This window comes from Lutra lutra, chromosome 1 (assembly GCF_902655055.1).
Source record: "Lutra lutra chromosome 1, mLutLut1.2, whole genome shotgun sequence".
Classification (NCBI taxonomy): Eukaryota; Metazoa; Chordata; class Mammalia; order Carnivora; family Mustelidae; genus Lutra; species Lutra lutra.
Window position 1 is genome coordinate 3,414,522 of NC_062278.1, and position 115,786 is coordinate 3,530,307.

Here is a 115,786-nt window from a genome sequence, read left to right on the forward strand (position 1 = left end):
CCCCAGGGGGCACGGGGGATCTTCACACGGGTCGTGTTCAGACTGTCTGCTCCCTGCTCCCTGGGGGTCCCGGGCAGTGTGAATGCTAACCCGCCCCCCCCCCCAAGCCAATAGCATCACAACATCTTCAAGGAGGGACTGTAGTTGCTACAGTCATCTGGGGAGCTTCTGAGGCCTCAGTCTGCAGGGTGGGTCCCGGCCCAGACAAGGGCTGGCCAGGCAGAGACACCAGGCAGCTCCCTCTGCGGGGGACAGACGCCCAACCACAAAAGCACGTGGGCTGTCGGGGAGGATGGGATGGCCAAGTCCAAGGTGCAGATGCTGACCCGGGCCCCAAGGTCACAACTCTTCCCCAGCCTGCGTCAAAGCCAAAGGAGCAGGCAAAACCGTGTCTCACATGTCCCCTTAAAGCCTCTGGGGGATCAGATGATCGGGGGACCCTGCCAGGCCACTTTACCTTTTACCTTGATGGCTCCGATTCAGGATTTCCCTTTCAGTGTCGGGCCTCAGCCTAGCCCTGTCCCGAGCACATGGGGGGCTGTGCTAAGCTCACAGACGAGTTCACAGACCGCCTGCAACCCGCCAGGCCGCGGACCTCATTGGAGACACCCCAGCCCCAGCCAGGCCCCCACCCGCTGACCAGGTCTGGACCCCAGGGACCACCAGCGCCCCCCTGCTGGCTGGCCCGTGTACGGCAGCCCCGACCCTTCCAGCCGCCCCCTCCCAGACAAGGACTTACTGGGATACCCAGTCTCTCAGCTCCCTCTGCCTCCTGAGCCAAGTCACATAACACACACCCAAGTCCTATCGAGTTTATCCTCACTAACAACATCTTACCGAGATGCCCAGGGTGCCCGGTGTCCCTAGACGGCTCGTGTGTTCCTGTGGTCTTCGGCAGGCTCTAAGTTCGGCGACAGAGAAACACCAAGTCAGTTTTGCCGAGGAATTTTTGAGTGAGGGCAAATCATGCGTTTGCCGCTCATTTCCTGTGTCTGCCCGAAGCCTGCAGCTGCGTCTCATTCCTCGGAATCCGTGCGAAGGCAGCCCCCCTGCCCCAGGGCAGGAAGGGGGCCTGGGGAGGGACGCGGTTCCCCAGGGAGCCCCCTGTCTGCAGCGGGGTTGGGGGTTGTTGCCAGCCCGGGGGTGGTGTTGGTGACCCTGATGGGCCGTTCTTCCCACGTGCCACCCACGGCTTGCAGCCCTTCTGGAAGAGCGTGGTCGGGGGACGGGCCTGCCCACGTGGGCCATGCTGCTTTGCTTCGTGTTCCCAGCCGCAACAGATGCAGGGTGTGGGGGAGAGATTACCTCGTTCCTGGGTCTCAACCTCGTGTAAAGGTGCCACAGTGATCTGCTGGGTTTAAAAACACAACGCTGTACCCTAACGACACAAACGTAGTGATCCGAAGGGGCACGTGCACCCGAATGTTTATAGCAGCAACGTCCACAACAGCCAGACTGTGGAGAGAGCCTGGATGTCCATCCACAGACGAATGGATCAAGAAGATGTGGTATATATACACAACGGAATACTATGCAGCCATCAAAAGAAATGAAATCTTCCCATTTGCGATGATGTGGATGGAACTCGAGGGTATCATGCTGAGCGAATTAAGTCAATCGGAGAAAGACAATCATCATATGATCCCCCTGATATGAGAATGTTGAGAAAGAAGACAGAGGATCGTAGGGGAAAGAGGGGAAAATGAAACAGAAAACGAAACCAGAGAGGGAGACAAACCATAAGAGACTCTTAATCTCAGGAAACAAACTGAGGGCTGCTTGGGGGGGGAGCGGTAGGAGGGATGGGGTGGCTGGTTGATGGGCACTGGGGACGGTATGTGCTATGGTGAGTGCTGTGAACTGTATCGGCCTGATGATTCACACACCTGCACCCCTGAAGCAAATAATACATTCTATGTTAATAAAAAAGGAAAACCACAACACTGAAACACACAAACTAAGTCTGAGCAATTACTTCTAATGACTTGCTTGCCAGGAGCCCCAAGTCCCCCAGAGCCTAGTTCTTTCCCCGAGTCCTGCGGGACTGGCTGGGGGTCTCCCGGGGGGAGGGTCTTCCTCGGGACTTTTAAGCAATGTCCTTGGCTGGGGACCGCCGCTGTCAATGGAGCACCCAAGAAAGCACTAACCAGTGTTAAACTGGGGGCTAGGATGCGCTGTAGCGTGGACTGGAGACCTATCTTCCCTTTTACTCAAACTGCTGTGAGAAATCACATATTTACTCTTTACCAAGGAGGAAGTGGAGAGAAATTTATTCAAGGACACAGCCTTGCTGAGGGTCAATGCTGGGACATTCTGGAAGCTTCTGTGCGGCCGCAGGCAGCATGATGCCGCTCTTGGTCCTCTTGGGCACCCTGGCCGTTCAGCAACCCCCAGAGGGCCCCAAAGGGTGCCCATTACACCTCCACCTGCTGGTCGCCCAGCAGAGGCTCTGGGTGAGTCGCATAATGAATTGGGTTCCATAGGACCCAGGGCTCATTTTGAGATTGAACACCTTTCTCAGCAACTTGGACATGGTACACGTGTATAGAACCTTCCAGAACCCGCAGAACGAGAACTTTGTCTTGCCCGGGGGAAAGCCAAACTCCCTTGCTGCTGGTGGGAAGGGGACATAAATGCTAGGCTCTCCGCCCCCTTACAAACACACTGTGGCCATTAAACCTGATTATTATTTCCTGTCGTGTGTACGTGCGCTTCCCCACTCTTCAGTCCAGCTGGGCAGTAAGAGTGTGCCTTTAGGGACCCTTCTACACTGTCGGTGGGAATGCAAGTTGGTGCAGCCGCTTTGGAGAACAGTGTGGAGATTCCTCAAGAAATTAAAAATAGAGCTTCCCTATGACCCTGCCATTGCACTACTGGGTATTTACCCCAAAGATACAGATGCAGTGAACAGAAGGGCCATCTGTACCCCAATGTTTATAGCAGCAATGGCCATGGTCGCCAAACTGTGGAAAGCACCAAGATGCCCTTCAACGGACGAATGGATAAGGAAGATGTGGTCCATATACACTATGGAGTATGATGCCTCCATCAGGAAGGATGAATCCCCAACTTTTGTAGCAACATGGACGGGACTGGAAGAGATTATGCTGAGTGAAAAGTCAAGCAGAGAGAGTCAATTATCATATGGTTTCACTGATTTGTGGAGCATAAAGAATAAATAACACAGAGGACATGGGGGAGATGGAGAGGAGAAGGGAGTTGGGGGAAGTGGGAGGGGGAGACAAAGCACGAGAGACTGTGGACTCTGAGAAACAAACTGAGGGTTTGGGAGGGGAGAGGGACGGGCGGTTGGGTGAGCCTAGTGTTGGGTATTATGGAGGACACGGATTGCATGGAGCACTGGGTATGGTGCATAAACAATGAATTCTGTTACACTGAAAAGAAATTTTAAAAAATAAATAAATAATTTTTAAAAAGAATAAAATAAATCTAACATTAAAAAGGAGTGTGCTTTTAACATTCTTATTTGGCAGTAGTTCCTTCTACGTGGGCTGCGTGGGTCTGTATCGTCCCAGAATCTGTTGGCCGGTCACCGGAATTCACCGCTCTGGTCTAAGAATCCTGAAACTTTCCAGAGAGGAAGGTGGGTGGCCTGTGGCACAGCGACTGTCCCAGAAAATTCTCCCTCGCTGTGTGTTTGCTCTGAGGCCCTTCAGGGTCCTGGGTGGCAGAGGCTGGAAATTCTCCCCTCGGACCTCTGGTCTTCAGTGGTCACGTTCTGGAAAGAGTTAGATATCCTCCCATCCTCCATGTCCCCATCGGCAAACTGGGGACAATGGCTATGTACATCAGAGGGCATTTAATGACTGTGACAGCAAGATGCAGACTCAAGGACACCTGGGAGCTCAGAGCCGGCACACTTCGGAGGGTCATAACCCTTTTGGGGGACGGGGTGTCTCCACCTTTCTGAGCTGGCGCGATGCTTCTCCTGTGTCGTTGCTGCTCACCTGTGCTTTCTGCCAAGTGAAGGCGACATGTACGTGATCACACCCACATGATGGGCCCAGAACAGGTACATCCAAGGGACAGGAAATCAGTTAGTGGCTGCGAGGGCTGGGAGGAAGCAGGTGCGGGGGAGTGACTGGGGATGACTCCTTCTGGGGATGACGAGAATCTTCTGGAACCAGAGAGTGGTAGCAGCTTCAGGATTCTGTGAGGACGCTGGGAAGCAGTGAATTGTACACTTTAGCGGGGTGCGTTTCCTATTAAATGAGCTCTCTCTCTCCTTCCATTATATGTCTATAAACCCAACTGTGATTGTATCTCTCTTTGTTGATTTACTGACTTTCTGCTCCAAGAATGGAGCTGACCTCTGAGACTTTACCGCGGGCCCCATTCTGGGCTGGCCCATCTTGTCTTCAAAGCCATTGGTCCTACCAGATGGCCTCTGAGGGGGCGTTGCTCCCTTCCTGGTGTCGGACCCACCTCTACCTACTGCAGCCCGGGGCACGAGAATTATTAGCCACTTCTCACCTGGCAGTTGCCTTTGCCCCTGTTGGCCTGGATGCTCCAGCCTTTCTCTCCTTGGTTTTGTGGGGCCCAGGTGCCCCCCCTTCTCCCCCATCCCACAGACCTGCCTCCCTAGGGCTCTGTCCTCCACAGCCCCGTGGCCGGCGGTGCACAGCCCCAGTGCCCCCTAGAGGGAGCCCCTGGACACCCACCCCTGCCCTCCCCTGGCTTTGGTCCTAGTTCTCACCTGCCCCCAGGAATTTTCTGTCTCGGGATGTGCAGAGATGCCCTCTCCTCCTGCCACCTGCTGTCAAAGATGACAACTGGATTAGGGAATCAGGATAAATAAGTCAAGTTCTGAGGTCACGGTGCCAGCAGGCTAGGCTGCCAGCACGCCTCCTTGTGGCCCGATTAGTGTCTCCCAAGTGGGGCAGCACAGTGCAGAGCGACCCAGGCAGCTGGCGGCTCCCACGGCAGGATGAGCAGAGAGGAAGGAAGCAGCCGTCAAGGGGACGTCAGCTGATGCATCAAGAACCGTGACCCCGTAAGGTCTGACCTCTTTCTTATGTTGTTGTCTCTCTGGAGAATGAGGTTAACAGGAACACGGACTTGGACTGCCAAGGTCACGGCGATCAGCAAAGATTAGTTCCCGTTGATGGGGTAGGACCCTCTTGGGCTAATCTTCCCTGACAGCATCATGAGGCCTCGCAGCTTTGTGAGGGTTTCCCGTCCCCCCGCACACCTATAGGCCCCAAGAGTCACCATGTCCAGGTATAATGGGAGGCCAGAGGGCTAGGGACAGAGTGTCAACCACGTGGGACTGTCCTAAAAGCTCCCTCAGGGGCACTGTGGCAGCGAGGAGACACACACGGGGGCTGCAGGTCCCCACCTTCTCTAGGCACCCGTTTCACTTTCTGGATTTCGTTCCACTTGCGTTTCCAGAAGAGCTTCCGGGATTCAAATCGTCAGTGGTAAGGATGTCAGTTTAAGATGTTTTCCAGATTTTCAGATTTGTTTTGAAGCCTGGTGGTTATTGTAGAAACAGCCACGGTGTCTATCAAAAGGCAGACGGCTGCAGGGATTCTGGAACATTCCCACGACGGTGTGCCACACAGCTGTTGCTGCTCCGGTCTGGAGCGCCGTCTGCGACACCGTGCGAGGAGAGGCAAGCGAGGGATGGAGGGCTGGGGACGCCGTGTCTGTCTCTCTGGGAGTGACCAGGGAGGGCAAATAAATGGCTGTTCGCTGTCGACTCCGGGAACCTCACGGGGCGTGCCCGGGATGGGCTGCGGGCCGGGTTACTCACTTCTGTATCACTTGTTAAAGTGAACACGGAGAATTTATGGAACTTGAAGATTCTAATAAAGATAAATCGGGAAAAAGTGTGGAAGAAAGGGGGATTCCCATGCGGGAAGGTGGCGAGTGGTTTGGGAGCAGAGCACAACGTCTGGGGACAGAGAAGCTTGGGCAGGAAGAAGGGACGGGAAGTGCCGAGTCACGGGACCGTGGCTTTTCTTTCTGCGTCCCTGCGCGCACACCTACGAAGGTAACCCGGTCCTCCCCATCACAGTCACGCCCAGGCGATGATCCCAGAGTGAAACCTGCACCCAGGCCCAGCCTGAGCCCCAGTGCTGACCTATACGGGGTCCCTAGAGCAGAGAGCCCTGGAGCTAACTCACCCGTCATCTTGCCCCTCGGCAAAGCACCTGGAAGAAGTTTCTTCTGGTCATGGGGGATAGGTTTCCCCTTAGTTGTGACCAGATGGATTCTCCTCCTTAGCTCTCAGTCCTACAGGGTCTTCCTCCCATGGCGGGAGGGTGATAAACGAGCCAAGGGCCCTGCCTAGACCATCGCCCTCTGAATTCAGCTTCCACCAGTGCCTCGGGCAAGTGGGCTAATCCCTGAGCCTCACTTCCTCACCCGTGACATGGGGCCGGCTGCAGCTCTCTGCCTCCCCCCACCCTGGAAGGGCATTCAAACGAGACAGTCCATGAAAATGCACTTGACCCTGTGCTCCCACAAACAAGTCGGGGCTGGCACAGCACCCCGTCACTCTTTTCTTCCCAATTTCATCCAAATCTGTTACAACGCTGACCCAAGGAACTGCTCCATTAAGCCTGAGGCTTCTGGGACGCCCCGGGGGGTGTAGTGGGTTAAGCATCCCGCTCTTGGTTTTAGCTCAGGACATGATCTCAGGGTCCTGGGATCGAGCCCCAGGTCAGGCTCTGCACTCAGCTCAGAGTCTGCTTTGGATTATCTCTCTCCCTCTCGCTCCTCCCCTCCCACTGCCTGCTCTCCCTCTCTCTCAAATAAATAAATATGTAAAATCTTAAAAAAAAAAAAAAAAAGTGGGTCTCCCCCAGTCCCCAGGCCAAGTCTCCCGGCGCGGGTGAGGGCTGGCGTTGTGGAAAGCACGAAGGAGAGAGAAGTAGAAGTCTGAAAATAACTGTTTTATTTGCTTGTTGTCACATTTTCATAAGTGGCGTCTAATTTCAGAAAACAAAGTTCAAGTTCTGCAAAAAATGCACATACAAATCTTCTAAGGAGATAACTACAGAAATATGTACAACAGGGTCTCGGCCTATAAGGTGCAATTACAAAGCTCCCATTCTAGGCTCTGCTCAGGTCTCTGTTCCGGCGGAGCGGGACGGCCGATGAACAGCCGCCCGAGAGAGAGCAGACATTATTTTTAAATATATATGTGTATACGTGTGGCGTCTCTCTACAACAGTGCAAACCTCTGGCGAGCGCAAGCGACAGTATTCGCTAAGGAACAAGGCAAGATCGCTGTAAATTCATCCATCCAGGGTTCTAAACAGCGGGGATCGTACGGCCACAGCTTAGACACACGGGTGCGTGCCCGCGTTTGCACGTTGATTGAAAATGTTACTTGCATTGACTCTTGCTTTGGAATAACCAAGGGATGACACGAAGTAGCGGTTCATCTAATAAAAGGCAACAGTCCCCCCCAGGCGGCTCTCTGACCCATCTGTCTACAAAGGGAGATACAGACAAATGAGGGGGAAGGGGTTGGTTACAGAGAGTAACTTCTTCAACAAATTACATTTCACCCGCATCTACAGGGATCTCGAGACTCTAAAAACGGGAAGCCCCCTGCCTTGCTCTGGTGGTCCGTTTTGTTAGTACTTTGGATGATAGGACACTGGCCATCATTTTTAATTGGCCGGGGACTTAAGCAATGAGATATTTATGATTAAACTCAGGCAGCCTGTATTCCAAGCATCACAGGAAAGAGAACTTTGGGGTACATAATGACAGAACTTTTTTTAAAAATGTAAAACTAGAACAAAAGAGCTACCATGACCATCAAAATACTTCCGGGAAAACTAAGACCCAGCTCGGGTTGCAGCCTGGGATCTCCAGGAACCTGTGACTATAGGGCTCTCAACCTTGACCCCGTGTTCCCCACGACTCACCTCTCCCTCAGGCCTAACGGATTTGCCCAGCAGGAGAGGGCATCTTCAAGGCCCCCCAGGAGGGGAGGTCGTCTGGGTAACCTGTGCTGCAGAATGGGCAAGCACTCTTTCTGGAAGCTGCCATACTATCTCATGGCTGGGCTAGGGTCTGCTGTCAGGCCAGCATTCTGGGCTGGGAAGGTGGGAGGTAACAGTGCACCTGTGTGGGGGTTAGGTAGCAAGGACCTTCTACAGCCTCCTTCCTGGGAAACTGGTCTGGGGGCCTCGACCACCAGGCCCAGGGTCGCAACGCCCACCCGCTGGGCCTCAGCATCTCACCCCGCTCGTCCCGCTCTGCAGCATGTGGGAGCGGCTCCCGAGTGCAGAGCTCCCGGCAGGAGGCTTACGGCCAATGGAAGGGAAAACCATTTAACTGTGCAAAACCAGGACCACGTTGACACGCACATGGAAAGTGTAGGCCAAAGGCACCCAAAGGCGATCAGCGGGATTCCCTCTTCCATTTACGCAGATACTCCCAGAGGGAGAGAGAGGAGCTGCTCTGCTGGGAAAATCTGAGCTGAATGTAGTAATTTTGGGTTTTGCTCCTTCTTATTGATGTGGCTTGGGGCACATGCTGTTCCCCAAATTTGATTCCTGCCTGGGGGCTGGAAGACCAGCTCTGAAACCACGAGCCTAGGGAAAAACGCTCATGTGCCTGTGGCTGTGTCCTCGGCTTGGGCTGCGAGCCTGGTGGTCGTGGGGTCTTGGGGTGTCTCCCGGGAAGGTGGGGCAGATCCGGATAAACCCAGCCCTCCAGCTGTGGAAGGGTCCCCAGGCGGGCTCTGCCTCCCCTTCCCTGAAGCCTCAGAAATGGGAGCCCAGACACAGCCATCGAGCTCCCCCCCACCCCGGGCTTGTGATCAAACACGGACACTTTTAGGCCCCTGCTCCCTCCTCTTCAGTCTCACAATGGTCTTAATGCCCCAGAAAGCCCCTACACTGTGCCCTCACCCAGGGCAATCCTTCGTTCTATCGTACCTAGGCTGCACCACCGTTTTCTCCTTTTGGATGCCCGGGGACTATTTTGGATGCCTGGGGACTATTTTGGGAGGCATTAGGGCTCTGAGCACAATGGATACAGACCAGCTCTATAAAAACGCGGAGTGGTCTTCCTCAGTGGGCCTCTGTGCGCTCGTGACAAGGCCACAGAAGCGTCTGTTGGAGGAATGATTCCAAGTTGGCGTGTTCAGAGGTAACATACAAAATTGGGCTAAGGCTAAACCCTTCTGTTTGTACAAAGACGAGGAAAAGGAACGGGAAGAAGGTGCAGTGGTTGTGGGAGACCCGCTACCCCAGCAGAGGGTTTGAGGGCCACCTTCACCCGCCTTCCTGCCCCGGAGGCTTGGGTGTTAGCAAGAGGCTGAGCTGGGCTTGCTAACGCGCACTGGGGTTTGGTCCCCGGCTCTGGCTGCTGCTGGCCCCCAGGAGCCTCCGGGTATGGGCTCTGCAGAGGCCGATCATCCCAGAGGCATCTCCCTGACATGAGGTGTCAAGGACAGTGACCCAGAAGGACCCTGGCATGAATGGCAGCTGGGCCACAGGCCAGCTGGCCAGTCTGCAGGGGCAGGTGCAGAAGGAGAAGCAGAGGGAGCTGGGGGGCACACGGCGCCATTACGAGCGGGTTCCGCACGTGGGATGCCCTCCAGTTTTGCAGACAAGTTGGAAGGCCATGCCCCAAGCACCACGTCCTTGGAAGTCCTGGGTCCACAGCGCTGAGACAGCTCACACCACCAGGATGCTTCGAGGTCCTGCTCATGTCCACTCTGGGAGCCCAACCTCAGGAGGACACTTTTTCCCCAACGCAGCCGTCTCTGCAGAGACCAGGCCAGAGAAGAGGGTTTCCAGGAGCATGAGAACAATGAGCGAGGGGTGTCCCATCCCTCTGAGGAGTCACTGCCAGTGCCCGTGTCCCCCGAGCCCCCTCTAAGGCAGGAGGAACAGGAAGGGACAGGGAGGGAAGGCTCCGGCCTCAGCACATGGCGGTCTTGGCAATTTCCAAGGTTGTGACCAACATTAACAAGGCAGGAGGGAGTGGGTGGGGAGGGGGAAAGCATAAACCTTGAAGACAGTCCCTCATAGCACAGGAAGGTGTCCCAGAAAGAAAGTGATTGTACAGTTGGGGGGTGTCAGAACAGGACACTAAGTAATAACGCGGAACTCTCATTAGACGTACAACAAATATATTCAAAATGCAAACTAAAGGCCCATTTTGCCCAGTAAGAGTTAAGCAAATCATTTTGACCTTGAAGCATTTAACACTGAACACAAGTAAAAAGTTTTATATAAAATATTTATTAGCGGTCTTTATTTTGTTCAAGTGTCTAACTTCATAGTCTCAACACTGTGCACCTTCCCGTCTTGGGGGTTTGGTTTCGCCCTTTGTCACATTCTACTTTCCCCAGCGTTGGACGAAAGCCTCAGTGGGGTTTGACTACGCCTGTCACCATGTGTGCCACAGGCAGGCAGGGAGGGATTTTGTCTTTCCTTCTGGGAGTAAAGGATGATGGAGCGTTTAGAGACAAAGCAAAGACTACAGAATAATACTATGGGACCCCAAACCTGGATCAAGCCTGCACGTGTGTGCGTGTGTGTACACACACACACGCACACACACACACGCACACGCACACCAGCCCTCTCTAGGCCGACCTAGTCCTCATGTGTGCTGTGTTGAGAAGCCAGGACCAGGCAAGGGCAGGGGATGGCTGCTCTCCACGAGGCAGGAGTCCGCGCAGCCTCGAGGCCGGTAGGAGGGCGGGCGGGGGCGTGGGCCACCCTCCCACCTCAGCTTTCCGTGTGGTGACAGCAAGTCCATGAGTCGCCACTAAACTAGCATTGAGCCCTCACGCTTTACCAAGTATCTTCGTGTGTATTTGTGCATTACAAACAGGAGGCGATATGGCAAAACAAAACAGAAGGTCCTGGGGTCAGACCGTGGCTCGAATGTCGACTGCGCTCTTCCCTGGCGTGGGACCTGGGGCCTCGGCCGCCCTCCCCCAGCCCCATGCTCTGCAGCTGCAGAAGGAATGCACTCCCCCTACCCTACCTGCTACACTGGCCACTGTGGCCAGGCCACATCTGGGTCCCCTCCCCCTGAGCCCTCAGTGCCTGGGACAGTCCCAAGCTCATCAGGACTGCCAATGGCCGTGTTTGCTGAGTTAGAGGATGGACAGAGGACCTGCGCGGCCCCCAGTGCAGGGCCTGGGACCCCCAGGTAGGGAAAGATGCTCAGGACACCAGGGCTCAGCCTTTTCTTCTCTCCGCCCAAAACCCAAGGGGACTCCACCTGTCCTTGAGCTCCTGGTAGTGCCCTTCTCGGTGTGGGAACCCAGCATTTCTGTGGGTCTCTAGGATGGGCTGCTCTCTGGAAACTTAGGTTCCATTTCACCCACGATGACTGCGGCAGACGCCAGCATCTTTTCTGTGAATGTTTACATGGGTTTCCCCCCACGGCACCCACGCAGGGCTTCTCAAGGACTGATCTCTCTGGCTGACAGTCAGCGAGGGCAGGAGCAAGGGAGGCACAAAGTGCTCTGAATGTGGGCGCAGGTGGAAGGCTCCCAAGGGGGCTGGCGCCAGAGCAGGCCTGCAGCTGGAGCAGGAGCATGGGCAGGTGCAGGAACAGGAGCAGGAACAGGAGCAGGTGCAGGAGGAGGACCAGGTGCAGGTGCAGCAGCAGAAGCACCGAGCAGGAGCAGTGGCAGTGGGCAGTATCCGAGCTTCTCCCCCTTCTCTCCTGACAAATGTCACTTAAAAGCAACGTTCTTTGGACTTCTACTTTCGCCTCTCCTTACAAACACAGAGAGGCTACACATCTTTTGGACAAGATTTGGTTCTTCCTTCCAAATGAAGAATCACGATCCGAGATGCAGGGTTGGGGCAGTACATTCAGAAATTCCGTTTGGAAACGAACTCCGGCAAGCTGGCTCGCCTTCAGTCCCAATGTATGAAAGACACTGTCACCTACCTCTTAACCACAATGATTTAGAAAAACAAATCAGTAAGTTGTTTGGACATTATCTTTGGTCATTGGAATAAATGTTTTCTGGGAGAGCTGGGAAGTGCAAACCACACCCTTTGCATCACTGCCAGCAGGGGGCGCTGCCCGTAGAGAGGGCAGGGCAGCGTCCCGGGGCTTCCTAAGCAGAGCCTCTGGCCTGGCTGCTCCCTCCCTCCAAAAATCACCGTATTACTTTGAGTCTGCGTCTCCTCTGAAGCTGCCGACAGACCTCACGTCCCCCAAGATCGGCCCCTCACTCGGTTCCACATCTATTAAAGGGATGAAGGTAATTTATTAACAATGTAAAATTGAAACGTGGGAGCATGAACTCCCAGGGAGACTGGGTTTTTTGGGATTCCTTCCGAGGGCGCAGGTAGACTTGGAAACCAGATTTTCAATCTCGAGGGATCTCACTGTCTCTTTCCCAATTGGCTGAGAAACGGCGGGGTGGGTTCAGGGCACACGATGTGAGCTGCCTGTGGGGGTGGGCTCCAGGCTGGCCCCGTCCTTGCTGGGCCACAGCGGGGAAAGAGGTCTCTACTCCTGACCACACATGCTGTGAGGCCAGGTGTGATCACAGCCCTCCCCATCCCCCATTTCACCAGCCTGCTCCTAGGTAGGTCTTCTGCCCTGTGACGTCTCGCGGGCAAATCTGTCTCGAAACTAAGTGAGGACTCTTTATAAAGCCTAAGTTCGATCCTGGGTAAATGCCCTAATCTGGAAGGCAATGCCACTTTTGTACGGAAGAGTGAAACTCAAAGTTACAGTTTAATACGCTCAGTGCGTTTACTACAAAGGACGGGAGGGTTAAAAAGGGTTGCTAAGCATTTGCATGTCAAATCTGTATGTGAGTAAAATGAGACTCCTTCCATTCTCTTTAAAGTGGGAAACAGAAGTTTTGGGAACAGAACTGGGGAGTCAAAGACCCCTTTAGGGGTGACAGCCGTGCTACTGTTCATAGCGGAGGAGATAGGCTCAGACAGGGCATGAGCGCACCCACAAAAACAGGCTGTCCCTGGGAGACCCCCGTCCCCGGGCAGGGAGATTCCAAGTGCGGGCAACTCCATTTCCCTCCTTGGTCTCCTCTGACCTCCTGCTGGGTCGCATTGCCTCTGACAGCTGGCACGCACACGGCATCAGGACACAAGCAAGAGGCAAGTTACCCCGCAGGTGCGCCTGCCACTCCTGCCTCACAGGGATTTTGTTCTCTGACTTCATCCCTGGGAAGAAGGAGCTTCTGGTCTGTGACATCAGCAGGGGCTCAGCACTGAGAAGGCGGGGATGTCACAGACACTGGGCTCGGAAAGTGGCCTCGCACACAACCCTGTGCACCGTCTGAACAAGCCACAGGAGCCTGGGCTATGCAGACTGTGCCGGTTGCTTATAAGGCCTTGGAGGCTGCCAGGTCTGGGCACCGCCCCACGCCACTGGTGGCTCCTTCCTGTGGCGCCCCAAGGCCCTCCCCGGCCACCCTGGCTTTGCCACCTGCCTAGCTCTCCCAGTTTTCGTGGAGGTAGTCGATGTGACACGAGAGGAGAGGGACATGTGTGCAAGAAATCAACAAGGCTCATCTTCTAGACACGTTTTAGGCGAAATTAAGATGTTCAGAAAGTTAGGAAGAAATAAACAATGTATTTTTGCTTAAAATAAGCAGCACGGGGCAGGGTGAGGGGGGAAAAAAGACTTTGGGAAGGTTGGCCAATGTCACCCTCCAGCTTTCTGTTCGACTTTTTGGAACACGCGCAGCCCCAGAGCCTCCTCCCTGCCGGGGACCGCGCCCACATCTTTCCCAAGTTTTGCCTGAAAATGAAACCAGCTCCGTGCCTTAGTTAAGCCCCTCGTGTCTCTAAGCAAAGTGTGTTATTTACCCTGAATAATTTCCTTTAACAAGTACTAAAAAGATACAGTTTCTTAAAATGAATGAGAGTTATCGGCTTTTGGCTTGGAAATTGACTTCTCCCCGGAGGAGGCGGCAGAACCGCAGGACGACCGCGACCGTCCCGAGACCGGGCTGCCCCTGGCGCGTCCTTCCTCCCCGGCCTCCCGGCTGCTGCTCTGCTGCGGGTTTCTGTGTGCCCGGCCTCCGTGGGGTGAAATTCTGCATGAGGACGCGACACCTTTCTACACCTTCTTCCCAGATGAAGCTGGAAAGGGAGATGGAGAGAGGCGCGGACACGGGCAGCACAACGCCCGTAGGCGGAACGCACCGCCGGGGGCTGGGGGGCGGCAGCGGTCCCCGCGGCTCCGCAAGGGGCCCTGGGCCGCGATGCCTATGTCCGTGTCTCCTGGAGCTCGGCTGTTTTACCTCTCCGCCCGGATTTTGTATCTCAGGACGAAATAGGCGATGAGGCGTAGGGAGATGAAGAAAATGCCCAGAACGATGAAGTCTAGGTAGAGCTTGGCGTCTTCTACGTCCAGCTCCCTCAGGATGGCCTCTGACTTCTGGAAGTGACACGTCTCATCGATGCCGCAGTGCAGGTCCTCTCGGTCCAGCCCGTAGATGGACAGGATGACCCCCTCGAATCCGTACCTACAGAGGAAGGCTCTGGCCGTCAGCAAGGCCCTCCCCACAGCCAGGGGACCCCACGCCCTCACGCCTGCGTCCATCTGCAGAGGGAAGCGGCACCCCCCACGCCGTCCGTGATCCACGCGTGGCCATGCTCTGTCCCCGAGACCCCTCTTCACACGACTGCTTCCCAGCCTCGCAGCAGCCTCCCAGGACAAACACACCCGGCTTGGATGAGGTTTGCCCGATTTCTGTCTCCTCCGGAGCCTCCGCCCACAAAACCAAACGGAATGGGTAGGAGCTACTTGTTCAATGGAGGAAACCGACTGGAAGGCTCTTTGATCGCCTGAGACGACAAACTTTTTCACAGTTCGATATAATAAAGGATCTAATAGCCTTCCAAGGACTAGAGAGCGTTTCAGTTAAACCCTCTCGTGCCATCTCTCATTCCAGTCCAGCCCAAAGTGTCCAAACAAAAACACCAATTTTGAGAAGAAAGACATGGGTTTCTGATTTCTTGGCGTTGGAACACACACAGATTGCTGAAACTCTGTACGGGCACTTTGTTTTGATTTTGTTTTCCTGAACAATACATCTGGGTCTGAACTGACGTTCTAGAGAAAGAAAGCTTGTTCCCAACTTTGGATCTTGTGTGTCACATGGGATCGCTGGAGCTGGGGGAGAAGAGCTCTGGAGGTGGGCGCTGCCCGGTAAAGCCGACGTGCCAGGACCCGGAGCAGAGAGGACCAGGTCCGAGCACTGCGGCACCCAGGGGCCAGGACGCTCTTGTTCAAAGACATTAGGATGTTTAAAACAGGACGTGGTTTCCATGGGATTTACACAGTCAGAACCTCGTTTGAGTGCTGTTCATTCCAGAGAGGGACGAGGGCTGTGAGATGGAAACACGCCCCCCACAGCAGCTCTCTGAAATGGGCAGAACACGGGGTCCACCACAGCTTCTTCAAGGCACAAACTGCTAGTATTTATTTAATTCTTGTGTGTGCGCACGTGTGTGTGTGTGTGTGTGTGTGACGGTGCGGACACACCAGACTTAAGAGAAAATGAAAGGCACCAACAGTCTCAAATTCATGGGGCAAGCATGATGCTGGCCTTTAGCTGGGGGCTAGGAAGTGGCTTTTGTCCCTTCCCTCTGTCCACATAGAGCTCCCAAGTGATCCGAGACCCCACACACGCTACCTGACGTAGGAGATGTAGGACATCCACTGCAGGTAAGCTGGGATCGTGTCGAAGCTGACAAAGAACCCCGAGAAGAGGAGGACAGGGATGGCCGTCACGGGTCCCACAAAGGTCGCCACCTGGGGAGACACACAGGGACATGCTCAGGGACAGCAGGTGGGACTCCCACCCGGTTTCCTCAGGTGTCCCTGGGAGGCCATATCCCACATGTATGGGGAGAATCACAGCAACTGGGAAAGGGCCAGCGCTCCAGGCTGGTCACCGAAGGCCAGGACAGCACCGAGCAGCCCCTCTCTTCCAGCCTGCAGCCTGTCTCCACACAGGGAGGGGCTGGGACATCGTGCTCAGAGAGCAGAGGGTCCCGACAGGGGTGGGTGAAGAGAGAGAGCCTCCCGCAGGGGGCAGATGCCAAGGTGAATGATGACGAGGCCGTGGCACAGCAGCTGGGGGAGCAGAGAGTGCTGCCGCTGTGCCCGAGGGAGGAAGGGTCAGTGAGCACCATTCCCGGGCCCTCTGGGTGGCTGGTGGGCCAAGCGCTCTCCACGGCTGTCCCATGCACACATCGCTATGCCTGTCCCCGGAGGAGGGGACCTCCTGGAGGCTAAGCCATCAGTAAGTGGCGGGGGGCTCCGAAGACGGGAACGGAGGGTCCATCACATGCAGCGGCGGGAAGGGCGTGTGCTGGAAGGCCTGGCGGGCATCCAGTTCACCAGACTGTGGCTTTGTTTTGGGGGACAGAGCTGCCCAGGGCATGCTGAAACCGCCACAGTGCGGGCTTGGGCAGGTTGGGGGCACGTGAAGCCCCGGGGCAGGGGAGGGGCACAGGCTGCCCTCGGCGGGGCCAAGGGACAGCGGAGCGGATCCCCCAGAGGCAATGGAACATAGGTGTTGAAAGCTTGGACTCGGAGCCAGGAGCAGCCCCTGACCAGACCATGTTCCCTTTCTGGGCCTCAGTCTCCCCCAATGTGAGATGGGAATGGCACCACCCTAGCTCGTGGGGTGTCTGAGGCTCAGTGAGCTAGGATGAGGAAAGGACAGGGAGCAGCGCCTGGCAGGCCCCGAGGCCACCTACGGGCCCCTGCTGCGGTCAGCGCGCCAACCCTGACTGGCCTCGGCGGTTCCTTCCCTGGGCGTCGACCTGCTGAAGCCGGTCTGGGAGGTCAGGGCAGAATGAGACGGCTGCGTTTTGGCGGGGAGGGGCCCCAGCCACACTGGCCCGCCCCCCCGCCCCGCCTCCGCTGGTACCTGCAGGGACGTGGAGGCGGCTCCGATGAGCAGACCCAGGGACTGCGCCACCAGCGACGTCATGGTGCCCAGCGCGGCGAACAGCACGAACCTCACGGCGTCGGACGGCTGCGAGGTCATCCAGTACACGATGCTACAGTAGGCCACGGGGAACATGATCTGCAACACACGGCCGGTCAGCACCCCCGGACACGGCGTCCCCCTCCGCAGGGAGTGCGGGGAGCGCGCCCTCCGCTACCACACCTGGAAAGGCACGTCGGCCATGGTCTTGGCTAGGTAGTAGGCCTTCAGGCTGTACCAGTAGTTCAGGTGTTCCCGAAGAAATACTCCCATCTCCAGGGGAACTAGGAGACAGACGGAGGGCAAAGGGGTCAGACCCACCCGGCCTGCGAGCCGGGACTCCCCGCACGCGCGCATGTGCGGAGCTGGAGAGGGCGAGGGGCATCGGCTAAGACCTGCAGACCCATGCACCGGCCTGGGAAAACCTCCAACCGTGACCGTGTTTATAACCCAAAGGGTCACCAGGGGGACAATCGAAGAGCGGAGAACATCTGCTCGGACCCTGAGCATCATTGTAGTGATTGCACAAGTATTTCCTGCTAAGCCGACAGTGAAGCAGTGCGATTCCGCCCACCAGCAAGAACCCCCAAGCTGGTCCTGAGCATTCAGGCCATTTAGGGAGGCGACACTGGGGCAAATTTTATGCTGGAGTTTATGATCAGCCCAAGTGAGCAAGGGCAGTGTGCTTGGCAAATAATCTGGAACTGCGTGGAAATCCATATAAAATAGCCTTATTCACTCACAAACCTTGGCCACAGAAGGCTGCCTAATGAGCGAATGGGGTAACAGTTAAGGAGTAAGATTTCAGGGGTTCCTGATTAGAACACTTTGGGACTCTCTCTTTGGTCAGCCTTCCACAGTGGTTATAGTTTCTCCATTAGTGATTAATTCCTTTGGCTTAAACATGGTACGTATTTTGTTGTCTAAGAGAAAATATGATCATCCCTGTCAACAAAGAAAATGATACTTCGAAAAACCAAGATATTCTGTGTCAGAAAACTCAACTATGGGCCGAGCCTTGACCGGGGTCCCCCAGTGCTGGGTGGGCGTAGGGTCCGACACTCACACGTGAGAACGGTGGGCATGAGGGCTGCAAACATGAGGAATAGCATGGAGAAGAAGAGGAAGCCGGAGTTACTCAGGACCTTCTTGGCCTCGTTCCCAATCCCCAGGTACAGCAGGCCGATGAGGAGGCCGATTCCAATGTGAGATGTGATCCGCAGGTGTGTCAGGACCTGGGGGCAGACACGGTTCTCGCTGAGTGCGCGGGGGTTGGGCAGAGACTGAGGAAGGCACTGGCACCTGATTTCTCCTCTAGAAAAGCAAGCCCTGACCCTAAACCAACTCACACTCACACACACACACAGACACACACACCCCAGAAGCAATTGCTATTCTCTGTTAAATCCCCTTCACGAAAAGCAGGAAGGGTGGGCTGCCTGGTCTGCCTTCAGAGGAGGGGACAGGTGAAACAGTGCTGGGGGGCAGAGAATGGACACACCCGAGGCCCTCCTTGGAGTGCTCTGGCCTGGGCAGCTACAAGCCCCCCAGTGTTCAACGCAGTTCCCAAAGGCCCCGCTGGGCACTGAGCCCTCCCCGGCAGGGAGCCTGCCAGGTTGTCCACTAAGATGGGTGGATGGGATCATGGCTCCTGGTCACTCGCCCCCGCTCCTGCCAGCACCCTGTGCCCACAGGGCCTCCTGGAGACAGGAGCACAATCCCACCCAGGCTCAGCCAGAGGCAAGCGAGCACGAGAGGGTTTGCCACCCCCAGTGGGAACTCTGACAGGCTGCCCTTTGCCATGTTCCAGAAGAGGAGCCGTGTCTCCATTCTGGGTCCCAGGATGAGACATGGGGGCAGGGCCACCAGCCGCTGCCATCAACACAGGACACCAGCGTGACCTGAATTCACTGTCAGAGCCCCCTGGGGGTGTTGTCACAGCAGCACCGTGGATGGAAAGCTGACCGGTGCAAAGGCAGGGAAAACAGCCCGACAGCTCAGCCAGGATGACCACACCGGAAAACCCCCCTGCGTCTCCCTCAGCCCCGAGAGAACGCTGGCCCACAGCCTCACCGAGTCCCTCATGATACTGAGGAAAGTCCGTCTGAAGAGGATGCAGAACTGCGTGAGGCAGCTGGCCGAGAAGCTGTGGCAGCCCTCCATGGAGGCGGAGTCCTGCGGGCGCACACGGGAAGGGGGGCCGTGAGCTGCCAGCCCCGCACGCAGCCCCCCGCGGCCGAGCGAGAGCCCCCAGGCGGCAGGGTGCAAGGCGCAGCCGTCCCGCGGGGGCCGGGGCTTTGCATTACCTTTCTAGACCCCTTCAATCGTTTTGCCTGCTTTACCTCTTCAGAGGGCCGGTGCCAAAGAAAAGGGTTCACCTCGGCATCCCCCCCAGGCTCTCTCCTGTGGTCAGAGTCACACATGCCCTCCCGGACGGCTCTCACCAGGCGGCCGTTCTGATCACCGTACTCGCCAGACGCGACCTCCATGACTGCGGGAGACACACACGGGTCAGTCCCAGCACACCCCCGCCCCCGGCTACCCGCCATCCCCCTGCGGAAGAGCCCCCCTGTGGCTAACGTGAACCCAGGCCTTGGTCATTTTGCAACAACATGGCCATGAGCGTCGCGGGAGTTCTTTTAACGGATTATAGGGGTGCTGTGTGATAGGATGAGACCATTCCTCAACCCGCATTTCGTCAGCTCTAAAACCCCCAGCAAGGCCAGGGATGACGTCAGGACCCTAGAAATGAGAATTCAGATGGTGATACCAGGGAGTCAGAGGGAACGAGCTCGTGCGTCTGTGAACTTATTCACCCACTGATGTGACTAAATGCCTGCCTCGGGCATCCAAGCCCCAGGATTGGAGCCAAGGGATGAGCAGGAGGGGGCTTGCATGTCCCTGTGTGCTCAGCGGGGATGGCTGCAGTGACAGTGTTTCAGGACCATGGAGAGCGGCCCACTGCCACCACCAGCTTGGGACCTTCAGCCCCACCTCCTGATCCCCAGGGAGTGTGTCCTCTGCTGACCCCATCTCTGGATCCCACGGCCTCTCTGTGGCCCCTGGTTCCACACCCCACATGACTGCCTCTCCTCCCCTTCCCCAACCTGCGGTCTCCCACGCCTCCTTCCCACGGCCCCTCCCCTCACTGACATTCGTGCTGAAGCCCAAAGTCCCCGGCCTCAGTATTTGGGCTCTGCCCTTTGGCCACAGCAGCTATCTGCTCTGCTGAGCCTGACCCGGGGCAGCCAAGCCCTCCTCGATTCTGTCATAAACCAGCATGTGTTGCCACAGGAGAACGTCATCGTCAGTGACATCACACACGCCCAGCATGGCCGGCCCACCTGCTCACTCATGCCCACCCTGCTCTACTGTGCTCCAAATGGCCCCTCTCCCCTCCCCTCCTGCCCTCTCTCTGGGGACACAGAGGGAACAGCAGAAGCTCCCTTCCTGAGACCTTCCCACAGTCCCATGTGCCCGGTTTCCTACGCCCTAGGTCCTCTCCTCTTTGCAGGCCCTGGACCTCCCCACTCCACCCCTGCTTTGTGGCCCCTGTTTCCACCTGCCTCTCTCTCTGGGGAACGAGTGTGTGACAATCATTGGCTCTACCCACTGCCTTTGTGACATGCCAAAGCCTCTCTTTAGATGAGGCCCTCCTCCCCCTGGGCCCCTTCCTGTCCACTCTGTGCCCCGCCCCCATCATGACCCACTTCTCAGAAGATGGAGCCTGGCCTGGGAACGGTGTCTCATGGAACACAATTTGGGGGATGATGTTGGAGAGATGTGGAATCCGGCAGTGCTGTGGCCAGGTGTTTGGGGGGAAAACATAGATGAGAAAGGCTGATCCCCTCCCCCCATTCACATCCACCTAGAACCTCAGAATGTGGCTTTATTTGGAAAACACTCTTTGCAGGTTTAATTTATTATGGGTCTTGAGATGAAACTGTCCTGGATTTAGGGTGGGCCCTGAGTCCTGTGAGTGTTGTCCTTACCAGAGGAGGAGAGGACACCCAGAGACAGAGAGAAAAAAGCCATGTGAGGATATGGGCAGAGACTGGGGTGGCCCAGCCACCAGCCCAGGAACACTGGAGCCCCCAGGAACTGGAGGAGCAGGAAGGACCCTCCCCTAGAGCCCTCCGAGGCGGCACAGCCCAGCCCACACCTTGACTTCCAGCCCCAGGACCGTGAGAGGATGAATTTCTGCCGATTTAGACCACCCAGCTTGTGGGGCGTCCTTGCAGCAGCCATGGGCAGGCAGAATGTGCTGGCAGAGACTGGACCCCAGCAAGAGGCTGAGGTGGAGGAACGGGACTGGGTGGGGGTGTCTCAAGCACTTGGCAGCTTAGTGAATATGAAGCTTGAGAGAAAGAGAAGGCAGGAGGGTTGCCAGTCTCCCTAGCTTTGCAGAGCCTAGTGGAGACTTGGTTTTGGAGACAGCCTGGAGAGGTTGTGTGGCTTGCTGACGGATGTATGGGGCACGGTGTGGAGAAGGGGTGCTGGGCCCAGAGCCCCAGTGGATGGGGAAAAGGGATAGCCAGCAGCAGCGGCATCGACACCCTGGAGGGCATGGCCAGGGGAAGGGCCTGGGGACCGCGCCAGGGCAAAACGAGCCCTGGGGTGGGCTCCTACATCTCAGGGCCCCAGACACAGTGTGCTTGGCTGCCAACCCTGAGACAGCCAATCCAAGAGGAGGAGCTCAGACCATCAACTTAGTCTCCAGGCTCTGAGCATCACCTTTTTTTGTTATGTTTGGTGGAAACTTAAATCCGCATTTTAATGACTCAGTTATCAATGTGAAAGGGTCATTTTTTATTTTTAAAGGTTATTTATTTTCAGAAATACCTTCCTTTAAATCAGAAACCTAATGCACAAAGCGTTAGGAAAAACAGCTCCAAACAACAGCATCCTTGTTCTAGGTCCTAGATATCTTCTCTGAAGGAGGGAAAATCTCTAATCTGCTTTTAAAAGCTCCACCACAGGATGGCACTGGAGTCACATATGCAATATTCAAGGAATTCCAGATTTGGGGGTGTTGGGTAAAAGCAGAAATTCACCAAGAGTGGAAAAGAGCCCCTTTATCAAGGTTCTACTTACCAAAATCAGCTGGGTTGTGATAGGTTGGGCAGTTCAGACCTAAATCCCTCAAGTATGGTACAAGATTAGAGACTTTTCCCCGGTACACACATTGTCCTTGACTGAGGACATAAAGCTAGAAAAAAATAAGGAGAAGGAAAACATCAACCTTGTCCTTCTTTGTAAAGCAACAGGAGCTGCCAGTCACCCATCCAACCTTCTATCCACCCACCTACCCATCCATCTACACATCCATCCACTACCTACCCACCCATCCATTCACCCTCCCATTTATCCATCCATCTACCCATCCACCTACCTACTAATCCACCCATCCATCCACCACCCATTCAACCTTCCATCTACCCATCTATTCATCCTCCCATTTATCCATCCGTCCATCCATCCATCCAACCACTACCCATTCAACCTTCTATCCACCCACCCACCCACCAATTTACATAACCATCCACCCATCCATCCATTACCCATTCAACCATCCATCCTCCATCCACCCACCCACCTACCCACTCATCCACCCATCCCTCCACCACCCATTCAACCTTCAATCTACCCATCCATCCATCTTCCCATATATCTATCCATCCATCCATCCATCCATCCATCCATCCATCTAACAACTACCCATTCAACCTATCTATCCACTCATCCACCCATCCACATGTCCACCATCCATCCACCACCCATCCAGCCTTCTATCTACCCACCCATCCATCTACCCTCCAATTTATCCACCCATCCACCCATTCCTCCACCACCCATTCAACCTTCCATGCATCCATCCCTCTACCCATGCACCCACTCATCTACTCATCCATCTACTACCCATTCAACCTTCCATCTACCCATCCACCCATCCTCCCATTTATCCACCCATCCATTGATCCATCTAACCACTACCCATTCAAGCTTCCATCCATCCACTCACCCACCCATTTACCTATCTACCACCCATTCATCCTTCCAACCATCCATCCGTCTTTTCATCCATCCACTCACCCACACATCCACCATCCATCCACCACCCATTCAACCTTCATTTACCCATCTATCCACCACCCATTCACTCTTCCATCTACCCATCCATCCATCCATCCATCCATCCAACAACTCCCATTCAACCTCTATCCATCCACCCACCTACCCACCAATTTACCTATCTATCCACCTATCCATCCATCCTTCCATTCAACCTTCCATCTAGCCATCCACCCACCCTCCCGTTTATCCACCCATCCATTGATTCATCTAACTACTACCCATTTAAGCTTCTGTCCATCCACTGACCCACATATCCACCATCTATCCACCACTCATTCAACCTTCATTTACCCATCCATCTACCACCCATTCACCCTTCCATCTACCCACCCACCCATCCATCCATCCATTCAACAACTCCCATTCAACCTTCCATCCATCCATCTTTCCATCCATCCACCCACCCACCTACCCATCTACACATCCATCTACCACCCATTCAACCTATTTATCCATCCATCCACCCATCCATGAGGCCATTTCTCTCTCTTTCAGGAGAGTTTTACATTATTTCCCTAAAATGTTAAAGTTCAAAGGGAACTTTAAGTCAGGGAAGATATCATATGCACAAGCATTGCTTTTTTATATTGTTTTTCTTCCTCCTCACACCAACCACCTGCTAGGAAAGATTTTGAAGCTGTACACATTTCATCCCTGGGCTTTTCTTTTTTCTTTTTCTTTTTTTCTTTTCTTTCTTTTTATGCTTACAATGTCAAAACCTATGATTTATAAAAGAAATGATGTTGTACACATATGATAACCTCCCATTTGGTTGTGTAAAATAGGTGTTCCCCCATTGTTACAGGGTTGGGGATAGAAAATGAAGCTTTAGCAAGGTCAGACCCCTTGGCCAGATATCAGCCCCAGGGGGAGAACACGGGCCAGCTCTTTCTACCCTCTCCTGCCCTACCACCTTAGCTGCTTATGACTCCATAGTTTTATGAAATATACCACTTAAGGCCACTCAAAAATGAAGACACCCCCAGGAACTGACAGTAAGCTGTGAGTCCCTGGGATCTGGTGTCACCTGAGCCAACACCGCACGTACCTGGTCGAAGAGTTCAAAGAGTTTGGCGCTGGGCTGGTGGATGGTGCAGATGATAGACCTCCCTCCTTGGGCCAGCCCTTTCATCAGGGAGACCACTTGGAAGCAGGAGGCACTGTCCAGGCCACTGCAAGGCAAGGGGCACTGTGAGATGCCTGTGGGACCCCCCACCAAGCCATACCCCACAACACAGTGGGGAGGCCTGTCCTGCAAGCCTGAGCCCGTCATGTCTTCTGGAATCAGACAGGGAGAGGGAGAGAAGTCAGGCCTCTGTTCTGGGACCCCGGGACAGGAGAAGATGGGCAGGCAGAGCACATGCCCCCCACCCCCTTAGAGGTGACTCTAGGAGCCCCTGCAAAAACTGATGGTGAAGGCAGGGCTCTTTCCTCTGCTGCTTTGGATTACCTGGTGGGCTCATCGAAGAACATGACGGGGGGGTTGTTCACCAGCTCCAGCGCGATGGCCAGGCGCTTCCGCTGGCCACCCGAGAGGCTTCCAGTCCGTGTGTTGGCACAAGACAGCAAGCCCAGAGCTGTCAGGATCTCCTTGACCTGGGGGAGCAGTAGAGCCCAAGGGGCCATCAGGGACCACCCACCATGCCTCACCACCTCCAAGCCCACCTGGAAACACCTGCTGCCTTCCCCAGCCTGCTTGTGGGCACACACAGATGGGTTGCATATCAGGGCCCGTCCCAGGCTGCCTGTGACCAAGTGGGTAGGTGCCTTTCCAAGTCCAAGGTCCTTGTTTGGGCCGAGGAACCCGGGGAGCAAGTGCTGGAGCCAGGCCCCCGGGGCTAGAGGCCCCTTTCTGCCTCCTGCTGGAGATCCAGCAGGCTCCTGCCCTTGTAAGCCTCACTCGGGCCCCAGAAGGTGCTCAATGACCATGTGCAGAACAGGGGGTCAGCAGACACACAGCCGTGGGCAAACAGGGGTCTGAGGAGCACAAGGAGGGGACGTTGTGATGGTGACATGGGGGAAGCAATGAACACATGCAGCGTAAAGCTTGGCACAGAGGAGGGCCGGTAACCACCAGTGCCCATTAATGGCACCCTGCATGGGGCCACGGCTCCTGCAGACCCACGCCACACCGGCCAGGCTCTCAGGAAGGAGGAGAGCCACCCGCTGGCACTCGTCACGGGAGACCCAGGGCTCCAATGGGGCCGCAAGGTCAGGAAATGGCTTGACGCAGTCACCACTTCCACAGGGCCCCTGCCCATGCCCCCCACCCCAGGGAAGCAGGTGGGGCCCCAGGATATAAACAGTCCACTGTGACTAAGCCTCCGTGTCCATTCCAGATCATTGACCCAGGTTGACTCGGGGAACAGAAGTCAGCTGACTTGACGGTGGTGTTCTGGTGTCTCCTGGAGGCAGACCCCGGGATGGTGGGGGTCCGCGACTACCACCCTATGTCCATCCCAGGCTCACCTCCCAGGGCCCGCTCTCCTGCTGTTCCTGCCCAGCCACTTTCCTGGCCCCAGGGGGCGGACCACAGTCCAGTGGCTTCTCCGGGGAGATGAGGTCATCCAGAAGGAGAAGGAACTCACAGGGAAGAAAATTTCCACTCTAGCTCGAGTTATGAATGCACGGTCAGGACAAAATGCAGCCTGCGTGCCCGGATGAGCGGGGACACTACCCTCCCCCGGCCGGGGGGCAGGCGGGTCCGACGGACCTGGGTGCGGATCCCTTGAGGCTTTTTCCTTGCTGATCCGTAAACCCAACACACTGCCCTTCTAGAACACAGTACATTCGAGGGACCCCAAATGGGAAAGAAGGTCAGCGGGTCTGCCTGGGAAGGGCCATCAGGCCGGGGCCGGTGGGGAGGGCTCTCCGGCACAGTTTCCTTCCCCGGCAGACGGCACCTGTCGGCTTTCCCAGGGCCACCAAGCTTGCGTGGTCTTCTGGAGCCACAGCCCGAACTTGCAGAGGAAAAGTCACTCTGGTCGTTCCAGGCTTGCCTTTGGGGACCCCTGCAGCTCGGCCCATGCCCATTCCCTTCCACCGTCTGTCCTCGCCGGGCTCCCTCCTTGTGGCCGGGTGCCCCTCCAGACAGGATGCCGGAGGTGGAGGCAGACGTCAGTGCTGGCCCTTCTCCTGCCCCGTCTGCCTGCTTCTCCAGCGTCCTCTCAAGAGGGAGGCTCTGTAGGTCGGTTTTGTTTTAACACTGGTCAGAAAGAACAATGTCCCAGCCCTGGGGGACCTCACTCTGGAACAAGCCCCTTGCTGGGAACCCTCAAGGGCTGAGGCTGCTTTTCTGGGAACCAAGGAAAGCTGTCCACAATGCATTCTGTTACCTACCAGAACATTCCATTCTATTGTTTCCATGACATACAAAAATCCTCAGCCTAGGTTCAAGGGAAATGAGTCAGGGCAGACACTCGGCCGCTGTTTCTTCCTTGAAATAACCACGCGGTCCTGCCCATGCTTTCTTCAGAGAGAGGGGCCTACACTTGGCTGAGGACTGGGACGGGGGCTTCTGGTGAAAAGCGTGTGCGGGACCAGCTCCAGGCCCCATGGGGATGGCTCACAAGTCATGCTCAGTCCAGCAGCAAGCGAATCCAGAGACGGGCCAAGGCTCTCCCTCCCTCGGGAGGGCTTAGCCACACAGCCCGCACAGAAGACCCTCGCTGACTTGAGCCCTTCACTCTTGTAAACCCAGCTGACAGCACATGTCTGTCTCCTTCCGCAGCTCAGGCCGGGCGTCTACATGACGTGCACACAGGCGTGGCCCACCGGAGACGCCTCTTCGCCCTTCCAAGAAGACGGTCTCGCCCCGTCCCTTCTGCTACAGCAGGTAGAGTGGGCTCCCGAGGCCTCCCCAAGACCCTGAGTGGCCACCCAATGGTGTAGTCCCCACCCCTGCAGCGTCTGGGTTCCAGGAATCCATTTCTTCCCTTTGGCCCGCAGACTAAAAGCTCCCCAGCAGCATGGGGATGTGCGCCCCTCTCCCGCCCACGCAGGGCCGCTGACCCCGGGATTCCCCGACCCATCCTGACGGTTCTGAAGGGTGGTGGCTGGGCCATGGGGTGCAGGGGACAGGGGGAGCCCCAGTGATGCTCGGCACAGTCTTCCTGACACATTTACATCACGTTCACGATTATGCGCCACAAGAAAGGGAATTGACGCCAAAAACAGAATTGCTATTAATGTCTCTTAACTGGGCTCACCACACAGTTCTGATTTATGGCAACAAGGCAAGTTAAACCGCTTGGGGTAACCCTGTTGATTCCCCTCGTTCTGCTGCTGGACCCCCGTCTTCCAAGGGTTTAAGAGACGAGATGGTGTCACGCGTGAGTGGTATTTCACCCAACTCCACTCTCACATGGAAATCCCCCCAGTGCCAGGCAACCGTGGAGTGGAGGAAGGAAGCTGAGTTTCCCGCAGATGAGGAGTAAACATAAATGGGTCCCGCCTGCTGTACGGGGCTGTACGGAGCCGTATGGGGCTGCGGGGGCCACGGGGGCTGCGGGGGGCTTCCCGGCCTGCAGGGGCAGCTTCCCTGTACCTGGGCCCTGGGCTTTGGGGGAGCAGGGGAGGGGCGATGCAGAGGGTTAGAAGGTCTCCAGCAACCTGGCGACTTGTTCTTTTTTTTTTTTTTTTTTTTTTAAAGCTGCTTAATGTGTAAGAACCAAATTTCTTCTTGTGAATGCGTGTGGGTGGAGGCTGGTTATTTTTAAGGGAATGACTAACCATCTTCATTGTTAGTGTTTTATAAAAAAACAACAACAATGGGGTATAAAGCATATCGGGTGCCAAAAGGGGCAGATCTCGCGCCTGGCTGACCATCGAGGCTGGTGTGCTCCGGCCACCTAAGCCTTCCCGCTGCGTCCCTGCCGGCGGGCAGCCAGGCGGAGATCTGTAAGTCTCGGGACAAGGAGGCCCCTGCTGGACCCCCAGCTGCAGGGCCAGAACACACCCTGAGATGTCACTGTCCCCGGCACAGAAACCTACGTGACAAACCAGCAAACAAAACCAGTGCCCAAAAGTCCCTCCCCACGCATTTGCCAAATGGATTTCGCGCACTTTGGGGACACCCTGTGGCCCGAGCGCACACTTACCATCTCCCTCCTGCCTTCATCCTTCTCCTGGAGCTTCAGATGTGCAGACACCTGCAGGGGTGGGAGCAGAACAGACGGCGATCAGAAGGGCAAACCTCATGCTGACATGACGGGGGACACCCCTCAGGGGCATGGGCTTCCCACCCGCCTTGGCTTAACAAAGGCAGGGCCCGGGAGAGCAGTGAATGTCGGGGATGCTTGCTGTCATCTCTGATGGCTTCTTGGCTGTGCCTGGAGGGCACACATCTTTTTTCTGAAGCTCTTCTACTTGAACCCCTCCTGAGCCCCCGGTGCCCTGGTCCAAAAGGTCGTATAGAGGCAGGATAAGCTCTTAGCGGTCCCAAGCTGGGTCTGCTGGCGAGTCCCAGCCCGGTGGAGAGTTCTCCCCCCTCCAGAACACTCAGTCCCAGGGACAGGGATGAGGACAGCCTACAGAGAGGGCTGGGGGCAGACTGCGTATCCGACATCTTACCCCGCTTCCCTTTGCTGAGATAAGAATCCCCTGCAGTAACCCTTCAGATGACATGCCGGGCAGCCCCTCTCCAACCCTGCAGAAAGGACGCTTTGCCCCGTCCAGGTCAGAGCACAGGGCAAGACCTCTCTTGGCAGGGAAACCAAGGCAGACGCTCATTTACTGACCAGGGCACAAGGCAGGGCAGCGGAGAACGGGGAGGGCCTGGAGCCTGGGCACTATCTTTTGCAGTGGGCGAGGAAAAGGCAGGAAAGCAAGCGGCCCGAGCATACGACCGACGTCCAGGCTGCCCCAGACCCCATCGTGCAGGCACCTGGGCTCACGGCCACACCGCTGGTGACTGTGTGAGCCTCTGTACTTACAAAGGGGCCTGGGAGTGGGCCCTGGGGCCTGGGAGGCCGGGGGTGTGCAGCAGGGGCTGGTTTCACTCCTCTGTGACCCTGGCTGGCAGGGGGAACAGAAGACCAGACCCTCAGGGCCCCAACTCAGGCGTCAGACTGGGGAACTCAGGCCGAGAGCCACAAATAAGTCAGGCAGCTGATAGCCCACGGGTGGGAGGATCTTGGCCACAGAAGGTGGGGCCATAACCTTCTCCCAAACTTGCCCATGACCTTGCCATCCCGAGTCCAGGAGAACTGGAGGTGCTGGGAGTTTGTTCTCAATGATGCTGTCCCAACAGCAGGCCTAGCATCAGAGCCACACTTGGCAGCGCGCAGGTGGCCCATGGGGCCCCCGGGCTCTGCCAAGGGAGGCCGGGTGGGGGTGGGGGGCTCACCATCATGGCCTCCTGCACCGTGAGGTGCGGCAGCAGCATGTCGTCCTGCATGATGTAACAGGACACCTTCCGGAAGCAGCGCAGGTCCCGCGGCTGGCCGTTGATGAGCACGGCCCCCTTCATGCCGGTCTCCCTGCAAAGCCCACGCAGCGCATGGTCAGCTCCTCCTCCAGGGCCTCGGGCAGGGGCGGCCCCTCCCAGCAGCTGCCCCGCAGACCGGTTCTGGCAGGGATGCCAGGGGGCCGGAAGGATGGGGGTACTCAGAGCAGCTCCAGGACGCACGGGGAGGAGCAGCGTGGAGAACGTGCTGGGGGGGGGGGATGGGGAAGGGGGGCCAGACCTGTAGGCACAGCGGCCAACGGGCGGACATGTGTGTGGGGGCTCCCACCTGTGGCCCCTGGGTTGGACAGACACCCTGACTCTGCTGGGCTTCAGGAGATTGGCTTCTGAATGATCTCGTGAGTAGCCACAGCTACACTGAAGGCCCCCAAGGCCAGGACTCTGCAGCCAAGGGTGTAGCGGCCCCCGTCAGAACCAGTTCCCGAGGCCTGAGAGGGTTCAGCTCCCGGGGCACAGGGGGCTGGAGGACTGGGCCAGGCCCTGCACCCCTGCGGCCCAGGGGATGCTCCTTGTCCCCTCATGCAGTAGGTCGGGGGATGCCAGCCACCTTCTCCCTTCCCCCTCCCCCAGGCCCACTGTGCACCGCGCCTCCCTGTGCTCTCCCCGTGCGTCATCCCAGCCCCTGGGGGAGTTGGGGGGGCCCAGGCTTTCCCCGAAGGACCCGCCTCCTAGATGTCCCATAGCACAGGGACACCAAGGGGCTGTGGCGACCAGCGAAATCACTTCTGGTTTCCAACTTGTCTTGGCCAGTACAGTGACCTTGGGCTCTTTCCTCAGGGGAAGCACTGGCATCCCGCAGCTGCCCTGGGAGCCAGGCTCGGGCCCAGGCACTTCCAGGCAGCGGTCAGCGGCCCCAGGCTGCCGGAGCGCCCACGGGCCAGGCAGTGGCTGTGGTGTGGTTGTATTGAAAGTGGCCATCCCTATCCTGCCCCCACCATGGCGCCCCCGTGACACGGGGCCTTGGCCTCAAACTTCTGATATGAATTCAACAGGCAGAAACCTGCCATATGGGAGGTTTTTAAAAATCCTAATTTCTGGCATTAAAGAGTAATTCAGAGGGCGTAAGGAAAGGGGTGACAGCTGTCCTCTCTTCCAGGAGATGAAAGCATTGCTAGTGTTAGCAGAATTTGCTAACGTTGGCAAGTGGGAGCCCGAGAGCAGACGACTGCCGGCTCCAAGAGGGGAATTCAACACGTGGGAAGATTCCCTCTCCGGCCGCTGCCCCAGGAGAGATGCTGGAGGGACTCGGGTGCTAACACAGGCCCAGGCTAGAGCACGGGGGCCCCAGGCCCAGCCTCACTGTTCTCCTGCAGCTTACCTTATGGTTTTTTCAATCTTTTTTTTTTTCCCCCTTAAATTAGAGAAAGGGTGGGGTGGGGAGAGGGAGAGAGGACTCTCAAACAGACCCCCTGAAGCGCCCAGAGTCTGACACGGGGCTTGATCTCATGACCCTGAGATCATGACCCGAGTTGAAATCAAGAGTCAGATGCTGAGCCGACTGAGCCCTCCCATCCTAAGACCCCTTCATGCTCAACCCCACAGGCCTCCCCAGAGTCTGTACAGAACTTAAGAATGATAGGACAGACCCAGGAGGGCCTCGCCTTTCTGGTGGCTGCCCCAGGCCAACAACAGCAAGACCCCCTTCTCCGCGTCAGGTGTCCTCACCTGTACCCGGCCAGAATGTTCATGAGTGTGGACTTCCCAGCCCCGGAGGGCCCCATGATGGCCACCAGCTCCCCGCTGTTGAACTTGCCAGAGATCCCCTTCAGGAGGGTCTTGTATCCTGCAGAGAGCACATCATACTCATTCCCAGCCACCGTGGGGGGCATGGGTTGACCCCCCTCGCAGGGGGGCAAGCGCGCACATACGCTAACGACTCAACCGAGGTGATAAGCAAGATTTTTCACGCGTGTGTAAACGCCGAGTTCTGGGCAAGGACGTCGGCCTCCTCCGTGCCTCCTCCACATCCCGTGGGTTCCCTTAGCCGCTCCTGGCTCGTGGGCGCCCCGCAGGGTTCACGGGCCGCTCGCAAGCGGGTTCTCTGGCCTCTGGGGAAGCCACCTCACCTAGGACCGAGGAGGCAGGTGCTCCCCCCCCAGGACCCCATAGCCAGGGTGAACAGATCTCAGCCTGGGGCCATGCCACCGGCCGTGCCCCCTCCCCCCCACGACGGTAAGCAAGTGCCTTTATTAATTAAATGATTCTTATTTTGTGTATTTATCATTTATACACACATGAATTATTCATTGTAAAATGGATGCATGTCATTATCTTATAATTAAATAAAGTAGCGCTAATTAATAATCAAGAGTTTACTATTTTGCTGCCACATCGAATTGCTCTGAATTTCTGCCAAGTCTCCGTCCCAGAGCTTCGTCAAAAGGAAACCCGTCCCATCACACTGCGAGCCCTGTCAACCTTCCAGGAGATACAGTAGAATCGGAGCAACTGCACCCACAGGGAGCGACTCCCGGTTCCGGAACGTTCTCTCAGTTCCTGAGAAACGCTGTCTGAGGAGACCCTCCAAGGACCACAGTCGCGCGAACGACGTATTTGACCTCCCATACCCAGCGGCACAAGGGGCAGTGATGCCGTCCACAGAGCCCCCTGTTCTAGACTTTCTCCCGGGCCACTGACCCTGTGCTCCAAGCACCCCCGCACCTGCGTGGGCCTGGGGAGTTCTCGCCCAGCGGCCTCCTCGTCTTTCACAGGCGGGACCCCTCCGCACCCCGCCTGTCGCTGGGTGCCACCTCGATTTGGACGGGGCGTCCCCAAGGACTAGTTTCATCAGGCAGAGAGGAGCGGAAGCAGAAGGCAGGAAGCTTGTGGCCCAGCGATCTGCCTCATTACGCAGAGCGACAGTCGCCTGGGGAGGGCTGGTGTCGCCGGGTGGGAAGGGGTCAGAGGAACGAGGCGTGCACGGAGTCTGGAGAAGGAGCTCACATGCCTGCCCCTGGGACGCAGGTGACTCTGGTCAGCAAACAGGCACCAGAGCCAAGGGAGAAAAGTGCAGGGAGGGACCCGGACCCCAAAGCGTAGAGTGTGTCTGCCCCTCGGTGGAGTCTGTCCACGTGGAGAAGCCGGGGGACAGCAAAGGCTTTCTCCTCTGCAAGGTCAAGCTCCTGGTGCAGGGGCTCTAGGCAGGCAGCCCGGGGCCCGGGCCATGGGGACCTGTATGACATCACTGAGGGAGCATTCCTGCCCGGCAGGCATCTGTGCGTTCACTGCCGGCCTCCTGGCAGCTCAGGTCAGAGTCGGGGTTACTCACGAGCAAACCTTCCCTTAGGCTGCTGACCTGGGAATCAGGAACCGCCTGAGGGTGCAGATGAGTCTCCAAGATGACCACGAGATGACCATCGGTCATTTGGAGGCCAAAGGCAGTCCCCTGGCCTGGGGGTAGCCCCGCACCCTGGGGCTCTGAGAGGCCCCTTCCTCGGAGCAGCGCCCACGGGGGATCCTGTGACAGTATCCGGGGCTGTCCCCTGGTATTGGGGTCACAGGCTGCGATGTCCAGGGACAGCTTGCCAGGAAGCCCACCATGGGAGCTGTGGGAGCAGAGGCCATTTCAGGGGAGGAGGTGGACCGCTGCGGTGTAGCCTGGGGTCTTGTCATTTACAGCCAGCGGCGGGCACGGTGGGTCTGCCCACGCACCCCCGAGCTGGCTGCAGCAGCACACGGCCAGGTCCCACAAGGCCGGGGAAGCTCCAGACTTGTGCCTCCGAGGGCGACGCTGGCTCCCAGCGCAGCCTGAAAAGACAGGTGGGCTGCGGCGTGCTGGACGGGAGGGGTCCTCCCGTGTGGGGCCTGCACGCGCCAGGCAGCCGAGACGGGGCAGGACCGGGCTCGGGCTCGGGGCTGTGCCTCTTCTAATCTCAGGAACCTGCTTTTCTTCAGAAAAAAAAAAAACAAAAAACACACGTTTGGGATAGAAGAATGTCAAAGCAACGGTGGAAGGTGACGTCACCTCTCTGTCCTCCTCCCGGACCTGCAGAGGTCCGCGTGCCCACTTGGAGGTGGAGAACTTCATGTGGTGCTGGGGGGCTGGGAACCCCCTTAGTGGGCTTTGAGGGGGTCCCACCCATGCACAACTCTGTCTTCATGTCATGAAAGCGTCCTTGGCTGCAGAGCCTTGTGCGTGTCCCCTTCTGGAAATACGAAACGGAGGGGAGGCGCCCCAACCCCCTGTCCTACTTCCCGCCCAGGAGCTCCACCCCCCACCCAGCTCTGGGCACCGTGGAGGGGCCGCCGGCTTCCTCCCCCGTGTGCCATGGACACTCGTTCACATAAATGCTTGTCCTGTGGCTTCCAGTTGGGGTCGTGACACCCCGGGTATCCCAGGGACAAAAACCACGAGGGGCCGGGCCACGCAGGGTGCAGGCAACCCATCCCTAAAACAGGCCAGGAGCCAAAGCAAAACCCAGACAGGAGAGAGAGAAGAGGAGAGATGAACAGAGAGGACAGTGTCCGGTGCCTCCATCACAGGGCTGGGAACCCCGCTTGGACACCGGGTCTTCCCATGTCAGGGGACGCCGGCAAGCTCTGGCACTCGGACCTTGGTTAGAGGGGCTTTGGAGGGACACAGTGTCTGTCCAACCGACAAGGTTCAGAGAACACACAGCAACATCATTTTGGCTGAGTGGGGGGCACACAGATGTCTCCTTTGGTAGAAAGGAGCCCTTAGAGGAGACGCTCGGGGAGCAGCCCCGCTCTCGGGCACATGTCCGCACTGGGTGTGCTCGGGGCGAGCCCAGCACCAGCGTGCTCACATCTTCCCGTTTGAGCCCCAAGGCAAGCCCAGCACTAGGTTCTTCCCCGTAAGCTGCAGATGAGAAGCAAGGGTTCAGAGAGGGTTCATGGCCTGCCCACAGTCACACAGCAGGTCAGCAGTGAACCGACCTTCCCACCACGCTGCCCAACCTGGGAGTGTCTTCCCCCCCGGGTTGGAGCGTCTGCCCTGCCCAGGACCACAGCGGAGAGGTGGGGGAACCTGTGGTGTCTCCTGTTCACGGTCAAGGTTAGCCAGACTCAGGAATGTGCCTTCAGTCTGCTGGGCGGAGACTCCTCCCAGAGAACGGGAAGCCAGGACATTCCTTTCCTCCCCAAAAGACAAAGTCCCCCATCGCCAGAGGCCAAGGATGCCCCCTGCCTGAGTCATGTTCTGGATCTAAGGACAAAACCCCTGTTTGCATCCAAAGAGCTCTGAGCGGGTCAAAGCCTCCCTTAGCCTTCAGGTGCTTTGTTCAGTTGTGGGGTGCTGGAGGGTGTTCTGACACTGGGGGAGGACCCTGGCTTCTGTTCCAGAACCCCGGGTGCATGCAGGAGGGTGCCTGTCCTCTGACCGGAACGGGTGCTCCCTGAGGCCTCCTGCTGTAGACCCGCCTCCTGCCTCCCGCGGCCATCCAGCCTAGCGAGAAGGGGCAGCACGGGAGGGGGGTTCGGCTCCTCGCGGGCAGCGCCGGCAAACCGGGCCCTGCCGTCTGAGCCCTCGGGGACCCATTAGGCCCCTGACCCTGGTTACCTGCAGAAAACAGTAAGCAGCCTGTCCCGCAAACTCCGGCAAGCCACCGGGTCCCTCGGCTTTGGTTTCCCGAGTTGCGGCTTCAGAAGCGGCGGCTGGTGGGCCAACCCCCAGGTCTGGCTTCGGAGCCAAACCAAGCAAAGGCGCGCTGTCCCCCTGTGCCGGGCTGGGCCAGGTGGCAGATAGGAGCAGTGGGTGCCTGGAGAGCCGGGCTGAATCTGCCGTTGTCCCAAGGTCAAGTGCCATCCTGACCGTTCAGCACGCTGAGCCCTCTGGGGAACACGCCTGCCGCAAACATAACTGGGGACAGGCCGTCGTGGTGCATGGAGCCTGCAGGGAGAGCCACAGAGGGCTCCCCACTCATGACCGCGCCGAGGCGGCCGCCCCACGCAGAATGGGAACCACCGGGCTCTGCAGTTTTGCCACTTGACCGCTGGGCGTGGCCACATCTCCAGACACCTTACTAGGAACGGAGCAGATGCCGCAGGCTGTGAACCTGCCCTGAGAACTCCGGAGTGGGGTTCGCCCCAGCACCCGGGCAGCTGGGCTCCTTCCACGTCACGTCTCTCGGGCAGGTGTGCTCACAAGGTGGAGGAAAGGCAAGGTAAGGGATGGGGCGCACCTGCTCTGGGGGAGAATGGGGGATGCAGCTCTGACAGGAAGGGGCCGGGAGGGGTGGGACATCACCCAGGAGCCAGGCGGACGCCGGCCAGCCCCAGCTCCGTAGGAGGGGGGTGACGGCCTGTCAATGCTCGCTGGTGGACAGCCTCAGGGCTGCTGCTCCCCATCGCTGACAGAATTTATCCTAGCCAGGAAGCCACGCTGCTGGGGGGGAGGAGGGGCACCCGGCCACGTCTCCAGAGTCACCCACAGGGGCACCTCCTCACGGGCCCTCAGGGCAGCTGCCATCTGCATGGGAGCACAAGGAAAGGTGACCTCAGGGCCCATTCTCTGATAGAAGGTTCTAGTTCATGTCTCCAAAGCTCACCTAGGCACAACAGAAGCGTGTTCCATCAAAGCAATCCCCACCTGCCCTGGGGTTTTTCAGGCCTTGAGTGTTGGGGGGTTGGGGTGAGAACTCGGGGTGGATGGAGGTATGGAGAGAGGCGGGGATGGAGGGATGGGGTGGGGGATGGGGGAGGGAGGGAGGGATACAGGATGGCGGGAGGCAGGGAAGGATGGGGGGATTTGTGCCCACTCCTGTGGCAGACGAATACTAACCCCCAAAGATGCCCATACCCTATTCCTTAGAATCTGTGTTACTTGGCAGACGGGACTAAATTAAGGATCTTGAGACGGAGATATCTTCTGGATTATCCAGGCAGGATCCCTCTTTCTAAGGGAAGAGGGAGGCAGGCGGGGCAGGGGCAGTGCTGGGAGATACGATCAAGGATGCAGAGGTCGGGGACCAGAGATCCCAAGACGGCACCTGCTGGCTTTGAAGACGGGAGGAGGGGCCGCAAGGCAAGAAGGACCACCCCGGAAGCTGGGAGAGCCAAGGACAAGATGCCTCCTGGAAGCCTCCAGAAAGAGCACAGTCCCGAGTTGGGACTCCTAACACCCGGCACTTGAAGACAATGCACATGTGTTGTCTGTAGTCTCCAAGTGCGCGGCGATCTGTTCCAGCGACACCCGGACCCTCACACAGTCAGCCCCGCCCTGCTCACACCCGCTCGTGCCCCACCTGCGCCCCCCGAAGATGACTCTCCCTAAGACTTCATAAGCAGCGGCTTGACGGACGGTCTGCCCTGTGAGACAGAAACCCCGGATTGTTCTAGAAGAGATGCCTGCTGCCATCCGGCAACCCTTCCAGAGGGAGTCCTTCTATCCAGGGTCGTTCTGACTTCCTTGGGTCATCCTCATGGCACAAAACCTGGTTAGAACACGTCCCCAGTGTAGACTTCTCATAACAAGGTTCGAGGAGCAGATGAAACTCTGCGTCATTAAACGTGACCAGGAAAACGAGGACAGGGAAAGGCCACCCACCCATCCTGGCCTCAGTTTCCCCAGGATGAACCCCTTCTGGCAGTAGAATCCTCTAGATGTGAGCCACGTGCACACGTCTCTCCCGAGACAACCAGACGGTAGCTGCGACTCCCACGCGGTTCCCACGGAAACAGCCACGGGCTCCCGAGACAGGAAATCCCCTCGGCAGGGGCCACGGTCATGGCCGGTGTCAGGCCCAAGTTCACCACCATGCAGAGCCTGACATAGCCTCTTCCCTCGGACTGAGCAGGGCTCTCACTTCACAGAGATGTTCTTGGCCACAAGCAAGTTAGAAAGAGCCAGGAAATAAACAGATTATTGGCTATTTTTTAAATCTATACGTGATTTTATTCTCTGTATTTTTCGGAGGTAAAATTCTGCACCACGAACTCCCAGAATCCTAGAGCTACATAGACATTTTCTCGCTCTGCCAGGCAAGACTCACGCCTCCCTGGTGTGCAGTCCCTCTCACCACCGAAGGCGCAGCCCGTCCCCCACTCCCCACAACTGTGTCCCATTGACGCTGTCCTCTCTGCCACAAGGCGAAAATGCAGTCATACCTTCCTACCTGCCTGACAGAGGTCAATGCCGATGTCCCAGAACACAAAAATGACACCAGTCCCAAGCCTGTGTGATCTGGTTAGCACCAAGACGCTCCAGAACATTCTCAGAGTTCGGAAATCAGGAAGAGCCAGTCCGTGAGAAGATGGGAGGGAGGGCGGGTGGAGCACAGAGAGGTCCTCTGCCTTCTGGGGTGGGGGCTGGTGCAGGCCGTGTTCTGACGGCTCATGTCACCACTGGAGTGTAAACGCTTCCCGCGTGTGCCAGCGTTGTCCGTGTCTATGCAGACCTCACGAAGCGGGCTCGGCCCACGTGCACATGCTCCCTCCATGGGAGGGTTTATTCTCAGGAGTGCCTATGCTAGCACAGCGCCCAGGGCCTCGCTCCCACGGTGCAGGGAGGTTTCTCCAGACCGGGCACCGTTCATGGCGAGGCTCATCACATCCCAGAGTGGGTGAAGCGCTCCTTTGTCCCTAATTTAAACCCATTCCCGTGAGGTCTCTGGTCTGGCTTTGGTGTCAGAGTGGCTCTGAGCACCCAGCCCGGTAGGGCTGGCTACGGGAGTCTGTGGCCCCCGGTGACCCACATGACTTCAGGGATGGGCAATGGTGCCACTGTTAATATCCCATGGGATTCTCTGGGATGCTCTCCCGCTAAGACGGCTATGGGGTTGGACGGCGTGAGTGCGGCTGGACACAGACCCCACCGCCAGGCCACGAGGACAGAGGTACACACCGGTGAGGCTCTCCATCCCAGCCACCACGCCTGGAGCCCAGCACACGGTGCCCACGGTCCTCCGTGGACTCGTGCAGAGGAGCTGAAAACCTCACTGACCCCGGGGGGTGAGACAGACAGCGTCCAGCCAGTGACACCATCAGCATCTTCCCACGTAGCTGTCACGGGCCACGTGGGGGCTAAATCCTCTGCATAGGTCACCGAATCTGCCTCAGTGGCCTCGGCAGCCCTGGAAGAGAATTAATGTCAGAGTTGGGGGCCGAGGGTCGCAGGGGCGGAGGGAGAGAACAGCACAAAACAAACAGGAACAACGATCAGAGTCTCGGAGAGTCACTCCCTGATTTCTAGACTCCCGCGCCTGCGTGGTGAGTGAGAGGCTCACACATTAAATCCGGATTCCATTTCAACTTCCTGCGCCCCCTCTGTAATTCATATCCACAGGAGCCCTCGCAGTGAGGACCCGTTGTGCACCCAGGAATGTGCGTGCGCCCCGTCTATGTGCGCGCGCCCGTCTACTCGCGCGCGCCCCGTCTACACGCGTAGGTCCCATCTATGTGCGCGCGCCCCGTCCACCGCGCATACCCGTTACACACATGCGCACATGCCCCAAGCCCCAGCACACACACACACACACACACACACACACACACACACACACCATGTACACACCCCCCACGCCCACGCCGGCCCTGCCCCAGCGCCGACACCGGAGAATCAGATGGAAGTCATTTCCAGCTGCCTGCCAGGCGTGAAGCAGGTGTTATTTTTGTGCTTCTAAAAGCAGAACTGGTCTTTTTCACACACTTCTAAACCTGGCTAGAACAATGAAGAAAAAAAATCCTTCTCATTTTTCAAATGATGCCAAAAGTGTCAGTAAGGTACCAAATAATCCCCAATTGTCACACTGCGCTCATCCCAAGACCACACGAGGACCTGCTCTCCGCACCCACGCTCTGATTCCTCTCTGGATGCCGGTGTTTGTAAGATAAGCCCGGCTGCGCAGCTCCCTGCTCCCCCTCCCCTTCATCACCCTCTCTTTCCTCCCCCTCCCCCCTCCCCCCTCCACCCTTCCTCCCTTCCTCCTTCCCCTTCTCCCCTTTGTCCTCCACCCCCTTTCCCCTCCCCACTACTCTTGGCCCCAAAACTAAAAGGAGCTCTTGGTGAAAACTGACCCTCATTCTCCAGACGCTTCCTCCTCCCTCTCCAAGAGCAGCCTCAAGACAAAAAGGACCAAAGTCCATATTCCTATGCACCTGGCCATTTCATTTTTACCCTGCCTGGTCCTTCCCTCAGATGCCCAAGGACCTTCACACCCCTGCCCGGGTTTTCCCTACTAAGCAGCAAACCTCCTTCTCCTGTTTTGTGCACCTTCTGAAACACCGGGACGGCTTTGAACTGACGGCGACGGCAGGAGCTGGGCATCGTAACGTGAGCTAGGAATGAGCGAGAGTCACTTGTGATGGGAGGACGTTATCATGTGTCCCCAAACCATGGAAATGGCATGGCATCCCCTCTACCACTCCAGGTAGTGTTGGGGCAGCGAGCCCAGTGCAGCTTCAGAGCAGCGCTGTGACCTGTCTGACCATGACCATGGACCACTGGCTTTCCCGGGGCCGTGCGCCCGCCACGGCGGGATAGCAGACAAAGTGCCACGCTTTCGGAGGCCTTTCCTCGGGGTACCACTTTCATGGACTCAAAATGGCCACCTGGCCATGGTTTGGGAGGCCTTTCCACCTTCCTTCCTTAGAGCCTCTCAGTGTCGTCGTCCCGGGTCGGTGGTCTCCCTCACGGTCAATGTCCCTCTACCATCCATCGGTCTGTCTCTGAGTCTGCTGCCCCAGCCCAGGGCCCTCCTGGTTTCCACTTCTGCCTGGCTCTAGGCAGAAGCAGCTCCCTCATTCTTTCTGCCCGACCAGGTCTAAGAACTTAAACTACAGTGTCCACAGATTCCGTGCGGGACGGCGCTCAGTGCCCTGCGAGCACCCCGGGGGAGGGCACGCAGCCCCTCTGCCCTCTTGCCCCAACAGTAAGGGGCAAGCCCATCCCCTTGAAACACTGCTGCACAATGCCAGGCCCCTGCCTGTCCCTCAAAGCCGAGTTACTCCACAGCCTCGGAGGACGGCAGAGTCGCTAAAGTGCTGTTCCCTTTTCATGCCCCCCCCCCCCAGAAGCCAGTCATGGCACCAAGGGCACTCGTCCAGCTCCTCTGTGCGCAGGACTTTGGGTCTGGGGGTCAGTGGGATATGGACACCGCGAAGGCTCAGATGAAGGCCTTTCTCCCTAACATGAGCCAAAGGGGCCCTAGAGCAGAGGGCTTTGGACAAGAAAACCATGAAATGGGCATTATACTATCTCGTGCCCGCTGAACCGCACCGGGCCTGGCCGGGCCTCCCACACCTTCTGACACTGCTGGGTGTGCTCGTCCCCAGCTCAGCCCAGGTCCTGTCCTGTGACCTGCTCTGGGCACCCACTCCTGGAAATGCTGTCCTTGACCGGGTGCCTACAGTGCCCCACTGGTCTCGTGGGGTAAATCAGTCTCATGAGAGAAAGCCCAGAGTCCTCTGCACCCATGGGGATAGTGGGGGGCACCCCGAGTCTCTTGGGGCCCCCTCTGGATGAGGCCCCATGATCTCCATCCAGGATTGACTCCGTGGGCTCCGGCCTCAGGTTCAAGACCTTCCTTCCGCAGCTGGCCCTTCTAGGCTCACCTCCCATCATCCAGTAAGTACTTCAACTGTCCCCACACACCAGGCCAGTCCGGGGGGCTCCCCCAAACGTGCCTTGGCTGGGGCACTTCACCCCAGAGAATGTCCTCTCTCTGCTGGCTCCATCCTGGTCCTGCCAGTCATGTGGCCCGTGGAGAACAGAGCGACGCTTCTAGGCTGACCGTCCATAGGTCAGATCCTAAGCCCGTCCGTGCTTATCAGACGGCAACTAATGTATCTTTGTGTGCCTCAGTTTGCTCATCTATAAATTGGGGATGACACCTACCAGATGCAGCTTGGAAAAGGAAACGAGATGAGGATGAGGGGCCTTCGGTGCTGGGCCGGGTCTCAGGGAACACAGCCCCTCCCTCCCCTGAAACGTCTTCTTCCTCCACGCCTCTGGACCATTTTCTTCTGTTTCCTCCCATGTCAACTCTTCACCGCCTTATAAGTCAGAGCAACAGGCCTGGAGGCAATCCGGTCGGACATCAGGCTTGTCCCTCCAGGCTCCTCCACCGCGGGGACAGGGCCATCCAGCCCCCCTCAGCGCCAGCGTCAGGGTCCGGTGGGGCATGGAGCCCAGCAGCACGTCAGCGGTCAGAGTGTTAGTGATATCATTGCCGCGGCGGTGTTCCTATTGCCAGCTCTGGCCTCGGGTCCCCCGCAGGCGGCTGGTCCCCCTGGGTACGCAGGAGACTCCAACACAGACACGCATGTGTGCCAACAGCACGTGGGACCCCAAGAAGTCAACTGTAAGGACCACGTGTGGCCACAGGGAGAACTCCCGAACTGGCCGGAGATGGGGCGCTGCCCTGGACAGACGGACTTGTTTTCTGGACACCCCAGTGCCCATCCTCAGTGCCCTTCGCAGGAGCCAGCCTAAGGTGACTTCTCAGGGTCTGAGCACCACTGCCAGGCCCTGGGCAGCCCGGAGTCCTCGTCTCTGGGCAGGACACCCACGGGCATTCCCAGGAGAACAGAGACCAGTGAGGCACCCAGCAGAACAGGGAGAGCAAGGTGGGTTTGAATCTGGCTCCTGGCTATTGAAATGACTTCGAAATGTGGCCTGAGGCATGACACTCCCCCGGGCCCCTGGCCAGCTGCCCCCGCAGGTTGGCCGACACCACCGGCCAGTCCCATGGTCGGTGCCAGTCAGGAGAAAGGTGATTTGCCCAAGAGGGGCTCATCACACCTCCTTCCAGGTGTCTCCCTTCCTGTTGTCCTGCCCATTGTCCCCTATGATCCAAGGTCCCTCGGCTTGCAGTTAGGAATCCTACTCCATGTCCTGACACGCACACACCTGCCCTCCCTCAGCGGGAGCCCTCTGTCCTGTCTCTCACTGCCCTTCGGTCCCAGGCCTCCTTCTTTCTTTCTGGATGTGAAACTGCTTCCGCGACAGGACGGTATTGACCGCAGCGGCCTGCGCTTCCCCGGGCTTGCTGGGCCCCGTGTTGTCTTTTGCTCCAACATGTACGTACTAACGTATCTGATACCCACACCACCCTCCGTGGGACGTACTCTAATGCCCCCACTTTACAGATGAGAAAACTGAGGCATGGAGAGCTAAATAACCTTCCCACAGTCCTGCAGCCAGCAGGTGGGAAGCCAGAACTTCAGCCACGCGGCCTGGTCCAGAGTCCCTCCAGCCCCATGGCCAGGCGCTCAGCAGGGCCGTTCTGGCGGCTCTGACCCCTTTCTTTTCTGGGGATCTGGGCTCATCACACATCCATCCCCTGCCCCAGCTTCTACTCGGTGGGACTGATGCCCACCCGCTCTGCTCCCAGTTCCCAGGACCCTTCCCGTACATCTCCCCACCCCCCATGACCCCTGTCCCAGGGAAACCTAAACTCCTCGAGGGGCCATGCTTTATCCACATTCCCTGTCCCCAACACTTAGCAAAAATACTTTGTTTATAACAGAAAAGTCATAAGAAATTTACTGAATGATGGGGTGTCTGGGTGGCTCAGTGGGTTAAAGCCTCTGCCTTCAGCTCAGGTCATGATCCCAGGGTCCTGGGATTGAGCCCCGCATCGGGCTCTCTGCTCAGTGGGAGCCTGCTTCCCCCTCTCTCTGCCTGCCTCTCTGCCTGCTTGTGATCTCTGTCTGTCCAATAAATAAATGAAATCTTAAAAAAAAAAAAAAGAAAAGAAATTTGCTGAATGATGAGTACATGCTTTATCCTGTCACGAGAATAGGGAAAAAATTCAAACATTTTCTACGCTGAAAATCACTCCGATGGGGAAGGAAGCAAACTCACCAAGAAGCAGAAAAAACGTCGGCTAGAGATTATTTCTTGAGAGTGTAGAACGCCTCACATCTTTTTTTTTTTTAAAGATTTTATTTATTTGTCAGAAAGAGAGAGGTCACAAGTAGGCAGAGAGGCAGGCAGAGAGAGAGGAGGAAGCAGGTTCCCTGCCGAGCAGAGAGCCCGATGCGGGACTCGATCCCAGGACCCCAGGATCATGACCTGAGCTGAAGGCAGCGGCTTAACCAACTGAGCCACCCAGGCGTCCCACGCCTCACATCTCTTACCTTAGACATTCCTGCTTGATCTGAGGTGGAATAGGGTTTTCCCAGTGTAGTTTAAAAATCATGGTCAAGTTTACTGTCTTATGATCACAGGCTTTGCCCCACCCCCCTTTTCTTAACTTATCCTAAGCAGAGGCTTTAGGACCGACCGTATCAATCATACATCACCTTCTCCCTCGGAACAAAGTAAACGTATGCAGAGCAGATATGAATTTGGATGTGTCTGGGATGGTGTGTGATCTCAAAAGCTAATTTCTCTTAAACCGAACTCTGCCAGCCCAGGGCCTTTGTGTTCTGGAAGCCTGGCTTCTGCGAACCTTTCCACCCTTTCCCTGACTTGAAAAGAAATACCCACATAGAAATACAAGCGTACGTGTGCAGGTTACACCGGCCAGCACGAGCGTCTGCACGTGCCACTGATCTCCAGACGACATGTCTTTCCGTGGCAGAAATCATGAGAAAGACATGGGAAAAAGCTCATGAGACCGCCCATTCCGTGCTGTCAGGGAGTGGACGCCTTGCCTGACAGGCTTCGCTTCGCCCCGCAGCTCCGTGGACTCTTCTGGCAGGAACGGAGACCCCTTTGTGCAAGGGATCGCTCACGGGTAATTTATTAGAGCGGCCCGGTTGTTCTGCCGGTATCAAGTGAAAAAGGCCTCGAGAGCCATACGTCCTTCGGAAAGCTGTTTTGTATCCGTCCATGACTCTCTCCCTTAAGAAGCTGCCTTGGCCATACAGCCTCCGTGAAAGTCCCCACGTGGACTCCCTCGAAGCGCGGGGTGGCCCAGACACTCACCTCGAGCGGACACCCGTGGCTGCTGGGAGCCACTCGAGTGTCGGGGTCACTGTCCCTGGAACAGTGACCCGTGCCCCGCCCCCTGTCCCCCGCAGCCAGCCTGCCGCATCCCCCACCCACCCTGGGCTCTCGGGGCTCTCCTGCCAGGACCACGTCCCTGACCGAACTCCAGGATGCTCCTAGGGAGAAGAGGCATGGGCATGGGTCTGCCTGGGGCTTATGCACCCCAGTGCCACCGGGACGCTCAGCTGTGGAGGTGCACCAGGACAGGTGGAGCCCAGGAAGTCATAGGAAAATGCTTGAATCGCCTGGTTTTCCCAGCAGGCTGGCCCACCTGGCCTGGCCACGTCCCAGCCCTCAGCGATTCCCTCTTCTTTGCCTCTGGTGAGGCCCCAGGTGTCTGCCAGGCTCATGGGGCCTCTCCTGGCCTCACCCATAGCCTTTGTTTCTGCTCTGCCCTCTGCCCTGACCCCTTCCCATCCCCTAGTTGGCCTCTCCTCTGTGCCTGGTTGTGGGAAACTCGGCAAGCCTGGCTCACAGGTGAACAGACCCCGCTGTCCACAGGAGTGTCGGGCGGGCAGTAGCGTGAAGGGAACTGGGCTTCAGCTCCCCTCCCTAGGTAATCCCTTTATCTGCCTGGGACACCTGAAGTCAGCAGGAAAAGAACGCCACTTTCCAGCTCCCTCCTAACCTTCATGACTTCGAAACCCTAACCCGACGGCTTCTCTATAAATCAAGCTTATCCACAAGCCAATAGAAAGGCTCAAGTCTTCACGTAAATCCCATTTCCTTTGACTTTTCCATCTATGAAGTCCCAAAACCCTTCTGATCCTCAAGGTTTGCTCTATCCTACCCACTCTGGCACAAAGCACAGGGCGTCAGAACGACTGGAGTGAGCTCCAGAGGCGGTCCGGGGGACCCAGGTTCTGCCAACACAGCTCCCAGGCTGGGTCTGACCTGCACTTTCGGGGCAGGGCTGGGCCGATGACTGGGGGACCCAGGAACCTGCCAGGCACAGGTCTTCCGACTTGGAAGTCACCCCCAGCTGGCAGGTCGGGAAGTGAGGGAGTTCACGCTCTGGTTTCTACTCATCCCTGCTGGTGTGACTCTCGCCAACTCAGCTCCCCTCTCCGAAACGCCAGCTCTGCCAGCAAGCCGGGGGTCTTCTCCACCTCCGGGCTTTCTGCGGGTACAGGTGCTTCCCCAGTGGTAAAGGTCACTGCCAGCTCTTGCAAGGTTTTTCCAACGGAGATACTGTTACAGCATCAACTATTTTGTGTCAAGGAAATGGACATCATCCTGATAGCCCCTGCCCTTCGGCACAGAGGGGAGAAGCCTTGGGATCACCCCCTCATGCTCCAACCATGAGGACCCCCTCTGTGCTCCCAGGATTTTTTAAAACCACGAATTACAATTTTGCGACTCAGAACCGACCATCTGTGAGCCAGGGAGGATGCTCAAGTTCAAGGGAGATGCTCAGTTTCTTTGCTGCAAAGGCAGTGGGGATTGCAAAGGAAGACGGCGTCTACGGGGAAGGGAACGCGATTCGGAGGGCTGTAGATGCGCCGATTACTGGGGCAGCGATGACGGTGCCAACTGCCGTGTTTATTACCGAGTCCCTAGAGCTGGTGCGGGGGATCTTGGAAATGTGACCGTATTCTGATCAAGTTTTGCTGAATGCTGACAGATGGCTCAGGTAGGCTTGAGTTGGAGCCCTGCGCCGGGAGGGGCAAGGAGCTGCTCGGGGTCCGATAGCCCGTCCTGCAGCCCTACAACCCCCACTCCCACCCCGCGCCATGTCTACTCTGGCCTGATTCTCCCACCAGAGGCCCATGCCTGGGAGCCTGCAGCAGACCGATGTCCCTTCACATGGCCCTCGTTCTAGGTTTCATGGTGGAACTGGCCAGGGCAGGGACCCAACAGCGACAGAGCTCACAACAGATAAAGCCTTTATCTGGGTTTGACACATAAGCAGGAGGAAACCTTACCTTCTCTATCCCGCACAGATGATCTCTCAAACCAGCGAGCGAACACACGCATTCACGCACACGCGCACACACACGTGCTAAAATACCAATCCCCAGATCAGATGAAGAGAAAAACATAACATGTCCTCCCTCAAATAAGAATAATAAATTTGCTGAATTTACCCAGCATCCCGAAGCCAGCTCTCCCTTCAGAGATGCCCCGGAGGACGGGGGCTTTCAGTCCCCGGTGGAAAACTGGGGACAGAGAGGCTCTCTCAGGCCACGTGGGGCTCAGAAGCCTGGGCCTGGCCCTGTGCTGCCCACGGAGCTGCCCCAGCACCCTCGTCCCACCCCGCTGAAGCCCTATAGATTTTCTTTTTTTTTTTTTTAAAGATTTTTATTTATTTATTTGAAAGAGAGATATCACAAGCAGGCAGAGAGGCAGGTAGAGAGAGAGGAGGAAGCAGGCTCCCTGCCGAGCAGAGAGCCCGATGCGGGGCTCGATCCCAGGACCCTGAGATCATGACCTGAGCTGAAGGCAGCGGCTTAACCCACTGAGCCACCCAGGCGCCCCAACCCTATAGATTTTCAAAACCCCAACAGAAACACAGGCCCAACATGTCCTCCCTTTTCAGGTGACAGCGAGCTCACTGACATGACAACGAAGAATGTCCATTTTGCACGAGTTTGCATGAAAACCGGCTGCCCGGCGTCCTGAGGGGCAGTCACTTACGAAGGTGGGCAAAGCTGTCACAGTGAGTGTAGGGACGCTAGATGGTGAAAGTGGCCCTCCCAGGCTGTCCCGGGCCCCTGGACCCCCGCTTTCCACTGACACAGTTGACAAAGTGGCTGACTTTCCCCCTTCTCCACTACCCATCTCTCACCCCCAACCCGGGTCATGCAGGGGAGCGAGGGCCACGGGCACCCGCCAGAGCTGTGCACACTCCTGGGAGAGTCTCTTCTGACCACACTGTCTCATTCGTCCCGAAAACAGGGCTTTAGGGCACATGCGTGAAGGAAGGAAACATTTTCGTGTAGGGAGTTGACAAAATGTGACCATGGGCCTGGGTGATCACCGGATCTGCTTTGTAGGACCGAGGACAAAGAGGAGGGACGTGGGGGTCAGCCAAGCTGGCCTCCATCCAAGCCAGGGTCTCCGCAGCCCCTGCAGGAACTCTGAACCTGTCGCTTACAGGGTTCTATCATCGATGACGTGGACGCGATGCCCCACATGGCTTTGGGGACGTGGCAAGGCAAGCCGTCAGCCTCCTGGTCTACCCATACCGGTGCCTTGCGGCCTGAGGAGGCTTCCCAGGGTGCCGCCCTCCCTCCAAGACAAGACCTAGAACCTGTGACCGTGGCTGTTGCATGCGGCTCCCCTCCGCTCTCCCGTGGGGCCGAGGTGAGGGTCACGCCAGCACAGCTGGGACACGTCACTGAACGTCACCATGAACCAGGTCGGCTGCCCTTATTTTTTAAAGCCTCGATTTCTGCCTCAAACTGAGTTTTAGAATGATAACCAAACAGCTTTGATCCGACCTATTGTTTATTATATCACATATATAACCATTCAGAAGGATTGTAGCTACTGTTTATTAAGCCCTACATGCCGGGGGGGGGGGGCGGTAACCCAGGTGACTCCGTCAGTTGAGCATCCAACTCGTGGTTTTGGCTCAGGTCGTGATGTCAGGGTCACGGGATCGAGCCCCGTGTCTGGCTCCATATGGAGCGACGAGTGTGCTTGGGATTCTGTCTCTCTCCCTCTGCCTCTGTATGTCCCCCCACTCTTTCTCTCTCTTCCAAGTAAATGAAATCTTAAAACAAAACAAAAACAAAAACCAACACTACATGTTGGGCACAGTGTTTCCTATGTATGAAGTTATCTGATCCAATGAGATGGGTAGGACGATGGTGGTGATGACAATGGCCTTTCACAGAGAGGGATGGGAACTTGCCCAGCTGCCCGGGTCTTAGGTGGTAGAGCGGGGCTTTGAACACACACACCCTTATCCCGGAGCCCACATTCCCAAGCCCAACCCTCCTCCACCGAGAGTGTGTTGCTAGAAGGTGCCGGACCTGCAGTCCTTTTATTAAAAGGAAGAGAGAAGGAGAAAGGAAGGTTCTCACGAAGCCCCATGTATCATTCAATTCGTCTTAACCTCTGCCTCGTTACACATTCACTTATAACTCAAAGGAAGGAACATGCTTTTTTTCTTTTTCTTTTTCTTTTTCTTTTTTACAAAACTACAGCCTAACAGGATTTCACACTTACTGTCTGCAAATGCAAGAATGAGGTCTACATGCTGGTGATGCAGCCGCCAGGCTGAGACCACGGCCCATCACCGCCCACGCCTGAGAGACCACTGGCCCCACGGTAGCTGCCTGTGTGCCAGCAGTGGGCACAACGTCCCTAGTTTGCAGCCATGAAAATCTAGCCACAAGACTAACATGCCCAGCACCTGATTACATCTCACACCCTTGTCAGATAACCCACATGAACCTCGCTCCTGGGCCAAATTCTGAAGTGTAATGTTGCCGGGAACACGGTTCCTATGGTGGAAATTTCCATCCTGTCACGGCAGCATAGACGCTTCCGTGTCAATAGTGTCAGCGACGCAACCCGCCTCAGCCAGCGAGCAGGACGTTCTGGAAAGACCCTCAGAAATAACGGAACCTCTGCCTAGCTCACCCACAGAAACACAGGAGCCTTAAATAAGGTAACTGCTTACATCCCTGAAATGATGGGAGTCAGTCCTGATAATAACCGTGAGCAGGAAGCCCGGAGGCCTTCGAGAAGGTACAGTACAGAGATTCCCCTGGGCACACTCCCAGTGCTGGTCGATGGTCTTCCTCAGGGCAGAGAGCCCAGGGTGTCGGGACGTGAGATCGTGGGTCCCCGGTAAGGGAGGGCACTCTGCTGCGGGGACAGGAGACCTCGCTGCTCTGAGCCACAAGGGAATGGTAAGGAGAGCTCTCCGTGTGGTTTGCTAGGAAGACAGACATGCTGGTATCATTGTTCTTATTTGTAAGATCCTTGATGGAGCCAAGAGCAAGAGCCCAGCAGCCAGCACGTGGGCAGTCCTACAGCACTGAAATGCACCCGGCTGTGAGCCTCAGCCATTCCCCGCGCCAACCCCCTGATGACGGTCCTCTCCTCACCCCATTCTGCAGATGTGGGGACTGAGGCCCAAAGCCACCTGGCTCATAAGGGGTTGACCCAGGATCCAAGAGAAGGCTGCCTCGCCTGGCCCAGATTCCAGACTGCTCACCACCCAAGCCCCTCGCCTGGCCCAGATTCCAGACTGCTCACCACCCAAGCCCCCACCTGCCCGCCAGCCTGCCCCTCCAGGATGCTGTAAGGTGAGGTCCCAGGCTGCGCCCACCTAAGGAAACAGCAGGCAGCCCCTGCTCCTAAGTGGTTGGCCAGAGGTGGCACATGGGCTCCATTCATCGAGGGACGATCCAAGCGTCCCACCTCCTCGAGGCTCCTGCTGTCCTGCGACAGGGGTTACTGGCATAGTCCCCATTCGGAAGCGGAAAAAAGAAAAACACAAAATGGTATGCTGAGTGCCAGGACCGTGGGGGCAGAAGGGCATGGAGGCACAAGCCGCAGAGGGAAGGATGGGTGCAGGAACATTCCCCCCACCTGGGGAGACAAGGTAGGCTCCTGGCAGGGGCCACGACACAGGGCAAGACCACGAAAACACTGAGAGCAGTTGTGCCCAGCAACGCCTGAAGAGGGGCTCCCGAGAGAACTGTCTGGAGACAAGCAGGAGGGGGAGCCCTTGAGACATACCCAGTTCCAAAATCGAGACGCACCAACATTCCTGTGAACAGAGAGACAAGAGGATTGGGACCGTCCTCCTCTCCGGGCCAGGTAAAAGTGAGAGGCAGGAAAAGTGGGGCACTTTGGCCCAGAGCACGTGGCACATCGGTTAACAACGCAAGGGAAGCAGGACCAGACACAGATTAGGTTAGAAGGCTCACTGCTCACACCACTAAAGACACAGGCACTTTCTGGACAAGCTCTTAGAAACAGGAAACCCTCAAGCTTCCTTTGCATGTCCATTGGGCCCCCCAGTTTTCAACCAGACTTTTGTATATGGTATGATCTTATGTTTGTATATGGTATGATCTTATGTTAGTATGGTATGATCTTATATGGTATGATCTTATGATCTTATGTAGTATCTTATGTTAGTTAGTTAGTTGTATATGGTATGATCTTATGCACGGTTACTGTTCACGACAATAGGACATCTCAGTTATCAGAAATGGGCACTTCCTTCTCTTTGCAGAAGTTTTTACCCTCCATACCAGCAAATCCCCCAGAAAAGGTAAGAGAGAATTTACAGTGATGAAACTTACCCACCACCGTCTCTGACTTCCTGTGCATTCTACCTTTAGCCCAGCGAACCTCAGAGACTTGGGAACTCTGTAGGTCCCTTTGTCGGTTTACAAAAATGTCAGCGCTACAGTCACAAAATCAAATAAGCAACCCAGTAAAACCCAAGACTGTGAGAAAAATCGTTAGTCCCTAGTCTCCTTGCATTGGGTCGGGAGCCCAAAAGGTTGAGCAAAGCATATGAGTGATGGTGTTTAGTGTTTCATAACACAGGCAAATGCAGCCCAAAGGAACCAGGGCCGCATGTGTCTGGAGAAAGCCCTGGTCCCCTGGGAGGGTGAAGGACGGCACCCAATTCCACTGGCACTCCCAGGTCCAGCTGCAGAAGCTGTATTTACCATCACCTTTGTGGGTTCACGAAACACGTGTACTAGATGCTCCAGCAAACCCAGGGTCAAGTTCAGCTGTTACTTCTCCTTGCCGGCTGCCGCCCAGCCTGGAAGTGACTCAGCAGCCTGGGCCCTCCGGATTCCAGCCGGCTTACTGGATCCCCCGCTCCGGATTCCTAAGGGGGATTCCAGGACTCCCGAGGCCGCCCTGCTCATTTTTAAACACTGACCTGAGGGTAGGGAGGGCGCCAGGTCTGGGGCCAGGTGTTTCCCGCCCAACCTGCCCGGCCCCGCCCTCTTAGCGCCCCACCTGCGGGTGAGCCTGAAACCAAACGAGACAAGAAGCTTTTACAGGGATTCAGAAGTCGGTGATCTCAAGGGAACGACCTAATGGCGCCACCTTCCACTTTAAATGGAAGTCTGGAAAATTCGCGCACCCCCCCCCCCAGGCTGATGATGAAAGCCCGCCAGGGCGCAGACACTGCACGGGACGCCCGCCGGTTCCCCGCGGACGGCCCTGCTTTGTCCGCGCGCTGTTCCCACGCCGGCGGAGCCCCGGGTCGTGCTTAAGCCGACATCAAAATAACCGTCATCGCCCGGAGATTCTCTCCATTCATCAGCTCCATTTCGGCCTCGCTCCGGGGCGAAACCGGGGTCCGGGAAGGGGCGCGCGCGGCCCCGGCGCCACTGTTGGGCGGGCCCGGGCGGGCCCCGAGTCTGCGCGTCCGGGGTCGGCGCGCCCGGGGTCCCAGCAGCAATGGGGCGCCGGGCCCGGGGAGGCGGAGACCCGGAGACCCGGCCGCCCCGGGGGCGCAGCATCCCACCTGCGCGAGGCCCCTCTGCTCCCGCTTAGCAACAGCGCCCCGCGCGCAGCCAATCGCGCCGAGCGGGCGAGGTTACCCGCGAGCATTGACCGATAGTAACCCCGGCCCGGGCGGCGGCCACGGCGGCGGCAGCCACTGCGCACGCGCGGCGGCGCGCACCTGCCCCGCCCGCATCTGCGCGCGCGCTAGGGCCCTGGCCATGTAGGGCTGTAACTGCGGTCCTCAAGGTGCGGTTCCCAAGGCAAGCGAAAATCCTCGGAAATCCTCCCGGCGGCCTCCACCAGACCCGCGGCCAGATCTGCATGTGGGCGCAGGTGCGGCCGGCCGGCCGTCTCGCAGGGACTAGTGCGCCCCTCACCCCCGGTGCGGAGTCGGCCTTGGCACAGCCGGCCGAGGAGAGGGATGGGTTTTCACTCCGTATTTGAAGCCCGCTGAGGAGCCTCCTCCAGGCCGGCGGCCAGAGCCTCACCTTGCCGAGAAGGCGCAGGTGAAAATTGGCCCGAATGAATCCGTTCTTTGATAACAAGCCAGTCTCGCAGCCCCTGGGAAGGAGCGGGCAGGCGGAGGGCAGGTGGCCGGACACCCCCATGGTGGGGGGGGGGGGTGAGGGCGGGCAGAGATGCTCAGCCCAGTCCCTAGCCAGGCGGCCGGAGGTCCTACCCAGGCCAGAAAAGGAAACTGTCCCCTCCCCCAGCCTACCCCAGGTAGGAAACGTGGGAACCGCCTGGCCAGGGAGGCAGGGAGGCCTTCTGTGGTGCCTTAGCTGTCACCGGGGCCTGGGGCTGTGTATGTCACAGGCAAGAACGTTTCAGTTTGTTAGTTTGATGTGGGCCTAGGAGATGACAAAAGGAGGTGAGTTCTCAGTGGAGCTCATTGAGAAACAGGTAAAGACTTGAGGTTTAAACCTGAATCTGAGATCTGTGCCCCTGGAAACCTCCTTTACTCCTGGGTGAGATGTCGGTGCTGATAGGCCCCCATGACCCTCCCATGAGCCTTCCAGGAGACAGTGTGCTAAAGCCAACAGCATGGGCTTAGGGGACAGTTTTCTTTTTATTAAAAAAAAACAAACACTTCTCCTAAAGTGGGAGGGCGGAAATAACAACTAAGAAATCCCATAAAACTCCCGCTAAAAAGATTCAGTTTCAAGATAGGCCACTGAGACATGAAGGCAAGGGACTTTTCGTTGCCTTATGACAATAAAAGAAACAGAATGACGGCCTCACATCCTCCTCGTCTGTGAATCCCCACTCCTCAGTTTAGGGCCGGAGAGCATGAGCTCTGCTTGCCACCCTGCCCCGAGGGATGCCATGGTGATGCCCACGCCCCAAGTGAGACTCGAGCCTCCTTCCCTCCAGGGGCCCCGTGCTTCTGTGTTTTCCTTCTCAGGTGACCCTGGGTCTTGATGCACTTGGTTATTTTTTGGACGTGGTGAGACCTTTTCTCTTCCTAATTGGTGTGCTTATTTCAAGACCAAGACTGTGAGTATTTTTGCGAAGTTCCAAAAAGCAGAACTAGGGTCAACAGATGAACTCCAAGTCAGTTTCAGCACGACAGACAGAAGCCTTTCCTAAGAATTACACTGTGCGAGCAACGACCTGACTACCCGGGCAGATGTCAGTCCCTGGTTGTCGCAAGTGTCCAGACAGAGGCCGGCATCCTATTGGCGGGGATGAGACTAGAAGGGTTGCTCCACCGGTGGGAGGTCAGACCAAAGGAGCTCAGAGGCCCCGTGGGCCTCCAAGATTCGGACTCTCGGTATAGGTCTCCATTGGGCATAATAAGAATCTGGAAATCACTCTGGCATGTCCTGATGTTGACACGGAATGCCGTTTGCCCCACAGAGCTGCAGGTGGCTGACAACACAGCGGCAGAGTGAGAAGGGAAGCCAATGGCGGGGGTCACAGGGCCTCCCTGCAGGCACGCCAGCCTCCACCCTTGGCTCTGAAAACTCCTCTTGGTGTCTCATCTCATATGATGAGCCAAACACTCAGTATCAGATATATTTCACTGGAAGGGAAGCTTCCCCTCAACGGTTTTGGAAGCTGGTCAGCCTGGATCTGATAGACCATGCCCCACCCTCTTTCTCCAAACCCCTGGATGGGGCAGGTCGGATTTACGCTGACCACATGGTTACCTTTGTTCCTTCAAATAAGCAAATCTGTTGATTCCAGAACTGAACTCAAAAAGAACGGGTGCACGGTTACTAAGCGTTTCTTTCTGCCAATTTATAAACAACAGGATGGTTTCAGGTTCAGCAAATGTCACCTTGGGTTATTTCTTTGCCTTGACAGATTAGGTTTGGGTTTTGAGCTCAAGAACGTGCAGTTCTCAAGATGTGAGCATTTCTGGGGTGTTCAAGGAAGGCAGGAGGACCCCCACCTGGCAGGTGAAGATGAGGGTGGCACCAATACCTTTCAAAAAGTGAGACAGTGACACCAGCACCCCACTGAGAAAGGGCACAGCCCTGCAAAGTCTCCTCGAAGAGACCAGATGGCTCAGGGACAAGCAGACTCTGGGAAAATGACAAAAGGTGAGCGTGCCCTAATAGAGAAGCCGCAGATGGGAAAGTGACAGGGTGGCCGGACATGGAAGCGGAGGAGAAAAGGAAATCTCAAGGCCAGTGTTGGCTGGGCCACCAAGGCCATAGCTGCAGGGGCCATCAGCCTGATGGTGCCACACCTTTCCTTGGGCACCTGACTGCAGGTCCCAGCTGGTGATGGCTGGGCTTCCAGGCTGGCTGCCAGCTGCAGAAGAGGAGCATGGAGACTCTTGGATGTTAACGCTCTCCTTGGAAACTAGCACCTCTCTGGTGTTGAACATGGTCGCTATGCACCCCTCTGTTATGATTCCGTGGGAGAGCTGGTCCCTCCTCAGTGTGTTTTCAAAGCCCATGAAGCAGAAGATCAAGACTGTTCCAGAAGACCTCCTCACCAAAGGGCCTGAGTGGGCAGCTTGCCTGCCTGCCTGAGGGAACCACCAAGGACTGAGGACCAAAGAACTGGCCCCAGAGGAGAAGGGAGGAGCGCTCCGGCTCTGGGCTGTCCATGGCAACGTAGGGCCACTGGGCTTCCTTTGTAAACGCCCCAGCCTCAAGCAACGAGCCCTTGGAGCAAGGTATAGATAGGTTCATCCCACTGCCCTAGAAGACTAGCTGCCATCTCAAATAAAGACAAAGGCAGAGTATTAAAAACAATCTTCTTTTGTACCTACCCCCCCCCCAAATCCACTTTAGCATGATGGTTCCCAGGGAGCACACAAAACTCATTCATTCACGCTGGGGGACATCAGAACCCCCTGGAACCTGAGCAGCCCCACCCTTCCGCGAGCCCACAGCCACCGCCGGAGACCCACAGTCCTCCTCTCGAGGCCTTCTGTCCCTGTCCCTGCCCCCGTGGGTGGCACTGAGCCAGCCAGCCCCGGGTTGGAGTCCAGTCTTCCCTTAATGGAATTCCTGAAAGGGATTTATTGCTGGCGCATTCCACTCATTTTAGCCCGTCTGTCACTGTGGGCCCGGGAGGTAGCTTTGGAAATTAAGAGAAAGCAAACTTTAATTTGAGAATGTGTTTTAAAGCTTAGACGCAGGATGGATAATTCGATGTGGATCCGCCCAGAAGGTTCTAACTCCTTCCTGGTTATTTAGTGAGGCGGAGGCTGGGAGGTAGGGTTTCAGAGTGAGCCCACATGCTGGTCCGTGCACCAGAATCCCTGTGCTGAGACGGGTGCCAGGCCGAGGCACGGTGGAGAAAACTCTCTAGCACCCCAGGTAGGATTCCTTTCCTTCTCGACCTGAATTCTGTCGCCAGGTAATCATGGGAGGCATAGATAATTTCTAAGAATCATGTCACCTGTTTATGTGAAAGCCATACACAGCAGCTCACCTCTCTGGTGAGGGGACGGGACAGCTGGAGCCTGTCCCAAGGCCGAGGAGATCCTTTCTGGGTCCTTAGGAATGGTAAAGGAGACTGACATCCCCACAGGTCAATTAAAAGGGACATCCACCAGTGTTAACAGTCGAGGCACTGCCTAATGGTTTCATCAGATGGGTCACGACAGCTCTGGGCCACGGTGGTCTGATTGTGTGTGGCCTCGGGGCCAGGGGCTTACCAGTTTCCTCACTGGGCCCTGGCCCCAAATTGTACAGGCCCGCAATGGTGCCATCTTCTGTGCCCCTGAGACTCAGGGCCTATCTCTGAACCTCATGCATCCCACAGGGAGAGAGAAAGGCCAATCAGAATTGGCCCCTAAGCCAAGGGGCCCCACACACGGCTTTAATTCTCCAGACAGAAACGACCCGGGTTTCCTTGGGGAGCACTGCTCTCCAGTACCCCAAGTACTCTCCTTGTTCCTCGTGATGGGTCACATCCTGAGGACAGCGCCTGTGTGACCCAGCCCTGAAAGCCATCAAGTGCTATTTAAGTGTGAGACGTCCCTGTCACCTGCCGCGGTGGCACGTTCCCCTGAGAATTTCATGAGGGGGATTCTGTTCTTAATCGGGGGTCCTAAACATTCCCAACATGGTGTCTTCTTTACAGGAACGGAGGCCACTTTCAAAGTAAGTCACAGTGAGGGCGAATGAGGACCTCCGGAGCAGACCGTCCCTACACGTCCCTGACACGGGGGCTTGTGTGTGCCCACGTCCACACTCTTCTAGATCATTTGTCCCATCCACTTGTGCTATGTGAGTACATTCCTTGGGGGAAAGTAATTACCACATCAGAAGCCGGTGAAATTATCCTTGGGGTGTACTCGTTCTCCCGAGAACACTTCCTTTCACAATTATGTTCTCTACTAGGAATCTATTATATGATCTGGTTTTTCCTCCAAAGACATCATTAATCATATGGTGAAAATGTTACGACAATTGAAAATGTAGAGATGTTTGTTCCATGCCATATTCAGTGCTTGGCAATCGTCCCGCTTAAGGGTTTTAAAGAACCAGCGCCTGACATCTTCCCAATAATGCCACAGATTTGATTTACCTGCCACCTTTCTTGCGAGGATTAGGACGCTCTCTTTAAAACGATCGTGTAGGAGTTTCTAACATTATTCCAATCACATGGCCAAGCTTGGCTACCACGTTCTGTGTCGAGCTGGGTCCCAGCACCTGGTTCTGGGAGAAGCCGTGGGAGGAAGAGGCTGCTCTGGAACATACGGAGGGGCCCAGTGTCTCTGTGATGGGAAGAGAGCTGGAGCAGGAGTCGGACCGTGGGCCCGGCCTTGGCTCTGACCTTGCACCATCACTGTGGTTCCCTGGAGCCGGGCCCTCCAGGAATTCACGTCCCGGAAATGCCAGGGCGTCCAGGCCCAGTGTGATCGCTCTGGGGAGCTCGACACGGAAAGCTGAATTTTAAACAAACCGCCCTCCCCACGGGGCGCCTGGGCCGTGCAGTTGGTGAAGCGTCTGACTCTGGGTTTCCACTCTGGTCATGATCTCAGAGTCATGAGATCGAGCTGCACATGGGGCTCCACGCTCAACACAGAGCCTGCTTAGACTTCCTTTCTCCCTCTGTCCCTCCCCCCACCCCATGCTTGCTCTTTCTCTCTCTGAAGTAAATAAGCCTTAAAAAAGAAATTCAGCAAAACGAATGTGCTGAGAAAAGTAAGAGAAAGAGCCCCCACCCCAAAGGTTGGCCACACGTGGCCTCTCACAGAGGGGATGCCGGACATGCAATGGCTCCAGTGAGAAACGGGCCCACGGAGTGTCTGGGTTTTACTTCTCAGCTTAGCTGAATCACGGCTGGGCGCCACGGCAATCGCCAACAGCCAGAGGAACAAGAGCAGGAAAGGCAGGATCCCACCCCGAGGGCAAAGGAGCGGGACCCCAGGAAGGAGGGGGCTCACCCATGAGAATGTGGTAAACGGGGTAGGAAAGGCAGATTGGCAGGTCCCTGCCCAGGGACCTCCCCTGGGGCAGCCCAGATGACCGGTTCCAAATTTAATGCCTACTTTTATGATTTGTCCTGGGGGGCTCTTAGTCGGGGAGATATGGTCCCCACGTTCCGAGCCTACTGGGAGCTCTGGGTTTCCCTGGCCGCAGCTCGCAGCCTGATACAGCAGCCAACCCGCCAAGCCGCAGGGCCGAGACCCTGTGGGCACCAAGTCCGGAGGGGCAGTGCTGTCTCCCCGAGGCGAGGCATGGGGCATCCGGGCAGGCCTGCTGGCGAGCTCAGGTTCCCAGGCGAGCCCCTCCACCGCTCTGTTTCCTTTCTACTCAGTGAGAAGCATTTCCCACCCTAAATTCATGGGGAGTGGTTAGCCATCTAAATTCCGAATTTCAGGGTACTGAGAACAGAGGAAATGATGGGGCACCCAGCGGGGGGAAGGGCTGGGGGAGCAAAGCGGAAACAGGTGCTGAAGCGGGGGGCAGGGAAGGAAGCCAGACATCAGGCCCCTCTGGTTCAGAAGCCAGCAACTGGGACACAGCAGGCCGACGCTGCCCTTCTTCCCCTCTGGCCCCAGCCATCTCTGACTCACCAGCAGGTCCCATGGGGCCCACTTCCTGCTCCTCCCCTCCGGAGCCCACACAGGTTACTGTAGGGCAAGCTTCTGTCTGGAGGCCACCAGGGCGGAGCTTCCAAGGAGGTGGCTGGGGAGGGGCAGGGGGGCCCCTCCCTCACTAATAAAGAGGCCATCACCACTGGCTGACCTGGACAATTAGCGCGACCAGTTCTAACGCGTAGAGAGCATGGGACCCACAAGCCCCTTACTTGAATAGGAAATGCTGTTCTCCATTTCGCAAACCGCGAACACTGGCTGCGCCGCACGTCAAACCGACATTCTTTCCACCGTTTTCTCGCACCGTCTTCTCACCACCTTCACCGTCAGGGACACCCATCCAAACCTCACGGCCGTTTCTGCGGCCACAAGTAACAGATGTGCCAAAATCGACCTCGGCCCCTCGCAGGCCTGCCACGGTCTCTGTCTAGACCAACCAAGCCAAAGCAACGAGGCCCTCCTAGTGGCTCAGCGAGGTTTTCCCTAAGTTTCTTCGTTCATTGTGGGGAGGAAAAGGCTGTGAGGAAGCCTGTGTTGAAACTTCAATGGGCTCACATGGACGGACCCAACCCTGAGCCCGCCACAGGTTTGCTTTCCTTACAACACTGGCCGGCAAAGCTCTGATAACGCAAGTGTCAGATGGCAGCGTGCGGTTGGCCATTGATAAGACTAAGGACATGTTCCTGGTTGTACAAACAGAAGTCATCTGGCAACCCGGGTGGCGAGCAGGTCCCAAGGGCCAGTCCGTCAAAGGTCCAGCACCGGGGTCACAAGGAAGCCGAGGGCGTCCATGCCAACAATCTCAACAGCTCAGCGTCAAGGGAGTAGGAGAACAAAAGGAAGGTAAGAGCGGGAAAAGACAAGAAAATGAACACTAAAAAAGTCTTGGTGGGTCATCCTGGAAAACGAGGAGCAGCACCTGGGTCACTGTCCTTGTTCCAGATTCCTCACAGACGTCCCTGTCCTGGTAGACGGCTCATTAGAACCCACGGGCTGCTGTTCCTGGGGGGACGTGGGACGCGCCCTCTCCCAACCGGCCCCCCAGCCGCCTGAAGGAGGGTGCAGGATGGGCGCTCAGTGCAGGGGACACGTGGAGTAAGGTCCACAGGAAGAAACAGGTCAGGCTGGACAAAGAAACGCCAACTCAGGGAAGCGCTAACTCTACACACTTCGGAAACCCAGAGCCAGCACAGGAGAACACACGGGGCCCAAGGAAACTCCAAATAGCGGCGTCGGTCGCCACATCCCGCGAACACGCAGCAAACCGCGGCGAACCCCAGAGCCTCCCGGTCCTCTGTCTTCCTTTCCGCAGCTCATTGGACAATGGTCTATTCATATCCCCTCGTCACCACTCATAATGCAGACGATTGGGTGCCAGAGAGGCCACGCTATGTCACCGGCTACTTTGTACCCCTTCAAACTTGGAAGGGAGCCCCTGCCTTCCTTTCCTCCAAAACAGTCAGAAACCATCCCCTCTTGAGAGACCAACATCAAGGGCACCCAGCAAAGAGGGCAGAGCCCACAGGGGCAGCCAGCATGCGTGGACGCTGACTGAGAGTCTCTGTCATCGTACCAGGACAGAAGAGCCAGCGGGAATCGGGAGTCCGCTCATCCAGCCTGTTCACGTTAGAGGTGAGGACAAGTCGGCCACAAAGCCATTAAAGAAACTGGCTGCAGCAGCAGGGATGGGAATGGGAAGGCTCCCGCCTCCTGAATTCCAGACCCCGATGGTCCCGCCCACCTGTCGCCTCCCCACCGCAGGCTCCCCCCCCCACCCCGTGTGCACAGCAGCCCTCCCTACCTTTCTTCCTCCACCACGGTCCTTCAGGGACCGAGTAGGAGAGGTCCTTGAATTCAATGTTCACAGCCGCCCTGCGTGGCAGGGATGAGAAGCGCTGGGCCTCCGTGAGGTTGTTGTCTACCTTCTTCAGATGCCCATTCAGCAGGTCGGTCTCCGAGGCCTCTGTGTTACCCGAGACCACCTCGTCCACCGAGACGCACACGGACTTGGGCTCGGTCATGGCTGCGGAGTAACTGCTGGCATTCTAGAAGAGACAGGCAGGAAGCACAAGAGAGGTGAGGAGCTCCGTGAAGGGAAGGGCACCAAGGACTAGCCATGGGGCTCGGGGTCACCGATTACCCACTGCAACCCTTGGGACGCGACCGCCCCGCACTGACCGGGAGGGGTTGGTCATCTCTCGCTATCACTGCTTCTATTGCATTTATATATATCTATATGCCTAAGGTAAAGGAGTAAACTAATCTACCAAAATCTCACTGCGGAATCCTCAGGTCGACTCTCGAAACTATAACAAAGGACTTGCTTGTCTCAAAGAGTCAAACACTGGCTGCCGTGAAAATGATGTATTTACACGAAGTCCACTCATTCAAAGACCAGGTACAGATGCATGGAGCCCCTAAGAAATGTGTAATTGGGAGCGTTTGACTTAAAATGAGCTGTTTTAGTGCCTTCCCATGGAAGCTCAAGAACATTTCCCAAGAGCCGAGGCTCGGTTGGGCGGGCGTCGGCCTTGTGTCTTCCTGCGAATTTCCCAGTTCACTTCCAGCTCTGCCTCTCACTGTCTCCTCCTCCTAGCGCGGGACGTTGGGAAGGCTGGTTGGTCGCTCTCTCTGTTGTACACATGACAAAATGGAGACCCAGACACTCTCTGGATCTTGCCGCGAGCCCTACAGTCCCGCGAGGGGCAGCACTGATCCCCAAACCGAGTCATCGAAAGAGGAGGTGTTCCTCCTGCTGCAACCGGAGGACCTGACACTGGGTAGCAACGTCAGCTTCTGGAAGCTTCCCTTGGGAGTCAGCACACAGGTATGCCAAGCACCGAAAGCATTTATGCAAAGAAAGGAACATCTTTATCTAAGAGCTTGGCAACCCTGAGCAGATCGATGGGCTTCAGGTACAAAACACAGAGCCACCCTGGAGCGGACAAAGACTGCGTGGTGCTTTTCCTGGCTGTCTCTCGAGTCCAAAGAGAGTGTTGCACAGTGCCAAAGTGAGGGCCTTTGGCACCTCTCCTCCATCCAGTTGAGTACCATATTGGGAGAGCCCATCGATCACCCTTGCCGATGATCCTGGCCCTTCTGCCCGCGGGAGGACTGAGGACACCCCGCTCTCCCCCCACTAGAGCGCCCTCTTTAGGGTCCCTGACTGCACCACTGAAAAGCTGGGGTTATTTCCATCACGGTATTGAAAGCCTCAGAAATCTTGGAGGCCTGGGGCAGCTGGGTGGCCCCTGTGGTTAAATGTCAGACTCTTGATTTCAGCTCAGGTTATGATCTCAGGGTCGCGAGATCAAGCCTCACATGGGGCTCCTCGCTCAGCAGGAGTCTGCTTGAGATTCTCTCTCCCTCTGCCTCCGCCCCGCCCCCTCTCTAAAATAATACACAAATACATCTTTTAAAAAAAATCTCGGCTGCTCTAAGTTTCCCAGTATTTAGAAGCACACGTTGGGCGAGGGGCGATGTGGGCACACGGATTTCGGGTTCTTGTCATGTTTGAAAATGTTGCTTTGCTGTTTAGGTAAAAGACATACACACATACACACACACACACACACACACACAGCCCTCCCAGGCATCTCCTACCTCTGAAAAGCTTAACCAAATAAAACTTAGCTCACGGACTCTAACATTCTGTGGATAAAAATTCAAGTGCCAAGTAAAACTGAGAAAATTAAGCTCGGTTTGATGCTGGCACCAAACATGTGAAACATTTCACACGCAAACAGAAGTAGGTTCCTGCGGTCCTGAGGCTGAGGCCGGGAAGGCTTGCGTCTGCCTGGCCGCGGACTCCTCAGGACCCCTCTGCTCTGCGGTGGGGGTCGGGGGGGGGGGGCGTGCTGCGGGACATGGCCTCTGCCGCGGCTCTGCCCGCTGCCTTCCATGCTGGGGCCCCTTGAAGGAATGACAGCAGGCCCTGCCCTAGCTCAGCACACACCTGACTGTGGGCACCGGGCAGACACACCCAACACCGCTCCAGCACCTACAGCGGGTGCCAAGCGCCACCCGTATGCTCCAGGCCTGCCCCCCAAAGCCTGTGCTCCCCGCACTAGCCACCTCGGAGGAAAAGCGAAATGTCTGCTTCCAAACCCACATCTTACAGGTAGCCCCAGCTCCAGCTGTGGGGGGTTCAGCTGGGAGCAGGGAGATCCAGCGGCTCCCCACCAGAGGTGACCCCCAGGACCTCCACCCTGGCATCCCGGCTGCCACGGCCCGTCCAGATGGTGCTGCACGCTCTCCCTGGCTGCAGCAGGCAGACTCCAAGCCTGTCTCTTCTCTTGCTCACTCACTCGTCCAGGAATGAGAGCCCCCAGCAAAGCCCTGGGGGTCAGCAGCCAGCCAGGCAGACAGCAAGCTCCCCATTCAAGGTTGGGGTCCCAGACAAGAGTGCTGCGGGCAGTCACAATGCCCTGAGGCCAGACCCGGAATGAGACCAGGTGGGGTGGGAGGAGGGCGCCTGCAAGGGAAGAGCATGTGCAAAGGCTCAGCGGCAGGAAGGAGCAGAACATCCGGATCTGAGGGACATTCAGAGGCTGGAGCTCCGCTTCCGGGTGGTAGGGAAGGAGGGAGGGTGGGAGGCTCAGAGGAAACTGGACACGCATGGGGTCTGCGTGTGAAGCACTTGCAAACCCTGTGAAGGGTTTTGTACTTTATCTAGAAGTCTTGGGGGTGGGCACCAAGGGTTCTGAAATGGAGGTAACGGACCAGAAACTGTAATTACAAACCATCTCCTGCGGCGACATGCAGATGGGAGGGTGACGGTGGCCTTAAGCACCTAGTGGCGGTGGGGAGGGAGGCAAGAGGACAGGCCAGTAGGACAAAGCGGGGTGACTAAACCGATCTGGGAGAGAGGGTGGGAGGAGGCAGAGTCAAGGACTCATTATTTAAGTATTAAATAATGCCTCCCGCATCCCAGGTGAGTGATCATAGACAACAGTGACTATGGGCCCGACAATGCCCTAGACCCAGGAAACTCTAGGCTGCAGAAGGGATGCCTCTTACTATCTCCACAGCACTGGGGGGATCGCCATCTCCCACTCTGTTCAGAATTGGGCTCTAAGACACAGAGAAGGCCTCCTGCCGGAGACCCATGGTTAATGAGTAGCCAAGCCAGGGTCCAGCTCCTGTGGCTTCCCCTCTGCGCCCAGCTATCCCGGCCAGTGTCCTTAACAGCACTCGCATGTTGCTTAGCTTTCTAGAGGCAAGTTGTACGTGACCCTGGGTCATGCCAGCCCCTGCCCATTAGAGTAAAAGCCACAAGAAACTGAGGAAACCAGATAATCCCACCACCCTCCCTCAAAAAAAAAAAAAAAAAAAAAAAACGGACACCCAAGCAGCGCATACCATTACCCACCTTTCTTCCACGGATATCCAATGACCTTGCCCAATTAATAAAATCATGAAACCTTGGATGATGGGAGGCAGTGGCTGTCATTCTGAAATAGACCAGCTCTCTGGAAACGGATCCGCAGACCAGAGCGGCTGGCAATGTAGGTTACAGCTAGCTTGTCCTCAGCCTCCTGAGCTCATTAAAAATGAAACAAATACATCTTCCCTCCCCATTGGTTCCCTTTCATTGCATGTCTCCCTATTTTTCCCCAGCATCTGGGATCTTCGACCTCCCCGTCCACACGCAGTTTGTGCCGCATAAGTGGTAAATAATAGTAAATCCATTCATGGGCGTGGAATGCCGAGGAGACCTTACTGGGATTGCTGTTGCCTGTCGTTCCTGAGAGTATTTTCTTGTGTGCTGATTTCACTTGAAATACAAGCATACAGAGATGCCTGTTTTGCTGGGGAGGGTCTCTAACAGGCCCCCAGGCCGCTGTGAGGCTGGTTCACGCTATTTACCCAGGGACACGCAATGAGAGATAGAAACTTCTTCCCACAGCTCATGGGGAAGGGAGGAAAAGGAAGAGGAAGATGCAGGCGGCAGGCATTGGCACACGCTTCTCTCTCAGTTCTCTCTCCCATGTGTCGAGGCTGGGCTTGGTGCCCACCCAGACCAGTGGACCCTTCAATTGGAGGGCAGGTCCCTGCTGGGAACCCGGGCACCTGAGAGGAAAACGCTAGCCAGGAATCTTCAAGGCTACTACCATGGGGGAAATAATCCACATGTCACACCCTTAACTAAGCCAAAGGCAGGTACTCCGTGTGTGGTCACCTAGACTGAAGACTTCATCACCACTGACCCCCACTTCAATCAGCCCCGAACACCACCACCCTGCTGGGACCTCGTGCCTGCCCCTCCCAGCCCAGCGCAAGGCCAGGAGCTTCGAGCAATTTCCAAGTCAGCTCTTCCAGACTCACACCTGGCACAGTCGGTCCCAGGTGGGACCCCAGAGCAGGGGGTAAGGGAAGGCTCAGGACACTGAGGCTCTCTCAGGGGCTCTTTGTTTACGACTTGGGTAGAATGTTTTAAACTTAAAAAAAAAAAAGTACAAGATTTTTGAGGAGGAAAATGGTTTTTCAAACAAAACAATGTTCCCTGAAGAAATAAGCCCAGTGGTTAGTGTCTCCATGTGAGCACAGAACAGTGGGGTCCTGGGTCTGCCTCAAACTAGAACATAGCACTAAAAAATCCTGACATGAAAAAAAATCTATACCTTAAAACATTCCGATTCGTTGTTTTTTCACATGTATAAGCCACTTTCGCAGCTTTGAAAGGACTTCAAGAGTTACCTGGCACCTAAAAGGTCTGAAACCTTCCTTACCTACAGCTACCCTAATAACCTCCCGAATTTTCCATTATCAGCATAATTTAGGAATCCCAGAGCTATGCACAAATGTAAAAGGAAGAATGGCCAGGCGTACCCGAATGTTGGACCAGATAAAAGCAAATGTCAGGAGGAGGGGCTGCCTTTCCTGTGGTTCCATCCCCCACCTCCTGCTTGAGAAGACAAGTAAGGAAGGCAAGGCATGCCGCAGAGGGGACCTGGTCGGCAAGTTCCCCTTCCCCCGCCCCCGCCCCTGCTCCACCAACGTCCCAAGCACGCCTGCAGCCCCATTCTATCGGTTTACACAAAATCATTATATAATGAGCCGGCGACGCTCGGTATGTGTTCTACGGTAACCTGTTTGGAGGCCTGGGATGCGGTGGTGAGGGAGCGCATGCGCAGACAGCCAGCTACGCTTTTTTTTCCTTGGGCTCAAGGCAAGAGGTAACTGTCGGTCAAACCCTGCCGAGCCCTGCTGACTTCAAACACAGGATGCTAAAAATGAAATAAGGCGAGGGGTGGGGGGTGAAACCCCGGTGCGTGCTGCGCGCTGTGGGCTCCCAGCCTATGGGGAGTAATTAGCAGGATAGTAAATCCATAGGCAGACGACGGAGAGAGGGCTGGAAAGGGAGGCCGAGGTGGGCTGGGATTCGGAATTCTTCCTATTTGTACTTTAGATGACCCGAGATCTAGTCCGTAAGTGCCGAACTGCAAGGTCGGGGCGCTAGGCAGAAAAATAAAAGGCCCCAGGATGGATGGGTCGGCGGCTAGTGTGTTGTTTTGGGTATTTTGGGTTGTTTTTTTCCTAATGTGAGTTTATGGAGGAGCTCTAAGAAAGGGGCAAGAGGAGACTTTGGACCATCCCTGGGACAAGCCGTGACGTCACTGTGTCTCGCACTCATCTGCCGGCGCCCCGGGGTCCCCTACGGATCTGGCACCCTCGGGAGCGGGAGACCCGCGTCCCTGTCCCCACCCCGGTCTCTGTCCAGGGTGCGGAAAAGGTGGCCTGCGGGTATCCAGGCTGGTCCCTGGGCTGCCTCCCCGGAATCGGCTGCCCCCTCCCCAGCAGGTCCGGGAGAGGTTGTTGTCCCCCGGGGAGCGCCAGGGGCAGAGCAGGCTCCGGTTCTCGGGGAGCAGCTCCCTCTTTTGTTCCCCCAGACCGTGCCCGGCGCTCCGGAGGGCGGCGCAAGAAGTGGCGGTTCCCGAGCCCCCGCCGCGCGCCGGCAGGGAGGACCCCCGCCCCTTCGCTCCGACCCAAGCTGCCACCCTCCCCAGTGCGCTCGGGAACCTGGCCCCAGCACCCTACCCGGAGGAGGCCGAGGGGGGCCAATCGGTGCACTTGTGGGGCTGCTGGCCGCCCCCCGCACGCTCCTGGCCCCTCCGCCTGCCCCGCGGCCCCTGAGGGCGCAAGGAGCACCCCGCGGCTCCAGGTGGTCAGGGCTGGCAGTCGGAGCCGGGCTTCTCCTCGGGGACCCAGGGGCGGCCGCCAGGGTGAGGGTGCGGGTCTTTGTGCGTTCCTGGCTCTGCCGGAGAACGGAAGCAAGCCCGGCGGGCGGAGGATGCGCTCACTCACCATGGCGGTGCCGACCGAGAAAGCGGCCATCAGACAGGCCATGCCCTGGGGGCGGCGGGCACGGGCGGCGGCGGCGGCGGCGGGCACGGGCGGCGGGCACGAGGCTGCGCTCGCTCCAGGCTGGGCCGCTGCGCCCCGCGCCGGCTCGGGCTCGGGCTGCCGCTGGGGCTCCTCGGCCCCGCCCCGCCGCGCCGGCCCCGCCCACGCCCCGCCCACGCAGCCGCGATTGGCCGTTGCGCAGGGCGGGGCGGAGCCGGCAGGTGCGCGTGCTCTTGTTTTGCTCCCGCGGAAGTGCCGGCTGCCGGCCGGGCAGGTGCGGCGGGTTCTCCGCAGCCCCGGATGCCCCCGCGCCCAGAAACTCGAGGAGGCGGGTGGACCGGCCGCCCTGAGCGCCCGACGGACAGCGGGGTCTCCCTCCAGGACCGCCGCCCCCAAGCCCGCGCGGCTGTGTGCGTGGTGCGGGGCGGGGGGAGTCGTCAGGGAGATTGGAAGGGAAGGAGGCCGGGTCTTGTCTTTTCTCGTCTGCCCTTCTTCCAGGTGGGAGCGTGAGGACTAAAGAAGACGACTGGCTTCTCCAACGCCCGCCCCACCACAGCTCCCTATCTGGGGTGACCCCCCCCCCCCAACACACACGCACCGAAACAGTGCAAACACTCCTTCCTGCAGCACTGTCGTGGCCAGAGGCAGGACTAACGGCTGGGTAACAAAGGGACGCTGGGTGACGGTGCCCAGGCCTCTGTCCTGCCCCCCCCCCCAATAAAATAAAGGCTTGTTTCCAGGGCGGGGCTCAGTACCTGGCCAACCACCGTGTTCGGGTAACAGCATAAGGAATAGACCTCCAGACACCCTCTCATTTGGCCCCAGCCTGGAATATCAGATGGCCTGGCGTCTTCTAAAGCCCTTATTATATGTAAGTGGGAGCATTTCCTGGTAACCATGGTGACAAGACATTCTTACTCCCAATCTCAGAGGCCAGCGCCTTTGTTCAGTGGTTTGCATGTTGGGACGGCAGGTAGGAACGCATCTTCCCTCACCTCCAGCACACCTGGCAGGTGGATGTCACACCCAGAGGTCAGACAAGCATAGCCAACTTCTCTCAACCCAAAAGAGGGAAAGGAGGTACGATGTCGAGTTCAGGGGGAGGAGGGCCCTGCTTTTGTCTGACTAGTTGCCCTGGGAGATCAACGCATTACCTCTATTCTGTCTTTGGCCAAGACGAAGGAAACATGACCACCGTATTTTCAGGGCTGCTCTGTGCACCCGGCCCAGCAGGCTGTGTGTTGCCTTCAGTGTACAGGGAAGCCAGAAAACCACAAAGGTGCTGGAAAGAGGATTCAAATCCCCAAACCTTCTGGGGAGAGATGAAGCCAAAATGCAGAGAGAAAGGTGCCTCACTTCTGGGGTCCAGGGCTGGTGGCTCGTCCTGCAGCCCGCCGCCTGCTCCAGGAGCAGACAGGACAAGAAGCAGTAAGAGGAAGACGCAGAACACAGCAGGGGAGAGTTTTGCCATGAGCATTTGTCTGGACGCTGCCCAGTTATGTGATCGCGGCAGGAGATGTGACATCGTAGCTTTATGGCGCTGGCCTCTGTTTTCTGTCCACTGTCAGCTCTCCTCACTCCCACGTATGAGTGCAGATTTTCCCTCTGGAAACCTCCCGACCCCCCCCCCCCACAACCCTGTTCTGTATGGTGTGATTTATGGCAACGGTTGATCAGGAACTAGAGGTGGAAGGCAATGCCTGCTGGGATTCTGGGAATGGCCAGGGGGACAATGTGTAGAGCCTCAGTGTGAAGCCAGAGAGGGAAGACAGTGGGAAAGGGAGTCCTTGTTGGCACAGCACAAGCTGCTGGGTTTTCCATTATAGGTGCTGAAAGACTCCTTACTTGTACATCTGTATGCTGGATAGTAAGACTCTCAGTCGTGTGGGAAATAGTGCATGTCTAGCACTTTCCACCATGCATGGCACCTAGCAAGCAAGCCTCCCTGGTATCATCCATCTTGTGCCAACTTAGGGAATAAGGAAGCGGTAGAATAAGTTGGACCTGCGACATTTGTATGGGCACTCCTGGTTGCAAGTAACAGAAGCCCAATCCCAGCTGGATTACGCTGAGGGGCAATGCATTGTCAGGTAACAGAGAGGTTTAGGGTATGCTGGTTTCAAGCCTGCCAGGACCAAGGACCCATAGTGTCCTCAGCTCTTGGTCTCCAGCTCTTTCGATGCCTCTACTTTCCATGGGCTGGCTTCCCCCTCAGCAAGGCTGTCTCTGGAAAGCACAGCCACTCCAGGCTTGCCCCCTATTAGCCAGTAGCCAGTCACTGTCCACCACTGGGGTGGCATTGCCAAGCACGGATCAGCTGTGTCAATTAGGCCAAAGGGAAGAGCAGCCCCACTGGAACCATGCAGAAAGATTGGGACATGGGTGCTTCACAAGGTCGTCTAGGGGCACTCTGAGCAGAAGTGTATGTGCAGAGCAGGCAAACACAAGAGGAGCTCATCAAAGGACTGTGCAGTACAGATCCCAAAGCCTACGAAGATTTCTGCTAAGACATCAAGTCACAGAGCCAGGCAGGCCCTCCTCCCCACAGCAGGCCTTGAGTTATTCAACCTAGATGCCCTATTTCTCTCTAGACCTTCACCTCTCTGGACCAAACACCCCAGAAAAACCCCTCTCCCCAATATTGCTTCTTAGACCATGCGCCTTCTTCCTGCTTACCTTTCTCTGCATGGGTCCTATTTGACTCAGTGTCCCTTGTGAACCTTGGGGACCCCACTTACCACCTATTCAAGGCACTCCTTCCCCTCGCTGAGGAGACAGTGACCCCAGGCTCTACTCAGACTGCCGGTAAGGACAAGCTTCCCAGCTGCAGAACCGGCCACCCGATATCCCAGGACAAGCAGGTCAGTGGACTCCACCACTGGGGACTGATTTCACTTTCCTTATAATTATGTCGTTCCAGTTGCCTGGTTTGCCCTTTCTCCCCTAAATTCCATTTGAAGGACTGTCTGATTTATCTCTGCCAGACTTGCAGCCACTGAGGCTGGGAAATGGCGGGGCAATGGGGGCACCCCAGGCACCTGGTCTCTGTTGCAAGGGTTCTTCTCTTGGTGTCCATTTAAGGGAGTAAAGGGAGGGATGGGTAGGTCAGACATCCAGATGGGATCGCTGTGGGCCTGGGGACTGACATGAGTCACGGGCTGCAAGGGGGTGAGGCTGGGCTTGCCCTCTTAGACTGCCCCACCCCTGCAGGTCCCAAACTCGAGATCCCTCCAGAGAAACAAACCTTCAGGAACACCCTGTGGCTTCCCAGCCTCCCGTATTCCAGCTGACTAGGAAGAAATATAATGAATATATTCTTTATTAAGAGAATCTTTTTCGTATTTTGGTAATTTGGCTCTGAACAGTTTTGACCTTGAGCCTTCTTTGATGACAGGGGGCTGACTGCATTCACCTAAGTGGACCCCATCAACTGACTTTCTTCTGCTCAACTACAGAACGACACCAACCTGAACTTCATTTACTAGGACCTATGACTTTCGCCCCACGTTCAGAGGACACTCAGAGATTGTCTGCTCGGGGGGCGCCCAGGTGGCTCAGGCTGTTGAGTGTCAGACTCTTGGTTTCAGCTCAGGTCATGATCTTGTGGTCCTGGGATCAAGCCCCATGTTGGGCTCAGAGTCTGCTTAAGATTCTCTCTCTCCCTCTCCTTCTGCCTCTCCCCCCACTCACACGTGCGCCCTCTCTCTCTCTAATAAATAAATAAATCTTAAAAAAAAAAAAAAAGTTTGCCTCTTCTGCCCAAAGCTGATCTCCACATTGGAACACGGGCTGGGGATGGCTGGGTGCAAGACGGAGAAAGACCATGCCCTAAAGTACCATCAGGCAGTAATGGGGAGAGATGGGAAAGCTGCGGTTCTCATCTAGACTGGGTATGTTTCTTTTATTTTTTTCATCTTAATTATTAAAGACTTTATTTATTTATTTGAAAGACAGTGAGCAAGCAAGGGTAGAGGGGGAGGGAGAAGCAGACTCCCCACTGACCAGGGATCCCCCAATGTGGGGCTCGATCCCAGGACCCTGAGATCATGACCTGAGCTGAAGGCAGGTGCTTAATCCACTGAGCCCGCCAGGTGCCCGTGGATTGGGTATGTTTCTAACTCGTTCTGTGAGCTTCACACTTTAGGGGTCATTCTTTCCTTAAAGCTGGAGGAGGCCTTGCTATGTCATTTAGGGGAGGTACCAAATGGGGACAACGGGCCTCCTGGTCTTGGGGGGCCCTGCCTCTTTCTGAGTCAATCCATCAGGCCATTCCCAGGACGCTCGAGACCCCACTGTAGAAAAGTGCCCGCTCTGCCCCTATTCCGCCAGGGGAACATCTCCCTCACTTGACATATCACCATTTCATGGAGGAAAACGAGAAGCTCAAGAAGGCTGGTCCCCCGGCCCATCCCCAGCCCCCCTTCCACCACATCAAGGGCTGCACAGTGATCGTGAGATTGCTTTCCCCAAAGCCTCCGGGAAACTCGATTCTGGAGGGGATGGTGTAGGATGTGTTCACTTGCTCGCTTTCCACCACCCGAAGCTTTGGCTCTGAAGGTAAATGTTTTCCGACAAATAAAAGCACAATGTTGGTGCTGCACCAGGCAGCGGGGAAGAAGGCTTGTCCCTTCTCTTGGCAGACAGAGGGGGGGATTTGACAGGGACTCCTGGAGCTGGGCCAGCGGGGATGAACCCCACCCCTGCTGTATCCCATGTTTAGGACCGTATTCAGCAGGGGTACCTTCCTGGAGGCGTCCCTGTGGGAGACCTGCACTGGGCCAGAGATCTCCCTCAGCTCGTGGCCCTAATTTGGGGGCTTCTCTGATCCTTTTCCTGCCATGTTAACAGAGAATTAGGGCCACTGGGCCTTTTCTACCTCCGTTGCCATAAAAGCCAATGCCTCCACTTAAAAAAAAAAAAAAAAAAAGGAAGAGAGTGAAAGAATGAGGGAGAGAAAAGAAGAATTTGGGTGAGTGAGAGAGAAGGAGAAAGAGAGCGAAGGCAGGAGGGGTGGGGAGGCAAGGAAGAAAGAAAGACTATTCGGAGGTAGGGGCAAGTGCAGAGGACAACTGTGTCCCAGCCCTTGTGGGTAGAGATGGGAAAAGGCAGTGGACACAGTGTATCAGGGAGGGTGGCAGCCTAAGGCTGGGTCTGAGTACCAAATGGAAACTCTCTGTAGGCTGGTTCATTTTAAAGAAACATTGTTTTCACCTCCATGGTTTGCTGGATTCCTGCTCCGCTGGCCCTCCTGCCCCCTGTCCTGTTCTGTCTGCAGCGTTCCAACTCCAAAGGGGACCCCTCCCTCCTCACCTTTCGGGAGGTGGGGGCAGAGGAGGGGCGACAGGTACATGCAGGGTGGAGGTAGGGAGAGGGGAGCGCCAAAGATGGAAAGATGAGGTTAGTGAGGGATGTTTTCAGGGAAAGAAAAATGCAAGACAATACTCATAAGCTAAGTTAGGAAAAAGTTAGTGTTGCAACGATTCCTGTTTTCTTCCATTAGCACAGAGCAGAGAGTGGCAAGAAAGTTCTAGGAAACAATTCCACAAATGAAGAAAGAGGAAGTACCATCTGCCAATGAAATGACCTCCAAAACTGAAGACCAGGACAGAAGTCTAAGGGACAGACACCGGAAAATTACTGGATGCCGCCTCCCACACAGAAATAAAAGCCTCCCACCATTTCCATTCAAGGGCCCAGTGGGGAAAAAAACTGGTAGTTTGGGGGATGCACCCCACTTTTCCTCTGCAGAGCTGCTCTGCCCTAACTGCCTGTGATCAATCCTAATACGCAAGCCCCACGCGGAACCAGTCAGAACATTCCATCCCCAAGGCCACTGCGTTTGTCCTGGAGAGGATTTACCAGCCTGGGGGGAAGGGGCGCATCAGAGTTCTCCCTGGGACTTGCCAGGGCCCTGAGAAGGAGAGGCTTTCCTTTCCTTTGGGGGTTGACAGCCCCATACGGTGGCCACCTTCCCTGCCTGCGGAGAGCAGTCAGCTGGGAAGGGAGACCATGGAGACACAGAGGCTGTGCGGTATGGTGGGAAGTGCTCGGCCCCTGAATCAAGCTTGTGCCTCCCGGTACCTCCATGACTGCAGCTGTAGAGTGACTGACAGCTGTGCCCATCTCAGGATCATTGGGAGGATTGAATGAGTCAATTTTGTGATAATCACGTCCGGCTCACCCTGTGTGTCTTGTACACAAATGTTGGTCACCCTCATTATGAGAACCAGTACTCTCTCTCTGACCTTAAATGAGCATGAATCAGGTTTCCGTCCTTGCAGCCTAAAAATCCTGATTAGGACAAACAGGCTGTTAAAAGTCGGGGCCCCTACGCCAGTTTATGGGGAAACCCTCACAAATAGTTTATAGGTCAATCCCATAGTGCTTGGTTGCCTTGGTCCCTGTTCATCTGGGCACTTGCCTTATCTCCCTCAGGAAATCATAAATCCCAGTGTCTCTGGAATGTATCTTTGCCTCCAACATCATTCTTAGCATGTCTTCTAGCCAGAGTAGGCGCTTGATAAATACCAAGAGTTATGCTGAATAACCTCCAATGTGGCGGAAAGTACTGAACCATGCATGATCCCATGGGACACTCAGGATACCCCTGCAGGCAAAGGGGGGCAGATGCCATCACTGGATCACATGTGAATCCAACACCCCAGCCCCAGGTCCAGGACAGGCCATGTTTTACTTTACTTAGCAGTCAAATAATGTGTCCCTGGTCCCTGGAAGGCAGTGTCTCCATGCCATGCCAGCTCAGGCACAGATCTATTCCTCCTGGCTCCAAAGACCACAGCTCAAGCCCTGTGTGTATGGTGCCCTGAAGCCCTCTTGCCTCCCTGAGATGCCTGAGCTCTCCTATAGTCTGAAAACCCTACCCTTCCCCTTTCCCAGGCCTGGGACATTCACCCTGAGTCTCCTGCCTTTCTTCTCCAGGTCTCCAACTCCCCTTCTCCTACCTCCCCAGGAAGACCTGGGCAATCACCTACTTAAGCTTGGGCTTTTGAAAGCAAAAATTTGGTTGGGGGAGATTATCTTCTGTATGTTTGGAAACTTCTAGGCAGGGCCCCGCAACTCAAAAGTCCCCAAGGCAGAAGAAAAACAATTTAATTAAAAAAAAAAAAAAAGACTTGGCTACTTTTTAAGGGAGGGGAGGAGGAAATGAGCTACAGTAAGGAACTTAGCCTCAGAAATGATCTCAGGAAATGATCTTGGCACTTGGAAGTAAGGAGATTGAGATTCCTTAAGGTTTGAAAAGCCCAGGTCTCCTGACTCCTGCTAAGCATCCCTTGCGTTTGAACATCACAGCTCTCTCAAATAGGGACAGAGATCTCAAGAAGCCCATACACAATCTGTTAAAAATCACAAGCAGGCTAGTGGGGAGATGGAGAGATATGCTTTTCTCTCTTCCCCACACCTGAGCACCACTAAAAACACTGGACATTGTGCAAAGCACATGAGGAGACCCTAAAAAGTGGGGAGCACAAGCCAGATGACCCGGGGACCTTGGGACCCAAGGAACCACACTGTGGTGAGGTCCCTGGGTTTTCTTTGTGCCTCATATAACCCAGACTTTCATTTGAAGAAACCAACAACCTTAAAATGTTCAGGGACACAAACAAAGCAAGTCCTAACAAAAGGCTACTCTCTCTGGCTAAAAGAACAGAAAAGGGGCACCCTAGAAATATAGAAATTTTTTAGACAATTGGTGATCTACTTCAGTCAAACACCACACCCCACCTACACTAATAAAGATGAGTGGGGAGCCTAGGTTTCCACCTCCTCAGGCGGTAAGCACCCAAAACTGCCCCCATCCCTCATCAAAATGGTGTCAAAGAAGGCCATATACAGAGGCTGGAACCATGCCCACCAGGCAGTCATGAGGAACCCCTCCTTCCCTCACTGGAGTGGTGGCAGAAGAGACTCAGCAGATTTAGGACTTTCACCACCACACAGTGTTAACAAGGACATTACACTCTCCCCAAATCATGGTGTCAGTGGAGATCAAATAGGGAGCAATAATAAGGTCTCCTACTTCTCCTGGCCAGGGAGGTATGGGTGGTGACCAACCCTTCCAGCAGAAATGAGGAGCTCCTCTCTTGGATGTCAGCAAACAGGGAACCTGGACTTCTACCCTCACCTGGCAGTAAGGAGGCAGTGCCCTCCCACTTCTCCTACCTGAGTGATGTCAGAGGAAGTCAGCTAAACAAAGCTTAAATGAGATCCAGTCTCATAACATAATACCAAAAATATTTAGGTTTCCATCAAAAGTCTTTCATTGGGGCACCTGGGTAGCTCAGTGGGTTAAAGCCTCTGCCTTCGGCTCGGGTCATGATCCCAGGGTCCGGGGATCGAGCCCCACGTCGGGCTCTCTGCTCAGCAGCGAGCCTGCTTCCTCCTCTCTCTCTGCCTGCCTCTCTGCCTGCTTGTGATCTCTCTCTCTCTGTGTCAAATAAATAAATAAAATCTTAAAAAAAAAAAAGTCTTTCATTATCCAAGAACCAAGAAATCCACAATTCAAGAAAGCAATCAGTAGATGCTAACGCCAAGATGACAAAAATGTTATAATCACCTAACAAAGATTGAAAAGCAGCCACTATCAAAATGCTTCAGTGAACAATTACAAACGCACTTGAAACAAATGAAAAGACAGAAACTCTCAACAAAGGAATAAAAGCTACCCCCCCAAAAAAGGAATTTTAGAACTAAAAAATGTGATACCTAAATTGGAAAACTCAGCAGATGAGCTCAACAGCAGAATGGAGAGCAGAAGGGAAATAACCAATGGACTGGACAAAAGAACAACAGAATTACCCAGTCTGGACAACAGAGAGAATAGAGGCTGTCCGAAACATGAGCAGAAGCTAAGGGACATATGGGACTATAACAGAAGATCTAATGGCAAATTGATAGTTCCAGAAGGGTGATTAGAGGTTGAAAATTCTCAGAGAGGTGCCTGGGTGGCTCAGTCCATTGGGCATATGAATCTTGGCTTTGGCTCAGGCCATGATCTTGGGGTCATGAGACTGAGCCCTGGGACAGGCTCCACACTCAGCGTAGAGTCTGCTTGAGATTCTCTCTCTCCTTCCTCCTCTCCTCCTCCCCCTACTCATGCATGCTCTCTCTTATTAAAAAAAAAAAATCTTTAAGAGAAATAATAGCCAAAACTCCCCAAGTTTGGCAAAAGACAGAAACCTCCAAATTCAAAGGATTCAAGAAGTTGAGTAACTCCACATAGGGTAAATCCAAAAAAATCTACAATAACACACATCATAGTCAAACTTCTGGTACTAAAGGCAAAGATCCCAAAAGCAGTGAAAGAGGCATGACATCTTACCAGAAAAGAAAAAGCAATTCAAATTACAGTGGATTTCCATTGAAAACAATAGTGGCCAGAAAGAATTGGTACAACACTTTTCACTTGCTGAAAGGAAAGAACTAACAACCAGGATTCTTATTTCCAGGAAAAATATCCAAGAATGAGAGGGAAATCGAGACACATTTAAGAAAATTTGTTACCAGGAGACCTATCCTGAAAAACAGCTGAAGGAAGTTCTCTCAAACATAAAGAAAATGGGAAAAGAGGGAAATGTTATTGTATCAAAAAAGAGAACACTGTAAACAAAAATATGAGTAAACAAAATAAACTTTTCCTTCTGCTATTGAGTTTTTCAAATTGTGTTTGAAGGTTAAAGCAAAAATTGTAATATTGTCTGAGGTGCTTCTAAATGTGTGTGAAGTAAATGTTTAAGACAATTATATTATAAACAGAGGAGGGTAAAGAGATGTAAAGGGAGGCAATATTTGTACATGTCACTCCAACTTATAAAACATGACACAAAAACTGGTGTCATGTATATGTAATGTAATACCCAGAGAAACCACTAAAAAAGGCAATACAAAGAGATACTGTCAAAAACATTATAGAGAAGTCAAAAAAGCAATTCTTAAAAATGTTCAAGTGACTCCTAGGCAGGGAGGAAAAGGAAAACAGGTAAAGGAAAAACTGAGAACACAGAAAATAAAAAAATAAAATGCATGCTTAAACCCAACATGTCAATACTTACATTAAATGTAAATGAACCAAACAACGGAACTACAAACTATGGGAAGCAGAACTCGATAGAACCAAAAGAGAAATAGATAAATTCATAATTACAGTTGGATACTTCATTGTTTCTCTCAACAACTGCTAGAACTAGACAGAAAATTTAGCAAGAATATAGAACCCAACAGCACCACTGACCAACAGGACCCAATTAGTATTTATAGAACCCTCCACTCCAGCCAATGACAGAAGAATACACATTCTTCTCAAATGTTCATGGAACAGGTACTACCATAGATCATATCCTGGGCCACTGAACAAACCTCCACAAATTTAAATCAAATTTAAAGAACTGAAATTACACAGAGTGTGTTCTTTGACCCAAATGGAGTCAAAATAGAAATCAATAAAAGAAAGATAATAGGAAAATCTCCAAACACTTGGAATCTAAGCAACATGCTTCCCAATAATCCCTGAACCCTTGGATCTTAATGACAAACAAAATACAGTTAACTGGATTAAAATGAAAGTACACATGTGAGAGCTAAATGCTAAAATCATACAATGATTTACAATGTTAAAATCACATAAATTAAAAATTAGGAAAAGTCTCATTCATAATCTAATCTAATCATCTCAAGAATATAGGGAAAAAAAAGAACAAAATAAACCGATATAAAGGAAATAATAAAGACAAGAAATCAATGAAATTAAAAGTAGAAGAATAAAGAAAGTCAATGGAACATAAAGCTTGACTTATCATTTAGAAATGATGATTAAAATCGAAAAATCCTCCAACATGTCTGACAAAGGAAAAACACGGAAGACTCAAATTACCAATATTAGAGATGGAGCAGGAGATATCATTACAGATCCCACAGACATCCAAAGGACAATGAGTCAACACTACAAACAACTCTGCACATTTAAATTGGACAATCCAGATGAAATGAATGAATTCCTCAAAAGCACAAATTACAACAACTCACTGAATATAAAACAGGTTATTTGAATAGCCATATAACTACAAAGGAAACTGAATTAATCATTTTAAAACTGAAAAAGAGAAGGAAGGAAGGAAGGAAGGAAGGAAGGAAGGAAGGAAGGAAGGAAGGAAGGAAGGAAGGAAAAGGAGAGGGAGGGAGGGAGGGAGGCAAGGGGGGATGGAGGAAAGGAAGAAGAAAGGAAGGAAGGAAGGAAGAGAACTCTTCAGACCCAGGCAGCTTCCCTGGAGAATTCTACCAAGTGTTTAAAGAATTCACAACAACTCTTTACAATCTCCTCCAGAAATAAAAAAAGAGGGAACACTTCACAATTCATCTTATTTAATGAGCATAGCCTTGGTATCAGATAAAGATAATATTTTTAAAAAACCCTACAGATCAAAATCTCTCATAAATATAAATGCAAAAGTCACTAACAAAATAGTAGCAAACAGAATTCAGCAATATACATTTAAAATGATACACTACATCCAAGTGGGGTTTATCCCAAGCATGCAAGTCTAGTTCAATATTTGCACATCCATGTAGTTCACCATGTTAACAGACTAAAGAAGAAAAATCACAAAATCACGCCAATTGATAAGGACAAAGCCCTTGACAAAATTGAACACCTCTTCATGGTTTGTTTTTTTTTAAACTTAGAAAAATAGAAATAGAGGGCAATTTCTTCCTCAACTTCTAGCAAGTGCACTCCTGGACATTTGTTCCAGAGAAATGAAAAATCACATTCAGACAAAAATTAGTACACAAACATTAATAGCAGCTTTGTCTCTGATTAGCCAAAACCTACAAACAGCACAGATGTCCATCAATAAGGAAATAGTGAACTGTGGTCTACACTATGGCACACTACTCAACAGTACAAAGTAAAGAACTACTCAACATCCAACAACCTGGGTCGATCTCCAGAGAATTCTCCTGGAAAAAGCCGAACTGAAGAGGTTAGACACTGTACAACTCTGTTCATGTGAAGTTCTTGAAATGACATGATTCCACAAACAGGGACAGACTTATGATTGTCGGGGTTAAGGAGGGGATGGAGTGGAAAGAAAGAGAGTGGGGGTAGGGGAGGGTGGTATGAGGGAGCCTTGTGTGGGTGGCATTCTGTGTCTGGACTTTATCAGTATCAACATCAGGGATGTGATGTTGTACTCGTTTTGCAAGACGTGACCAAGAGGGAGCTGGGTCAAGAGCACATAGGATCCATCTGGGTTTTTCCTTACATTCCCGTGGGAACCTACAACTATCTCAAAATTAAGAGGTCAATTTTCTTTTAGGTCACAGGACTGTCCTGAGTGAGGCCACTCTATACAAGGTGGCCTCATATCCAGCTGTGGCACAGAGCAGACATCATAGGGACTATGGGGAATGAGGATGTAAGAGGCAGAGTTTTGGGGATGAATAGGGAGAGGACATGAAACCAGAGAGTACCAGGTCGCTCGGGACCACACAGTGGGCTGCTGGACAAGGAAGCACTTGTGGACCATTCTTTGTCAACTGTCAACTTGAGAAGGTGAGGATGGACGGGACAATTCTCTTCCTCCTTACTAGAACTCCTGTGTGTGCATACTCAAGTGCCCAGGCACTGGCAGGGATGGTGATGGAAGGGATGCCAGCCCATCATTAGCCATCTGTGGTGCTGGGCTGGTCCTCATCTCTCAAAGCCTCCATCTTCATCAGTAAAATGGGAATACTAAGAGTACCACGGTGATGGTTGAGGAAGATGGGGTAGTTACGGTGCCTGGAGCCAAGAAGGGGAAAGAGCAGAAGAGTCGTAGGCATCTGACCTTATCCTCTGGGCTCTGAGACCACGACCTTCCCTGACCCACCCCAGTGTTGCCGCCGCTCACCATCTTCCCAAATGGCTGACTCTTCTTTCCCTCCTGTGATGAACCGTTCCACGTGGGACGTTCTACAAGGAAAAGTGGATGGATTAAGGTACAAAGGGCCTCCCAGCTCAGAGTGATGACATTCCAATGCCCACTGTGAAGGCGTCGATATGGTAGTCTCAAGTTTGAAAGTTCCAGTTCTAAGACAAACGTGTCCTGGAGAACATAACAGGCAGCACGGAGAGCATTATTGCATCGTGTATCTGAAAACTGCTAAGAGAAGAAATCTTAAACATTCTCATCACAAGAAAAAAAATTATAACTACATGCGGTGATGGGTGTTAACTAAGCTTATTGAGTGTGGTTGTTTTGTGATATAAATATTACCAAATCATTCTATGTGCACCGTGGGACAAGTACAACATTATTTGTTAATTCTTTCTCAAAAAACGAGAAAAAATAAAGGCTTCTCGCTTTTCATTGAGAGGCAACCCATCCCAATTTACAGATGCATCGTGTTTCCCTCACTGGTCTGTGGGGGGTTTGGCTTGTTCTCACTGAGCCCCAAACACCCAGCAGAGCCCTGCCTCCTATCTGGCTCCCCAGTATTTGCTGACTCAGCGATTTAAATGAGAGACACTTTACATCACAGCTCAAATATAAATTATTGTTTGTGCTTATACTAACACACACGACATATTTTCTTTGACCTATGACTAATGACATTTACTCTATACATTTATACTGAAAAAAAATTTTTTTTTACTGAAAAGCACTTTGTCAGTGACTTACCCACCAGCTGAGATGTAAACACTTCCCGAGGAGCCCTTCTGCTACAAAACAGACCTTTCTGCAGGGAGATGTATTTATTCTGCAATTAATAAGGGGAAGAAACCCCTGCCCTGTAGGACAGAATTTCAGTTTTCATCACTGCAGACATGTGAAAACCCCCAAACCACAAGCGATGATTTCAAGTTTCTGCTCCCGGCACCTCCAAGACAAATGGTTTTAAAATAGGCCTAATGCAATCATATGTGAAATAATAGGGCCGGTGTCACTGTTGCTGCTGCAAACAGGAAGCTCGTGAGGTTACTGGAGGTCAGTTGGCTCCCTTCAAGGTCATGGGCGTAAAGTAGCACCCACTATCTGTCTGTCCACAGAGAGGCTAAGTGTGAAATCTACTTATTTCCCACTCCTGGTCAGATGATAGATTTCACATTTGTGAACACTGTGGAATTTATTTACGTTTTTGTAACGCAGGTTAAAAACAACTATGGCAAAGAGGAAAAAGCATCGGGGCCTCTAGGGTAATAGTTAAGGATAAACGGAGTATTTCCTCATGGAAGGGCTAGAATAACTTCAATAACACCGTCTCATGACAGCCCTGGCCAGTGATTGTGGCTGCAAAGTGGGGGGCAAAGTGAGCTGGGGGAGGGTCTGAGACCTCACGGCGTTAGGGGAGATCAGCCATCACCCGACAACAGAAACTGATAGCCTCGGAGGCCATGGTGGGTTCCAAATTGTGCTCTGAACATTACAGCCACTAATTCATTTAATCCTCATCTCAACCCCATGAGCCCAACACTGTTCTTATCCACAATGGGGAAGTAAAGCACAGAGAGGTAACATAACCTGCCTGAGGTCACACAGCAAGACCGTATCCAATCTCAGATCCAAAACGGTTAAGTCTGGCTCCAGAGATCGCAAAACTTTTTCCCTGTGAGAAGGACTCTTTTTTTCTTCTTCAAAGCAAAGCACAAAAGTTGTAGCATAAGGCTTGGTGAATTTTACATATCTATACACTTGTATACTCACCACCCAGATCATGACGTAGAGCATTTCCATCTAGAACATCCCCACCATGGGAAAGGTTCCTTGTGCCCGATCCCAATCCACCCCCATCTCTAAAGATAAGCACTTCCCTGGCTTCAATCGCCATAGATTAGTTTTGTTTATTCTTGACCTTCATAGGATGGGCGTACGGTATGTCCTGCTGCAAGTCTGGATTCTTCTGCTCAACAGTATGTTTCTGAAATTCATCCGTGCTGTCGTGGGCACCCACAGTTCCTCCGTCTATTGTTGACTTTCCTTTCAGGTACTACGGATGGACACGTGAGTTGTGCCCGGTTTTCACCCATCCTCAGTAAAGTGACTGTCCGTCTTCTTGCTCGGGTCTCCTGGTGGACCCAGACATCCATTCCCCTTGAGGACATCCCCAGCAGTGAAATCTCTGGGTTACAGGATAAGAATGTTTGACTTTAGTAACTACTACCAATCAGCTTTCCACATTTCTCCCAGTTCATACTCCCACCAGCAAGGAAACACCCCTGCTGCTTCATACCTTTGCCCCCTAAGTGGAATTTTCAGGGTTCTTTTTTAATATGACCACCCTGATAGGTGTGCGATGATTGTACCACCAAGGTTTTAATTTGCTTTTCAGTCCTAACTAATGATGTGCCCATTCAATTTCCCCCTCCTTTTAAAATTGCATTGTTTTGTTTTTAGGATCGATCTGTAGGATTTCTTGATATGTTCTGATAGGCGTCCGTCTTCCCTCACATGGATACCCCACAAATGTGTTCCCCCAATCTGAGCTCGCCATTCAGTTTCTCAACATTTTTTCATGATAGGAGTTCCTCGTTTTAAAAAAAATCCATTTATCACTATTTTCCTTTACGGTTATGGGTTGGGGCTGTCTTTGCATGCTCGTCTTCTCTAAGAAATCTCTGCCTACCACAAGAATATGAAAATAGTTTCTTACATTTTCTTCTAGAAGCACCATTGTTTTGGTTTCCACATCTAAGTTTGTGATCCATCTTAAATTAATTTCTCTGTGAAAGGCAGAGGTCCAGGGGCACATTTCCATATGCTCGCTCAATGGTCCCAGGGCCAATTTGCTGAAAACACCATCCTCTCTCCATCAAACTGGACCAGCTCTTTGATATAATCAAGTAGCCATACATGGAGGAAGGTGCATTCCTGGATGTCTATTCTGTTCCATTGGTCTGTCTTGTCTGTCCTTACACCAACACCACACCACCTCTGTTACCGCAATTTTCAAGTAAGTCCCGAAATACGACAGTGATCAAGACCCTTTGTATTTCCACATAAATTTTGGACTCAGCTTGTCAGTTATCATCAGAAAGGAGAAGAGAAGAAAGCAAATGCCGTAGAGTTTTGACGGGGGTTGCCCTGATCTACGGATCCCTTTGAGGAGAATGGACATCTTACGACACTGAGTGTCCTCACCCACGTCTGTGGATGACCTCTCCATCCACTTGTCACCCTGGGTTTCTCTCAGCGGTGCTATAAAGTTTCCAGTGCATAGTTCTTAAAAAACCGAATAAATCTTTATTGTTAGCTTTCTTCTTTTTCGTATTTTCATGTTATTGTAAATGGTATGTTCAAACTACACCGTCCACTTGTTTCTGGCTACAATGTAGAAATAAAAATTGATTTTTCTATATGGAGGCTTCGTATGTTACAACTTTGCTAAAACCAATTATTTATTTCTTCCAATAATAATCTTCAATCTTCCTGCTGAAAGATCTTCTTTCTGCTGGCTTTGGGCTTAGTTCGCTCTGCTTTGTCTAGGTTCTCAAGATGGAAGATCAGGTTATTGATCTGGAGATCTCCTCTTTTACTATTGGCACATACAGTTCTGAACTCCCCTCTGGGCACCGTTTCCTCAGCCCCTGAAAATTTTGGTATGTTGTATTTTTCATTTTCACTCATTTCATTTTCATTTTCACTCAGAGCAAAGCATATTCTAATTTCCCTTCCCTTCTTTGAAGTATTGTTTATTCAGGAGCATGTGGTTTAATTTCCACATATTAGTGAATTTCCCAAAATTACCTATGACTGATAATAGTTTATAAATTGACTTATTAGATAATTTTACTATGATGTGCCTAAGTTGGATTTTTAAAAAATTATTCATCCTAGCTGGATTTAGTTTCTTGGACCCATAGGTTACTACCTTTCATAAGATTTGGAAAATATTTAGTTATTATTTCTTCAAATACTCCTTCTCTTCCCCTCTTCCCTCTCCCACTCTCTCCCCTCTTTTTCTAGGATGTCAGCTACACCTGTGTTGCTCTTGGTCACGTCCTCCCTACGTGTCTTATGCATTATTCTGTGTTCATAATTTTTTTTCTCTCTGTGATTCACTTTGGGTATTTTCTACTGATCTGTCCTCAAATTTATTTTCTTGGGTTCTGCTGTATCCTGTCTGCTGTTACAGCCATCTGAAATACTCTCATTTAAGATATTTATTTGTGCATCTAAAATGTCCATTTCATGATTTTTGTAGATTCTGACTCCCCTGTGAAATGCCTCCCTCTTTGCATTGATTTTTATCTCTCTTTTACTCTCTTTTTCACAGATTTATCATGGTTATTCTGAAGTCAGGCCCTGCTAATGCATTCTCTGAGTCAGTCTCTGAAGTTTGACTTCTATACATGCAAGCCATTTCCACAGAGGAAATGATGCCTGACTTCTCACCTAGAGCTCGCGGCTGTTTGGGGTGGGTGCTCTTGCCGCACACCCAGGAACTGGTCTGGGGATGAATGTTGCAATCCTCCCTTAGTAATAACACCCAGGCAATGACCCAAGCTATGTTGTCACTGGAAATCAGGAGGCATCTGTCCCTGCCACCAACAACACCCCATTGTCTTGGCAACACCAGGTCTGCAAATAGAAATCACTTTCACCATTTTCCTTGACTTGGACCACGATATGGAAGCTTGCTAGTTCCCCCATGTCTGACCCACATTTGGAGTAAAATGTCCCAAAACCGAGTTTGCAGGCAGAACCTTCTGGGAGAGGGGCTCTTCAAGGTTATCAACACCTCCCTTCACCCCCAGAATGTGCATCAGCACTGCCAGGGGAGCTGGGAAAGAGGTCCAGGGCCATGCCTTGGAGCCACTGCTGGGCCAATGGAGGCGGCCCAGGCTGAGGGCTAGGTGCCCCCATCTCTTTTACAACCCTTGGCTGCCAACCCACCCACACTCCTGGGAGCTCTGCGCCCAGGGCTGCAAGTGTCTGATCCTCTTTTCTAATTCGGCTCACTGATCTGAGGCTGTGCAGCGGCCTGCACCCTCTGTGCCCGTCCTGTGGGGTGGTGCGGTCTGAGGTCGCTGTGGGGCAAGATTGTGGCATACAGACTGAGGCCCTTGAGGACACAAGGATAAGGGTGGGGCTTTCCTGATGAACCACAGGTTAAGAAATGGGAAGTAAAGCATGAGTCCAAGTCAACTGCCTTATTTGCTCTTCCCAAAAAGTCCTGGAACATTTTCTTGCTATGCCAAAGGTTAAACGGGCTTGAGAAAAACAGGCACCAAAACGGCAACAACAACAACAACAACAAAAAAGCAGGAAGTTGGGGGCAGAGCCTTTTGTCCCCAACACCGGAAGAGGGGCCAGAAGATGTTCCTCGTCCACAGTAGCAGATTCCCGCAACCACCTCTTCCTGTTGGCTAAATTCAGAACACGGACTCCGGACTCCGGAGAAGCAGGGGAGAATATCTCACAAGGTTGGGACTGGAAAACATACATACACCATTTGATAGAAGTCACAAGGATGCTGGCAAAACCTCAGGTCCGCTCACACGCAGGGACAGTCGCAGCGGCCATGGGAAAGGCTGAGAGGAGAGAGCCTAGAGCCGTAGAGCCAAGAGGGGAGACAAAAGCAAAGGGAGCCAAGTGCCTGAGCGGGGTCAGAGGGCCTGGAAAGCGGGAAGGACGGCTGTGGGTCTGCACCAGAGCTCGTCTGACGCACAGCCCCTCTCCCCGCGGCCGCGGTCAAACGCGGACAGGTGCTGGTCGCAGTCAGGTGTCTGGGCTAAGCCGAGTGGGTGGGTTTTACGCGCTGGCCTTGAGCGCGGAGCAGCTGGCAGACAGGGCCACAGAGACATCATCGAACGTCGAGAACCCGTGAGAACCAGCCTTGACCGGTGAGTGTCAAAGAAAATTCCATCTGGGCAGTAGCGGTCCTGCGGGGCCAGAGCAGAGCGCGAGCTCCATTAAGGCCTCCCCGCCTCCGGCCCGCTCTTTAGGCCACGCCCACCCAGAACCGACGCCGCGACCTTCATATCAGGACACCAACTGCCAAGGGCTTTGCTTTTAGAATCCTAGAAATCCCAACGTGCAGATTGGGGCTCTAGAAGCGCTTTACAAAATGCGCGTAGAGCACAGCAGAAAGGACCCTCCTCAGCCTCGCCCCCCTCGGAGAGCAGGACGCGGGCCGCGCAGTGGCCCTGTCGGTGTCACCCCTCCACCTCGGCTGGTCCCAGTCCCCAAGGGTGGGGGGAGGGACGCGCTGCCTCCGGGGTGCTGGCATTCCCTGTGCGGTACGTGCCAGCCCTTTCTCCGGCTTATTGTGGAGAATCAAGAATGCGTTTTCCCATAGACACAGGGGTTAGGTTCCCAGGCAGAGCCATAAAAGCCCGTTCTTGTTTCCCTTGTAGATACCCTGCATTACTGCAATTCCTCCCCGTACTAAATTGTGGAACTCATTAGAGAGAACCCTACAGCGCTCTGTTCGTCGGAAAATATCCCCAACTCAGCCTCCGACCTCCAGGACACGGGGTATGGGCTGGATCCTCCTTCCTGCACGAGACGCATCTTTGGGGACACAGGCCCTGACTCCCACCTGCCTCCAGGTGGGGTTGGGGTCATGGGCCACCGTGGCCCAGAGGGGGCAAGGCCAGGGCCATGGAGGTAAAGCAGGGAATTGGTGGGAAGAGCTGAGCCCCAGGCTGACTCAGTGTTTCCTAGTAAAGCTTTTAGTCGATTCGGAGAGCAGACACGGGAGTCCTAGGCCGGCTTGTGGATCCCCCTCACAAGCAAGAGCAGAGAACGTGAACCAGCCAGAGCTCCCCATCAGGACAAAGGATCTAACCTTGGGTTCCTCCTCCAGGCCAAGTTGGATCAGTCAGGATGACTGTCCTTGCCTTCATCCCCCCACAGGCCATGACAGAACTCAGCAGAACGGGGTGCCCTGATCGATTAGTGATGTCTGCCAAGGGAAGGGAAGAGGCAGTGCGATTAGTGATGTCTGCCAAGGGAAGGGGCAGGGCAATCTGAGAGTGTTCGCCAACCCTGGCTACACCCTCACCAGGAAAGTCAGTACCTGCCATATTTTTAGAATTCCCTGAGGAAAGATGTGCTCTTATACGCAAGAAGACACTTGGATAATTTCCAGAAGTCCCTCATAGAAGAGGTACTTATCAAGGATTCCACAGTTGGGCACAGAAATCTCGAACTATTGTGTGCCCAATGATGTCTAGGTGTTGCAGGGGAAAAGAATGTGATAGTGTTCTGGGGGAAAGGCTTTCTTATACATAACATTCCTATTGCCTGGATCTTTGAAATTGCTGTGTTGAAAAGGACCTATCTCTCGCTTCAGCATCCAGAAAAACATAGCTACCTATGACCTGTGTAGCCACTATGCACTGCCCCTGAATTCCTACTGGCATTTTATCTTACCATACTTCACATGTCTTCATAATTGTACATTAATGGATTTGGGGAAAGTAAAATCATATTTTGGTGATTGATTTACAATGTAACATGAAGATGCTTTGTCTAAGATGCTAAAATTCTATTATTGTCATGTAAATGTGTTTTTCATGGACAGCTACCCCCTCAAACTCTCTGTTCCAATGGGACCTTCTCCAGAGACAGTTCCCGAGGTGTGACCAGGAGGTCCAGGACCAGGGGCAGCACACCATGAACCCTGTGGGAGGGGGGTATCTTTACATAGCAGAAACAGCAAAACTCCTGACACCCCACTGAAAATTTCGCTTCCCACAGTCCAGCTCAGAACCAAGACAGGGAACTCGGGACCCAAAGGCGTCCACAGGACCTACAACCCAGCTTTCCAGCAGAGCTCATGTTGGGTGGGCAACTTTCGGTGGGAAGAACTGGCTGGTTCCCTGACCCCTGCAGAGGTCAGGTCTCCCCTGAAGCCCACTGCAAATCTTTCAGGTTTTTTAAATAAAAAAGATGTCTTGTTATTAACATAGTGAAGCAACCACATTTAGGAGGTCCTTTTGAGTTAATGAATGACGGATGGATGGATGGGTGGATGACGGATAAATAGATTTACATGATAGATAGGTGATGATAGATTTTATTTTGTTTAGATTTTACTTATTTATCCAAGAGAGTGAGTGAGCAAGAGAGAGCATGAGCAGAGGGAGTGGGAGAGGAGGAAGCAGGCTCCCCACTGAGCAGTAAGCCTGATGCGGGACTCGATCCCAGGACCCTGAGATCATGGCCAAAGCCGAAGGCAGACACTTCACCGACTGATCCCCTCAGGTGCCTTGATGATGATAGATTTTAGATGAGTAAATGCCTGGCCTAAGCCTTCTTGCTGGTCTGTATCTGACGTCCCTGTTTTGGTCTGGGAGGCCAAAGCCCCTGGCTGCAGGTTTGCTCAACCTTCCAGAGCCATCTCCATTAACAACGGGCTGGCTGACTCCCCCCAACCTGCCTGGCTGTCATGGCCTCAGCGGTGACATTTCATCACAGTAAATGCCCTTTCGACCTTGTCATTGCCAACGCGCCTGCAGCACCTCTCCACCGGAGAGGACCAGGGGACGGCGGTCAGAGCCCTCCACCCTCTATAGTCTGCTTCCAGAGCCTGCGGCTGGCCGGGCAGGTGGGCCTCCTGGAGTATCGTCTCTGAGGCACTATTCATCACTGTGTCCCATGAGCCACTGCCGGCGTGTGACAGACTCAAGGAGTCGGTCCTGCCGGCAGAGGACGGGTGTGCCCTCCTGGCAGCCAGCGTCCAGTCGGCCGGCGCTGGGCTGCAGAGTTAAGGAAGAGAGAAATAGGGCCCTTCTGACCCAAACCACTTAAGCCGGCTTGTTTACAACCCCTAATCTGTTTTGTACACCAAATTTTGATATGTCACACTTTGTCCCAAGTGGAAGATGTCTGTAACTGTTGCCGTGATTGTGAAAACAAGTGCCTACCGCATGCCCAGAGCCTTGCTCAGCTGTTTACATACTTCGTGTGCCTTACTCCTTAGGACAGCCTGGAGGTGGAGGTATTATTTTCGGTGACCGGTTGTCCTGGTGTTCCCAGGACTGGGGGCAGCTGCGACAGGAGTCCCCGGGATGTGGGACTTTCGGTGCTAAAACCAAGATGAGTCAGTCACCCGGTACTATCCCCACTTTGCAGGTGAGGCGACTGAGGCCCAGAGAGCTCCGAAGTTTGTCCAGGGCACAGAGAGAGTGAGGCGGACCGATCCCAGGCCTGCTGGTTCCGAGTCCAGGCCATTCCCCCATGGCTTATCTCTGAGTGTTTTTTTCATACAGAACTATCAAAACATCATTTTCTTAAAAGATTTTCTTTATTATTTATTGGACAGAGAGAGATCACAAGTAGGGGAAGCAGCAGGCAGAGAGAGCGGGGGGGAAGCAGACTCCCTACCCAGCAAGGAGTCTGATGCGGGGCTTGACCCCAGGACTCTGGGATCATGACCTGAGCTGGAGGCAGACACTTAACCCACTGAGCCACCCAGGCACCCCTCAAAACACCTTTCTTAATGGTCTAATCACAAACTGAGAGTGTGCTGAGAATGTCCCTTTCCAAGCCTTAAATTAATCCTGAAGATGTAAGGAACAGAAAGTGGGACAGGCTCGACAGGACATCAGCTACACTGTTCAGTCCCTAGGGGGACACACTCCTGCCCTAACTGGGCATCGCTGCCCCCCCCCCCGACACTTCTACATCTCCGTTGGGCTCCTACCCTCACCCCCGCCACCTCTCCCCTCCGTGCCGACCGCTCCCATTCTGTTCCAACCCAGCCCCTCTGTCTGAAGATAGAAACATGTTTGTTGATGGGTCTTAAAGCCAGGGGGAGGACACACGGCGGTCTGTCGTACTACTCTCTCTGCTGTCATGCTTGGAAGTGTTTATATTAAAATGTAAAGAGAGGGTGCCCAGGGGGCTCAGTCAGTGAAGCATCTGCCCTCAGCTCAGGTCCATGATCTCAGGGTCCTGGGGTCGAGCCCCGCGTTGGGATCCGCGCTCAGTGCGGAGTCTGCTTGGAATTCTTTCTCCCTCTCCTTCGGCCCGTCCACCTCCCACCCCTGGCTCACGCTTACTCCTGCGCCCTCTTTACAATAAATAAATAGAGTCACACAGCGGAAACATGCTGGACTAAATAAATAATTTTTTAAAATCTTGAAGGCTGTGGATACAATGTTTCTCAAAGAGATGTTTAAAACCCTACAATCTTCCATTAGAAAAGAGGAGAGACTAAGGTAATGACGAGCTGGATTTCCAAATGTAAGAAGTCAGGAAAAAGAACGAGCAAATAAGCCCAAAGAAAATGGCAGGAAGTCATAAATGCCCAACAGACACTAACAAATTAGGAAACATTTTGCTCCAGATGTCCTGTCTGCAGCTCAGATCCCCCCGGTGCCAGCTGCGGCTTCAGCAAACAGGTGCACGCAGACTGGGCTCGCGCCCTGTGGAGGGCTCTCACCTCCAGCTTGTCCAGCCCCACGTCCCCACGTCTCTCGTGTCCTGTCCCCCTCCCCGCCCCCGCCTTCTCCGTTGCCTTGGCAAGAGGCTGCCTGCAGGACCTTACCCACTGCTCAGCCCTGAGTTGCCCAGAAACACAGGAGGTGAGCCGTCTCATGGAATAATGTCACCAGTCGGACGGCGGGAGCCCCAACCTTCCTTCCCTGGACAAAGAAGTCTGGAAAGTTCTACGCCCTTCCCAGTAGATCCCAGCTTGATCAAGCCCGGGTTGCTCACAGCAGTGGCCAGTATCTAGTGTCTGAAAGGTAGGAAAGGTGCACTCTTTCAAGGGCGCCTGGCACTAGGCCCGTTAACCAAAAGGGAAGGGTTTTTTTTTTTTTTTCCTAAAAAGTTTCAGGGCATTTAAAAAATTGCCATTATCCAGAGCACATTCTTAGACCTCGGTGCAATTAAATTACAAATCAACAACACAAACACTTCAAAAGTATACTGAGAAAATGTAAACATTCGGCTAGATGACTCTGGAGTTAGGAAATCACAATAGAAATCATGAGGCGCCGCCCTCCCCGCAAGGGCTGGCTAGCGAGAACACAGGATTCTCTAACAGCTAAATGCCACCCCCAGAAGGGACGACAAAATCAACAAACCTAAAAGTCAGTTCTTCATAAAACTCAGAAAAGAGACCAACCTCTAGGCTGAAAGATACAGAAGAGAGGGGGTGGTGAGGGGTGGGGGGAGGGAGAGAGGGAGGCAACAGATTATGACTAATAGGAATGAAAAGTGGGACCTAATTACAGAGGAAATTAAAAACACACTTAAGAGATACTATGAATAACTTTATACAATGAATTTCGAAACAGCAATGAAACAGATGATCTTCAGAAAAGGGAAAATCACTAAAATTGAATCAAGAGGAGAACAAAAGCCCAAATAAATCCTTAACCCTTATAGAAATAGAATCAGTAGCCCAAATCTTCCCACCTTTCTAGGCATCCCAGACTGAGTTTCAGGTGAACTTGATCAAATCTTCATGAACTAGATCACTTTCATCTTATACGAATTATTTCAAAGGACAGAAAAAGAGAGTGTTACAAAATTTGTGGTGAGAAGCTAGTATAGGTTTGACAAGAAAATTGGATGCAAAGATATGTGTGTGCCACTCAACCCCCAATCTTAATATCTAGACTAAAGAAATCCTACAAATTAACAGCACAAAAGAATCTATCATTTAAAATGTGCAGAGCAGATGAACAGGAAATTCACGGGAGAAACTCAAGCGTCTAATAGACATGTGAAAAGGTGCTCAAAGTTGTCGATAAGCAAGGAGCTGGAAATGAAAGCCAGGACCTCCCACCTCCACTTCTCAGACTGGCAGATCATTGAAATCTATCGATAACGAGTGTCTCCGTGTGTGTGGGGTCAAGACTTCTCGTACCTTCAGTGGGGGGCCTGAAATGGTACCACTACTTTGGAGGACAATTGGGCAGCATTTGGTGATGTTAAAAACCCCTGTTCCTGTCCTTTACAACCTGATTCTTTCAAAGCTGAAGGGAAGGGGCGTGCAGTCCCGCTCACACGGTCCGTGGCTGGCAGTCATGGGCTCTGCCGCCTCTCAAGTAAGGAGCATCCTCACGTACGATGATTCATCTCTTAGTGGCATTTGAACATTTTAATAAATTGAGATTTTTTTTTCACTTGAACAATTGTCTTATAATTTAAAAAAAAAGAAAGAAAAACTTCCAAAGTGTTTAATCCGAATAAAAGATCTAACCGTCAAATGTCAGCTCCTTGAATGTGTCAGTGTAAGTGATGTCAAAATTGCAAACGGGGGAAAAAAGCCGTGGGTGTATTTTTAACTTAAAAGCTAACATGAAGCATCCAGTGTGATTGTGTGAAAATGTTTCCCAGAACATTTAACCACTTGAAAAATGGCCTGTTTTCTAAAAGGAAACCAAGGGTATTTTGCTGGAGCAGATCCATGTTTCTAAGAAGTTGAATTGGATTTTGAAGGAATCACGTCTTGAAAGAGACTGCCTTTAGGAACGGGTCCTCTCCAACTCCGCACGCATATACTGGGCTTCTAAGTCAGGCTTTTCAGCCACAAGGAAGACAGGGACCACCACGCCGAGCTCCTTATTTGACAGATGACGAACGTCATAAAGCATTTCTCCTGTTCCACTGTAAATTCTTAGGGAGACCATGGTGTGTCTTCCCAACTACCTGGTGATCTTTCTCACCTTTGGGGGAGCGTAGCTTTCCAGTGGGAAAGCACCAGTAAGCCTGAGCTCTTCTAGGAGATGCACGCATACCTCAGTGTTGGGTTTTGTACATTCCGATGTTGAACCTTAAAGCAGGTACCGCTTTGAGGTTCCAGAAAGAAATGGGAAAGCAGTTCCATAGCATCCGCAACAGCAACTGGGTGGCCCTGGGGGCCAAGAGTACATAGGAATGGCCTGACGGGCGCGGGATGCTGTGCAATGATGTGTTAGGGCCATGTGCAGAGCTGGGGAGAACACGAAGAAGCCACTTCTGTAAACATGGAAACGGTTCTTCGGTTGATTGGAAAGCATTTCCCGGACATCCGCTGTGCTGCAAGTCGTCATGCAAGGCAGACCCTGGGAGGAGTCTGGAGCGGTGGGGCACTCGGTCCCCAGCTCAGTCTTCACCACCTAAGTTCTGCGAATGCATGAATGCACACGTGAACGCACACACACACACACGCATCCAGAACATATCAATCTTTAAGCGGTATCTGATCAAACCGACCAAGGATTTGTAGAAGCCTGAAGAAGAACATACGTTCTGTGAGACGAAGCAGCGGGATGACTTCTAGAAAGAGACGGAAGTGTCAGGTGTGCCCTGGAGTTCAGTTCCCCCAGCATTAATTATATACGGACTGTGTGCAGGGAAGAAGTTCCTGAGGGTCATCGCCCAGTGACCTAGGATGGGGTCCCTAGCTTTGAGGACCTAGAGCATGTCTTCGCCGCTTTATAAAGCCAACTTCCAACCTGCCGTCGGGGGTCACTTCTGATAATCCGTCAGGCTACGTGCAGACGCGGCAGCTAAGAGCAGGCAAGAGGCGCCAAGAAGCCGTAGGGGGCACCGAGCTGATCACCAGGCCTCCGCCGCCAGCCAGCAGCCTGGGTGAAGGTGTGCAAGCGGGCGCGGGAGACAGGGCCGCCAGGGCGCTCACTGACATTTTTGGGAACGCTGCCCGCTGCCAGAGAGAGCAAGACGCAGGGAGCCTCGTCCGAAGGCGATTGGCAGGGGAGGCCCGGGGCTGGGAGTCCGAGAGGCCGGGGCAGCAGGCGGAGACGCCGCTCGCAGAGCCACGCCGCGCCAGAAGCCCCCGACCCGGGGATGACGCCCCATCCCCGAGCTCCGGGATCTGGGCTGAAGTGCGCGGCCAGGGCGGACGGGCTGTCTGCAGGGCGCGAGGGAAGCCCCGCACTTGCCGCAGGTCCCGGACGGAGACGCGGTGTGCTCGGGCGTCGGCCTCACCGGGGAAGGCCCGGCTGGACCCCGGGACTCAGCCGCGGGCTGCCGGTGACGGGAGCCCGAGACACAGACTGCGGGAAGGCAGGGTCCCATCCGCTGGGGCAGGTGCAGCCGGCCCTTCTCCCACCGTCTTCAGTGGACTCCGCCTGTGTCCCGCCGGAACAACCTCTCCCCTTGGCCCAGGAGGGGCTGCCATCCTGTCGACCACGAGGTTCAGCCCGACGCTGGGAGCCCCTGCTTCCCAGCCACAGGGACTGGGTTGGGCCTGCTCATGTGACTGGGCTGGACCTGAGTCCTGCCTGGAGCCCATGGGAACACGGCGCGGGTTCTGGTGCTGAGCCCGCCCGGTCCAGAGCGTCTCAGAGGCCTGACTGTGTCCCAGCACCCAGGGCCCAGCAGGGGCCCGCGGGGAGGGGGGGTGGGCACCTGTGTGAATCCCTAAAGCGCCCTGTTTTTCTTCGGCAGGTTTGGGGTGGCTGTCACTTAGAAAGACTCCTAACACAGCCTTTTATGATAATGGTTTTTAAAGGGGCATCTTTAGGAAATTACAGCTAATAATTGCCCAAAATAGAAATAGAACTGGCTGTTCACTGAGGCCAGTGAGAGAGAAATGATCTACAGTGTAGAGGTGCAGATAAGCTTTTGTGTTTATGCACTATTTTCCCAAACCCGCCCTCTCCCTTCCCCCTCCATTTCTCTCTCTCCCTCTCTCTCTGTCTCTGTCTCTGTTTCACAGGCACAGGCACACACACACACACACACACACACCCTTCATAAGTGTAAGGGATGAAATCAGTTTTCCCAAGTGCTAGGATGTTGTTAAGTACCATAGAGCTGTTATTTACCAAATGGCACCTGGTCACTCTGGAAAGGGCTAATGGAATTTCTGAAACAACACCTGGCTCACTTTCTCGGAGCAGTTTTTGACTTGGTCGAATCAGGCTGGCCACTTCCATAAAATTCTAAACCCCAGCCGTAGACGGACATTTTTAAATGCAAAGGACATGGGCGCTGTCTTGTGTGGTAGAGCTGCTGGGGATCTCACTTGAGAATCTGGACAGTTCTCCTGGAGCTCCCTGATGAGCCACACAGAACGTCTCTTGAGGAAATGGCCCCACGCTGGTTCATCTTGGAGGGGGTCTGGATTCACTGACCTCTCTGTGCCATGTCGGGGTTAGAGGTCTCTGTGCCCCTGCCAGACACACCCAGCAGCTTTCCACGCTGAGCAGGACACAGATCAACCCAGAATGGGCTTTTCGTCAGATCCTGGCCTGGCCTTAAGTCTCAGGGAGGTCCCTGCTTCCCAGGCCCCCTGCATGCTGGGAGTCCCAGCCACGGACTCAGCCAGTCCCCACTGCTACATCCCAGGCTACCGTCCAGGTGCCCACAGGGGTCCGCCGCTTCCCAAAGCAGCCCATCACCTCCCCACCCATTCCCCGGGCCACCCCAGAGAGACAAAGTCCTGAGAATGTGACAACACTGGCCCAGGAGTCACAAGACCCGGTAACCCAGGACAGTTCTGACACAGGGGCTGTGGGGCCTTGGACAAGTCACTGAGCCTCTCTGGGCCACAGCTTCCCTATGTATAAGTGAATGGATTGGACAAGATCAGTGTTTCCCACTGTCCATGGCCCAAGGCTGGAGCCTGGCGGTGGGGCTGGTGGGGACGGGGCGGAGCCGGAAGTGTCCCATCCCCTCTGCATCCAGGCAGTTCCAGCTCTATCCCAGTCACTGAAGAGCGGGCTTCTGTAGGGCAGGAGGGAGAGGCGTGAAGTCTACCTTAGTCCGCTATCCTGAAAGGCTTTCTAGTTCTGGGATACAGTGAAGAGGGAAACCAATGGCTCCTCCATAAATGCATCAGAAGGACAAAGAGAAACCTGGAGAGAATGGACGGTCATTTGGGGGGAACAGCCCCATGCCCCCCTTTGGCCATGAAACACTGACATCCTTCCAGCAGAGAAATAATGCATACCTGGTCCCTTCCTCATCCTGTCAATAAGTGCTCAGTATATATTGCTAAGTGAACAAAATATGAAACAGGAAGATTGTTGAACTTAGGTTTAATTTAACACTTGAAAGAAAATTCTTGAGTTTTTAAAAACCTTTACATAAGTATTAAAAATCGCTCTGTGAAATAAGTTCTCCCCTCTAATAGAAGGCTAAAACCAGCTGGAAGGGAGAAATATTATGTTTTGGTTTTCTATTTATTACTGTAGAATTTTTTTTTAAAGCACATTGGGAACGTTTTATAATCCTCTCAACATTTCAAGGATTAGAAAATTAGAGAAAGGTCAGCAAAGCAGGGTAAAATCTATAATGCTCTGATTGTTCTGAATTCAAAATGCTAGAAGAGAAATATTTTCACATCCACGGTTTCAGAAGGACTGACTGTTGCCCATTGTAAGCCGGCTTTAACCCTCCCTGAGCTGCCCAGCCGCTATAGGGAGCGTCCGGGATCCAAGTTGGCAGCTGTGTGCGTGAAAGGTCCATACCCCATGATTAATTCTATCTACACCACCAAGCCCTCGAGGGTCTCGTGGGGCTTCAGAGAAATCTTGACCTTCATGCAGCTGCTCAGTGGCCTCTGTTTCCCCAGTGAGATTGGGAACAGTCAGGTCCCAAGTCAAGCAGCAGGCTCAGGACTCACGCCACTGTCCTGACTGGCAACAGCATGATCTGGAGTGGCTGACTCCATTCCCAGACCCCACCCAGGGTCCCATTTGTTCACAACATAAGCATCTCTCAGGCCTCCAGACACAATGACATACCCAATGGGGCCACACCTGGCAGCTCCTGGAAGGTGGCCAAAGTCAAGCCTGTTCTGTGACCTGAGTCCTGATCTGTGACCTTTGAAGTTCAGGTCTCTCTGAGGCCCCTGTTTTCCACTGCTCACCCGCCAGGCTGTGACTGGGAGGTTGATGGTGACGGTGGGGTGGAAGGAGACAAAATATATATAAAAGCAATTAGGAGGCAGTGAAGATGTCATCTGCTGGCCGGAGGGCATTCCACCTGTGCCCAGCAGAAGCATCTCAGCTGTCTGGGCATCCCTCAGTGAGTAAGTCAGTCAGGAAATCAGTGAGTCCTACAACGTTTGTTGGAAGCCCCAGGCACTGTGCAAAGGCTGCCGGATGAATAGATACTGTTTCTGCTCTCAAGGACTTTATTGTCTAATGTGTGAGAAAGACAAATAAATAATAACAGCACGAAAATGCTGCAGGCACAGTACAGACAGTCTGCTCTGGAAGCAAGAGGAAGGGCGATGCACTTCCACAAAATCATGTGTTTGGGGCATTTTATGTGACTATTTTTATCTGAAAATTATTTTTCCATCAAATTGTGGTTTTGAAAGACCTGCTTTAAAACACAATTGCCACAAACTGTGGGATTCCTAACGCATGTAAAAGTAGAATGCGTGAAAACGATACGAAAAAGGACAGGATGGGGGAAACAGAAGTATACAGTTTCGGTTGCAAGGGCTTGGCTCTCCTGGTGAAGTGGCGCCGTGTCATTGGTCGGGCACTGTGGCCCGTCAGGGGCCCCCGTAGAGCCTAGCAGGATAGACGAGCAGCGAAGAACAGCTAACAAGAGCTCAAAGTGGAGACGCGTGAAGTACAAGAAAGTACTCAGTTTGAAGTGTTTGTGTTTGTGCATATTCTCAATGCTCCATTGATTAAAACATGGGATGAAAAAATGGAAAAAGGAACAAGATGATAGATGTAAACCCAAAGATAAACCCAAATCATCACAGACATAAATGGGCCAAGCAGGCCAGTTTAAAGGCAGAGATGATGGAAGTGAGCCAAAAAGCGGACCTAAATGTATGTTTTCTATGAGACACCTGTTCTAAATATAGCGACACAGATTTGATTAAAAGGTAAAGGAACGGGAGAAGATAGACGTGTAGGTATGAGGCACGAGGGTTGCTGGACTAGTGTGCTGTAGGTATCAGACAAAGTAGACTTCAGAACAAGGAATATCACCCGGGATGAAGAGGAAGATTTCAGAATTATGAGTGAATAAGTTCATCATGAAGATATAACAGTTCTGGGGCACCTGGGTGGCTCAGTGGGTTAAGCCTCTGCCTTCGGTTCAGGTCATGATCTCAGGGTCCTGGGATCGAGCCCCGCATCGGGCTCTCTGCTCAGTGGGGAGTCTGCGTCCCCCTCTCTCTGCCTGCCTCTCTGCCTGCTTGTGATCTATGTCTGTCAAATGAATAAATAAAATCTTTTTTTAAAAAAGATATAACAGTCCTAAATGTGTACACGACTAATTAAAGAACTTTAAGAATGCATAAAGGAAAAGCTGACAGACCTAAAAGGAGAAACAGACAAATGAGCCATTGTATTTGGAGATTTCAGTGCTCCTCTCTCAGTAAAGTTGGTAACAGTATCACCTTTACTCAGGCACACTGTATCAGCCCACTTGCCTGATTTAAAATCGTGGATACTCCACCTGACAGCTGGGGAGTACATTCCTGCCAAGTGGAGGTGGGACATTCGCCAAGGGAGACCATGTGCCAGGCCATCAACCAAGTAAACTGGTTCAAATTATGTAATGTCTGTTCTTGGAGCATAAAAGAATTAAACTAGGATTCAGTTAACAGACAAGTATGTGGAACATCTCCTAAATGTTTGGAAATTAAATAACACGGTTTTAGATAACCCAAGGGCTGAAGAAGAAATCACAAAAGAAATTAGAAAATATTTTGAACTGAATGAAAATGAAATCACAACATATCAGAATTTGTGTGACGCCACTGTAGTAGTGCTTAAAAGGATATGTAAGGCAAAAAAGGAAAGGGGGCACCTGGGTGGCTCAGTCATTAAGCATCTGCCTTTGGCTCAGGTCATGATCCCAGAGTCCTAGGATCGAGTCCCGCATTGGGCTCCCTGCTCAGCGGGAAGTCTGCTTCTCCCTCTCCCACTCCCCCTGTTTGTGTTCCCTCTCTCTGTGTGTCTCTTTCTATCAAATAAATAAAATCTTAAAAAAAAAAAGATATGTGTGGCTTTCAATACTTAGGTGCCTAAGAAAAGAATAAAGGCCTTAAATCAGCAATGTCATTTTGCAAGTTCAGAAACCAGAAAGACAACAGTGAGTCAAGCCAGATTAAGATGGAAGGAAATAATAGGTGGAAATCAATGAAATGGAAAATAGAAAAAGAACAGAAAATTCAATGAAAGTGGAAATAAATTCTCTGATGAGATTGATGTATTTGAGGAATCTCTAGCCAGAAAAATCAGAAATTTAAAAAGAAGAAAGACGGAAATGAATGTTAGAAAGTATAAAGAAGACATGACTATACATACTATAAAAACTAGAAAAATAACAAAGGAATATTATGAGCAAATTATGCCAATACATTTGACAAGTTACTTAAAGTGAGCAATTATCTTAAAAATGCAAATTATATCAAAGCTCACACAAGAACAAATAATAACCTAAATATCCCTGTATCTATCAAAGAAACTGAATTTGTAGATAAAAATATGCCTCAGGGTGCCAGGGTGGCTCAGTGGGTTAAGTGACTGCCTTCGGCTCAGGTTATGATTCTAGGGTCCTGGGATCGAGTCCCACATCGGGCTCCAGAGAGCCTGCTTCTCTCTCTCCCTCTGCTTGCCACTGTGCTTACTTGTGCTATCTCTCTGTCAAATAAATAAATAAAATCTTTATATGCCTCAAAGCAGGCATCTGGGTGGCTCAGTCTGTTAAGCGTCTGACTCTTGATTTTGACTCAGGTCATGATCTCAGGGTCATGAGCTCGAGCCCTGTGTTGGGGCTCCATCCTCTGTGGGCAGTCTCCTTGAGATTCTCTCTCTCTCCCTCTGCCCCTTCCCCCGTTCTCAAATAAATAAGCAAAATAGTAAAAACAGCAAAAACAACAACACAAACGTTCCTCAAAGAAAAATCTGATCCCAGATGGCTTCTCCGGAGGATTCTACTAAACACTTTAGGAAGAAATCATCTTGATCCAACAGAAATTCTTCCCCCAAATCCTGCAATCTTTTTTTTGTAGAAATTGACAAGCTGATTATAACACTTCATAAGGCAGTGCAAAGGATTAAGCCCAGCCAGATTTTCTTGAAAATGAATGAAATTAGCGTACTTATGATACTTGATTTTAAGATTTGCTAGAAAGCCACTGTGATCCAGACCTTGTAGTCCGATGTCAAGACAGACACAGCGGATCATGGAACAGAATGGAGCATCTGGCAATACCCTCACATATAGTCGGTTTCCCACAAAGATCCCAACAAAGGTAATTCAGTGGGGGATAAGATAGTCTTTCCAGCAAGTGGTGCTAGAACAGGATGCCCAGATGAGGGGAAAAATGAACCTCAAACCTTACCTCACATCATGTTCATTAGATAGGCATTTAAAATGGATGCGTTGTTGGCTATGTAAATTATTAGTAAAGTTAACATTTTTTAAAGATTTTATTTATTTGAGAGAGCATGAAAGTAGGGGGAAGGGCAGAGGGGAAGGGAGAGAAAGAGTGGGAGAGAAACTCAAGCAGACTCCACACTGAGCTCTGAGCCCACAGCAGGGCTGGATCTCACGACCCTGAGATCATGACCTGAGTCGAAATCAAGAGACAGACGCTTGACTGACTGAGCCACCCAGGCACCCCAAAGTTAAATTTTCAAAAAGCTGTTTCTTTATAGCTGATTGTGTCGGGATTAGAAAATATCCATAATCCTGAATCTTTAGTCTTATAATGTTCATCTGGGAGCAAATAAATATTGATACAGAAATATTTACCTGACAAAAATCTGTCTAATTTTTTCCTTGACAAACGAACACAGGTAAATGTTTGAAGGGCACACACACAAATGTTCAACATCATTACTAATCAGGAAAACCCAAATCAATCACAAGATGTCATTGCCCACCCTGCCAGCGTGACTGAAGTGAAAAGACTGGCAACGCCAATTGTTGGTCAGGACATGGGACAACTGGAATCTCATACACTGGGAGGGACTGGGGCAGCCACTTTGGAGAAATGTCCGGCAGTGGGCTTATAAAACTGAACAAATGGCCACCCCATGAGCTGGCCCTCCATAAGTAAGTACTTGACCAAGAGAAGTAGGAGTATCAGAAGATTTGTGCAAGAAAGGGCAGCTTTCTCCATGCCAGCCAGACACTGGAGTCAGCTTGGGAGGTTATCATCAGGAGAATAACCGTAGATCACTACCCTTGGGTAGAAAGACCAGCACTCCCAGGACGCAAGACGGTGTGATTCCCATCATGTTACGTAGCGTAAACACACCCGTGCATGTGAGAGTATGTAGCGGGCAAGTCCATTTTCTGGAAGTCTCAAACTGGCAGAACCAACCTACAGCGAACCAAAGTCAGAACTGTGGTCATCCCAGTGGGGTCATAGGGCCTGGGGAAGGTCGTGGGAACTTTCTCTGTCTCGATAGAGGTTTGGATTAGACCTCAGTTTTATAGATTGTGTTTCTGGTAAATTTTAGAAAAACCTGCTAACTAACCATGACCTCTAATCCACGATGCACGTGCCGGAGCACTGAATGAGTGAAACGCACTCATGTCTACCACTTCAAAAACGCACCGGCAGGCTGTCTGGATTGGTGCTAGGTAGAGGGATGGGCAGATGTGTGATAAAGCAATTATAGAAAAATGTTAATTTTAGCATCTAGGACAGGGGTCTGTTAAACTTCTTCTGTAAAGGGCCAGATAGTAAATATTTTAGACTTTATGCGCCATACAGTCTCTATCCATCCACTTTGCCTTGTCCATTGGTGCAGGAAACCAGCCTAGACCACATGTAAATAAATACAGTGGCTTTGTGTTTATGGATGCGGAAATTTGAATTTCACATAACCTTCATGGGTCACAAAGTGGTTCTCTTTTGATTGTTTTCCAACTGTTGAAAAACATGAAAAGTGGGCAGTGGGGAGTTGAGCCCACAGACTCTGGTGGGCTGTCCTCTGACGTGGTGGGTGGCTCTCTGAGTGTTTACTGTACCCTTCTTTCAACTTTTCTCTGTGCTGCTGACCCGTTAGCCCCATGCATGTGAACTTGGCGGGTCCACCTAGCAACAGGTTTTCTTCTGTAACCGACTGAGCCACCCAGCCACCCCTGAGATTTTCTTTCTTAAATACAGCATGGTTCTGTAAATGCATTTTCTCTTCCTTATGATTTTCTTTTCTTTTTATTTTTAAGATTTTACTCACTTGTCAGAAAGAGATACAGAGCAGGAGCAGGGGGAGGGACAGAGGGAGAAGCAGAGCTCCCTACTGAGTGGGAAGCCTGATGTGGGACTCGATCCCAGGACCCCGGGATCCTGCTCCCAGCCCAAGGCAGATGCCGATTGACTCAGCCACCGAGGCATCTCTGGTTTTCTTAATCATAGCTTCTTTTCTGCACCCGACTGTACTGAGAATCCAGCATACAGTACAGAGGACATAGACGGAGTTGATAATTGAGTGTTAGGTTATCAGTAAATCTTGCCGCCAACCGTAGGCTCTTAGTAGTAAAGTTTTGGGGGATCTCTATGTGGACTTTTGACCATGCAGGGGGTTGGCTGCCCCAAATCCTTGGGTTGTTCAAGGGTCAACTGTATTTGAAACTTTTTCACAGTAAAATATTGGGGAAAATACCCAAACTTTAACAAATAAACCGTAATAGTTATTTTCTTAAATGCCTCGTGTTAATACTGTGACCTGGGGGCACACCATCCCCTCTCCTACAGCTTTTGCTCTGTAGGTATTGAAACATACTGGGAGCCTGAGTATCCCGAGCTGAGACCCTTTCCCCACCTCACTACGCCTCCTCTCCTGGTGCCTTACATCAGTCTCCCAGCCTCCCCTGTCCCCCTTATCAGAGGGACACTTGGTGCTTCCGTCCTCATCGAGCTAACTCTTCGTGCATCGTGCTCGAGGCAGAGCGGGAGCTGCCTGGGACCGCCGGGTTTTAAATGGGAAGTCGTGCAAGTGCATTTTAACCATCTACCGGCTCTGACTGCCAGTTACATTTTCACTGCACTGTTGTCTCCATAAGAGCTGAGCCGCAGACAACCCCTATCAAGAGAAAATCCAAAACCACTGTTTTACGTCGCTGCTTGTGTTATTAAAACAGGAGAGTCTCTGGGTTACATGTGGGGTCGATGTGTAAGTCCGGTTTCCCACCGTGAAGGAGATGGGAGGAAAACGGCTGCTCAGCACAATTAAGTGAAAAGAGCACCCGGGTCTCCAGGCTGACAGTTGTAGAAAAGGAACCGCCTCGGTTTAGGTAGAATCTCATGGGGAAGCCTCTTGCTGGTTGTGACTCAGTTTCCCCACAGCCAGACACAGACTAGTGTCGGTTTGATTTTAAGTAGGATCCCAGGGAACTGCAGTTCTGGTCGTTGTCAGGGTCACACGTCAAACTCGGACCTTGTCTACACAGCGTCAGATGGGTGGCACCCGAGGACGTTCTCAAACACATGGTTGTCCAGCCACTCTTCACCCCAAGCTTGTCCTGAGAATGTCACTGGAACGTGTGGCCTCTGGTTCCACCTATAATTCTGCACAGCTGAACTGCGGTCTGTGCAGTCAAAGATCAGTCTGTCCCTTCCCCTTCCCCTTCCTCTGGCCGCAGCTCCCTGACTTTGGAGGGCTGCCCTTGACCGATGGCCACCGCTGCAGGCTTAGAGGACCATCAGCCACGGAGCTCCTCCCCCTTGGCCAAGGGTGGGGCTTGGACACAAGCCTGGTCAATGGAACATTCTCACCTGGGAGCCTGATCAGGCGACGCTGGGGTGGGGGGCAGCTCCTCCCAGCAGCAGTAACCTGGACCCCTGGAGCTGCCTGGAGACTACCCTTCCTAACTTTCTTCTCAGCTGTCCCGCCAGTTTGTGAATCCTCCTGACCCACCTTCCCATCCGGAGCCATATTCTGTGGCTGCAACCAAAACCGCCTGCCTAACCTGGCTGTGGCTAGCTGCATGCTAGTCCCCGAGACCCACCACAAACACGAGGACTGGCCATCGGGAGTCGTCCCAGGTGAGTCCACAGGCGGGCGGCTAGGTCTTCGTGATAGGTAAGAGACGGCTTTAGCCAAGGGCAAGAACATCAGGCCCATGGCCGCCACGGGGAGAGGGAGCGCGGGGGAGGGGCCGGGAGAGCCCAGGTGCCAACAAACATGGCAGACCACCGAGTCCTGCATGGACAGAACATGTTTAGGGTGGCAGAAAGTCCCCAGGCCCCTGGCTCATCGCACCGCCCAGCCCCTCGCCCCGAGCTCATGGCATCACCTCCTACTGTACCGGGAAGCAGGCCGCCCACTTTCTACTCCTCCCTGTAGCACCACACTCTCCCCACTGAATCCCCATGTCTCCGCGCTCCCCTCCATTTAGGGCCTTCCCCTGCCGGACTCCGTAGAACCAAGGCCCTCCTGGTCTCGTGTCCTCATCGCCCCGAGCCCACCTGCACCGGCTCCCCGAGCTCGGGGCCGCCTGCCTCCTGCTATAGCCCCAGCCCTCTCCTCCTCTCTGCTCTCCCCTCGCCTCCACCCCTCCTTACCCGGTCCCTCCTCGCAGGGATCTCCTCCAGAACGTGAACGGAGAGGGACAGAGCCTCCTGAAGAGGTTGTTGGGGGGAGGGTATTAGAGCAGCAAGTGCTTAACAAACTCCAAGGGGTTATGTTTGGACACCAGCCTGTGCGGGCAGGGGCAGCGCATCCCCATCATGGCCACTGGGGGCGCTGCGTGAGCCCGTGTGTCTGTGTGTCCCTGCGTGTGTGCGTGTGTGTGTGTGTGTGTGTGTGTGTGTGTGTGTGTGTGTGTGTGTGAGAGAGAGAGAGAGAGAGAGAGAGAGAGAGAGAGAGAGAGAGACCAGCTGGGGCAGAATAAACAAACAGCCCAGGTAGCCTTTGCCCGAGCCTGTTGCCTCCCGAATCCACTGCTCCTCTCACTGATTTCGAGGTCACTGAACGATCTGGCGATGTTCGCAGCCACTCCAAGACCCCTTCCTGGCCCTGCCGTGTTGTCCTGGATTTCTGCAGCTTGTAGGAGAACGTGGCTCCCGGTGGCCACAGCCACCCAGCCACACCCAGGAGACTTTGAGGGAGGCCTGCAGCGGGGGCGAGCATGGGGCTGGGGCCGCTCTGCTGTCCGGCCTGGGGAAGCTGCTGCATTGGGGGCTGGGCCGTGCCTCCCCACCTGTCCTTCCTCCGCGCCCGAGCCCAATGAGTTCTCCTGGGGGCTCCTGGTGCTCTCCGCTGAGCCCAGCTGAGCTCCGGCAGGGACAGGGGAGGACAGAGGCCCGGACAGGTGCCCCGGGGGGGGGCCTGGAGCCCCCGGCCGGGCACCGGGAGTCTGAAGGCCAGTCAGGAAGTATTGTGCGGTGGTCTCGGGGCTTGGATCCCAGAGGCTGTCCCGGAGTTGAGGTTCACCAGGTGCAGGCCTCCGTCTCCCCTCTGTAACACGGGGTGGTCCTGAGTGCCACCCCCGTGGACTTGTGGATGTGGGAAGAGACTGGCCCAGCATCTGGCAGAGCGGGTGCCACCAGCACTGCCATCACTGGTGACTCCCTGACTTGGCATCTCTTCCGGATCCCATCTGGTCTCCCCTCAACCCCTCCCGGCTGCCGCAGCCACGGGGAGCAGCCTGGCAGCATGACATCGGGGAGGCTGCGTTGTCTCCCGGGAGCGCCACCCACACTTTGCCCCTGAGCCCCACTGAGGGTGGCAGGGCAGGGGGGGGGGCATGCGGACAGCCTCCACACCTGCGCTGACTGTGCCCAGGGCCTCCCCCGGGAGCTGCTTCCCTAGGAGCTGCCTCACCCTCATTCCTGCTTACCCTTGGAGCACACCTGGGCATGATCTCAGATCCCGGGATCCCCCCTGGGGAGGCAGCTAATCCGCCCTAAGTCCTGGGCTCCCCTGCGGATCTGCATAAGGAAACCCTTTGTCAGGATGCCAGGCTTTGAAGGAGGTGGTGGGGGGGTTCTTCCTCCAGACACCCCCAGCCCTCCCCACCCTGAACACGGGAGGGAGCAGCGGGGAGGGCTGACTTCGGAACTCTGTGTACATCAGCATCTGGTCTTCCTTCCGGTTTCCTTCTGTCCTGGGAGAAACAGGAAGACCTCCCTTGAGTCAGGAATTTCTCCAGCCCCTATGGGAAGGTTCTACCATTCTATGGAGTGATGGCTCTTGAGCACCTGCCATCAGGGACTAGCGATGAGGACACTCAGCCCCCTGGGGCCAAGACAGCCTCCTGGGGGAGATGGCCTCTGGGTTATGCCCCAGGGACCAGCAGGAGCCGCTGGGCAACGCATGGCATGGACGCGGTGGGTCACACCTAACTGAGCGAACAGCATGCGTACCAGCAGGGAAACTTCTGGAAAGTGTGAGTGGTTCAGAGTGTGAGCCCGCAGCGCCCGGGTGCCGGAGGGGAGACCGGGGGAGGGGGCAGCGGTGTGCTGGTGAGGGTTGCACAAGCAGCCATCTGCAACGTGTGCGTGTACGTGTGGGTCCGTGAACTTTCCGTTCTGTTGGTGTAAAGGGAGTGTAGCGTGCGATGCGCAAATAATAACAAAATATGTGGTCCTTTTTACTCAAAACTCCATCGAGCCAATGAATTTGCCCAGAGCACTTTCAATCATTTTGCCAAATTCTTGTGTTGGTCGCCAACTTATAGTCACGGTTCAATAACGACTGAACAGTTTTTTGTGCTTTTCCCCACACGGCTTTTGCAAACAAGTTCATCTGCATTATTAATAATTTCCCCATCGTTTTCTTAATTCTAAATAATCTACACATGTGTCAGCCCAGCCCTGAGGGGTAGTGTTTTCTCACGTCCGTGCTGCTCACCGTCCAGTCGTGTCCCATCGCGAGCCGCCGGGAGGACATCGTTGACCGCAGAGCTGGGACCAGATATGCAGCAGAGAAAGCGTCAGGATTTCTGCCATTTGGGTCCAACAGACACCAATAACGACTGAGCGCAGGTGACAGGAAGTTGTAATAAAATAATTACCAAGTGATGAGTTTGGAGCGCTTGTTATCTTTGTTCTCATATATCACTCGGACATGGGTAGGACTTAGGAATAACCAGCTCCCAGAGCCCGTGCGAGCCCGCGCCGGCCACCCTGCAGGGAGAGGTAGAGACCGGGGGCAGGGACGGCCAGTCCAAGGTACGTGGGAAAGGGGGGCCGGGGAGGGCACATTCACGTCTGCGCGGACGTGAATGTGCCCTCCCCTCCCCCACTGAGCGCATTTCCAGGTCCCCACCTCGGAGCCCGGAGTGAACACGGCAAAGGGATTGAGGTAACAGACAGAACCGAAGCTATTGGTCAGGTGGCCTCGAAATAGGGAGATTATTCTGGATTATCGGGGGCCCCCAAAGGAGTTGCGAGGATCCTTCAGTGGGGCAGAGGGAGGCAGGAGAGCAGCTCAGAGGGATGGGGGCACAGAGATGGAGGAAAGTCCATGAGCCAGGAAGCAGGGTGGCCTCGGGAAGCTGGACGTCTTCCCCGACCCCCACCCCCAGAGCCTCCCGGAGGAGCCCGCCCTGCAGACAACTCGATTCGGCCCAGGGAGCCTTGTGTCAGACTTCTAGCCTCCAGAAGCCTAAGGTGATACATTCATGTTGCTTTAAACCACAGAATTTGTGGAAATTTGTTGCGGCTGCCACGGGAGAGTAGGAATTGCACCTGCCACGGTTTTCCCCACCCCCTTCTTGGCGGGGCACCGGCCGTGGGGGGCCCTGGGCAGTCACCCAGCTTCACTCAAGAGGAAGGAGAGCAGCAGTGTTGATCTTATCAGGTCTTGATGAGGATTAATTAGGATAATTAACTCGAAGGGCTTAAGCCAGTGCCACCGCGGCCTCCTTTGGCCGTGGCCGCCACGGCAAACAGAGGACAGCTGAGTCCTCGCGAAGCCAGCTCCTCGGGGAGGACTGGGTTCTCTCTTCCCAGGAGAAGCCATGGCTGGACGTGAACCCGCTTCCCCAGGACAAGGGCTGCTGTGCGTTGTCCCCCAGCAGACGCAGCTGCAGAAAGCGCTGAATTCCTGACCGCAGCGTGGCCCCGGGCCAGCAAGACCAGCGCGTTTCTGTTTGCCTTTGTCCCTTACTGACTTGGGAGGGAGCCATCTTTGGGCGTTGTGTCCTTCACACAGATCAGCAAAGCAGAAAAATGCCTCTTTTCTCGGGCACAGCTGGGCTGGGGGAGTGGGCTCTTCACCCCCAAACCCCGACTCCCTATTTTTGGAGCACATGGCTCAGGTTTTAGGGGCGACCTTCTGTCTCCAGCCCAGTGTCTCCCCTGAGAGCAGGTGCAGGGAGGCGGGCAAGGGCCATCGGGGTCTGGGACAGGGACAAGCAGGTGGCATCTTTACCAAAGCAGCCACGCAGAGACGGAGGGGTCAGAGACCAGGACTGCTTCCTGCCACAGAGGTTCCGCCAAAACCCCAGCTCTCAGCGGCATCCCAGACCAGCTGGAGGCCCCTGAGCCCTTCCAGATTCAAGGGTGTTAGCTTTGAAGTCTGGAAACTGCCCCCATCATGGACTTGTTGACTGGGGACAAAATGGGGGTGACCCTGGGTTGTCAGGGTCCCCTTTCCGCTGGGGTTCCCAGCCTTTGTCCTCCTGCCCTGGCCTGGTGTCTCCAGTGGCAGCCTCTCCCTGTGCCTTCAGCATCTCCAGATCTGGCCCACGGGGTGAAGAGAACACAAACCCCAAGACCCTGGGAGTGAGGGGCTGTGGACTGGGCTCCAGGGAGGGTTAGGGCCAGGACAGGGGTGAGGCTCCAGGGCAGAGACCACCTGTGTGACTCCTATGGGAAGTCAAGTCCTGGTGGCCAAGGACCGGGCAGTGCCACCTGAGTGCCAGACGGTGTGGCATCGAGAACAGGGATTGGGGGGGCACTTGTGGGACCCCACGCACACTGTCCAAGTCCTCCAGAATCACGGACACACTCAAGGCCGCTCATGTCTTCAGCCCTGCAGACGGGACAGAAGCTCGGTGCCGGAAAGAAGAGACAGCCTCCTTGTCGCTCCTCCACGGAGACACCTGTCGTGGGATCGGAACTACGGGCAGCGGGGAGACCCGAAATTGCCCTTTCGGAGAGGGCCCCCCCCGCCGTGCACGTGGGCTGAGGAGGGAGGAAGGCCAGAGGCTCACGGGCTCTTGGGTCAGACGGGCAGGCAAGGTCTGGCTAAGCTGAGAGCCTGGCGGCGGCCGCGCCCAGCCTATCATGGGAGGGAGGGCAAGCTGCCCCTTGTAAAAACAGGCATGAAAGAAAGGGGCTCTGGTCCAGCGGCAGCCTTTGTGCCTCCCCCAGATTCCAGCCCCCGCGAAGTCTTCCTCCCACCCACCCGCCTAGGGCCTGCCGTCCACTCAAGCTTGCTGGGCACTGAGGTTCAAGTTCAGTCTCCGCAGTGCCTGTGAGCTCACTTCACCACAGAAGGGTGCACCGGTGCCCTGGGACTTTCCTCCAGGCCCTTGTCGCTCAGGCCTGACCTCGTCCCCCCGCAGCCAAGGTCCCTGACCCTCTCGGGCTCGGCCTCAGTGTGTCCAGCCTCCAGACACGCAGCCTCTTCTCTCTGCCTCGTCTGTTCATCAGAGGCCAGAAAACCTCCTGGACTCCAGTGGATGAGGCAGGAAGAGCCATGGGAAGGAGACTATAGGGTCTTTTCTGGATTTTCTAAGTATGCTAACATGGTTTTCACAAGACACTTCCAATGCTACCAGCCATAGCCAAGCCCCTAGCAACAACGTGCCCAGGTGGGATCGGAAGCCTTGGGCCAGGGTCCTGGGATCGAGCCCCACATAGGGCTCTCTGCTCAGCAGGGAGCCTGCTTCCTCCTCTCTCTCTCTCTCTCTCTGCCTGCCTCTCTGCCTACTTGTGATCTCTGTCTGTCAAACAAATAAATAAAATCTTTAAAAAAAAAAAAAAAAGGAAGCCTGGGGCCAGCCGCTGGCCTTGCCCTGCCTGCCTCTCCACCGAGGACCGAGGTGTCTGGACACCTGGGGGATGGGAGGCTCCTCCCAGCCTTTGTCCTGCTGTCTGTCCCACGGTTTTTCTGTACTCCCCACCCATCTCCCCTTACAGGGTGTAGAAGACTCGAACTTGCATCCCTTTCCTGGCCTCTCAACATAGATGGGGCCCCCCGCTCGGAAAGGGGCCCGTTGCAGTACAGGGATCTGCTACCCAGACTCAACGCAGATGCCACGCGGGTGGGATCTAGTCGTAACTTCTCCAGGTGACTGTAAACACAGCTCCAAACTCGAGGTGTGCACTGCTGGTGATTCGGGGGCAGTTCTCCACTGAAAATTCTGGAAGCTAATTATGTTTTGTCTCACTCGTATTCCTTGGGGTTTTGTGGTCCCCCCCACACCCAATCCCCCGTCCTTTAATCACAAAATCCACAGAAGTAAGACTGGAGTTTGCTGATGAACTTTGCAATATCTGGGCTTCTTGGCACCAGCTCCATGAGAAAGAAACCAAAGCTTTGGTGGGTCCAGGCCATCGCCCAGGGAGCCCGGAGCGCAGTTCACAGGATTCACAGGACCCGGACCCGCGCCCCAGGAAGCTCACAAGCCCAGGCACCCCCGCCCGGGCCTCGGGAGCCGGGTCTGGGCTCCAGCAGCTCCAAAGGGCTCCGAAGCTTGTGAAATGGGGACACACACCTGCGGGAAGATGAGAGATGCTGGTCCCCAGAGACCAAAGTTTTTCAATCAGGTCAGTGCTGCCTTGACTCAAACCCCTGGATAAATGAATTAAACCCCGCGTCCACCTCAAGCCTTTTCTGCCCAGCACGAAATACTCAGATCACCATGGTTACCGACATGTTTATTTTCCTGAGCCGATGGCAACTTCTGCTACTCTAAAGAGAGTATTTATAAACACTCGGAGAGATGTGTAAAGTACGAGGCAGCCAGAAGGGCTGAGGGGAGTTCTTCCCGGCCCCGCTGGCCAGGGCTGGTGGTTTTCCATGGCGGGGGCTCAGAGCCCCCTGCCAAGCCCCCACCCCCACGCCCCCAACCCCGCTCCGCCTGGGTTGTGAGTGATTCCCTGCTCTGGTCTCTCCTGGACTCCTCCCTGCACAGCAACTTTACTGATTTCCATCTGCATCCTTTTGTTATGATAAACTATAACTCTGTGTCCTGTGAGTCTTTCTAGAAGGTCACTGAACCTAAAGGTGGTCTTGGGGAGCCTGGGCACATACTTTTCCCCCCAAAAATGTCCCTGACTGGAGCCTGTATTGAAACAGGATTAAGATGATTCCTGCCCTTCATGGGAGAAAGGGATTTGCCTTTCGACATTCCCAGGACAGGGCTGGGACGGGTGTGGAGGGGAATGCCGACCGGGTCTCCGTCTCCCGGACCCTCCCTTCCCCGTGCAGAGTAGCCCCCTGCTGGGCACTGGTCAGCACCAGCGGGTGCAGAGCTGGGAAGCCCTGGGAGCTGAGGGCCGAGAAGCCTGAGCCCAATGAAGAGGACAGTGGACATGTCCTGGGACAGTGACCTTGATCCCAATGCCCCTCCTTCCCCGCGTGGGGTGGGACCGCAGGGCGTTGTGCGGGCCTGAAGAGCCGGATCAGCCCAGTCCCCGGGGCTGCCCAGAGAGAGCCGAGGTCCTGCTGCCCCGAGGAGGGCACCGAAGGACCTGCTTATCGGTCAACAGCCTTTGAGAGCGGACAGGCTGCTGAGAAGGTTCCGGCAGGGCCTGGGTCCTGTCTGCCCTTGAGCCGGCGAAGAATCCCACTAGCCTTGCCGGGCAGGAGAGAGGGTACTGGTGGGTCTGCCTTCCTGTCCTGAGCAGCCAGGTCCCCGGAGAGGCCGGCTTATGTTAGTCTCAGCATGGGATCGTACTGGGGGACAGCAGGTCACTGTGGCCCTGGTCACATCAGGGGAGGAGCACAAGGAAAGCCTGTTGTGAGCAAAGAGCTGACAGCTCTGAGGAAGACCCTCTCACGGGCCAGTCCTTGGGGGTGTGAGGCCACACGGGGCCACAGCAATGCAGCTTCCTGCATGGTGACCGAAGCGACGGGCTCCCTTCACCTGCCACCAGAGCTCCATGGCCGCCTTCCTCCCTGGGCCACCCACCTCCCTGACCAGGGCTCCCCACTGTGGCCTCTCAGTGAATGTTCCGGAGGATTCAGCATCGCCAAGAGCCCCTCGAGCTCTGTCAGGCTGCCTTCACCCCGGGAGGGCATCCAAGAGGAGATGGGAGCCCTTCCCATGCGAACGATCCCGTAAGAAGGCATCATCTGCCCACTAGGAGCAGTCCCGACAAAGTCCTTGACAGGACCGTGTCATTCTCCCTTCATCCCCAGAAACCCCTTGAGATGGGAGTCCACAGAGCCTGGAGACGGGCCAGCCCCACAGTGGGGTGAAGAGGCCAACAGCTTTAGAACTTGGTTCAGAATCACCTCGAGTTTTCCACCCTTTGCCTGGCGGTACAGATCAGAATGGGGAGCCCGTCTCGCTCCCGTTCACAGTGGTTTCCGGGGACCTCTGGCAGGCTGGAACGGACCTGCAGGATGCCATCCTCCTTGCTGTGCCCCCCAGGATGTTTCAACCAAGACATGATTCCTTCAATCAACAGTTGGGGGAGACACTGTCTTTCTTTAGCCACATAGGAGTGAAGGAGCTCCTAGTCCTGATTACTTCTCATAGTTATTGGGGGACTAAGAGGGAATTATTGATTGAAGCTGAGACCATGGAAGGAGAGCAAAAAAGACAGACCAGACCTTGAGAGCCACTAGAGCAAGCCTTACCTGAAGCCCTGCCCTGGACTTTTAATTCACAAACGGTCATGGACTGTCTTTATCGTTAAAGCCTGTTGGGGTTGATGCTTCTACTACTCTGTAGCCCAAAGCTGCCTGACCAATATCAGCACGAACCCCACTTCACAGGTGAAGAAATGGAGGCGTAGAGAAACCAGGTGACGGGCCCCATGTGGGAGAGGCAATGCCCTTAACCGCGGCGCCACTCTGACTCCCACAATACAGTGCCACCTTGCATGGTGCAAATTTTCAGGAACTCCCAACTGAGACCTTACCACTGATTTCTTTCCATCAGAATCACTTTGGTGTCCACTTTGGTGTCTAGAAAAGTGAGAACCTCCAGTCCCTGGCGTTGGGAATGAGCCTCCCCCACCCAGCCGAGACTCAGTGTCCTGAGTCATGGGGCCAGCCTGGGGCCACCCTGGTTCCCCTGCACACCAGACACTCCCCCGGCCACGTCTAATCATAACCTCCTGGGTACATAGACCCAGCAAGAGGCTCAAGCCATATTCAGGCCAGAAACGCTTCTCCTCTGTGGTGCAAACTCCATCCTCCAGCCGGCCAGATTTCAACGCTTTGCTGGAGCCCCGAGAACCTGCTGCGAGCGGCATCGCAGTCCCCCTGGGGAGTCCCCATATAGGGAACCCAGATGGGCTGCTGGCTCTTCCCAGGGGTTTCTGCTGTAGGTAGAGACTGTTTCCTGGTGTGGCTGCCCTTTCCCTCCCAGGCACGAAGGGGAGGGGGAAAGAGGCGGCTTCCTCCGTCGGGCAGTCCTGGTGGGAGAGCCGCGTCCACTCGGGGCTCGCCACCACGGACACAGGTCAGCTCATGGGATTAGCTCACTGCTCTCACACCCTGGAAGACGGGCGTCATTTCCTGAGCTGTTTCCAGACCCCCGGGCCACACCCCAGCAGGCTCACATCCTAGGACCCCAAAGACCTGCAGAACGATTCCAGATTCCCTGTCCTTTGCAGGCAAAAGTCTCAAAGAGAGCAAAAAAGAACAAATAGAGGAAACAGGGCTGTGACTGCGAGGAAAACAAAGGGACCTCCCGCCCTGGTCTGCAGCGCCATCTACTGGCAGTGGTGAGGCAGTGCAGTCCGGGTAGAGGGTGTGCAGGGAGCGCGGGGGTTTCTCCCCTCCACCTGACCCCCAGACGGAATCAGCCTGACATCCTGGGCCAGGGAGCACTTGGGTCTGCCAGAGGTGTCCGAGTGAGAACTTCCAGGGACCCAGAACCTCAGCCAGTTGGAGCCCACCACCTTGCCGAGCTCTTGGCTGCTCTATCCATAGGCTAGAGGGTCTCTGGGTTCTAAGGTCCTGGAAGGCTCCCATTCTTCACCAGTGAACCAACCAGGTCTGCTCTGGAGTAGCAGGAAGAGCCTGAACTAGGAGGGACAAGATCTGGGTTTCCACTGTGAGCGGCTTAGAGCAGTAACTTAAAATTTTAGCCTCAGTTTGCTTATCTGTAAAATGGGATCAGCAATTTCAGCCTCATAGGGCTGTTGCAACAGTTAGGTGAGCAAGGGGAGAAGGTTCAAGGTCGTGCTCACTGTCCCACTTCAGCCTGCTGCAGGAGCCCAGCAGGAGCAGGGACCTTGCAACCAGACAGGCCCGGGTCTAACTCCAGCTCCCCTACTTCCTCACTGTCCCACTGTGGGAGCGTCCCATAATATCTCTAATTCTGCAGCTGTAACGTGAGAATGATCACGTGGGACCCACACAGTCATGGGTCCTGAAACCCGGATCTACTGAACATTTATTGCCTCTTTTCAAGAATGACAATTATCAGAACAAATGGAAAAGCCAGACACACATTCCTGGTGTCCCCAGGGGGCCCAACACAGCACCTGCCCTCAGTGGTTACCGGGTAAGCATGGCACGTGACGGAACCAAACAGACCAGCCGGCGCGGTCATGTTTCAATGTCACACAAAATTTATTGTTCCTGTTCCAAATCAGCTTAGACACACACACTACGTATTGTAATTCTTTACAGACTCTGAGGATATCCACTACATCAAACTAGTCACATTCTCCAGCTGGTCTGTGTTAGTAGCCATGAGTTACAGTCAACAAAATTAATCTCATGAATTAAAAACTATGACCATGTTATAATTCTAAGTCCATCAGGGAAAACCCCGTACTTTCAGGTGTTTGCTATCAGATACAATTCAATTTGTTTTAAATAAAGTGAAAAGCGCTGTCAGTGTGGTGTCACAGAAAATATTCTAAAATAAAAATTTAGATTCTACACCCATTTCCTTATTCATTTATCTTGTGACCTTATGTAAATGACTCGCCCATTTCTTCTCTGGTTTCCCTTTGTATAATGGGTAAATAGTCCCTCCTACTTGGAAAAATATTAAATACAGAGTGTGTGTGTATGTGTAATGTTATTCCTACTTATAAAGATCTTCATATTAATAGACCATCTTTTGAGTTCCTGTTGGTAAATAAAAACAATATACTGCCAATGCAGGAGAAAAGTTCAAGAGAATATATGTCCACTAGAAAGAACATTAGCAGTATTTATCAGTACACGACTGACCTATTGCTAAAAGACCTCCAAGTGAACTGTCAAATATCTTTACAAATGTGAGATATTGTAAATTTGACAGAGTGTTGGGTGAATGGATGAATAAATGGAAAGATGGATGGGTGGGTGGGCGGGTGAGTGGATGGATGGATGGGTGGGTGGCAGGTGACGGATGTCAACGGTCAGCAAAACAAGAAAGGGCCACTTGGACCAGTTAGGATGGTAGAGAGCCTGGGAGCTCTGGAGCTATCGAGGTGATCTGTATGATGGCAGAGCTGTGTTCATGCTTGGTTTGAATAGCCCCATGTCTGAGGCTCTGCGCATCTCCCTCGCCCGGCCTCCCTCTCCAACAGCTCCTCTCACCCTCCTGGTGGGCGTTGCTTCTCTGGGACCTGTATGGATGATGGGCTCGTGAGTCAGTTAGAGTCTGTTTTCACCACCTCTGGGACTCTTCCAGACTCTGGATGTGGAACAGAGCAGCTTAGGTACATGCTTGATGAATTAAGGACCAAGTCTGAATCACAGCTACCTGCATGGAAAGGGAGGTCACCAGGGTCAGTGTGCAGGAAAGGAGAGGTTCCTGTAGGAATGCTCCCAGAGCATGGGTGGCGAAGGGGCCCGTGGGCCACGTGCACGCTAGTCCAAGGAGGGCCCGTGGGTCACATACACGCTAGTCTAGGGAGGGCCCGTGGGTCATGCGCGCACTAGTCCAAGGAGGGTCCATGGGTCACGTGTGCACTAGTCTAGGGAGGGCCCGTGGGTCACGCGCACGCTGGTCTGAGGAGGGCCGGCCGCTCATGTCTAGTCTAAGGCGCTGTAGCCCAGCAGCTAAGAGATGGACCCCAGACCCAAACTGCAGCTCCGTCCCCTCCTAGCCACAT

At 54.1% G+C, this 115,786-nt stretch overlaps 1 protein-coding gene and 1 long non-coding RNA gene across 8 annotated transcripts; one reads left to right on the top strand and one right to left on the bottom strand.

Annotated features, from left to right (window-relative positions):
• Positions 1-6,899: 6,899 nt before the first annotated feature.
• On the bottom strand, positions 6,900-79,703 carry ABCG1 (ATP binding cassette subfamily G member 1). 3 transcript variants are annotated; one of them, XM_047719573.1, is made up of 15 exons: positions 79,657-79,703; positions 60,207-60,450; positions 31,221-31,338; positions 29,436-29,568; positions 28,189-28,239; positions 24,540-24,685; positions 24,138-24,261; positions 22,049-22,163; positions 19,261-19,445; positions 19,028-19,129; positions 18,021-18,189; positions 17,138-17,238; positions 16,895-17,053; positions 15,650-15,768; positions 6,900-14,476 (listed from the first exon to the last, which is right to left on the bottom strand). In XM_047719573.1, the coding sequence occupies exons 1-15, from the start codon at positions 79,657-79,659 to the stop codon at positions 14,248-14,250; spliced, it is 1,998 nt and encodes a 665-aa protein (XP_047575529.1). In that variant the 5' UTR covers positions 79,660-79,703; the 3' UTR covers positions 6,900-14,247. The 3 variants fall into 3 exon arrangements, with proteins under 3 accessions (XP_047575529.1, XP_047575521.1, XP_047575513.1); XM_047719565.1 differs by lacking the exon at positions 79,657-79,703 and adding an exon at positions 66,713-66,870 and having other exon boundaries at positions 19,297-19,445; XM_047719557.1 differs by lacking the exon at positions 79,657-79,703 and adding an exon at positions 66,713-66,870.
• On the top strand, positions 67,007-70,319 carry LOC125093864 (uncharacterized). Of its 5 annotated transcripts, none has more exons than XR_007125355.1 (5): positions 67,007-67,622; positions 67,725-67,831; positions 68,578-68,841; positions 69,404-69,612; positions 70,117-70,317. It is a non-coding gene; the product is annotated as an uncharacterized LOC125093864 (long non-coding RNA). The 5 variants fall into 5 exon arrangements; XR_007125356.1 differs by having other exon boundaries at positions 67,007-67,249; positions 67,492-67,622; positions 68,578-69,612; XR_007125354.1 differs by having other exon boundaries at positions 68,578-69,612; positions 70,117-70,319.
• Positions 79,704-115,786: the final 36,083 nt, after the last annotated feature.

Excerpts from the sequence above, each read along its gene's own strand:
- ABCG1 (XM_047719557.1), bottom strand. The coding sequence starts at position 66,754 with ATGGCCTGTCTGATGGCCGCTTTCTCGGTCGGCACCGCCATG. Across the intron at positions 60,451-66,712 it reads TCTCGGTCGGCACCGCCATG|AATGCCAGCAGTTACTCCGC; the intron begins GTGAGTGAGCGC and ends TGTCTCTTCTAG. Across the intron at positions 29,569-31,220 it reads AACATTCTGGCCGGGTACAG|GGAGACCGGCATGAAGGGGG; the intron begins GTGAGGACACCT and ends TGGGCTTTGCAG.